Source organism: Haliotis cracherodii, unplaced genomic scaffold, assembly GCF_022045235.1.
Source record: "Haliotis cracherodii isolate W230 unplaced genomic scaffold, xgHalCrac1.p SCAF_7, whole genome shotgun sequence".
Classification (NCBI taxonomy): Eukaryota; Metazoa; Mollusca; class Gastropoda; order Lepetellida; family Haliotidae; genus Haliotis; species Haliotis cracherodii.
This window is the reverse complement of record NW_027266330.1, coordinates 15,264,648-15,408,826: the sequence shown is the minus strand read 5'-3', so window position 1 is coordinate 15,408,826 and position 144,179 is coordinate 15,264,648. Positions and strand designations below refer to the sequence as shown.

The 144,179-nt window shown below is 42.2% G+C and overlaps 3 protein-coding genes across 4 annotated transcripts; 2 read left to right on the top strand and 1 right to left on the bottom strand.

Moving 5' to 3' along the window:
* The first annotated feature begins 26,837 nt into the window (after positions 1-26,837).
* Positions 26,838-119,120, top strand: LOC139448536 (uncharacterized). 2 transcript variants are annotated; one of them, XM_071230095.1, is made up of 7 exons: positions 26,838-26,982; positions 59,081-59,166; positions 97,034-97,264; positions 104,386-104,413; positions 106,830-106,976; positions 117,567-117,809; positions 118,793-119,120. In XM_071230095.1, the coding sequence occupies exons 3-7, from the start codon at positions 97,055-97,057 to the stop codon at positions 118,816-118,818; spliced, it is 654 nt and encodes a 217-aa protein (XP_071086196.1). In that variant the 5' UTR covers positions 26,838-26,982; positions 59,081-59,166; positions 97,034-97,054; the 3' UTR covers positions 118,819-119,120. The 2 variants fall into 2 exon arrangements, with proteins under 2 accessions (XP_071086196.1, XP_071086197.1); XM_071230096.1 differs by lacking the exons at positions 26,838-26,982; positions 59,081-59,166 and adding an exon at positions 79,591-79,741.
* Positions 46,031-57,531, top strand: LOC139448692 (neurofilament heavy polypeptide-like). Its single transcript, XM_071230243.1, has 2 exons — positions 46,031-46,120; positions 56,359-57,531. The coding sequence occupies exons 1-2, from the start codon at positions 46,031-46,033 to the stop codon at positions 57,529-57,531; spliced, it is 1,263 nt and encodes a 420-aa protein (XP_071086344.1).
* A 10,074-nt stretch (positions 119,121-129,194) lies between the features above and the next one.
* LOC139448460 (monocarboxylate transporter 12-like) lies at positions 129,195-137,260 on the bottom strand. The gene is made up of 5 exons (XM_071230008.1): positions 137,074-137,260; positions 135,841-135,984; positions 131,967-132,770; positions 129,920-129,970; positions 129,195-129,316 (listed from the first exon to the last, which is right to left on the bottom strand). The coding sequence occupies exons 1-5, from the start codon at positions 137,258-137,260 to the stop codon at positions 129,195-129,197; spliced, it is 1,308 nt and encodes a 435-aa protein (XP_071086109.1).
* Positions 137,261-144,179: the final 6,919 nt, after the last annotated feature.

The window sequence follows — 144,179 nt, the reverse complement described above, 5'->3', positions numbered from 1 at the left end:
TCACACATTTGAGATCTGTCATCACCAGAATGCACAGCACATTGATATTTAGTTGTGAAAAAATATGCCCCTAGTTGTACTAAACCGAGTTAATATTAGCTAATAACACCCCTCTTCCGCTGATACCATCTTAATAGGCCTGTATTTACCGCATGTGAGAGGCGGCGTCTGAGAGACGACACAACATTATCACCCCCGGTCTTGTCCCGACCCCCTACAGTGGCGGGTAAGTGGATGAACAGCAAACGCCAGGGGGACTACACTTTTTGGTTGCAGCAGCTGTGTTCATACGCACTTAGATCATTTACTTTCAATTTGGGACATTTGTCTGTCACATTGTACAGAATGAAAACTTGTCTGCATCTTGCCTGTTGAAACACTCTCGCACTTAGAAGGTCTGGTTAAATGTTATAACTAATTGTGACGCCAACCTTCACCTGACTTCCTGTCACAAAGGTTTAGGATACGCAATATTCACATATGTGTCAACGGAAGTAGATAATTATCATTATCATTATAATAAAATGTCATCATCATACCTGCATGTCGGAATGATGAGATCTGATTGGCCGACGTGATCTTGAAAAAAATAGTGTGTATCCCGGCTTGGAGAGAAATACATTTCCCAGCGGGAGAATACATCTCTAATACCCCGCCACGAAGAATACAGGATGTACGTGGATTTCTGTGAGGCAGAATAAATCACGTGACATGCGATAAGTTAACCTCAGCTCAATCGAACAGCTGTTTTCTATCATTTTTCATTTTTTTTACAATGTCAGTAAGATAAACTCATTGTAGCAGGATCACTTGGGGTACATGGCCCGTAGTAAAAAACTTAACGAGGGACGCTTAAACCCGAGGGATACTGCTATAACTTATAATGTACTCAAAATTATCTGAAAAAGGGCAGGGGGCTAAAAGGATATCTTTTAACAGTCTGTAATAATCTGTAGAGAAACAACAACAAAAACAACAACAACAACAACCTTGTGTTTGAATAAAGAGTTCTGTTGTGATTGAAACATGCTTATGGTGTTTTAGGAATAGTACCTATGGTCCGCAACCCATGTTTGTCGCAAAAGGCGACTAACGGGATCAGTTGGTCAGGCTCGCTGATTTGGTTGATGCATGTCATCATATCCCAATTGCGTGGATCGATGCTCATGATGTCAATCACTGGATTGTCATGTCCAGACTCGATTATTTACAGACCGCCTTCATATAGCTGGAATATTTCTGAGTGCGGCGTTATAGAACAAATAAACAAATAAACAAACAAATAAATAAACAAATAAACAAACAAAGTACAGTGGATTTTAGCAAAGATTTATTATGATTGTGGAAATGGTGTTTGTCGATTTTATTTCCTTCACAATAGTTCTCAGCGCCTCGGTGGTTCGATCCCCGGGCGTTTAAAATAAAAATATATGATACTTGTTGTTTCCCTGCCTGGAGTTCGGTATTGTTTGCACCCACGTCGCTATATAAGTGCAGTAATCTTGGACGCGACGTTAAACCCCACTTCACCTCACCACCAATATAAATCAATGGTTAGCGGTGTAGACAAACGTAACCACTCCAGTAAATAAACGTCAAAAGTCAACGTTTGTCAAAATTAGAAAATCCCCACAACCTGTAACATGTGTTATTGCGCATATCGCATATTAATTTCAGATCAAATTTTATAATCATATTTGCAGAAATAACAGTAAACGTCAAAATTGACATATTCATTATTTTATTGTATATCGGATGGGGGTGATTCTTAGCAACAACACTGCTAGCATCATACGTGACACATTAAACATTTCAGCTTCATAATCCCGCTGTCTTGGAGATGTTGAAAATACGCTATACCCAGATATATGGTAATTTTTGTACTGAAAGCAGGGTTAAAAAGTAAATATACGCCGAAAAACATAATAAATGTTATTGAACATACCATGTAAATACTCTCTGCCAAACGGCGCCATGAAACCTGGAGAAGTGTATGGAATACTAGAAGGGACAAAGTCGCATTGTCCCCGTTACAAAAGCATGTAGAGAGTGCCAAAATTAACCAAACCGCGACAATGCGACAAATGGTCAAAAGGTCGTGCTTTTGTTCCATGGTTAATTTTGCCAATTTTATCGCAGACATACAGATTGTTTATTCGCATGTTTCCGTTAGGGCGACAACGCGACAATGCGCCTTAGAAATGGTTGAGCAATGGTTCGTTCCTGTTGGTATCCTGCGTCTCTTACTAAAAAATTGAAAGACATTTCTAATCTCATATTCGTCCTTATCATGTTTCTTGGCTCTTCATCACAAGTGAAAAACAAGTGGTAGACGTCTAAAACCTGCATTATTTTGGACTTTTCTCCCACATTTATACTGATATTCACTCAAAAGAGTTTATGCTTTCATTTTAATGACTTTCACAATCAACTACACAACATATATCTCATAAACACCCGAGTGTGAAATAAAATATCAAAATATAATGTATGATTATATCATAATTCTGATATAATATAATCCCGGAGAAACCCAGATAAGTATGGTGCAACTGTGTTTCGCAAAAGAATATACACGATACAACAATATACAAGATACAACAATATACAAGATAAAAGGATATATAGTATACACCGATATACCTGATAAGAGAATATACAAGATACAACAATATACAAGATAAAAGAATATATAATATACACCGATATACCTGATAAGAGAATATACAAAATAACAACAATATACAAGATACAACAATATACAAGATAAAAGAATATATAACATACACCGATATACATGATAAAATAATATACTATATACAACAATATACACGATAAAAGAATATATAATATAGAACAATATACAAGATAAAACAATATACAACATATAAGAATATACAATATACAACAATATACAAGATACAACAATATAAAAGATAAAATAATATACAATATACAACAATATACAAGATACAACAATATACAAGATAAAAGAGTATACATTATACAACAATATACAACAGGATGTATAAAGTAACAATTTATTTGATAAGCTTATTTCCATGACCTGTTTTGTTTCTATCCTATCTGTAGCTTGTTTAAAATTTAATATCAATTCCGTGTGAATGTCATCTCAGTTGACCACTGAATCGAACTCTCATAACGCCTGGTGCCGAGCACTTCTCACCCCTCAACGATAATTGACATTTCCTAAGCATTCCGTAACCCGCACTACCATCTCACAACCTTTTCCCGCCATATGATGTGACCACGAGTGCATGTGGTATTTAAACGCTGTTTCCCTGACGCGATGTTTAAGACAATACACGAGTGTCAGGTCATCAAGGTCCACGCATCTTTTGCCGCCTCCATGCAATCTCAGTCTCCCTGATTCACACATGTCGGTGCCGTCACATCCTCAAGCTCAAGCATTTCTCTTTATGAAATTAACACTTATTGTAAAACAAGCTTTCATCTGTGAACTTTATCGACAGCATTCTTGTTTTTGTTATTACAACTCTTTTATGCCGTTCCATGTTCGCTTGCAGCCTCCCTGGTACACCTTGGTCGATTCCGCCTGTTCCGTTACCTATGTAACACATATGTAATAATAATATCCGGATCAGAATAGGTTTTCAGCAACCCATGCTTGTCGTAAGAGGCGCGAAACATGATCGGTGGGTCAGGCTCGCTGACTTGGTTGATGCATGTCATCGTATCTCAATTGTGTGGAACGATGCTCATGATATAAATCACTGAATTGTCTGGTGCGGTGTTAAACAGCAAACAAACAAACAAACAAACCTCTCTACTACCTCAGACAGCAATTCCCAGAGGTGAGGCGAGGTGAAATAGGGTTTAACGTCGCGTTCAAGGTTAGATGCACTTATTCAGGATGCCAACCCCCTTTTGGGGCAACAGACGCCAAGCATCTAGGATTCTAAGACAAATTAAGTAGTATGCCGGATGCCTAGAGGGGAGGGTTTGGCACCCTCTTAAATAGTACCGTGCATGCACGCGTGCGTACGCGTGGCTACTTGCACGAATTCCGACTTTTGGCGGACACAAGTTGAATTTGGGAGACGGGAAACCTGCGGACCTCTTAATCCCCACCCCTTTCTGAATTCAAATTGCTACCAGACTAGTGGTTAAAGCGTTCGCTCATCACACCGAGGACCCAGGTTCGATTCTCCACAAGGGTACAATGTGTGAAGTCCATTTCTGGTATCCCCCGCCGTGATATAGCTTGAACATGCTAAAAGCGGCCTAAAACCATACTCACTCACTCACATTTTTGTCCTACACATAACATTAAACTCCAAGGAAGGCTTGTGGGCGTGTGTCCTCTTGATTGAACGTATTATGTGTCAGTCATATTCTTGCTTTGGAAAAAGTGGTTTTCGGTTTATGACAATAATTATTTTCACATCATGTCTTCATTCTAGAACACGAGAATAAAGATTTCTCGAGATGAAACACGAGTTTCAAAGAGGATTTATCACAAGGTGTCGCTACGTCACATTGATGTGCTGTTTTTAGAGTTTATATTCAGGTACATTAGTATGAAAGATCAAATTGAAATCATTGAGCTGGTATTACATTTTACCATAATTAGGATTTTTTCCTCACTCATCAAAGACCAAATGTCTTGAATAGATACATTTTTTTTGTAGAAGCGAATAGAAACAAGTAAATTGGTCATGCCTCGATGAATTCAGTTTGTCCACGTGCGGGTAATAACAAAGTTCTAAAAACACAAAAAATGGAGGTAATTAACTCGTGGATCGTAGCCATAGACATGGCTGATTTGTGCACTGGCTCACTGTCCTGATGGAAGAGCACACCTTGTCTCAGCTTACCACGTCTCTTAGTTTTAACTTCATCACGCAACTGCCCCAAATGTACAGCACGACGTGTTCCGTTTATTGTCTTGCCTTCTGGAAAATAGTCCACCATGACGACCCACTCAGCATCCCAGAACACGGAGACCATAACCTTTCTATTTGATGGGACATTCTTTGCCTACTTTGGTCAAATGCTTCTTCTGTTTTGATGGACTCAGGCTGGCCGTAGTGAACACAGGCTTCACCCATAGTCACACATCGTTGCAAGAACCTTTCTGGTGCCTCAAACATAGCCAGATTGTAACGAGACAGGTTGTGTCTGGTATGTCTTCTTCAGATGTCAGAAGCTTTGGAACCCAACGAGCTGATACTTCTCTTCATTACCTACGTTTCTGTGATAAAGGCATAAGGTACACGCTCCAGCGGGGGTCGTCTTCAAGGCTCCTGCCTCTGTTGTCCAACTGTTACGATAGAATGTATTCCACAGTGTCAGAGACAAACAACAGACAAACCTGATAATGATTGGGAGATCGGAATGTATTTCACAGTGTCAGAGACAAGTAACAGACAAACCTGATAATGAATGGGAGATCGGAATATATTCCACAGTGTCAGAGACAAGTAACAGTCAAACCTGATAATGAATGGGAGATTGGAATGTATACCACAGTGTTAGAGACAAACAACAGTCAAACCTGATAATGAATGGGAGATCGGAATGTATTCCACAGTGTTAGAGACAAACAACAGTCAAACCTGATAATGAATGGGAGATCGGAATGTATTCCACAGTGTTAGAGACAAACAACAGTCAAACCTGATAATGAATGGGAGATCGGAATGTATTCCACAGTGTTAGAGAAAGTAACAGTCAAACCTGATAATGAATGGGAGATCGGAATGTATTCCACAGTGTTAGAGACAAACAACAGTCAAACCTGATAATGAATGGGAGATCGGAATGTATTCCACAGTGTCAGAGACAAGTAACAGTCAAACCTGAAAATGAATGGGAGATCGGAATGTATTCCACAGTCATCACTTGTTATATACACTAATGACCTGTACTGAGGGGAGAATCCCCATGCGCCAAACCAACTTATCTGAAAACAGAAACACGACAGTACATCGTACTGAATGAGTATGGTTTTACGCCGCTTTTAGCAATATTCCAGGAATATCACGGCGGGGGACACCAAAAATGGGCTTCACACATTATGCCCATGTGGGGAATCGAACCCGGGCCTTCGACGAGACGAGCGAACACTTTAACCACTAGGCTACCCCGCCGTCGTGTAACCTCTATCATAAGCGTATTGGGAACATTTGTCAAACATGTATTGATAAGGAAAGCCTTGCTTAGACGTATGGAGCCTGATAGTAATTCCCGCAGGGTGACCTCATTTGCATAATTATCAAATCGTGATACTAAGTGTATCGAAAAGGTAATATAAGCCATTATGTGACAGAGTGTTGGAACCATGTTTTTAATTCATAGTTTGCCACCTAACTGTTTTGGATTCCACAGCCCATGAAGATTCTGTGGTACATTTCTATCCCGCAGCTGTACTCAAAGAATCCGTGAAGAAGGTCTTCAAATTTTTCAGGTCAAAAATATGCAGTAGGTTTTTTTGCAATAAACATGTTTCAATGTACTTTTAGGCAAAAAAGGAAAAAAAAATCGTCCATAGGAAAAACCTTGAATGAGCAACAGATCCGTTTAAAGCATGATTACAGGCTAATACTGTAGTGGGGCATTTGGATTCTCCCATCTAAATTTTGTTCGATATCTGTCAATTCGTCACATAGAAAATAATTGTATCCGTGTATTGATCACATAAAGAGGCAAATTCTGCTAATATTCTGCAAAAAAGTGAAATTCTACAGATAGAAGAATTCTACAAAGCCTTTATTCGCGAATTAAAAATGACAGATTTTCAATTTGGAAAAAGTTGACAAACGTGTCCTAAAAATCAATGAAATAGTCTGTCTATTGGAGCTAGATCTTGAGTACTTTTATGTTTTTAAGTAATAAAATTTAATCCAGCTGAATGAATAAAGTGTGTAAATGGGTGCTTTACTGTTTTTTAAGAGTATTTGAACCCAATTTGCAAGTTAATATATTCAGCAGCTATAAATAACATTCGGTGAACGTTTCATTTCTGGTTATCAGCTAATAGTTACAGTTCCAGCATTTGCGCCATAAAGACGTTTAAAAAAACAGTAGTATATTAAAAAAATGTAAGCTGTCAGTCACCATCTGAACTCTTGCTATAAAATCTTTGACATATTTTTTATAGGTGTATTCAGTACTTTAAATTTGTCCTATGTAGTGGACGAAAAAGGCCCTTTTTATATCTTGTCTTTTCATGAACTCTTTGAGGGACGGATATAGACTTGCTCGGTATCTGACAGTAACGTATTTTCGCCACCTAAAGGTCTGCCCATGTATTAATGTTGTTTAATCCCCATATACAGCAGTAATATACATGTATATCTACGTAGAATTGATGTCATAGTACTGCTTGTTACTCATATAGGTTTACTTTCTGCATTTCTAGTAACTGAATCATTGATGAATTCATACTGAATTACTTAAGCGATCAACTGGAATAGTTATTAAGTTTCCGAGTAGACGTTATCTTAAAACCAGGTCACTTGTTTCTATCAATGGTAGAAGTGTGTGATTGTCGTCACAATGCAATTACGTTGTCTTTGAGTGAGTGAGTAGGGTTTTATTTTTTAGCAATATTCCAGACACCAGAAATAGGCTTCACACATTGTACCCATGTCGGGAATCGAACCCGGGTCTTTGGCGTGAACGCTTTAACCACTAGGCTACCCGACCACCCCGCTTGTCTTTGAAGCGTGAAGACCCATTTCACAATAACTGATGTTTCCTGAAAACTGTACAACGGAACTGTTAAAGAAATAAACGACGAGTGGGGGGACAATACAACACTGCCGGGAGAATAAACCATGAGGGGCGAGTGTTTTATTGTACAATAAACAACAACCACGAGTCGTTTAATGATTATATGAGATATCAACATTATGTACAGCCTCTTAAAGGATGTTGATAAAATGTACAAGGTTTAAAAATATTTACCCCTATTTAAGGCGGGTATTTCCCGCATATGGTCACACAATCCTCAGGTCGATTACACGTACCTTTTCTCCCAAAACCGATTGTCATATTGTACCCGGGGATTGTGAAGGAAAATACAATTTCAATTATAGGCTACGGTTGTGAGTGTTTATTGACAGAGTAGATAATGACATCGTTTAATGTACAAAACAATAACATTATAAAAACAATACCGCATAGGTTCCATACACATACATATTCACACATTCATTCAGTTCATATAAACATACGTCTATATTCTGTACATGAACATGAACTTAATAATCAATGATATACAAAATCATTATCTTAACCCTATAATAAACAAACAATTCATCAAGGGCGATAACTCGATCCCGACATCACTCATAAGATTACCACTTTCTTGAAACTGCTGTATTTATTCAGTAACTCACCATATATTTGGCACGATACACTATTTACAATTCATATTTTGAGACACGACAAACATGTAAATTACCCGTACCCTGTGGGTGACACTGGGATGTTTATCGTCTCCATGCAGCCGCCATTAGGATGGAAATGCATTAACAGCTAAGGAAAGCAAAGTGATGAGTACTTCCCCCGCACAATTGGCGACGTCTCTCACTGCGTATTAATGTAACCAGAACACTATCGAAGTATCAGGAATGAGGTCATGATTAATCGTAAAATTCATCCCGCTTCGTTCTTCAATGTTCTGAGCGAATAAACGCGTAGTCTTCTGTAAAGTAAGTGCGCGAGGTGGGGTTAACACCGCTTTTAACAGTATTCAAGTTATATCACAGCGTGTCAGCTTAATATGAGAGGAAAGCCTGAAGTGATGCAGGTCTCAGACGTTTACCTCTTCGATGAGTGAGTGAGTGAGTGAGTGAGTGAGTTGGGTTTAACGCCGCTTTTAACAGTATTCCAGTTATATCGCGGCGTGTCAGCTTAATATGAGAGGAAAGCCTGAAGTGATGCAGGTCTCAGACGTTTACCTCTTCGATGAAGCCCACGAGAACGGGTATGGTGAAACAAGAAAAATAATCAGGGCAAACCGGGATTCGAACCCACAATCATAGGTTTCGGGCGTGCCCAACTGACGCAACTCTGCACAGAGAATCGCGGTGCCTTAGACGACTGGGCCACCCTAACGTGTGTTGATATATAGCTGGAATATTGCTGAGTGCGGCGTTAACAACAACAAACAAAATCTTTCTGAAAAAAACCATTAGGCATCCATGTTGGTTATTTGACTGTTAGTTGTCAGACAATATTTGTCAAATTCAGTCAGTTCACAGGCAAGAAAGGGAGCGTGTTCTTGACTTTATTATGTTACCAGTCTACACATATATTTCTGTATAATCAAAAGACTTGGAAAATTTGCATTCTGACATTGTCAAAAGTCACGTGATTTTGAGCAGCCATTTTGAAATAAACTGCATTAATTTGCAAAGCAGAAATTTCTATGAACGTTGTGGTTCATCTCGTCGTTTTGATGTCAAAAGACACGAGCGTGAGATTTTATTCATCATCCAACATCATTCTTCCAGCTTTTTCAGTTTGTAGACAGTAATAAGCAGTGTCTTAAAGATGTTGGATACTATGGTTCGTGCGCACCTCAGTTCACGCCGTTGCACGCGAGTTTACCGTGACGAATTACCTTACAATAAAGGATAAATAGTTTGTTGTGATGTTTTAAGCCCTTTTGAACCTCTTAAAAAATGTTAGTCAATCTGGACTTGAATTCAGTCAATTTGTATATTAGTGAACTATTTAGACATTTTATAAATTGCCTGAGTGAATCACATTTTACACATTGAGTTTAACATATACACGCTTACAGGAACAAGAGGAACAAAAGTGATTCTATCCAATGCAACAGCAAATGAATGAAAACAAAATGCAAATATAGCTGCAAAGCAGCAATGGCGGGGTCCAGGTTACACTGTGCATAAACGTCCATGTTCGAATCCTCAAAGGGTTTTCTTGTACCAAATTCGTCACAAGTAGGCACAACTTGCGGGGTATCGCTGCTACGAAACTTGCGTGTGCTAAATCTGTTCTAAACCCATTTCCGACATCAAACATGTTCGAATCCTCAAAGGGTTTGTTTGTACCAACTCTGTCAAAAGATAGTCACCGTTTGCATCTCCGCTACGAAATTGGCGTGTTCCAGGGGTGTCCCAAATATGAATCAAATATTATCACCAAGTGTTGTTACTTTTTCCATGCACCCAAGAACAGAAAGTAATATGCATATGATACACCAACTTCATGTAAGCTTGCAATAGTTTCTGTCAAACTAACAAGAAATGATCTTTAAATTAAAATTTCGGTAAAAAAAATGATCAAAATCAAAATCCAAAACAAGCGCAACTAAAAAAGATATCCAAAATCGGCCATTAACGTTTGATGTGTTATGTATGGAGGCAATTATCAGAAAGTTTAAAAGCATTTCATGAACTGGACTCAAAGTTGTTTGCATTTGAAGACAGGTACCCAAAAGACACTGTGAAAACCTTGAATCCAATATGGCTGCCAAACCACGTGACCAATGACCAAAGTCAAAGAACAAAAAATGTCAAGCAGATCAAGCAGCAGACACATGCAACGTTTCAAAGTAATCGGATATGCGGTTGCGGAGCAATAGGGCGAAATACATCTTCAAAAAATTCTTGTTTTTTAGTTATCTGCCCTTGGCCTTTGGGCCATCGGCTCTGGGATTTTGAATGAATCTAGTACTCACCGGTCTTCACACACATACAAAATCTGAACAAATTCGAGCCAGTGGTTATTTTGCTGGCTCTGGTACAAAAATCGGCGGAATAATATATAAGAAATCGGATGATTACAATAGGGCTCTACAGCCTTTCGGCTTGGAGCCCTAATAATAATAAATCGAACGGTTACAAAAGGGCTCTACAATAGAACGGTTACAATAGGGCTCTGATCACTCCTCATGCTCGGCTGCCACGTGAATATTACATAACATACATTTCACCTCACTTCAAACCTGGATTCAGATGAAATAATTACCCCAGACACAAGACATGCCAAATGGGAACCGTTGTCAGGTAATATGAGTGGTTCTACCACCAACTATACCTGTAATAGGTTCATTAACTGAGCTTCAAGCGAATGGCAACAAGGACACAGGTGTAGGGATATGCCAGAAAACGTGGAACAAGAAATAGCAATCGTATTCTCCGCGCAATCCAAAATCCGAAAATGCTTTCACTGCTGGGATACCATTTTTTTAACCATTAAACTATGACCATGTGGGGTATTTCCAAATAACGACATCCGATGTGTTTCCATCGTTCTTTTTGTCCGTTTGTTTAGGCTGAAGAAATAAATTAACATGCGCCCTTTGTCTGAGATGCATAGATTACTGTGTTCTTGAAGACGGTAGCCCAGTCTCTTGTCACGCTCAGTTGCGTCAGCGAGCAAATCGACTCACGGCAGATAGTGAGACCAAGCTGGCAGTGTTAGACAGCCGAGAAGAAGATTAGTGCCCCTTTAAACCGACAAGCCGGGATATAACTGAAATATAAATACTGTTCAAACCGGTGTTAAGCCAAACTCACTCACTTATTCAGAGCCATGCCGGCCCTCAGGCTGGATATTTGGGGTACTTTTCCAGTATAAGCATGACGGTCATTTGGATATTAAGGCCGCAATAAATTAATAGTTACAGTTTGATTGATTTTTTAAAACCATGGGAGACGGGAGGCATTTTATTTTTAACGTTTTATTTTGTTCTTCTTGATCCACTTAAGGCACAATTATACTTAATGTGTACAATTGCTGTCGACGAGTGCTATTCACATGCATCATGTGTGTTCAGTAGGGCTACGTGTACGGAGTATTTTATCAGGTAAAGAAAGTAGGAACACTCATATTAACGATACTTCCATTTCTAGGAATTTGAGGGCATTATAATAAGGTAAGGCAGGATGTTTTGTTGTCAGGCGGGAGCGGATGAAAATTTATTTATTAAAGTAGCGAATATTGTAGCGTATAAAAAAACAAACATCGGACAATATAATTTTAGCCGAATGCTACAAATTGGTCTGTGAGAATTGTATTTTAATGAATATTCTAGCCGTGTATAAAATTGCCTCATTGAGGAACTCACTGGCCTGTGATTATTTCTGTGACTGACAGTGTAGCCGCGAATAGCTGCAATACTGCTGATGCGGCTTTAAGCAATATTACTCTCACTAACTGACGGTGATAGTTTTGTTTCCAGCTTTCGGACACATTAATGTTTTCACTATCTTTGGTAATTCATGTACACAATTTCTTTTCTTAATTTACACTGAGCATGTTGAGGGTTTTAATATAAAGTACATAGGAAACTGTCACAACGGAAGAGGACTCTACTCTATTCCACATACATGTAGAACTTCGTGTTTGTAAATTACATATCATTTTCAAGCTCAAGACATAATTTTGCTAAATGCTACCTTTGAGAATGAAGAGCATGAAAGAAGCATGACCACAGTATTATTTACGTGCGCATGCACTTGACCTTATGATATTACGTATGCGCACGGACAGCGCCAAAAACGCGAGAACACGAGAACGCGAGATCGCGAGAGAATGAAATGTCGCATTCTCGCGTTCTCACGATTTTTTGCTTTTGTGGCCTAATTTGACAAGTCGAGATTGCGAGATTGCGAGATTTTGTATCATGTCCAAATGTCGCATTCTCGCGTTGTCGACTTTTGACAAAAAGTGCTATGTACCAAAAACACGAGAATGCGAGATCGCGAGAACGCGAGATTTTGGCCAAATCTCGCGATCTCGCATTCTCGTGTTTTGGGCATATTTAGCTCGTTTCCATAGGTCGAGATCGCGAGAATGCGAGATCGCGAGAATGTCCCTTACAGTATTCCATAGAACTGGTATCAAATCATTTGAAAATGTGTGTTGAGGGAAAGGGATTAACTTGGTCAGCACTTGTTGTGGAGTTTTGGCATTATCATGTAGAGGTAAAATTATATAGAGAATAGGATATATTTTTGCAATCACTATTAATTTACATGAAATATTTAATCAATCGTTCTGAAGTCTTGTGAACTGGGATAATATTATTTGAAAATGTATGTCAAGGGAAAGGCTCATTGGCTCAGCATCGGTTGAGTTTTGGTGGATTACACTGGTAAACTCCTATAGAGAATATTATACAGTATATTTTTGCAGTGGCTATTTATTCAGATTAAGAAATAAAATATTTGTATGAATCGATTGTGATTTTGTCTCGAAATGAATTGCTTTGGTGGAACATTTTCGTGTTTGTATTTGTATGTTAAGTATGTAACTCATAAGTTTATGTTTCATCGATGTTGCATTTCTTTATCTGAGGGGCGGTCGGGTAGCCTAGTGGTTAAAGCGTTCGCTCGTCACGCCGAAGACCCGGGTTCCATTCCCGACATGGGTACAATGTGTGAAGCCCATTTCTGGTGTCCCCCGACGTGATATTGCTTGAATATTGCTAAAAGCGGCGTAAAACCAAACTTACCCACTCACTCACTCTTTATCTGAAAGTGCATTAGCTGTTCAAATGTAGAATGTGCATTTATACGTTTTTGATCATTCTCTTTCTCATTAGAATTAGGCGGATTTGCATAGTGCGCACATCGGTTAGACGTTCATGGCTCCTAAACGCAAAAACATATTGTAGTCAATTGTTATAACTAAAGACGTCTACAACAATAACTTCACCGGCTGCATATTTAATAATCAACACAAAAATGTAGACAAACTGCAGCTCAATAATGCCACATTAGCCCCCCTCCCCTCCCCACACAAACACACACTTTGTCAGATGGACACACACACACACACACACACACACACACACACACACACACACACACACACACACACACACACACACACACACACACACACACACACACACACACACACACACACACGTCGCTATATAAGTGCAATAATCTTGAATACGCCATAAAAAATAATTTCACCAAACCTTACCAACATTTTTTCTATTGGGATTGAAATTTCTATTTGAACAACATTTTCTGTATTGTAAATTTGCAAATTTCAGTAACATATATATGTAAATATATAACATTTCAAGAATATTTTTCCAAAAGAATCAACATGCACTTGAAACATCATAAATGTATTTTATGTCAGAGTTATTTTCACAGCTCTCCCAACAATGAAATAATTCCCATACCAAAGTTTTTGGACTATCATGCACGGTTTGTTTTTCAAGAAACAGTACCAGTTATAGTATATCTGATCTGTAACAGAAATAATTCAAACACTGACCCAATCCGTCAACTGTACATACATACTCAACTAAGACAGGACCCCGAGACTGTACTTCGGAGACACGCTGAGTCAAATCTTACCCATTCTCCTGAAAATAGTTAATTCAAAGTATAATAGTTTTTAAATTGGTAATCTAAATAAAGAGTCAGTGCAAAAATATGTAATATTCTCTCAACACCAAAACAAATGGTACATAAACCAACCATTTGATACCAGTTCAGTAGACTCTATCACAGAGCACGCAATAACGATTAATGAATTCTTAATCCAAAATACATAGTGGCTGCAGAAATTATACCTTATTCTCTATAAGAATTAATCAGTGTTATCTACAAAAATAACAAATGCTCCGCCATGATCCCCTTAACCTTAACATACACTTTCAATTCATATGGAGTCGTGCACTCAATGCCGGTTAATTAATTCTTAATCGAAATAAATAGTGAATGCAAATATATATAATATTCTCTGTATGATTTTACCTCTACATGCTAATATCAGAAATACACAACAAATGCTGACCAAGTTATTCCCTTTCCCTCAACACACATTTTCAAATGATTTGATACCAGTTCAGTCGAAATATTACTAAAAACTCAAAGTAGGGAGCGTGTTGAAGCGCCAGTCGTCCTTCCGCGTCCCCCCAAGCCTACAGGGAGTGCGTAGTTAATTGGAAACATTCAATAGGTAGCCTCCAGCTTGAAACATCGAGTCAGTGTTTCTATCTTAGCTAGCCAAGCTCTCGGATCCTACAGTTTTCCATTAACTGCTGATGGCGACACACTGCGACAAGACAGAGCAACAAAACTTGACATTTGCTTGAAAAGAAGGACTTTGACATGACATTCAAATTCTGTCATACACATACGTACATCCCCGCTGGATATTCGGCGAATTCCATCTGAACCAGGTTCCAATTTACATCCTTGCATCACGGTTCCGTTGTACACTTTCCGCGAACCATCAGTGATGTTGCAGTGAAGAGGCTCTACACGCTTCACAGACAAAGTACATGTAGTTGTATCGTGATTTATTTCTTAGTGGCCAAGTGCGTATCGTTTACCGCCTTCCCTGACCAATACTTCAGTGAGCGACATGTTTCAATATCGTTGTTATTAATCCAAGTAACTTTCCTTAAAGTTTCTCTATTTGCTGGTGCAGATGGGGTCTGTTGATGAGTTAGTACAATGTTAAGCCTCGTTAAAGACCCATTGACATTTTTCTGCATAGCCACAGGCAATAGATTCTAAAGAAAGAACGTATACACACGTGTTTGAGTGCTGATATGAAACAAACAAGGGAGATTTATTCGATGGTAATGTATTTGATAAGGGTATCATAGTTATGTTCTGGGCCTTACGCTTGTAGTGTTTCGGTGACTTTGTTGAGCCTGGTAACATTTTGATGTCGTTCGTAATTTTGCGTCAAATTCAACATCAAGTGTTGGGTGCTCTATTTTGTCCAAGAGTTACATTGTGTATAGACCTAGGAATATATAGACTGTAACTGGTTCTTAAAATATTTCTTCACTTGACACAGTGTACACGCAATGTCCCTTTCCTCAACAGTAACTCACATCATATGTTTTAATTAAATGATATATAATGTTAAATGACATATATTTTCAGAGACGATCCGGATCAGAAATACAACCCATGCTTTTCGTAAGACCCGACTAACGGGCTCGCTGAATTGGTTGATGCATGTCATCGTATTCCGATTGAGTAGGTTGATGCTCATGATGTCAATCACTGGATTGTCTGATCCAGACTCGATTATTTACAAACCGCTGTCATATAGGTGGAGTATTGCTGAGTGCAAGGTTAGACAACAAACAAACAAATAAAACAAACAATAAATGGCACCCCACTTAAACTAATCCGGCGCTGCAAGAGAACATGTACTGTGACAACAGTTTGACGTAGGTGCTGAGAACAAATATCGATACAGTAAACTTTGGTTATAAGAAACTCAAAAGGGCCACTAAGTTTAGTTCGTTATAACCGTAGTTCGTTATAAGCGTATATACAACAAATAGCCTGGACTAAAAAATAAGTTCGTTTTATGGGTCAGTTCGTTATAAGAATGTTCGTTATAAACGTCGTTTACTGTATTTCAAGGGGAAATTGGTCTCATCAACCTATGCGGGTCGTATGAAGAGGATGGTCAGGCTCGGTGAATTGGTTGATTGCGCACCTACTCCCTCGACGGCGCGGGTCGTTGCTCACAATATCAATCACTGGATTGTCTGGTTCAGACTCGATTATTTACAGGCCGCCGTCATGCAACTGGAATATTACTGAATGCGACGTTAAAAAGAAAACAAACAAACACAAACATCTACCCAAGAGAGAATCATGCGATTGGACATGTCTCTGGTCCCTTGAAACTCTATACTCCACAGAAGTACAAACATCATTCAGATAGCAAGAGTCACGACAACGGCTGTAATCATCAATGACATGTAGACATTCAAGAAGGCAGTTTTAGCTGAAGTATGTGGCCGAGGTAGGTTTTGAATATATTTGTTTTAATTTCATTTCAGGTTGTTACATATATTTATTATATATAACTAGTTGTTAGTAACACAATCATTATCCTCTTAGTACATCTATACTAAATGTCCCTGAAGGATGCAGCGACCATTGCAGGATGTTTTCCTGTCCGATGAATTATTGGTATCAACTACTATTTACATAATTTGCCTTTTCGTGTGTATTGTACGTGCTATTTAAGACATGAAATGGTGACATAATTGAACGAATTTAAATGGGAGAATCACGTTACAGTATTCACCTGTACTTATGCTGAGACGAATATTATGACTTATTCGATATTTATCGATGGCTTTTCATTTCGGAATATGTGCATTGAACTAGTTTTATTTGCAACCATATAATCTTTTTGTATTTTGATCTGGATATAAAATGTCAGCGCCAGAGAATAACCAGAATCGATTATCCGACGAAACAGATTTTACTGGGAGCAAAGGGCAAACTAGTTTGGAAAATTATACGAAAGGATCAATAAGTGAGTGAGTGAGTTGGGCTTAACGCCGCTTTTATCAGTATTCCAGTTATATCGCGGCGTGTCAGCTTAATGTGGGAGGAAAGCCCGAAGTGATGCACTTGTCAGACGTTTACCACTTTAGTGAAACCCACGAACACGGTAAGGTGCTGACCAACCTAGAAACACACAATTTCGAACCCACAATCATAGGTTTCTGGCGTGCCCAAGGGACGCATCTGTGCACAGCGAATCGCGGCGCCTTAGACGAGTGGGCCACCCGTGCCCCCTAAAGGATCAATGAAAATCAGTGATGTCACCAGACATGCCAGAAGAGGGTGAGCATGTCCTCCCCCACAGGTAGCACCCGCCATTCACACAGTTGGCATAAAATACAATTCGTGCCTGTGGAATTTTGCCAAATGCGACGCGGAATATTCAAGGGCTAATTAATGTGAGTTCTAAATAGTTTACAAAAAGAGAACATTTTGAAAGCGATGTACTACTTACATTTGCATGGTTCTGTTGATAGACCGCCTCCGTGGTCTAGTGGTAGAGCGTCCGCCCGTAGAGCGGAAGGTTCGGGGTGCGATCCCCGGCCGCGTCATACCAAAAGACGTTAAAAGATGGTACTTGTTGTTACCCTGTCTGGCGCTCGGCATTGAGGGGCTAAAACAAGGACTGGTCGGCTCGGAGTCAGTATACTGTGTCTGAGTGGGGTATTCATGTTAAACTGCGGCATGGTATCTCAGTGAGCTAGCACTATAAAACGGCATCAGTCCGGACTAGTAAAAGCAGCCACACACACACACACTCGTGCATGCACGTCGCTATATAAGTGCAATAATCTTGGACGCGACGTTAAACCCCATTTCACCACACCTCACCTCATCATCTTTCTTTTGCGCGTCAGTTTAGAAACTATTGGCTGTATCTATACAGACAAATGAAAGGATCTTTAACGAGGCTTAAGATTGTACTAACTCATCAACAAACCCCATCTGCATCAGCAAATAATTTTTTAATTTGAAGTTTACACGATATACGGCTTTTCCATTGGACGAGAGGTCGGTCACATGACGGCGAAATTGACGTTCATAAGTGTATGAACGACACAATTTGACGTTCATACGTTTTTCACGAAACCGTGTTCTTGAAATGACGTAAACACTGACGAACTACTTCCACCTTCCTGGGGAAACCCCTGGGAATTCCCTAGCACGAAAACACACATAAGCGTTCTTTCTGATCATTTAGAACCTTTATTATTGGTCTCAGCGTTTCAGTATACATTGAGAAATGTCAGAGCGCGTGACTGCATGATTGTTCACGAATATACTCGCTGCGGCCTATCCTAATGACCAAACGATGAAATGCACATCTAAACTATCGTAGTGTCGACTCGATCCGTGCCTAGGCTGACATTGACCGTCTCCAGCAATCTATGAATTTACCTTAGTGTCTGTTTGACGCATGTTTATTCACCTTTCAATGATCGGTCAGTTGATCAATGATGACGTACACACCAAACCGCCACACGTTCATTAACAACCCCGGAAATTCTCTCCCGTCACTTTTACCGTGCCGGCCATTTTGACGTCTTGTACTTGATGTAAATGTATTACGACGCGCTGTCATTGTGACTGACTTACTGAGGTAGTTCTTTACAGACCTTTCTCATCTAATGAGGATATGATATGAACACATGTGCTGCGTAAAATGTTTCTGAAGAGCAGGTTGTGCATCCATAAGCCCATGTCACTTCTCTTTTTGAAGAACTATTTTACTCCGCGATATAGCTGGTTGTTGTATGGCTGTCAGTGTAAACATGAAGTCACACGTACTAAATGAAATTGTGTTTAGATCTTGGCCTACATCCTTTGAGGTAAGAAATTGTGATAAAAATTTTATAAGAATTGACTTTCACTTTGTGTGAGTTCATTGGAGTATGAACCTTCATAGAGTGAGGGCCAAACAGTGTATGAACGTCGTCGCAAGCTCCGACGTTCATACAGTTTGGCCCTAACTCTATGAAGGTTCATACTCCAATGAACTCACACAAAGTGAAGGTCAATTCTTAAATAAAGAAACATTAAGTAAAGTTACTTGGATTGATAACAACGATATTAAAATATGGCGCTCACTGAAGTATTGGCCAGGGAAGGCGGTAAACGATACGCACTTGGCCACTAAGAAATACATCACGATACATTACAATTGCTACTTTGTACTTTGTACTTTGTAGGACAGAGCACACTGTCTCCCGAAGGCGTGTGTGTATCTGACAAGTTGGTTGCGGGCGTGGGAATTCTTCATTCATTCAGTTAGGTAGGTACACTTCTGTATCATTGAGTATGACCAGCCATGAGGTCAGGGAACTTATGGGTGAAAGCTCACATTTTGACATTTAGTAACATTTTAAAACTACAGAATCTTAGTACCCAAAATTCCAATTTATAAGCTTCAGTTCATAGTTATTGCAGAGACGCATGGCGTTAAACATTTTGACCTATTTTCTGCAAAGTCCTATTTTCAGACTTATGACTGTTTATGTAATAATTGCAGTTTTTAGATATATTGTCTCATTAATGGAAAGTTGGCATGTATGCTGAAATGCTTTGCAATAATTTTGAGTCACTCAAACGTTGACGAATCCATTGTTCGATTCCGACTATAACATGAGCGTGTGTTTTAAATCACTATGAAATCATGTTGATGCTAGGTGTTCGCGAAAAGGTGAGCATATCCTGCCCATGCGGTAGCGCCCATCATAAACACATGCAAAGACGAGTCAATTGTTCCTCTAAACAATCGGGAATTTTGTCAAGTCAAGTCGGATGTGTCCTCGCGTATAGTGAATAAGTTTGGTTAAACGCCGCTTTTAACAGTATTCCAGTTATATCACGGCGTTACCTAGGAACGTAATCAGGGCGAACCGGGATTCGATCCCAGAATCATAGGTTTCTGACGTGCCCAAAGGGACGCAACTCTGCAAGCTAATTGCGGCGCCTTAGACGACTGGACCAGCTGTACACTCCACACGTATATCCATAGCTACACGTATCCATACGAATTCCTAACTATGACATCTGAATCAAATGCTGTCGACACAATTATTGAATGCGTCTTCTCGCAGGTACTTCCAAAAACCTATTCATAACCTCTGTTGTTTTGTTCGATTTATTCAGTGTTGGAAAGTGTATCTGTGTAATCATTCTACACAACCATTGTGATCCGTGAAGATCCGGGGTAGAATAGGTCTTCAGCAACCCATGCTTGCCATAAAAGGCGACTATGCTTGTCGTAAGAGGCGACTAACGGGATCGGGTGGTTAGGTTCACTGACTTGGTTGATGCATGTCATCGTATCCCAATTACTCGGATCGATGCTCATGAAGTCAATCACTGGATTGAGACTCAATTATTTACAGACCGCCGTCATATAGCTGGAATATTGCTAAGTGCGGCGTTAAACAACAAACAAACAAACAAACAAACAAAACATAACAGCTATAACCTAGTGCCTTTCAAATGCACCAATGCCACCATATTCCAATGGTTTCAGTATCAAATCTTACATCACATTTTACCCACAAATTCACGTCCTTATAAAATGGGATACGTGGATAGTGATTTGTGCAGTTACTGTTCTAAAGAGAAAGAGTCTACGTTTCACTTACTGGGAATGCTCCTGTGTTCGCCCTCTTTGGAACGAATTGAAAGTCTGGCTTTCTTCGGACGCTCAGATAAATACAAATATATCTGAGGACATAGTTTTCCTGGGTTACAGCCAAAGAAACAATTCTCCTGTCAACATAATGATAATTATATTAAAATATTACATATTTAATAAAAGAATACAACATAAAAAGCCAGATTTCAAAGACATCCAACGGGAGCTTTCAGACTATTACAACTTAACTAAATATGCAGCAACTTTGAATTCGAATGTTAACATGTTTAATAGGTTTTGGTCAAGCTGTCATTTACTATTTTAGAAAATGTAGTTACAAGTCTAATATGTATATAAAAAGCAAAAAAAAACATAACCCAACCATTGTACTTTCACGGGCTACGTACGTTCTACTGTTAAGTGTATATTCAGTAATGAAATTTTCGTGTTGTAAATTATTCATATGCAATACCAATATGTGCGTTCTGATTAACCATGTGCTTTTTTTGTAAAACAAAGAGGTCCCTGGTCGTGTTTAAAACTGTGAAGTCAGGAAGTCATGATAGTTTTGAGTTTTTGAAGTTCGCGTGGCTCTTTTTTTCACATTTCCGCTGATTATTATATAATCCCCCGGGAAATAGGGCATATCTGTAACATTCCCACGGGATTTCCTTAGCGGTCACAAGCCGTGATGAAAGGAATGGGAAAACATGGACTAAATCCCTCAAAAGATTATTTCGGTTTCTTAACCCCAATAACGTTATATTGTGTTTTTATCTTATGGAGTGTCCTTTAAATATGGATTGTCTTTAAAATATGGATTGTCTTTACAATATGGATTGAAATCTATGACCATGCTTATGAAAACAATTTTAATTACGAAAACTAAAAAAAATGTCAGACTTGCTTATAACTTCATTCTGGGATTCAACAATCATTTCTTTAATGAATCCGCTCTTTAAGCTTAGATTGTCAGCAACAAGCGTCTTTCATTATTATGAAAGCCAGAAATAGCCAACTGTTTGGACAGCTACTTCACAGGCAATCGCCAGCTCACGCGATTTGGATGTACAAGAGAATAAATCAATTGCAAAAACTAAAAAAAACTGTGTCAATCTTCTAGGGTTGATGATTCGTCACCATGTTCCATTCAGCCAGGAGTTTGTTCCTGGAAATGTTCAGCTTCTTAACCTTTCTCGTGACCTAATATAAAATTTCGAAAATGAGATTTAAAGAAATTAGAAATAATTAAAGTGTGGAAAAAATAGCCTTTACAACAGTTGCATCTACATCATGGGCTACACAACGTGGTGCTTACACACCCTCGTCGACAGCTGCACACACACCCTCGTCGACAGCTGCTTACACATCCCCATCAACAGCTGCTTACACATCTCCATCGACAACTGCTCACACACCCTCGTCGACAGCTGATCACACATCCCCATCGACAGCTGTTTACACATCCCCATCAACAGCTGCTTACAGATCCTCATCGACAACTGCTTACACATCCCCATCAACAGCTGCTTACACATCCCCATCGACAACTGCTCACACATTTTCATTGACTGCTGCCCCATCCGCTCATAAACGTAAAACCGATCTGCACACTGTGTAAATCCGCACATAAACTTAAAACAAGTGTGTTTATTGTGTAAATCCGGTTATAAACGTAAAACCGGTTGTTTTCTATGTAAGTCCGGTTATAAACGTAAAACCAGTGTGTTTACAGTGTAAACCCGCACATAATCATAAAACCGGTGTACACACCAGGTAAATCCGCACCTAAATGTATAACCGGTGTGCACATTGTGTAAATCCGCACATAAATGTAAAACCGGTGTGTATCCTGTGTAAATCCGCACATAAACGTAAGACCATGTGCATTCCGTATAAATCCGCACATAAACGTAAAATCAGTGTGTTTACTGTGTAAATCCGCGCATAAAGGTAAAACCGGTGTGCACTCTGTGTAAATCCGCGCATAAACGTAAAACCAGAGTGTATACTGTGTAAATCCGCACATAAACGTAAAATCAGTGTGTTTACTATGTAAATCCGCGGATAAACGTAACACCAGTGTGTTTACTGCGTAAATCTGCACATTAACGTAAAACCAGTGTGTTGACTGTGTAAATCCGCGCATAACGTGAAACCAGTGTATTTACTGTGTAAATCCGCGCATAAACGTTAAACCGTTGCGCACACTGTGTAAATCCGCACATGAACGTAAAACCAGTGTGCACACTGTGTAAATCCGCTTATAAACGTAACACTAGTGTGTTTACTGTGTAAAGCCGCACATAAACGTAAAACCGGGGTGCACACTGTGTAAATCCGTGCATGAACGTAAAACCAGTGTGTTGACTGTGTAAATCCGCACATTAAGGTAAAACCAGTGTGTTTACTGTGTAAATCCGCGCATAAAGGTAAAACCGGTGTGCACATTGTGTAAATCCGCACATAAAGGTAAAATCAGTGTGTTTACTGTGTAAATCCGCGCATAAACGTAAAACCGGTGTGCACTCTGTGTAAATCCGAACATGAACGTAAAAGCAGTGTGCACTCTATGTAAATTCGCACATAAACGTAAAACAGGTGTGCACTCTGTGTAAATCCGCACATAAACAAAAACCAGTGTGTTTACTGTGTAAATCCGCTTATAAACGTAAAACCAATGTGTATCCTGTGTTAATCCGCTTATAAACGTAAAACCAGTATGTTTTCTGTGTAAATCCGGTTATAAACGTAAAACCAGTGCGTTTTCTGTGTAAATCCGGTTATAAACGTAACACTAGTTTTTATACTGTGTAAATCCGCACATAAACGTAAAACCGGTGTACGCACTGTGTAAATCCACACATAAACGTAAAACCAGTGTGTATCCTGTGTAAATCCGCACATAAACTTAACACCATGTATATTCCTTGTAAATCCGCGCATCAACGTAAAACCGGTGTGCACACTGTGTAAATCCGCACATAAACGTAACACCAGTGTGTATCCTGTGTAAATTCGCACATAAACGTATAAAGCGGCGTGACATAAAAAAGTTAACTTTTATGATTTAACTACAAAACATATGCAGTTCCTCATGATTGGAACATTGTATTGATACAAACATACACTGTAAATAATGCGGCGCCTGAAGTAGTTTTCCGAGTAATATTTCCATTTGGCAAGTCGCCTTTCATTTCAAGAGTGTCTCTATTTTCGGATTTCAGAAGAGAAACTTCGCAAACTCAAGAGGAAATAGTTCCTAATTTCCAAAAAATTATTATTATGTTGAAGAATATGCGAATGACACATAATACGTTCAGTCAAGAGAGATCCAATCCCACGCGCCAAGTCACTTTGAAGGTTGCAGCATTGATACGAGTGCAACATCAACGGCAGAGTGGCTTCTAACTATCATAGAAAGGCGGGGAGAGGAGTGTAGAAAACCATGAACCAAGAGCGCAGTCGATAAAGTTATTATCAGTGTTCACAGATGAAAGCTAGTGCGTGACAATACGTCCTAATATAATAAGAAGAAATGCTTGAGCTTGAGGATGTGACGGCACCGACATGTGTGAATCAGGGAGACTGAGATTGCATGGAGGCGGCGAAAGATGCGTGGACCTTGATGACCTGACGCTCGTGTATTGTCTAAAACATCGCGTCAGGGAAACAGCGTTTAAATACCACATGCACTCGTGCTCACATCATATGGCGGGAAAAGGTTGTGAGATGGTAGTGCGGGTTACGGAATGCTTAGGAAATGTCAATTATCGTTGAGGGGTGAGAAGTGCTCGGCACCAGGCGTTATGAGAGTTCGATTCAGTGGTCAACTGAGATGACATTCACACGGAATTGACACGACCTAATGATTGAAAACAAACGTTTTACCCTAGTTGTTATTCGGGAGAGAAACAAAAGAGGTGATTCAGAATTTTTTCCACTTGGCAAAACAGTTGTACAACCTTTCGAAAACTGTGTCGTACATTGATAGTAAACCCCTAAAAATGAAATTAATGCAGAAATGTTTGATAACTTTACAATGTAAGAATGTATTCACGAGTGAGTGAGTGAGTGAGTGGGTTTTGGGTGGGTAGGTGAGTGAGTGAGTGAGTGAGTGAGTGAGTGAGTGAGTTTAACAGATAAACGTTTAAGTCCTTCATCACTTCGGGCTCTGCCCCCAAATCAAGCTGAAACGCCATGATATATATATAATGTTCAAATGTTCGTTCACCAACTCATTCACTCATTCAGTTTATGACTAATGTGACATCATCACATCACATCACACATCACATCACATCACATCATATCCGCAATATTGCAGTTGTAGCTATAGTCTATTTGGTCGCATAAACAATGAAGTCATCGGAATACGATAAAACTATTACATGGAACACCAACTGTAACCACCCAATCTTCCAGACATGTATGTTGTGTTCGGGACATTTTATACCCTCTATTTGATTGTTGTTTGTTTGTTGTTTAACGCCGACACTCAGCAATATTCCAGTTATATGACGGCGGTCTTTAAAATAACCGAGTCTGGACCAGACAATCCAGTGACTGACATCATGAGCATCGATCCACCGATTGAGATACGATGACATGCATCAACCAAGTCAGTGAGTCTGACCACCCTTTCCCGTTAGTCGCCTCTTACGACAAGCATTATCGCCTTTTACGGCAAGCATGGGTATATATAAAGTGAGGTGAAATGGGGTTTGACGTGGCGTCAAGATTATTGCACTTATATAGCCACGTGCATGCACGTGTGTGTGTGTGGCTACTTTTACTAGTGCGGCCTGATGCCAATTTATAGTGCTAGCTCACTGAGATACCATGCCGCAGTTTAACACGAATACCACTGAGACACAGTATACTGACAGGGTAACAACAAGTACCATCTTTTAACGTCTTTTGGTTTGACTAGATCACGGAGGCGGTCTGGTATATATAATGTTGTTGTTGGTTTGTTGTTTTACGCCACACTCATCATTATTCAAGCTATATGACGGTGGTCTGTAAATAATCGAATCTGGACCAGACAACCCAGTGATTGATATCATGAGCATCGATCCACGCAATTAGGATCGATGACATGCTTCAACCAAGTCAGCGAAGCCGACCACATTTGTTCCTCATAAACTATTTTCGTTCAAACAGCAAACTCCTCCATAAAACTCAAAACATAAATTCTGATCTAGTTAGTGAAAAAACACAGCCCTAAACCGATATTATAAATACAAATACACAAATAACACTTTGAAACTATGAGAAGGCTTTCAGGTCTCAGATGAACAGATTCTCCAGCGTTGTGCTTATCTGTATAAGATACAACGGGGCTCTTGCCCCGGTTAATAATCCTACAATCCAGTTCCGTTGTCCCGTGGTTCTACCTCTCTGTTTAACGGAAGATTCAGTGTCGCGTCAATATGCACGGTCGATCGTGTGTGAGCAGCTCATTGCGGACCCGCTATTTCCAGACATGACTACTCGATAAAACCAAAATGAGAATAATATGTACTGCGGGCTTCTAAATTTATTTCACTAGCCTATTCTTGTATTCTGACCAGTGTTACTGTTCTCTTAATTAAATAGACACGCTGTATCGCGTGCGGCAGTAGAAACATCCGGTTGGTCGCTCGAGCGATACTGATCTAAATTATCCCTTGGATGTAAATTGTTTCAGTTCGGCTGGCGATTGCAGGACACTGGCAACACTATTGACAGGTTCTCACTCTTGTATGCTTGTGGGGACGGTCTCTGCTCGCACGTTAGCCTTTTCCCACCTTCTTAACTCTGACGGAATAAAATAGTGCTGAACAGGAAGAAATAGTGCGACAACTACTGCCACGAGGCGTAGGCGCCGATGGCTCACCATTGGCCAGTTTAATTGCGGTGTCACATTGTATTACTACGCCGAGCTTTCAGGTTTCGTGAAGTTTAGCTAAACATTCCTTTGGTTTGGAAGCCTTGGAGTAATTCTGGCGGGAACATTCTGGGGACGCTTTTCTGTCCATTTACTCAAGTCGCGTAAGTACATGCTACATCTTCATCTTTATGTCAAGAGATGGACGTTTTACAGTTATATGTATGTAATAGTAAAGAAACTGAGAGTAGATATAGATGTTAATAATGTTATTGCTTGTTTATCATTGGGTAAATCTCATGTACCAAGGATAATTTTGCCTACCGCTCTTTATGCATAAAGCTGATTTTGCCTGCGTTTTCACACAACACATGCGCATCTCAACCTGTGATTATAATCTGCTAGTTAGGTTTACAAAGCTTGAAATTGTAACGTGTGAATCTGGCAAAATTTGGCAAAACTGAACACACTTGCATAATGATTTGAATCAGAACAGTCAAATTCATTTAATTAACTGAAGCACTTTCACATCATCCAAAATTCTTATCTTATAATACTTATAAAATGAACTGTATGTACTCTAACAAAGTAGACAATTCATAGATAACGTCTTTATTGTACAAGTGTAGCGACGATTAGGTATAGCTCCTTGTGAGAACAGTATATGGATCTATAGCGAAACGTGTATTAAAGAAATTGTTATCTAGAAATCTTGTCTGCTTTGACATCCGTCAACTTCTAAGAAATGCCTTTCAAACAATGTTTCTTCTCTTTGGGATCTCAGCTCGTGCATTTTAACCACAGTGAGTACAATACATAACTACCCGAAGATGGGAAGAGTTAATTCATCGACAAGCTACATGTTCCCTTATTGTGGCCTAAGTCCTTAACTATGATAATACTTTTAATTTTAATTTTAATAATAAATGTTTGGTTGCTAGGCAATGTGAGTAATTCTGTCTCTAGGTGCGAATGGTTAGTCTAGCCTATATCTTAATGCATCTATAATAATATTCTATAGAATATCATGCTCAATATATCTGTCGTGAAGACCTACGAATGTTATTTTACGCCGAATTAAGCAATTTTCCGGGGGCTGATTATGTTTCTAGGTTTGTCAGCACCATTTCGACAGAGTGGTAAATGTACCGTTAATATCTGCATTACTTCGGGCTTTCCTTCCGTGATATAACTGAAATACTGTTCAAAGGAACGCTAAAGGTAACTCACTCACTTCAGGTAGGGTTTAATGTGATATATTCATGTATCTCCCCAAGGCTTATACGACCTTAATGGATACCTAAATAAAATGTCTCCACAAAAAAATGACATCGATACTTAATTGAGGTTTTTGTCATTTCATTTATGTTCAATTGTCTTTAGCTTAACGAGATATGTATCACATTTGTTGATATTCACAGATACATTCTTATCATTATTATTATTATTATTATTAATACTGGATCATTGTACCTAAACACGACATTCTACCAGTTTGGAAAAAAAGTATTCTGATATGAAAGTTTTGAAAGGACACTAACCACCTATGGTTGAGACAACTAATTTGACAGCCGCATCGCCGCGGAAACTGATATTTAAAGAAATGCACGTCTTTCTCGATCCTTGGTTACAGGATGTCCTAAGTACAGTATTCAAAGTAAGTGTGACAATACAATTTGGCCAGAAAACACAATAGAAACCGACATAGGGATTGTATTTCAAGTTTTGGGCGAGGTGAGATTCAAGATTATTGCACTTATATCAGGTATGTGTACCTGGCTGCGTGCGTGCGGGTGAGCCGATTAGTCTTTGTTATATAGTTTTACTGCATTTTAGCTGTGCCTGCCATATATGCGAATAAAGGAAAATGATGTGAAAAAACCAATGTTTTAGCCAATACACAGCCAAACTTTATTTTAAAGGCAATAACCAACGTTTCGTTAATTTAGATCCCCAACCACTCCAAACATTGCCCTCAACTAATGCCGCTTCACGTAATATCTTCTCTGACACAAAAGCGTTAGTATTCAGTTTTGGTCATTGCATGCCGATAAACATAGTATGACTTGTTTGAATGCAACTATGTTAATTGTGGGTTTAACTTAAATTCGATATTTGAAACCTAAAGCTTCTTCATTTTTATCCATCCATCCAGCCAGCCAGCCATCATCCATCCAGCCATGTCTTGACCATCCATCTACCTTAACGCTACAGAATACAGCAAGAATATTGTTTTAATTACGGCATAAAACAACATACAACCAAAATATACGGATATCATAACTCCAGGCTTAAAAGGTCTTCTCGATGGTCAGAACAATAATCATGATGCTGTTAAATCTTGGTTAAATAAAAGATCGACGTTACACATCCACAAACGGTAATAACGATTTGCATACCTTAAACGTTTTGAAAATATTGCTAAAAATAATGCATTGTGTTGAATGCACAAAGGTTGGTGTCACCATGTAGAATTTCCTCAGCGTCATTATTGAGGGTTCAAGCAGATGATAAGAGATAAAAGTATTACAAAACGTCGCTTTTGCAACTTCCAAGAGTGCAGTTCAGTTGATGGAATGAGCCATTTTATTCCCACAATGACTGTTACTTGTCATGTGTTGCACGTGCATGGACTAAGCTACTGGTTGCGTTCAGGTGTGGGTTTTGGGTCGCTTTTTCCATCACCTTCAATCTCGCACTTTTCATTGTTTTTAAAGACCGCTTCCGTGGTCTAGTGGTAGAGCGTCCGCCCGGAGAGCGGAAGGTCCGGGGTTCGATCCCCGGCCGCGTCATACCAAAAGACGTTGAAAAGTACTTGTTGTTACCCTGTCTGGCGCTCGGCATAAATGGGTCTAAAACAAGGACTGGTCGGCTCGGAGTCAGTATACTGTGTCTGAGTGGGGTATTCATGTTAAACTGCGGCATGGTATCTCAGTGAGCTAGCACTATAAATCGGCATTAGTCCGGACAAGTACAAGCAGCCACACACACACACACACACACACACACACACACACACACGTGCATGCACGTCGCTATATAAGTGCAATAATCTTTGACGCGACGTTAAACCCAATTTCACCTCACCTCATTGTTTTAATAGGCGTTGTCCATTTTTCAAGTTTTATAATATTGCATTCAATTAGTTTTACCTAGGCTTTAACACGTCCATCATCTGTTAATCACATTGTCAACACACTCAGACCTTTTGACGCTTGTTGGTATATGTTCATGCTTAACACCCTACATACCTTGGTGACCCTTTAATTATGACGCTGAGTATGAGTGAGTGAGTATGGTTTTACGCCGCTTTTAGCAATATTCCAGCAATATCACGGCGGGGGACACCAGAAATGGGCTTTACACATTGTACCAATGTCGGGAATCGAACCCGGGTCTTCGACGGGACGAGCCAACGCTTTAACCACCAGGCTACCCGACCGCCCCCGTTGAGTATGAATCACCACGGGTAACTTATTAGTTTTCTGTTGATGGAAACGTATTAAAACTAACTCATCTTGGCACACCACACACCTGTCAGTTTAGACGCGGATCCGGGACCTACGCTGAATTAGAATTCTGGTTGTGACAGTTCTTCATACTGTAGGAGATGCTTCCAATCAGACATATTCATGGTGACATTTAACTATGATAAACTCCTCCATAATCGTTTATGTCTGAGTGATATCATCTGTATTCAAGTATTTGTCATCAGAATAATTAATAATGCCTTCGCGTGTTGACCTTATTTGGCAGACAGGAACACAAATGTTCTTGTACAAAACACTGTTATAGTAATGTCATTGTTTTTTATGCTTTCACTGTTTGAGGTGTCAAGTGTATTTGCGGTTTTGCTAGACTGAGTGAGTAAGGGTTTCTTGACCCCATCGTAACCATGACAACAAACAAGACTGAAACTTGAGGAGTCTTCTGAAGTCTGCACATACGTAGAGTGAATGAGTGATAATGATTTTACGCCGCTTTTAGCAATATTCCAGCGCTATTACGGCGGGGAACACCAGTAACGGTTTTCACACGTTGTATCCATGTGGGGAATCGAGACCGGGTCTTCGGCGTGACGAGCGAACGCTTTAATCACTAGGCGACCCCACCTTAGCAAGTATTGCTACCCCATTTTTTTTTTGTTTAACGCCGCACTCAGCAATATTCCACCTACATGGACATTATGAGCATCAATCTACGCAACCGGGATACGAAGACATGAATTAACCAAGTCTGACCACCCGATCCAGTTAGTCGCATCTTACGACAAGCATTGTCGCCTCTTACGGCAAGCATGGGTTGCTGAAGATCTATTCTACCCCGGATCTTCCAGGTATTGCGAGTCAAAAGTGATGATGTCTTAACAGGTATCCTTCGTTTGTTCTTGTTAAACGCCGCAGTCATCAATCGTAGGACTATATTACGGCCAACATCCCTCCATACCCCGAGAATACATAACGCCGCTGCGCGGTGTAATAGTGGAATGTGTCTATAATTCAGTCAGCTTATGCAATGAGGCTGTGTTTAACTCGAGGAAATTAAATGGGCCTGCTTCGTACCTGAATTTTGTGTAAAAACATTGTCGTTGCCGGATATTGATATTCGAGTTGATGGTCGCAAGGCTGTTATAGGTATTGCACGAGAAATTCTGTGCGATGTAATCTGAGCGGTCATTGGTCAGTGCGCTCGCTGGTTTCTCTCCCGCTTGTACCAGGCCGTGGCTTGATTGGTTGGTTAAAAATAGCAACAACACCGCACAGCGGACGTAGTGATGGAGGATCAGGGTGTAAACAAGCCCATGAAGGTATGACGATGTGCCATGGTGGCCTGGAAATATTTGTGTCTTGACCAGGCTAACCAGTGATTGATATTGAGGGCAACGTCCCCGGCAGTCGAACTACGTTGGCAAGCACCGAGCCTGACCATCCGATCCTATCGGTCTATAAAGGCAACAGAGGGGTCATATTGCTACCTGAATCTCAACAGGGTTATGCCTGAAGCAATTCAGGCAGTTTTTTAACTCCGTCGATCCGGTCAATAGACGTTGAAAGATGGTACTTGTTGTTACCCTGTCTGGCGCTCGGCATTAAGGGGCTAAAACAAGGACTGGTCGGCTCGGGGTCAGTATACTGTGTCTGAGTGGGGTATTCATGATAAACTGTGGCATGGTATCTCAGTTGGCTACACTGTAAAATTGGACAAGTACAAGCAGCACACACGCACGCACACACACACACACACGCACGCACGCACGCACACAAACACGTCGCTATTTAAGTGCAATAATCTTGAACGCGACGTTGACTCCATTTCACCTCTCCTCACATCTTGCCGCATTACTATCCCAAATGCTTCAGCGAAGAAAACAGTTTTTCGCACTAACTCCACCTTTTCCTGAGTAAAATTAAATGTTAAACACGGGAATCTATGTTTTTATGTTTATATGCATCTTGTTTTTATGCAAATTTGTGTGTAAGCTGTGTTGTGTGTCTCATATGCCATATGGCCTGACATACTTTTAATGAATATATTTTTGTTTCCGTACTTGCCGTTCAGAACGTTTGACACTTTAATACCATCCTTTCCCTCTACTTCTTGTATGCGTTATGATAGTAATGTCTTTAGGCCCTTGTCGTCTTTCATTAACATGCCTTTTATTTGACCACTTGCCCCCGACGTACATGTTTTGTCCACTGGTCAGTATCTGTACCACAGCAATGAACTGGTCAATCACTCGGCATGCAGTGGCCACAGTCGGTACACGCGCTTAGTGAGACATCGTTTACCGTTGCACGCTATGTCATCGTTTGTGTCGGTTTGAAAATGAAAACCGATATATATTCTCCCTGTTTTCAGCACTTGCATGTATGCATGTATGTTGTTTAACGCCGCAGACAGCAATATTCTGGCTCTTATACGGCGGTCTGCTTATAATCCAGTCTGGACCAGAATTCCAGTGATTGGTATCATGAACATCGATCCACGCAATTGGGATATGATGACATGCATCAACAAAGTCAGAGTCTGACCACTCGATCCCGTTAGTCGCCCATTACCTATACTACTCGCCTCTTACGCAAAGCATAGTCGCCTCTTACGACAGGCATGGGTTGTTGAAGACCAATTCTAAATCGAACCTTTATGGGTTTTATAGCTCTTAGTTTGGAGATACGCTTACACACAAATCCATGGATAAGATTCTTTATATATTTACAAGATTTTTATCTTTTTCAATATTGCAGTGTTGTGGTGTTTCTCTCGGGTTATTTCAGGGTGCACGGGTGATCAAGTCGACTTTTCGCTATGCAGAGTTGCCTCCCTTAGGCGTGCCAGGAACGTATGATCGTGGGTTCAAATCTCGGTTCGCCCTTTTTGTGTTTCTTGGTTTGTCAGCACCATACCCGTGCTCGTAGGTTTCACCAAAAAGGCATAACATCTTATACCTGCATCACTTCGGATACTGAGCTAGAATAATGATCAAAGCGGCGTTAAACCAACTCACTCACTCACTCAAACAAGAAGCTAACACGCCCTGATATATTGAATACTGATCAAAGCGCAGTCAAAGCCAACTCACTCACTCACTAATATTTCGGACCATTAAAACCATACATATGGTCACATGGGATTTTGCGGGGCCAAAATAGCAGCAGTGTACAGTAAACTACGGTTATAACGAACACGCTTATAACGAACTGACGGATATAACGAACCTACTTTTTTGGTCCCGACTATTTGCTGTTGTTATACTGTATATATGCCTATAACGAACTACGGTTATAACGAACTAAAATCAGTAGTCCCTTTGAGTTCGTTATAACCGTACTTTACAGTAATTGTGTTTTCTTGGCAAATTCTTAGCTTAGACCTACCTCATAGTGTAGCATCTGCTTGATTATTTATGTGCGGAAATATAGGGAATCTCGCCCTATTATCTTTCTGTGTCAAATATATCAACACGAGTCAAACAAGCTTAAAACTCCGAGGCTTCCTGAAGGCATTTCTGATGGTGTCCGTGCCAGGATCCGCTGCTTGTGGGTTCGAATCTGAAATATTTCCATGGCCTATCCACTCCATGCTTGTGCTGACACGCATGAATTACCCAACATATTATTGAAATATGCCTTATTATCTAATAAAAATTTTGTATTTAAAAGACAAGAAACTATCTGTACAATCATTGAATGCCTTGTTTCCACATCTAAATACTTTATGAAGGAAACACGGTGTTATAGAAAAACCAAAATGCAATGTTATCACGAATTGGGGGCGTGATGTGAAAAAACAAAAACAATACAAGAATGCTCTGATAACGTTTAGCTTGAATATTGCATGTATTGTAGCGTAGATGTCAGTTATCCATTTGTGTAACTGTAAAACTGCCGCGTTGGAATAACAGCACATTTCACCTAAAGCCTGGCCACCTGCGAATTCCCTTATGTCTTTGGCGTCTTGCCAAGACTAATACCTCAATGTTGAGGTATCATGCTTGTATCTGTTTTCCGATAGGCTCATCCGATTAGGATCACTTCACAATCGAGACGCCAATTACGTGACATTGGGGACCTGTATTTCTGTAAAAGAAAGACATAATTGGAAGCTGGGGATGGTGCTTATGTCGTGTCTTCATACCACATGATATAGCTGAGTGAGTTAGTTGGGTTTAACGCCGCTTATAACAACAGTATTCTAGTTATATCAAGGTGTGTCAGCTCAATGTGGGAGGAAAACCCGAAGTGATGCAGGTCTCAGACGTTTACCACTTCGGTGAAACCCACGAGCACGGGTATAGTGCTGACAAACCTAGAAACTTAATCGGGGCGAACCGGGATTCAAACCCACAATCATAGGTTTCAAGGGACGCAACTCTGCAACTCTGCACAGCGAATCCCGGCGCCTTGGACCTTCATTAACAGGGAATGCCTTTATGTGAGTGTGTGAGTTTGTTTGTTGCTTTCTAAATTCATGTTAGAGAAAAAATACGTTTTACAGAGGAAAAGAATTTTATATTTTGATAAAATATTCTGACAAAATCCAAAGCTCCGTAAAACCATTCTCACTCACTGACTTTGAATGGCTCTGTAATCATACTCTGTTGAATACATCATGCTGAATCAAAACCCTGTTTTTACTCCAGAGTAAGCAGTATTCGTGTGCGTGCGTGCGTGAGCGCGTGCGTGCGTGCGTGCGTGCGTGCGTGCGTGCGTGCGAGGGGCATAGTGTTTGGTTATTCGCCAAAATGTCTATGCTTGTGGGATTCGCGTTGTTAACGCCTAGGACCTACAACACTTAAGCTTCCCTCCCACATCAAGCTGACACTCCGTGACATAACTAAAATACTGTTCAAAGCGGCGTTTAACAAACTTCACGCATTCACGTAGCCGAAGACAACAGTCGGCGATCACACGCCAGTGTTTTCGCCACATCAGCCATTCACTCCTTCACGTGGATTAAATGGATAAATGGATGCTGGGGTGTTTGCATTGTCTGAGGGCTCCTCGATTAGAGGGGAAATCAGTCCGGTAAAACAACAGTGATAGCTTTTAAAGGTCAACTGACAATGCCAGACGGACAAGGTGTCCATTTGTTCTGTTTCTGAGCACATTAGAATTACCCCGATTCCATTGCCAATATGAAATCACCCACAGACTTTCCAGTTGATACAACTACCCGTGTATGTGCTTGCCTTTCTTTTATATACAATATTGACATATTGTATATTCTTTAACATTTGTTGTTGTTTTTTTGTTAAACGCCGCTCTCAGTATAATTCTTGTTGTATGACGGTAGTCTGTAAATAATCGAGTCTAGACCAGACAATCCAGTGATTGGCATCATGAACACCGATCTTCGCAACTGGATTATGATGACATGGGTCAACCAAGTCAGCGAGTCTGACCGCCCGATCCCGTTAGTCGCCTCTTACGACAAGCATAGTCGCCTCTTACGACAAGCATAGTCGCCTCTTATGACAAGCATAGTCGCCTCTTACGACAAGCATAGTCGCCTCTTACGACAAGTATGGGTTGCTGAAGACCATTCTACCCCGGATCTTCATGGGTTTATTCTTTAACAATATAAGGGCACACTATATATATATTCTCTATATTATGCTGAAAAATGACAGACATTTATTATATATATTTTTAATCAAAGAGTGGAAGGCGTATTTTTGCATTATCTGCCCACTGATGTGATTCGCATGAAGCATGGCTTTGTTGGACTTGGACAATGACGTATTTCATCGAGTCAAGAAACTAGGGTATAATACATAGAATGATTTAAATTCGTCTCCAGTTAGTTTGTGGCCATTCGTGACCAACTCGTGTTATTCCGGGACAAGCCGAACAGCGACTCGTGCCCCTCTCGTGGCCATTTATCGCAGCTGGATTCCGTCTAAGCGCAAACGGGCATGGTTAAAAGTATTGTCAACTCGTTGCGTTATAATTCACGCATATTTCCCCATGTCATGAATATTCCATATGCTGTTTACAACACATCGGGACTTAAGGTATTTATACAGTATGATTGAACACATTAAAGTGTTTCTAGGGAATATGTAGATAATCTCACCCGGGTGTCTTCTGATATCAAATATATCAACGAGTGTCTTAAGTGTAAAAAGTACTGCTGCCAGTTTCAGTAGCAGAGCCATAGTGATGTCATTTAATTGTGACGTCATGGTAACCAGTGACGCCACAATGGTCTGCAAAGCATTGTGATGCAATTTCATAGCAGCGATATCTAAATGTAGATATCGCTTGATCTCGCCCAATCTCTCCTGTGGGAGCCAGTTTTGATGAATTTAGATGCAAGATATATGTGAAATCAAATAAAATTCCCGAGGGACTCTTTGACCGAAGAGCTTGAAGTCATACGCGCATTCTGATTGGTTTGTCGTATTTTCGCACATTACATTCATCGATAGGGGGACGAGTGTTCTCGCAGGTTACGGAAAGGGGCGAGTGGTGGCGAGTGGTTTTGGACAATACAGTGATGTGAGGTAGGGTGTTTTGTAGGGAGGCATGAGGGGTGAAACTCTGATAATTGATGTATTATATCCTCATATTACTGATATTCAAAGTGTGCAGTTTGTTGAATAAAAGCGACAAAACCCTTTCCATAATCATTTGTAATCTCTTCTAAAAGAGTCCATTGTACGATTTCGACTATATCAGGAGCATTTGTTTATGAATCCCTATTAAACCATCTTCCCGAGGCAAGAGAGTTAACTGACTATAAAAGTCCAGTTTCCACCCTTGCCGAACTAGGCTGGTATTATGGAGTAAAATTTTGGCTGGACTAACGAGTCTATGCATTGTCCAATAAAAATCGCGCACCGAAATCGAAATCCGGTTCGTAAACTGGCGTGCAGATTTCGGTCGATTGCAGGATTTGCAAAGCATGTGCACCGCCAACTCGTTGTCAGCAGATATTTTCAAAATCTTAATATGTTTTTAATCAAGGTGATTTGATGCATTTCGCGTTGTAAGACCCGTTTTATAACAATATAGATCTTGATTATCGGTCAGATCGTCCTGACTGGGCGCCAATATTTTGTGTGAAGCAAACCGCAAGTGATACGAGTGGTGGAATCTGATTGGTCCATAGGAGAGGCTTAGAAGGGACGACATAACTGGTAATAGCCACTGGTGGCGCTACGACCGTCCCAGTCATTCCAGCCAAGTTCGGCAAGGATGGAAACTGGACTTTTAAAGTCAGTTAACTCGCTTGCCTCGGGAAGATGCTATTAAACAGATGTCGCGAAAATTTGAGCGTATCCTGCCTCACAGGTTGCACCATCACAAACACATGCAAATGCAAGTCAATGTTCATAAAAAAACGGGAACATATACAAGTCAAAGTAGGGAATTGCATCAGACATAATTTCTGTCACTGATGCGACAAATTTGGATAAGTTCACCATTAAACCTTTTAAGTTGCCTTACAGAAGCCTTGAATTTTGTAACCCCGATCAAACAAGGGTATTGAAGAAATGACTGATTTTAATAAAAACATAAAAGAAAAGGATGACCCGAAACAACTAACACACATTGGCAAACTGTCGCCCTTTCCATATGGCCGATTAACATTTGATAACAGCCACTACATACTGCTCAACAAAAGGGTAGTTAAAGTCGATTATTGTTCCCATTTAGAGGAGAGCGCCCCTGAGCTGCGGCCAGACATGGACGAAGTAATACTGAGAAGACATGGCGGGATTATGCAGGCTCTGAACTTTGACCAAAATAAGAATCAAATGCTTTGATCACAGAATGGATTATTTGCCTTTCTGACATTCCAGTCGGTAACTTAATTTCACTCCGAAGCTGCTTTTTCCCTGACTATTTTGAGATTTTGTCCGCGGTTTCTGGAATTGATCGTTTTTTGATTGATAGGATGGGAGTAACCACCACGACCACAGCGGAGTAGCGTGAACGCAACCCGCCTCTCGTCACCTTGTTCCTAACAAGTGCAGCATCACCATTACCGAGTGCACAGTGATTACTGCTTGATATTTGTTAATTAAACTAGAAACAGTGCTTCCCTTTGAATTACAAAATTCTCTTTCTGTTGGCTTTATTCAGTTCATGTGGATCACCAATAGGTAATTTGCAGATTGGGAATGTTACAGTTGCTGAATCATTTCTCGCTGATCGAGTAACGCAAAATACTTTAGTTAATTAACTGTTGTTGTTCCTTATCCAAAGAACAGGAAACAGACAAAAATTACGTATCAGGTGAGGGGTGTTTAGAACTGCTAAAGTTGTCTAATTAAGAGGCCAGTGGGGTTTTGTTGTTCCTTATTACCATCGTTAGGCCTTTGATTATGTTTGAAGTGTGTGATTTGGATCTGATGAGAGTTCAAAAAGTTATACATGTATTTAGAAATTTAACCAATAATTGATATATGTGCAAACGTACGTCTTTATTTTTTACTTTTTAGGACAGGTATGTTTACAATTTAGATGATTTTTATTTAACTGTCTAATAGAAAAAGGAACAGTACGGGCGAATACGCAAGATGCTCTTTTAGTACTAATTCACGCTTTACTGTTGAGTAAAATAGGACAAACATTCACCTTAGTAACAGTTTTACGTGAAAGTATAGTTAATAGTATACTCTTAAAAACAACAACATGCAAAACGGATATTTTTGGCCCTAAACGCAAAATTAGCGGACCAAGAGGTGCGAACGAAGAGGTTTAATGTGTTATAGTGTCAGTGACACATTTTCCGGATCAAAATGATCACAACAAGGACATGCAAACCATTAGTCGAGAAACACGTACGGTTCGGAAAAGGGCCATTAACAAAAGGGCCATGGAGCTGCACGCACTGCACGTGCAGCAGCACTATGAACGGTATTAAAGTGCAGGGAATTTGACTGCCTGGCATCTGCGTCAATCGAACAGTGACAGTCCAACATCATGCCAGGATTAACAGAAGTGCAAAGAAACAACGTCATATGCCACTTGCAGACAGGGGAATCCCGATCAGCTGTAGCGAAGGTTTTCAATGTGACTCCCAGCACCATCACAATGCTATTGGATCGGTTTCAACAGCATGGGTTAACATGTGATCGGCCAAGGTCGAGACATCTGACTGCGCCACCTACGTGAAAGGACGACCACAGCCACCTCAACCGCATCCCAAATACCGTACAGAATCTCCGACCAGGCCGTACGAAACCGTTTATGGGCAGCAGGTCTACGAGCAAGACGTCCTATCCGACGCGTCATACTGAGTCGACAACATCGTCAACAACGACTGCATTGGTGTCGTCAACACAGGGTATGACCTCAACTGCGATGGAGAGATGTCTGGTTCAGTGACGAATTAGGATTTCTCCTCCGTCGAGGGGATGGAAGAGCACGGGTCTACAGACGTCGGGGAGAACGTTACGCCGGAAACTGCGCACAGGAAGTGGACAGGTTTGGTGGGGGTAGCGTTATGATGTGGGAGGCTATCTCTCATCATGGCAAGACAGGTTTGGTCCCATATCCAGGGCAATCTTACAGCATAACGATACATCAACGAAATTCTCCTACCACACGCCCTTCCAATTGTAGCCAACGGTGTATTCCAGCAGAACAACACTCGACCACATACGGCACGGATCACAAGAGCCTGTCTACACAACAACAACGTTGATGTTCTCCCCTGGTCCTCCAGATCCCTGGATTTGAACCCCATAGAGCACCTGTAGGATAAATTGGATAGACAGCTACGCCGACGTTAACCACAACCCCAGACGTTGCAGCGGTTGGCTTTTGCGTTGCAGGCTGAGTGGGCTGCCATTCCCCAGGACGTGATTCGCATACTCGTCTCTACCATGGGCAGGAGATGTCAGGCCGCTATCGATTCCAACGGGGGACATACGCGTTATAGATGGTAGTTGACCTTCACCTTGGATTTTTCCTATGTACCGATAACTGAGATGACTACAATCACCAAGTGTTCTCTCCATAACATATTGGCTCAATACCTTGTACGGATCCTCGTATAAATGTATTTTCCCACCTCAAACAAATCTGGCTTTGTGTTTCCTTTTTTGAAGAGTATCTTTATTTTTTTTACAAATAAATTGTGCCCCTGAGATATATTCGTTGTAAAAATGCCCTCGGGGTATAAAGTGTTGTACCGTGTTGGCGAGTCTGTCGGCTCGGGGTACATCGGCTCACACCTAGGTACAGCACGCCATATGCCCCTTGAGACCGGCCGACTAATATTGAGTGAGTGAGTTGGGTTTAACGCCGCTTTTAACATTATTCCAGTTATATCACGGCGTGTCAGCTTAATGTGGGAGGAAAGCCAGAAGTGATGCAGGTCTCAGATATTTAGAACTTGAACCCACGAGCACGGGTATGGTGCAGACAAACCTAGAAAAATATAGGGTCCAACTGGAATTCGAACCCAAAACCACAGGGTTCTAGCGTGTCCAAGCGGCGCAACTCTGCACAGCGAATCGCGGTGCCTCAGACAATTGGGCCACTCGTGCCCCCCGACTAATATTGAACAATGGACTGATTTAGGAACCAAACCAGGGCGGGGACGCGACGAACAGTAACCATTGGGCCAATACACCTCGCTGTACTTAGTGTTTTATGGTTATTATTCATTGGCTTTATGAGTGTGAGTGAGTTTGACAGCCTCTTTGACCGTCAAGAGAGCGGAAGGTTCGGGGTTCGATTCCCGGCCGAGGCATACCAAATTACGTAAAAGATGGTACTTGTTGTTACCCTGCCTGGCGCTCGGCATTAAGGGGCTAAGGCAAGGACTTGTTGGCTCGGAGTCAGTACACTGTGTCTGAGTGGGGTATTCATGTTAAACTGCGGCATGGTATCTCAGTGAGCTAGCACTATAAATCGGCATTAGTCCGGTCTAGTACAAGCAGCCACATAAACACACGTGCATGCACGTCGCTGTGATCAAGTGCAATAATCTTGGACGCGATGTTAAACTCAATTTCACCTCATCACCCGTGAGTGATTTTATTTTAACGCCGCTTTGAACAGTATTTCAGTTATAGAACAACCTTATAATACTAAATCAACAACTGTCAAGGACATTGCGACGCCATGTTTCGACCTAAATGTTTCGGCCAGTGTCGCCTTGACGTATGGTGGCTGAGAGGGGACATCGCTATAACGCCCTTAGATATCCTCACCATATCGCGACAATCGGATAGTACGATACGATATGGCGACATTCTGACACGATATAGCCATAATGCGAAACAGCCACAGACGAAAGAGTGAAAACACCCAACGGAGAAGCGACACGACAAATCAACAGTACGTCATGAAATGGCGATAACACAACGCGCAATGTCGTCCAGTCGTGAAAAAACACTATTTTTTTAAAAGCGACATTTGTGATTTGCTTTCGTCCCGTTAAGCTTGAATTTGTGAGGTCGAGAACGCGATAATGTCCCTTCCAGGATTCCGTAGGTTATAATGTGAGCCATTTCTGTTGCCCCTACCGGTGAAACAAGACAATTGACTCGCTTAATCTGACGGATTTCAAATACAAAAACAAGTCATCTAGAGCAATTCCAATTCATCCAATCGTCAGATTGACAGTTTCAACAATCTGAAGTATTTGATGAATTTGATTTTTTTGTGAATTTTGTATTTGAAAAGGGTCAGAAAAAAGGACATCAACCCAATGTCAAAACATAAATAGAGTGACACAAAAATAAATAGACATGCGCGTATGGAAACTGACCCCGTGTAAAGTGCAAATGTAATACCCAGTCGGCACACTCAATCAGAGACCTTTCCTGCACTATCCGGGATTCCTTCTAGTCTGATCTCAGCGTTAATCAACCCTCTGTTTACTTTAATCAACGATAGCTGTTGGGACTTCCGATCTGTAATCGCCTTTAGTTGTACTTGTTCATAAAGAAAGATCATCAATATGCGCAGGATATCCTTTATTCCCGTCACTGGGCGTGAGTGAGTGAGTGAGTGAGTGAGTGTATGGATGTGTGAGTGTGGTGGGTGCGTGGGTGCGTGGGTGCGCGGGTGAGTGAGTGTGTTGGTGTGTGGGTGTGTGGGTGAGTGAGTGGGTGTATGGATGACTGAGTGTGGTGGGTGTGTGGGTGAGTGAGTGGGTGTGTTGTGTTTGGGGGAGTAAGTGAGTGAGCAAATGTCTGCGTTTGTTCATGTTATAAGCGCGCGTCTGTGTTTGTTGGTGGGTGGATGGGTGTAGTTTGGATGGTGTGAGTGAGTGAGTGAGTGAGTTAGTGAATGCGTGAGTGAGTGAGTGAGTGAGTTGGTGTGTGTGTGAGTGAGTTAGTGAGTTAGTGAATGCGTGAGTGAGTGAGTGAGTGAGTTGGTGTGTGTGTGAGTGAGTGAGTGAGTGAGTGTAGTCGGGTTTACTGTATGACGAGGGGACACATATACCTTGGTTTCTTTCCGTTAATAACGCATTATGTCTGAATCTTTTAAGTTGTAGATCGAAACTAAATCTGATGAAGCATAGTTCATGTACCAGGCTAAAGCAAGTTCGGGATCGGCCTACGGTTTGGTAAAAAAACTATTTTGGTCTTTGCTTCAGCGGTAGGCAAGGTTTGGGTGTACTCCGTTTTACCAGGATTCAGCTGAACACGAGGAAAACTGAAAGTGATGCTGCCTCTCTGCTACAACTCACGAATACGAGTGAGGAGCTGACAAACCTAGAAACTTAATCAGGGCGAACCGGGATTCAAACCCACGGTCATATAGGCTTCCAGCACGCCTTTGGACGCAACTCTGAACTAGGAATGGCGTCGCCTCTAAGGATTGTGCTATCGCTTCAGTAATAGTCGAATTTACTTATGTAATTACTCTAAGGAGTTTACGCAAACATAATTAAATATTCAGATGTATGCGTGACGTCGGCGTCTGTATCAATTGCATCAGCTACAAAATCGTGGTTTACACACGACTACATGAATGCCACACTTCATGAGTGAATCGGTTTCGTACGCGACATTCATCAATATCACCAGATCTCGGTTCGAACGCGACATTCATCAATATCACCAGATCATGGTTCGTACGCGACATTCATCAATATCACCAGCTCACGGTTCGTACGCGACATTCATCAACATCACAAGATCTAACCAGTGGTCTACAGTGTGATCATTGAACCATGATCTTTGACTTTGTCACCAGTCATTCAAACGCCGCAGTCACATTAGACACCCAGTCGCCATAATAAACACACATCGTACATTTCCATTTAAACCCGATATTAAGATTTTTTTTAACAAATGAAGTATTATAGTCTCCAAGAAAGTAAGTCCTGGGATTCTCATTATAAGAAGTCCCAATGTTAAGCACGTTTTAAATGTTCAATTTCTGTTCATACGAGAACGACCATGAAGCAGGTGATTATTTGGAAATATCCAATCGAGTCACGATGTTTTTTAAACCAATGGTTATTCGGCTGAAGTTTAAGGGGATTTTAAAATGCATGGGGATGTTAAACTGACGTTCAGTGGAAGGCGCTGATCAGATCATGCTATCCTGGCGCCAGGGTCAGCGTTCGGAATTCTCGAAAGACCCGACATCTGCCTGAGATAGTTTGGCAAGCACCTTCTCGAGATACAGCGAGCATCAGCTCTCACAGCAACATGTCAAGTTGAGTCTACTTACATCAGTGATACGGAATTAAGACTTGGGCGTGGCGTGGTTTGGATTGGTGGCGTGGCGTGGAGTGGCGTGGAGTGGCGTGGAGTGGCGTGGCGTGGCGTGGCGTAGTGGTGTGGCGTAGCGTGGTTTGGATTGGTGGGCTGAACTGGCGTGGTTTGGATTGATGGCGTGATGTGGCGAGGCGTGGCGTGGCGTGGCGTGGCGTGGCGTGGCGTGGCGTGGCGTGGCGTGGTTTGGACTGGTGGCGTGAAGTGGCGTGGTTTGGATTGGTGGCGTGGCGTGGTTTGGCGCGGTGGTGATGGTGTGGGTGTCTGCGTGTATGTGGACGTGGGGTAGTAGTATGGGTGTGGGTGTTGGTGTTGGTAAGGATAAATGTGGCAAATTGCCGTGCCACCACCTCAAACACGACCACCCCCACCCCTTACATATCACACCTCCAACACGGGAATCAGGAACACGCCCGTCTTCCTTCCCACTTTAGTAGACAGCCCTTGCTGTGTCCATACTGTACTCCATTTCCTGGAAGCAATGTGTGGACTTACCTCTCTCTGTCCATCTGTCGCCTAATCCCCCTCCCCGAAGCAATGTGTGGACTTACCTCTCTCTGTCCATCTGTCCCCTTATCCCACTCCCCGAAGCAATGTGTGGACTTACCTCTCTCTGTCCATCTGTCCCCTTATCCCACTCCCCGAAGCCATGTGTGGACTCACCTCTCTCTGTCCACCTGTCGCCTAATCCCACTCCCCGAAGCAATGTGTGGACTTACCTCTCTCTGTCCATCTGTCCCCTTATCCCACTCCCCGAAGCCATGTGTGGACTCACCTCTCTCTGTCCACCTGTCGCCTAATCCCACTCCCCGAAGCAATGTGTGGACTTACCTCTCTCTGTCCATCTGTCCCCTTATCCCACTCCCCGAAGCCATGTGTGGACTCACCTCTCTCTGTCCACCTGTCGCCTAATCCCACTCCCCGAAGCCATGTGTGGACTTACCTCTCTCTGTCCATCTGTCCCCTTATCCCACTCCCCGAAGCCATGTGTGGACTCACCTCTCTCTGTCCACCTGTCGCCTTATCCCACTCCCCGAAGCCATGTGTGGACTTACCTCTCTCTGTCCATCTGTCGCCTTATCCCACTCCCCGAAGCAATGTGTGGACTTACCTCTCTCTGTCCATCTGTCGCCTAATCCCACCCCCCGAAGCCATGTGTGGACTCACCTCTCTCTGTCCACCTGTCGCCTTATCCCACTCCCCGAAGCAATGTGTGGACTTACCTCTCTCTGTCCATCTGTCGCCTTATCCCACTCCCCGAAGCAATGTGTGGACTTACCTCTCTCTGTCCATCTGTCGTCTAATCCCACCCCCCGAAGCAATGTGTGGACTTACCTCTCTCTGTCCATCTGTCGCCTAATCCCACTCCCCGACCACAACTCATGTACCTCCAAGATAGGCGAATCATCCATATCTCTGTCAGGATGTCTTTCGTAAGCTTTTCAAACTTTACGTTCACAATATTAAATACTTTTTTTGCCAAGGGAATGCGAAGACTATTTACTCTGCTTCCTCTTTATCCGTCTCATGTTCTTATTGTCACCGATCTGTCTGTCCCGACATCCTAACGCCGGTTAATCTCTCTGGGGTATTAAGACACCAGGATTACCGAAGTTCTGTGTGCCCATCGCCAGTATGTTAAGCAGTGCTGTCTATAAAATATGAACCATAAACTTGAACACATGATCAACAAAAACAATAATGATAATGATATTACTGACGATGAGTATGGTGATGATGATGACGATGATGACGACGACAACAACATCATCAACAGCAACAATAATGATAATTATAATTACTGATGATGATGATGATGTCGACGACGACGACAACAACAACATTAATATTAATGATAATTACTGATGATGATGATGATGATGATGACTACGACGACGACAACAACAACAATAGTGCGCTAGGTTCTATACACTAGTGCATCCTCAAAGCACTCGCATCATTATTACCCAAGTCTTTGGATCCGTGTGTACTCGAAGTTCATTCTCAGCTCCCTGATGAATGTACAACCCAAGCTGTCTGTGAGGTTCTGGAAGGCTTACAGTCATATCACCACCTCATCCTACCTGGTACCCATTCACTGCTGGGTGAGCAGAGGCACAAGTCACTTGCCTAAGGCGTCATCACGTGTGTTCTGTGAGGGAAGGCTCGAAACCCATGCCATACTACATCCTACAAGCATGTAATAATGACCACTAATAACTTATGACACACACATAGGACATTTACGACAACGTGTCACATCTATCCACCAACAGCGACGATACAATGCATCCATAAAGCGTATGATGTGGCTATCTTTGTCTGGTCCGCACTGTTGCCGCTCTGTCTTCAAACAGAGAGGAAATAAGACAGGGTTGCCATATAACAGCAGAAAGACGTTCCATTCGTGAAGATTTACTTCTCATAAATCACCTGTCTGAGCAAGACACTATTAATCATCCTTTCATCCTTGTGTATGGTTTATCACATAAAGGTTTGAGTGTGTACGGCATCTGCAACCAAAGGAAGAGTGTTACCTTCTTGGTGCTGTGCTTCAAAGTCCGTCATACCCTGCAGCAGCGTCCCCTTGCATGTCAGACAGAAAGATAAAAAGCGTAATGTTTAGTGAGATAGATATTGGGTTGGATATAAATATGGACTATTTTGAGATGGTTCCTTTAAATTGTTTTAGTTAAAGAGCTAATTTGGATTATTTGAGTTAAGGAGCTCCTTTGGATTGTTTGAGTTAAAGAGCTTATTTGGAGTAATTGAGTTAAAGAGCTAATTGGAGTATTTGAGTTAAAGAACTCCTTTGGAGCATTTGAGTTAAAGGGCTAATTTGGATGGTTTGAGTTAAAGATGTCCTTTGATGCGTTTGAGTTAAAGAGCTAATTGGATTGTTTTAGTTAAAGAGATCCTTTGGAGCATTTGAGTTAAAGGGCTAATTTGGATAGTTCGAGTTAAAGAGCTAAATGGATTGTTTGAGTTAAGGAGCTCCTTTGGATTGTCTGAGTAAAGAGCTCCTTTGGATTGCTTGAGTTGAGGAGATCCTTTGGTGTGTTGAGATAAAACATATCCTTTGGACTACGTGAGAGTCAAAGAGCCAGTTTGGTGCTATTTAAGAGGAAAAAGGTTCCTTTTGCGTTATTTACGACAAAGAGCCCCCTTGGACTATCAAAGAACGAATTCTACCATACAGCCACGTAATATGTCTTTATCTAAAGTGGAAGTTCTTTATTTCCGCACTGCGGAGGGCACAGATCTACAGTACATTTATAATTAGTACATTCAGAGCAGTTGGGTCTATGACATAATATTTTCCCTGTGTGTCATCGCATGATAAATGTACGAAGACAATTGTTGAATAAGTCAGCAATTCGAGTTGTTTAACAGAGATGTGAATTTAAAAAAATTGGATTTACATAGTATTATTCAGGGATATACTTAGTCCTTAATATTGAATAATAAAAGCATATAAAATGAAAGTGATATTCCTCTTCAATGTCATTCAGGGTGCACAATCTTTAATACCCATGTAACGCCAAGTTTTAATTAATGGGTCATGTGAACAACATAGAAATCTCGCTGGGGAAAGCCCGGAACTTTTAACATCTGAACAATATAAATACAGTAGACTACGTTTATAACGAACACGCTTATAACGAACTGACGGATATAACGAACTTACTTTTTTGTCCCGACCATTTGCTGTAGTTATGCTGTATATAAGCTTATAACGAACTACGGTTATAACGAACTAAAATTAGTGGTCCCTTTGAGTTCGTTATAACCGTAGTTTACTGTAGTGTTCTGGTATAAATCATTTTTAACCATTTTGTAATAAATACATAGTTATGCTGTATATAAGCTTATAACGAACTACGGTTATAACGAACTAAAATTAGTGGTCCCTTTGAGTTCGTTATAACCGTAGTTTACTGTAGTGTTCTGGTATAAATCATTTTTAACCATTTTGTAATAAATACATATGGTTGATTCGGATATCTATGAGACCAATTTTGTAAATAAATATATTTTGGTCAGTACCGAGCTTTGCAATACGAAAATACCGTATACTTCAGGACGGTACTACTAGTATACGGTTTCTACATTGTAGATATCGTTGCAATGAAATTGCATCACAATGCTTTGCAGACAATTGTGACGTCATTGTTACCATGATGTCACAATCAAATGACATCACTAATGGCTCTGCTACTGAAGCTGTTAGCAGTACTTTTGACACTTAAGACACTGCTTATTACTGTCTACAAACTAAAAAAGTTGGAAGAATGACGTTGGATGATAAAGAAAATCACCCTCGTGTCTTCAGTTTCGTCTCCACACTGTGAGATCACCATTTTGAGGTTCAGCACACAAAAACAAGTACCTGTATCTTCACGTATGATCTCTTTCCATTCATCCACCAAATGTCTTCCTGAACGGAGCATAACATGAAAATGGTTCAAATATAGATTTACAACAAAAAGAACAGTATTTCCCTTTTCTAAAATACTCCAAGTTAAGGCTTCCTGTGACCACATCGAGATGACGTCCTGCTGCGACTCTGCGTCAATTCAGAATATAGGTTCTGAGACGCTGTTGTATACCCCTTTCTTATATTGGTCTATCTGTAATTCAATATTCCGTATGTGAGTTTTCTGGCTAATCTTGGAATAATTACAGTGGACCCCAACAGATCCTGTTTCCTGTCTCAGTTGTTTCTCCGATATTTTTGGAAAAGTAAAATGTGTTCCTACTTGGAGTACGTAAACAACTGATGTATTTTATAGATAAGTAGATTATGTATAGATCTTGTACGATGTTGCATGTATTCGTAAACAGAAATATCTCTTGTTAAAATAAGAATGATTCATTTTAAATAGGTTATTCATTCTTTCAACATTTTCAAACCGTGACATAGCATGTGCGAAACAAATAAATATGTGTGACTCAATTTGGTTTTCTTTAAAGCTGTTTTTTGACAAAACATTCCTCAGGAATACTTTTATAGCTGAAGATACCCCATATCTATATGAGGAAATAACAAAATAATCACACACTACACGAACTTCTCTCCTTCGTGTTTCACTTTTATCATCATGGAGAAATGATTACAGTGACAAATTATATTATGACGTCACTATGCAACTGCAGAAATACTGTGACACGACGTTGCCAAAGTATAAGCGGCTTTACAATGGCCTTTGGGGGCACGGGTGGCCCAGCCGTCTAAGACGCCGGGATTCGCTGTGCAGAGCTGTATCTCTTGGGCTCGCCAGAAACCTATGATTGGGGTTCGAATCCCGGTTCGCCCAGATTGTGTTTCTAGGTTTGTCAGTACCATACCTGTGCTCGTGGGTTTCACCGAAGTGGTAAACGTCTGAGACCTGCATCACCTCGGGCTTTCCTCCCACATTAAGCTGACACGCCGCGATATAACTGGAATACTGTCAAAAGCGGCGTTAAACCCAACTCACTCACTCACTACAATGGCAGTGTACATTGCGTTACCAATTTTAAGATGGTCACAACGTTTTAAAGAAAACGTTTTACGTTGCATGTCATCAGCAGTGTTCATTTTTTTAAAAAAAGATTATCTTTGAAAAGAATTCCTTTCCTGCTGCGCATTTGTTTATGTGAGCACTGGAATGCATCTTGTTTTGGTGTCCATTATCTGTTGTTTAATTATGGACGCGCATTCTGTCAATTAAGCATTCCGTTTGTCCAATATATGAACATTCTGTCAAATGTTATGAATATTCCCCATATTCCTGGGGTTGTGCGTAGATACATAGGCTAGATTGATAATGTTATCAATTTGCTTCAAACGCACTTTTACAGTGTCTTCTGTCTGTGGCTGTTGATTTCTTTATCCCATCTTCCACAAGTAGAATCGGGTATCCACGGGAGTGTAGATATCATTTTAGTTCTGCAAATCGTATGTTCCTTGTAGATATATTTGACACAATCATGCAGATACGCCTTGCTGAGATATATGGAATGCTTCTTATTGTATGACAAGATGAAAAAGGTAGATATTGCTTAGTAACTGTAGGTATATAGTATATATCTGTTTTTACATCACGCTCTAATAGTTTTACCATTGTGTGCCAAAATGGAATTTCAGAGTAACTGGAGTCAATGGTATAATCCAGATATTTGTTCAAATTATTTAGGATGTTATAAAGCAGATTTAATTCGTTGTCGTCAAAGGACCACAGCATAAAACAATCGTCAAGGAAACGTCTCCAGTTTGTTCTGAAGTATTCAGCGACTTTAGGTCCTAACTGTTCTCTTACTTTGGTTTCCCGAGTTTATTCCAAGTATCCAAAACTAAGTATGTACCATTTTAGGCCTCATTGCCGTACCCTTTTTTTGTCTATAATTTGCCGCATCAAAATTAAACGTATTCTTATTCTATACTAAACACTTTCTATGAAGAATTCCTTGAAGAATCTTGTCGGAAGTTTGGAATTCTGGATATCCCTTTAACCAGAATGATACAGGGGAGAATTACAATATTAACGTTTGACATCAAAAGTTTGGTTTAGTCTTGATTTTCTTGAGGCAATTAGTTTAGGAAATCCCTCGTATTTCTAGTATAACTGTGCACATTTGTAATATAAGTTTTACGTAATATATCAATAGAATTACTCAACCGATGTGTATCACAACTAGGTCCTGCAAGTATTCGTCTCAGTGTCAAACCACCAGGGTGTTCTGTTTCAATTCAGCCATCACTATCATTTCTACATTTATCTTAATATCCTGACACTTGTGAAATTCAGGTACAGTAAACTACGGTTATAACGAACTTAAAAGGACCACTAATTTTAGTTCGTTATAACCGTAATTCGTTATAATCATACATACAACATATATACAGCAAATGGCAGGGACCAAAAAACCAGTTCGTTATATCCGCCAGTTCGTTAAAAGCGTGTTCGTTATAAACGTAGTTTACTGTAATCCATGAAAGTTGATTTCTTTCTTACGAAGTTTGTGAGGTAATCCAACTCCTTTTTTAGTGGTTTCTGTTGAAAATGTTGTGAGAAAAGTTTTTTTTATGAACACTGACGTTATTGTCCTCATCATTAATTATATCTTAAGACATTTCCCTGTAATTATTAACGCCCGTTATGACAACAGACCCACCTTTGTCGGCTTCTTTGATAATGATAGTTATATAGTACGTTTCGTTATGAATTTGAAATGCTAGACTTATTTGGACATTTTTGCGGTAATAAAGGAACATTAGAAACAGAGTCAATATATCTATCTAGATGTGAATTCATACCTTTTTTCGGAATCCAACAACTTTTGTCCCTACCTAGTGATATACCCTCCTCTGTGTTTGAATCATCGAAATACTCAACATTCCTTAGAACCGACAAAACCCTTCGATATCACTTTGAAGTTCATCCATGATATTATTCCTATTTTGGGTCGGTGGAAATTTAAGTTATATTTTAAAGCGGTATCAATTTCTTGGGATAACAATCGTCCACGGCAATCACGAAGATATGTTCAAATCATTATGTAAATTCAAAACGTTGACGCCAGAGATTAATCAGATCGAATATCCGCCGAGACACACTCCATTGGGCGCGGAAAGCAAACCAACGATGATCATTCAATGATGTTTGTTTTTGTTTTTTATCTCGACACTCAACGATATCCAATCTATGTGACAGCTGTCTGTACATGTTCTAGTCTGGACCAGATAATCTAGTGAATGATATCATGAGCATCGATCTACGCAAATGAGAAAAGATTACAGGCATTAACGAAGTCACCGAGGCTGACCACCCGATCCCATTAGTCGCCTCTTACGACAAGGATAAGTTACTGAAGACCAATTCTAACCCGGATCTTCGCTGAGGAACATTATTTGAATTGGGGGCGGTCGGGTAGCCTTGTGGTTAAAGCGTTCGCTCGTCACGCCAAAGACCCGGGTTCGATTCCCGACATGCGGACAATGTGTGAAGCCCATTTCTGGTGTCCCGTGATATTGCTGGAATATTGCTAAAAGCGGCGTAAAACCATACTCACTCACTTATTTGAATGGATCACTGCAACTCAGTGATGGCGCCAGGTGATTCGCGAAAAGGATAAGCATGTTTTGCTCTACCGGTAACCCAAACCTTTGAAACATGAAAGTAGATTCATGCTTAATATCAGTATTCAAAAGCTGTTGCAATCCTCTTGTTCCTTGATCCTGCCTGAAAAGGTCATGCTACTTGTTTCGTATTAAATTATAAGTTAAGCATCCCTATAATAGTAAACAAAGATCCAAAAGCTCATAAAAAGCACATGAACAACGAGGACTCAACGGTGGAGTTGATAACGTTGTAGTTGTCTGTTTATGTTCGCGAGGCAGTTCCTTAGCCCCAAGTTGTCATTACCTTGGAACTTGATGCTCCGAACATATTGGGCTACATACTTTCACCATTGCACCATCCGTGAATTCTTCAACATGTCATCATCCGTGTATCTTTCATCGTGGCACCATACGTGAATCTTACATCGTGGCACTATCCGTGTATCGTTCACCATAGCACTATCCGTGTATCGTTTTCAGTGACACATTCATATAATTTACACCTCTCTTTTGGCTTTTCCACACAATGGAATCTGTTTCGGCGGATAATCTAGACTGGTTGTTCTTGCGTTGACGGTATATACTTGTATTTAGATGTATGGTATGTCCAAGCAGGAGTGGATGTAGTGCGAATATAGATACCACTGGTGGACCAAGAACGTGTTTGTTGGGTCAGAAGAGGTGATGTGATAATGTATGTCGGAACCTGCACTAATTCTAAAGAGACTATTTTACCTTACACCCCCCCCCCCCTAAAAAAAACAAACTAAAAATAAATAAAAATAATAAAAAATAATAATAATTATTAAAAAAATAAATTTTTTTTTAAATAATAATAAATAAATAAATAAAAGTAAAAAAAACCCTAAAAATAAATAAATAGATATATATATAAATGAAAAAAAAATAAGGGACACGGGAGTTTGATATTCATATTTCTGTCACAGGACAAATAACCACGAAAAGTCAACTGAGAATTGTATTGTTATTGTGTTCGTATATTTCAGTGCGGACACAGATACTACAAGATCATCATCTACAATTCACGTCATCTCCTATTCAACTATTGTTCTGTTATTCACAACGATGACTAAATACACTGAATTAAGGAAATAAGCCTTCGTACTTTTCCTTCCAAGCATGTAATAGGCATTCTTACTGTGGAAACAACATACACGGCTGTAGGCAGGGGAAGAGCTGATGTGGATTTAAGGCAGTGAAAGCATTATGAGTAATCGTATCAAAAGAGCAAAAGTTCAAATAAAACAGGAATAGATTCATTGACCAGTTCAACATTGCAGTGATAACATTCTACACTCACACTTCACTGTGACGTTACAGTAATAACACTACACACTCACACATCACTATGACGTTACAGTGATAACACTACACACTCACACATCACTATGACGTTACAGTGATAACACTACACGCTCACACATCACTGTGACGTTACAGTGATAACACTACACACTCACACATCACTGTGACGTTACAGTGATAACACTACACACTCACACATCACTATGACGTTACAGTGATAACACTACACGCTCACACATCACTGTGACGTTACAGTGATAACACTACACACTCACACATCACTGTGACGTTACAGTGATAACACTACACACTGACACACAATTATGACGTTACAGCGATAACACTACACACTCACACATCACTATGACTTTACAGCGATAACACTACACTCTCACACACCACTATGACGTTACAGCGATAACACTACACTCTCACACACCACTATGACGTTACAGCGATAACACTACACACTCACACACCACTATGACGTTACAGTCATAACATTTCGCACTCACTAACGACTGCTCTCACACTATATCGTCATGTCATATTGTCCCCAGAGGTCAGTCTTTGTTCAAAATCTTAAAAGGGGACCTACTTTTGCATTGCACTGTCGTCAAAGGATCTACAGTGCGGAGTGATGTAAAAAAACCAGCCATTTTTTTACAATATTTTTTTATAAAGACATACTGATTATAGTATATGCCGTGTGTATCTAAATAACGACCCGCCGCAAGCCTCGGTCGGATCCCAGAAGCTGTAGACAACAATACGATCAAAGAATTTTAAATTGAATACATCCCTTCTGAAGTGAATTATTTATGTGGTGAAGTCAGTGGGGAATAATTAACAATAAATAAGTGCAGCAGAAGGGGATCTTAATTAGTGTGATGGTCCAGCTGCAGTAAGAGTACTGATGGCATCACAACTCCATAATTCAGACACCATATTGAAGTGGTGTCCGCCAGTTCTGTCCAAGCTCCAGCACAGCCCTTCCAAAGGCCGGCCTCACTAAAGTATAGTGCTGTAACAGCGCAGCGAATCACATCACGCCAGAGAAGCATTTTTTAACCCACATCCAGGCTCGGCATCCGAGGACCAGTTCAAAAATAAAAAAAACATAATTGGAAGTATAACAATTATGTTTCACCCACATCCCAGCAGCGCATCAGAGGACCAGTTCTGAAAAATAAAAACATAATAAAATTGAAGATATAACAATTTTATTTAATCCACAACCAGGCGGCGCATCAGAGGACCAGTTCCAAAATCTAAAAAAATATTTTTGTTGTTGAAGATATAACAATTTTATTTAATCCACATCGAGGCGGCGCATCAGAGGACCAGTTCCGAAATATAAAAAAAATAGTTTTTTTTTGAAGATATAACAATTTTGTTTAATCCACAACCAGGCGGTGCACCAGAGGACCAGTTCCGAAATTTAAAAATATAATAAAATTGTTAAATTTATTTTTCATTTAACCCACATCCAGGTAGCGCGTAAGAGGATGCGCTCAGAATTGTTTTCAATAGAATTGAAGGTATACCAATTTTATTGGACATGTATGTTGTATATTTACTGAATACTGGTTGTACATGACAAACCCAGTGGGGACGTTGCCCTACAAGATGGACAGGGAAACGCGCGAGAAGAAACTTTAATAATGATGAAAAAAACCAAAATGAAAGTTGAACGAAAATCCTTGGTCCATGATATAATCGCGGGTACGACAGGGCAGCAAGCAACAACAATAACGTTTTGAGCGATCGAAAAGTTTCGATGTCAACGCGTTGCCGACTTGTTGCGTTGAATAACCTGAAATGTGTCGTTTGGACCTTAACAAATATCACTACATTTCATTTTCGGTGAATACTTGAAGACAATTTGTGGAACCACGTTGCTTTAGTAGTGCAATACACATTCCATGTAGTATAATTTACCTTTTTGTATGTGACAAATATAATTCAGAAACACTTTCCTCAAATATTTCTTTTGGTATTTTTTTTTGCGGAAGGCCCACAAGGTCGAAATCAGAGAAAAATGTTTATTTGAAAGCTTTCATATGACCTTGAGATATATTCACCTTGAAAACGGTTAAGAGCTCCCTGCCATTTTGGCAATAAGGTTTGAAATTTGTGCGTTGACCCCAAATCTATGGCATAGAAATCAGAACATGTGCTATTTTTTCAAGAGTAATTCTTTGTCTAAATAACAACAAACATGTTAGAAAGTGGTATTCATAACATTGGTCTATATTTCACTGTTATAACATTGACAATATTGGTACGTGACTTAAGCAGGCAGCTGCAGAGTTCCGAAGACACTTGTGGATGGCGAACAGGGATTCGAACACACAATGATCGGTTTTTGGCGTGCGCAAGGGACGAAGGGAGCCCTAGGACTACTGGGCCACCCGTGCCCCCGACTGTAATGGAAGCAACAAGATTTTCTGTGACGACATTGTCAGTAGCGTGTGCAGCCAGTCAAGCCTCCTCCTCCTGCCTCCAGTGTCTGATGCGTCCCTGGTATAGGTTTTGTCAGTGTCAGTGCAATACTTGTGCCCTGTAGATGGCCACCGGAAGCCATCCACACAATTGGGATACGATGACATACATCAACCAAGTCAGCGAAACTGGCCACCCTATTCCGTCAGTCGCCCCTCACGACAATAATGGGTTGCTGAAGACCTATATGCTGAACAACAAAAGTTCCTGTGACATTGAATAAAATTTAATGCTAAGTAATGTTTTTTACCAAATCTGAAACAATTTCAGTTTGCAACAAATAAAAGACTCCTGTAAGTGTTCAAATGGTTTCATTTGCCATACTTAAGAAAATGCGTGATTTCATAAACAAACATGAATATGCAAAAATGTCAATTTGCAAATCAATAGCGTGTGTGTCCACCTCAGAACGAACACAAGGCCGAACACCAGGCCAAACACCAGACAAAACACCAGGCCAAACACCAGACAAAACACCAGGCCGAACACCAGGCCAAACACCAGGCCGAATGCCCGGCAAAACACCAGGCCAAATACCAGGCCAAACACCAGGCCGAATACCAGGCCAAACACCAGGCCAAATACCAGGCCAAACACCAGGCCGAATACCAGGCCAAACACCAGGCCAAATACCAGGCAAAACACCAGGCCAAATACCAGGCCAAATACCAGGCCAAACACCAGGCCAAATACCAGGCCAAATACCAGGCCAAACACCAGGCCAAATACCAGGCCAAACACCAGGCCGAATACCAGGCCAAACACCAGGCCAAATACCAGGCAAAACACCAGGCCAAATACCAGGCCAAACACCAGGCCGAATGCCCGGCAAAACACCAGGCCAAATACCAGGCCAAACACCAGGCCAAATACCAGGCCAAACACCAGGCCGAATACCAGGCCAAACACCAGGCCAAATACCAGGCCAAATACCAGGCCGAATACCAGGCCAAACACCAGGCCAAATACCAGGCAAAACACCAGGCCAAATACCAGGCCAAACACCAGGCCGAATGCCCGGCAAAACACCAGGCCAAATACCAGGCCAAACACCAGGCCAAATACCAGGCCAAATACAAGGCCAAATACCAGGCCGAACACCAGGCAAAACACCAGGCAAAACACCAGGCCGAATACCAGGCCAAATACCAGGCCAAACACCAGGCCGAATACCAGGCCAAATACAAGGCCAAATACCAGGCCAAATACCAGGCAAAACACCAGGCAAAACACCAGGCCGAATACCAGGCCAAATACCAGGCAAAACACCAGGCCGAATACCAGGCCAAATACCAGGCAAAACACCAGGCCAAATACCAGGCCAAATACCAGGCCAAACACCAGGCCAAACACCAGGCCAAACACCAGGCCAAATACCAGGCCGAATACCAGGCCGAATACAAGACCAAACACCAGGCCGAACACCAGGCCGAATACCAGGCCAAACACCAGGCAAAACACCAGGCCAAACACCAGGCCAAATACCAGGCCAAACACCAGGCCAAACACCAGGCCAAATACCAGGCCGAATACCAGGCCAAATACCAGGCCAAATACCAGGCCAAACGTTCCCAAGGATGACGACCTAACAGCATAGTACGCTTGATCACCCTCCTTGATCTGAAATCTGATTTCTCACTGTCCGTGATGACACGTGCTCGTTGGACATCTCGTTCTCCTCCAGGGAGGTGCTGGTGGCAAGCGTTGTCGCCTCACCAAGCGGAGCACGCCGCAGTGTACGCGTGCTGACGTCACATGGTGCTGTCCAGACCTTGGACGGCCTTAACCTCATTCGTTTGCCCATGTTATTGTGTCAATCTGGTTACATCAAGCGAGTAGCATCTTTCCAGGACATTCTTAAATAATTTATGGCTATTATCCGAAACCTTTCCGCAATTGTTGAACAAGAATTAACGGTTCGTGTGAAATGGGGTTTACGTCTCGTACAAGACTATTGCACTTATGTAGCGTGTGTGTGTGCGTGTGTGCGTGTGCGTGCGTGTGTGATTACATTTGGAGAGAGCAACATCTAACAGTACCAGATCGTTTCGTATATAATTTAAACAAAGGCTAAAAGATATGTATTTTCAAAAGTGGTACTCTTCACCATGTTTACACAATAAGTTAAATCACTACACCTGTTTTAAATCATTCATTCTTATTGAAAAATATATTTTCGATGTAAATGTGAAGAAATTCCCAACAGCACTGTCCTGTTTCAGATGTAGTTCGCATGACCTTCTAATAGAAAAAAGGTAGACATTTAGCGATATCAAGGGAAAACAGATTGTGTAAATATTGTACTTGCCAAGAGATAGAAGATGAATACCATTTTTGCTAGTCTGTCCATTGTATGAAAATATCAGAAAAGAAAACATACATATTTTTATCTGAATCCTAAAATAGACAAATTTTCAAAATGAAACAGTCACAAAATATCTTGCAATGTATATACTAGTATACCATGCAATGAACATCAGATCCTCCTCTGCTTCATAGATGTGGTATTTAGATACGATAGATGTAATTCCTGTTGAACTCATTGCTACTGTATGTGTATATGTACTTTAGGCCTATGGCCTTTTCAGTACTTGAAATATTGATTGATTGATTGATTGATTGATTGGTTGATTGATTGATTGATTGATGGATGGATGGATGGATGGATGGATGGATGGATGGATGGATGGATGGATGGATGGATGGATGGATTGGTTGGTTGGTTGGTTGGTTGATGGATGGACAAGCATACGGTGTTGAAGACCTATGATAATCCGGATCTTCACGGGCCATAGTAATTACCATTAGTTCGTGCAACTGTTATATATTAGAATAGGTCATCTACGGCGCCGCAATTCGCAGTGCATAGTTGCGTCTCTTGGGCACGCCTGAAACCTATGGTTCGGGATACGAATCCTGGATTATATTTGTCAGCACCATACCCATGCTCGGGGTTTTTTATCAAAGTGGTAAACGTCTGAGACCTGTATCACTTCGGGTTTCCTCCGACATTAAGCTGATACACCGTGATAAACAGGAATACAGTCCCAAGCAGCGTTAAACCCAACTCACTCACTCACTATATCGGGATAGTTTATCCTTGCATTAATCCTGGTGATTTCCTTTCCAGAGTAACACAAGGCCAGAGTCGGGGACGTACTTTACACTGACGCCTCTGACGTCACAGAATATCACCAGGAAGTAATACAGATAAAGGTAGGAACTCTCTTGCATGTCCCCTCGTACCATGAATTACTTCCACCACCGACACCGACACCGACACCGACACCGACACCGACAACACGACCAGCAACACCGACACCGACACCGACACCACCACCGACACCGACACCGACACCGACACCGACACCACCACCGACACCGACACCAACAACACGACCAGCAACGCCGACACCACCACCACCGACACCAACACCAACAACAACACCACCAACAACAAACACAACAACACCAACACGAACACCACCACCACCACCACCACCAACAACAACAACAACAACAACAACAACAACATCACCAATACCGACACCGACACCGACACCAACACCAACACCGACACCGACACCGACACCAACACCAACACCGACACCGACACCGACACCACCACCGACACCAACACCAACACCACCACCGACACCAACAACACGACCAGCAACGCCGACACCACCACCGACACCAACACCGACACCAACACCAACAACACGACCAGCAACGCCGACACCACCACCGACACCAACACCAACACCAACACCAACACCAACACCAACAACACGACCAGTAACGCCGACACCACCAACACCGACACCGACACCAACACCACCTACAACACCACCACCAACACCACCAACAACAACAAGAACAACATCACCAACACCACCAACAACAAAAACACCACCACCACCAACAACAACATCACCAACACCGACACCGACACCGACACCAACACCACCAACACCACCACCACCACCACCAACACGACCAGCAACGCCGACTCCACCACCACCGACACCGACACCGACACCGACACCAACAACAACACCAACACCACTAACACCAACACCAACAAAAACACCACCACCACCACCACCACCAACAACAACAACAACAACACCACCAACATCAACACCGCTACTACTACTACTACTACTACTACTGCTGCTACTACTACTACTGCTACTACTACTAATACGACTAATTCTACGACTACTACTACATGTACACTGTACGTTATTGTTCCACACATCACCTGCTACGTTGTGATATACTACGAGACATACACACCAATATTACCGTGACGCACACTGCCACTACGATATTAGACAGTGACACAACTACAGAGCTCACGACGGACAAAATAGTCGAGGAATATAAGGCACTATCTGTCGTACATTTGCTGACATTTAAAACCACTCAAAACAACGACGCCCACCATGCAAATATAACCCCCAGCGAACACAGTGGTACTCGGATGCCACACATAATCCGTCTGGAACACCGTCGACGATTTTTTTCTCATGATCTCACCATCAGTGACAGTAGCTATAGATCCCAGGATCCATTTATACGTCCACTGGTTTGAGAACCGCTCGAATGTGAGCACAACGGCCTAATTAGTGCTACAAGTTAGCATCCTCCATTGAGTGGGGGGTCTTCGTTACCCTTCTGTGCAAACAGCACTAGGCCTGGGATCGCCGCTTCAGTCTAAATCAGCCTACAGATAAGAAAAACATTGATGGACCAAACTGAAGCAGAAACTCTATCAAACAGAGAGGCGCTGATAAGTCGATGTGATGCTCATGCGATGATGATGCTGTAGCCCCCGTCGGAATTGTACAGCAGGTATCTTGGACCTGTCAGCAAACGGATATGCGTGTTCTGGATATAGAAGTTACCCTTTGGTATATATTTAGTCGGTGTTGACTTTGTAACGACACTTGTCAGGTTTATGTCGTCTATCGCTCAGCTTGTGTCCATGCCTCCGATACAAAATTAGACAAGATTGTTTATTTTGGGGGACGGATTTTGAGAGTGAAAAAATAGTATCGGTAGGTCGAAAAAAACCCATTGTACCAGATTTTTTTATGCATCTTATAATTTGATGTGTATCGATAGTAGGGTGGTCACGATAAATCGAAATATCGATATATTGCTATTGGTGAGAACTTAAAGTCAATAAATCGATAGTTAAATCAGTTTCCGATCAATAGTATCGATTTCAGTTAGGAATATCGATAGTTTCGAGTGTATTTAGCATATCATGCGATTGAGTTAAATGCTGTTCAAATTTGTTTTTCTTTTGATCATGAGTGTTAGTAATGTACACATGATAATGTGGAAGTTTCTTTTTCTTAAATTATTAGCGTAAAGAAAAAACAAATCAGTCATATCTCACTCTGTACTTGTTATTTGTTGTTGTGGTTGTTACATTCAAAGGAAACTTTAGTTCCAAGGTTTAATTCAACTCTAAAATCCATCTACAATGATACACTGAAAACCATATGTATCGCAATAGTTGCTTGCAATATCAATAGTTATCGCAATAGTTTCTTTCAATATAAATAGTTATCGCAATAGTGATTTCCAGACCAATAGTCACCCCTAATCGATAGGTGACGTAAATGTAATTTTTTTGGCCTGGTTATGGTTCTAATAAATATAATAGCCTACATCTAAAAATATCTGACATTTCTGTTTTTTATCAATTCGTGTTGATTGTGGTTTAAGACATATTTGACTTCTAATGACGATTTATCGTTTAAAAAATTAGTCATATAAAAATCCCTATGACTATTTTATTGTCAAAGCGATTTTTACCGTCGGCAGTATAAAAACTCATTCTGATGTTTTTGTTTCCTTTTTAAAGTCGACGGATCCGTAAGCCAAACAAAAAGTATGCAAGGCCTTAAAAAATAGAATAAAGTAAAACCAGGTGTATAACCGAGTTAACACTACACATGGCACTATGGGATACTGAGTTAACACTACACATGGCACTATGGGATACTGTCCGACAGTGAGTTAACACTACACATGGCACTATGGGATACTGAGTTAACACTACACATGGCACTATGGGATACTGTCCGACAGTGAGTTAACACTACACATGGCACTATGGGATACTGTCCGACAGTGAGTTAACACTACACATGGCACTATGGGATACTGAGTTAACACTACACATGGCACTATGGGATACTGTCCGACAGTGAGTTAACACTACACATGGCACTATGGGATACTGAGTTAACATTATACATGATACTATGGGATACGGAGTTAACATTATACATGATACAATGTGATACGGAGTTAACATTATACATGGTACTATGGGATACGGAGTTAACATTATACATGATACTATGGGATACGGAGTTAACATTATACATGATACTATGGGATACGGAGTTAACAGTATACTTGGTATCCGATGAATAGTAAACGTTTTACTATGGAATAATGAAGTGATAAGGCCAGGATATGAAGCGGCTTTCCAGTCAGCGCCATTCTGTCGTAGCACAGATCACCAACAAGAGAGCAGGACCACCACTGCTATAAGCAGATAACATCCGTTAAACGCTTTACGTGAACGTGGATGCTGGAGGGATGGATTTGTGTTTCCCAGCCAATACCAGATCGGTTTATAGCCCCGATCAGACTGTTTTATTGCAGTTGAGCCTACTCTACAGCCGTCAGTGTGGCAGGTACATGCATAAACCTTTCACCTGGTAGCGGATAGGTAATCCGACACCACAGCAGCATTATAGACGTCATGTCCGTGGAAGATATTGGTGATGTTAACTTGATGTTTGATCATTTGCTCTGTTGTCATGGTAACTGTATATTTAATTTCGTGATGCACATCTCGTCGCTGAAGCCTCGGTAATGGTTGCACCGGGTCGTCCTTCAAATATAAACATCTCCTCTGTTGCCATGGTAACTGCATATTTAACTTCGTGGTGTACGTGTCTCAGCTGAAGCCTCGGTAATGGTTGCTCCGGGTCGTCCTCCAAATATAAACATCTCCTCTGTTGTCATGGTACAACGCAGTACAATCATAATGTACAACCACAGTACAATCATAATGTACAACCGATGTACAATCATAATGTACAACCACTGTACAATCATAATCTACAACCACAGTACAATCATAATCTACAACCACAGTACAATCATAATGTACAACCACAGTACAATCATAATCTACAACCGATGTACAATCATAATGTACAACCACAGTACAATCATAATCTACAACCACGGTACAATCATAATCTACAACCACAGTACAATCATAATCTACAACCGATGTACTATCATAATGTACAACCACAGTACAATCATAATCGACAACCACAGTACAATCATAATCTACAACCACAATACAATCATACATCTACAACCGATGTACAATCATGATGTACAACCACAGTACAATCATAATCTACAACCACGGTACAATCATAATCTACAATCACGGTGCAATCATACATCTACAACCACAGTACAATCATACATCTACAACCACAGTACAATCATACACCTACAACCACAGTACAATCATACATCTACAACCACAGTACAATCATACATCTACAACCACGGTACAATCATACATCTACAACCACAGTACAATCATACATCTACAACCACGGTACAATCATACATCTACAACCACAGTACAATCATACATCTACAACCACGGTACAATCATACATCTACAACCACAGTACACTCATACATCTACAACCAGGGTACAATCATACATCTACAACCACAGTACAATCATACATCTACAACCACGGTACAATCATACATCTACAACCACAGCACAATCACACATCTACAACCCCAGCACAATCACACATCTACAACCCCAGCACAATCACACATCTACAACCCCAGCACAATCACACATCTACAACCACAGCACAATCACACATCTACAACCACAGTACAATCACACATCTACAACCACAGTGCAGCTACCCTCACTGTTCTACGAGTACGTATAATACAAGGACACTCAATGTATGCTTAACTCGAGGGAGGTATTATTTGTGGTCAAATCTGTGACGTATTTGTGGCAGCCGGACAAGGCTCCAACTCCACCAGCTAAGTCAGAGTTCCTTCCGTCGCTCTGTGCCGGTTAATCTCTCATGTCCGTCCTTCCTGATCCCGACATTTTCGTCATTGCCATAAACAGCATATAATTGCTTGGCGATCTCTGTCTATTATTCGAGGGTCGATTGATAAGTTGTGAGCCTCACATAGAAAGACTTCACTGAAAGACGTTAAATGATCTATTTTCCAACATAATCGCCTCACACATTCTTAAACATTTACCAACGATGTTGGAGGGATTTTAGTCCTTCTCCCATGCTGCCACAAAAGCTCTCCACAACGACTGACGGGTAGCCTAGTGGTTGGTTAAAGCGTTCGCTCGTCACGCCGAAGATCCAGGTTCGATTCTCTACAAGGTACAATGTGTACATGGTTTTACGCCGCTTTTAGCAATATTCCAGCAATAACACGGCGGGGGACACCAGACATGGGCTTCACACATTGTACCCATGTCGGGAATCGAACCCGGGTCTTCGGCGTGAGGAGCGAACGCTTTAACCACTAGGCTACCCGACCGCCCCCTTATGTGGCAGGACGCTATGTACCATTACCTCCCAGTGTAAATACTTCATACCCCATTTCCTCACACCAGCACACGTACATGGCATCGTTCTGTTTGTAGCGCTGTGGAAGTCTCGGCTGTCGGTGACGCCCAATGACGTCGTTCCGCAAACACACGTAAATGTCACTACCACCAGCCAAACTATTGATCAAGCCAGGTTGTAATCAAGACACATTCTACCTGTAATTATCCCTCTGGAAAGTATTGTCCCACAGGCCTATTTCCTCGGGCCTGGTATTCTGTACATTATGACGGTCCGAAATATCCCGATCAATAGAGGTTTGTCACTATCTTGGCTTACTTATCAAGCTATGTTTGTCCATTATAGAAATGAAATCCGACTACTAGATACGCCTGTTGGTTGGCTATGACGCCAATGCATTTATGTTTGAAGTAGCTAGGTAAAGAAAGTTTTGTATAGCAATAATTGGGGCTGTCTATTTCAAGAGCAAATATTAATTAAGAAATACGAAACAATGTTGGATGACAAAGAAGTAGTTTCAATGGATGAAGGAAAGAAATGTGTCTCTTCTCATAGTGTGATGTCAAATATAGAACTGATGCTGAAAGGATACATGATACAAACGTCTCCTATAATAAAGGAAGGAATCGATCAATAACAGGCGAGAAGACCTACATAACACGTGACCCAAATAAGTGACAATGAAATTTCCATTCTGCACACGATACCATTTGTGACGTGTAGAAAAAAAGCGATGAAAAGTTGAAGTTTTGGGGATTAGGCAGCGTATCAAGTGAACGCTCGATGCCTACCTCTAAGGGAGCATCCATTTGATTTGTAGGGGGGTGGGTGGTAATGTTGTTTTAGCACAATCTAGTTTTCTACAGCTGCAAACAATTGATCAATTTTTGTTAGTAACGCAAAAAATGACGTGTTGGTGTTTACCACAAAACAAACTATGAATGGTTCACCACTGCCAGCGAACTATTCACTTTGGGCGTATTTCTGAAGAAAACATTCATTTATCCCCCAACCCCAAATGGAAATCAAATGCATGCTCCCTGAGGGTCCTGGACACGCCTGTGGTGAGTTATCATGACTTTATGAAAGCCGACATTTAGTAGTCTCATAACTTGCTGCAGAACCTGTCAGTTCCCATTGGGTTTCTTGAGTTCATCAACTGGCCTATAATTATTAATGATTCAGCCTAGATTACAGTCGATCTGTCTGGCAATATCTGTCTGTCTGTCTGTCTGCCTGCCTGCCTGTCCGTCTGTCTATCTGTCTGCCTGTCTGCCTGCCCGTCTGTCTGTCTGTCTGTCTATCTGCCTGCCTGCCTGCCTGTCCGTCTGTCTGTCAGTCTGTCTGTCTGCCTGCCCGTCTGTCTGTCTATCTGCCTGCCTGCCTGTCTGTCCGTCCGTCTGTCTGTCAGTCTGTCTCTCTGTCTGCCTGCCTGCCTGCCTGCCTGTCTGTCTGTCTGTCTGCCTGTCTGTCTGTCTGTCTGCCTGTCTGTCTGCCTGTCTGTCTGTCTGTCTGTCTGTCCGTCTGTCTGTCTATCTGTCTGCCTGCCTGTCTGTCTGTATGACATTCTAGCTGTTAATCTATGTACAAGGGAACCCGCGGTACGTGGAAACGCCATCTTGTGTACGATTCCCGGATTGCCTATAGTGAGTGAGTACGGTTTTACGCCGCTTTTAGCAATATTCCAGCAACATCATGGAGGGGGACACCAGAAATGGGCTTCACAAATTGTACCCATGTCGGGAATCGAGCCCGGGTGTTCGGCATGACGAGCGAACACTTTAACCACTATGCTACCCGACCGCCCCTATCAGATTGCCTATAAATAGATAAAGGGACATTGTCAACCGATCTCGAGGGGTACATGGTGTGATGTACCCTGTGTGTGATCCTACATATACTCATACAGACTCGGAATAGATGTCTGAACTTTCACCGACAAATACGCCATTTTGACAGATGACGCAAACGAAGAGTTACCTCCCTTTACCCAATGCATTCGGATAAACATCGGTTCATTCTATTTAACGATTCGTATGCGAGATACACAAGTTACCTTAGGTGTGTTCCGACGGGTGTATGAGCGGACTGCATGGAAAATAATTGCGCGCTCCTTAACCAATCAGAAGCTACTATTTTCATGTATAATGCTATTTACCAATGATTCATTAATCCGACAATTCGTTAAACCGGACTCAGCAGGGAAGATACTGTCGGAATAGCGGGGTTCGAAGTAGTAACAAAACAGAACTGTCTCCATATATCTATTTAGTTTCTACACTGTGCGTAAACATCTTCCTATGCAGTATTAGTCTATTCTATTAGCTATTTTAATTCATTTAAAAAAAAAAAAGATTGCGATATTTATGTATCGGTCAAGTGCGATGTGTCTCGTTGTCTGACCCCTGTGAGGCTTGAGGGGGGGCATGGGTGAGGGGGCATGAGTCTAAGGCGCCGCAATTCGCTTTGCAGAGTTGCGTCCCATGGGCACGCCAGAAACCTACGATCGTGGGTTCGAATCCTGGCTCGCTCCGATGTTCCTAGGTTGATCAGCACCATACCCGTGCTCGTGGGTTTCGTCAGTGTGGTAAATGTGTTTCACCAGCATCGCTTCGGGATTTCCTCCCACAGCAAGCTGCCACGCCTTAGGAGGGGGCACGAGAGGCGCAGCGATTCGCAATGCAGAGTTGCGTCCCTTTGACACGCCAGAAACCTATGATTGTGGGTTCAAATCCCGGTTCACCCCGATTATGTTTCTAAGTTTGTCAGCACCATACCCGTGCTCGTGGGTTTCACCGAAGTGGTAAACGTCTGAGACCTGCATCACTTCGGGCTTTCCTCCCACAATAAGCTGACACGCCGTGATATAACTGGAATAATGTTAAAAGCAGCGTAAAACCCAACTCACTCAGTTATATAAATGGAAAAATTGTGAAAAGCAGTATCAAACCCAACTGACTCACTCACTTATCAGGTTTGAAAAACACCATGCAGAATCTCTGCCTATGGTTAAGACATCTTTGGATCGCTCGTAATCCTTGTTTCCATCATATTCTCCATTGTGTTTATTCTCTCACACTTAAAGGGACGGTAGGGTAGCCTAGTAATTTAAACGTTCCATCATCACGCCGACAATCCGGGTCGAATCCCCGCATGGTATATGATACCAAGTTTGAGTTCATTCTTGGTTTCTAACGCAGTGCTATGGAACTATTTCTTTGTCGAGGATAGCCCAACTCACACTCCAAACTGCGAAAAACGTATTGTTTTGCATAACTATATAGATATGCTACTACAACAGCTTGTTTGTTTGTTGTTTAACGCCGTACTCAGCAATGTTCCAACTGTATGACGGTGGTCTGTAAATAATCAACTCGGACCTGACAATCAAGTGTTTGACATCATGAGCATCGATCCTCTCAACTGGGATTCGATGACATGCATCAACCAAGTCTGCGAGCCTGACCAACCGCTCCCGTTAGTTATTGGTACATAGCTGTTTTTAATAAGTACATGGCTGTGGTCATAGGTACGTAGTTGGTGTTATAGGTACGTAGCTGTGTTTATAGGTACATAGCTGTGGTTATTGGTACGTAGCTGTGGTTATTGGTACATAGCTGTGGTTATTGGTACGTAGCTGTGGTTATAGGTACGTAGCTGTGGTTATTGGTACATAGCTGTGGTTATTGGTACGTAGCTGTGGTTATAGGTACGTAGCTGTGGTTATTGGTACATAGATGTTGTTATTGGTACATAGATGTGGTTATTGGTACGCAGCTGTGGTTATAGGTACATAGCTGTGGTTACAGGTACGTAGCTGTGGTTATTGGTACGTAGCTGTGGTTATTGGTACGTAGCTGTGGTTATTGGTACGTAGCTGGTGTTATAGGTACGTAGCTGGTGTTATAGGTACATATCTGTGGTTATTGGTACATAGTTATGGTCATAGGTACATAGCTGTGGTTATTGGTACGTAGCTGGTGTTATTGGTACGTAGCTGGTGTTATAGGTACGTAGCTGGTGTTATAGGTACATATCTGTGGTTATTGGTACATAGTTATGGTCATAGGTACATAGCTGTGGTTATTGGTACGTAGCTGTGGTTATTGGTAGGTAGCTGGTGTTATAGGTACGTAGCTGGTGTTATAGGTACATATCTGTGGTTATTGGTACATAGTTATGGTCATAGGTACATAGCTGTGGTTATTGGTACGTAGCTGGTGTTATTGGTACGTAGCTGTGGTTATTGGTACGTAGCTGGTGTTATAGGTACGTAGCTGGTGTTATAGGTACATATCTGTGGTTATTGGTACATAGTTATGGTCATAGGTACATAGCTGTGGTAATTGGTACATAGCTGTGTGTTTTTGGCACATAGCTTTGTTTATTGGTACGTAGCTGTGGTTATATGTAGATAGCTGTGGTTATTTAAGAATTGACCTTCACTTTGAGTTCATTGGAGTATGAACCTTCATAGAGTGAGGGCCAAACTGTATGAACGTCGGAGCTTGCAATGGTCATCATTGATCAACTGGCCGATCATTGAAAGGTGAATAAAGATGCGTCAAACAGACACAAAGGTAAATTCATAGATTGCTGGAGACGGTCACGATTGGAGTCGATACTACGATAGTTTAGATGTGCATTTCTTCGTTTGTTCATTAGGATAGGCCGAGGATATTTGAGAACAATCAAGCAGTCACGCTCTCTGACATTTCTCAAAGTATACTGAAACGCTGAGACCAAGAATAAAGGTTCTAAAAGATCAGAAAGAACGCTTATGTATGTTTCGTGCTAGGGAATTCCCAGGGATTTCCCCAGGAATGTGGAAGTAGTACGTCAGTGTTTACGTCATTTCAAGAACACGGTCTCGTGAAAAACGTATGAACGTCAAATTGTGTCTTCATACACTTATGAACGTCAATTTCGCGGTCATGTGACCGACCTCTCGTCGAATGGAAAAGCCGTATATCGTGTAAACTTCAAATTAAAAAATTATAGGTACATAGCTGTTGTTATAGGTACATAGCTGTTGTTATAGGTACATATCTGTTGTTATAGGTACATAGTTGTGGTTATAGGTACATAGTTGTTGTTATAGGTACATAGTTGTGGTTATAGGTACATAGCTGTTGTTATAGGTACATAGCTGTTGTTATCGGTACATAGCTGTTGTTATAGGTACATAGTTGTGGTTATAGGTACATAGCTGTTGTTATAGGTACATAGTTGTGGTTATAGGTACATAGCTGTGGTTATAGGTACATAGTTGTGGTTATAGGTACATAGTTGTGGTTATAGGTACATAGTTGTGGTTATAGGTACATAGTTGTGGTCATAGGTACATAGCTGTTGTTATAGGTACATAGTTGTGGTTATAGGTACATAGTTGTGGTCATAGGTACATAGCTGTTGTTATAGGTACATAGCTGTTGTTATAGGTACATAGTTGTGGTTATAGGTACATAGTTGTGGTTAGAGGTATATAGTTGTTGTTATAGGTACATAGCTGTTGTTATCGGTACATAGCTGTTGTTATAGGTACAAAGCTGTGGTTATAGGTACATAGTTGTGGTCATAGGTACATAGCTGTGGTTATAGGTACATAGTTGTGGTTATAGGTACATAGTTGTGGTTATAGGTACATAGTTGTGGTTATAGGTACATAGTTGTGGTTAGAGGTATATAGTTGTTGTTATAGGTACATAGCTGTTGTTATCGGTACATAGCTGTTGTTATAGGTACAAAGCTGTGGTTATAGGTACATAGTTGTGGTCATAGGTACATAGCTGTGGTTATAGGTACATAGTTGTGGTTATAGGTACATAGTTGTGGTTATAGGTACATAGTTGTGGTTATAGGTACATAGTTGTGGTTAGAGGTATATAGTTGTTGTTATAGGTACATAGCTGTTGTTATCGGTACATAGTTGTGGTCATAGGTACATAGCTGTGGTTATAGGTACATAGTTGTGGTCATAGGTACATAGCTGTGGTTATAGGTACATAGTTGTGGTTATAGGTACATAGCTGTGGTTATAGGTACATAGTTGTGGTCATAGGTACATAGCTGTGGTTATAGGTACATAGCTGTTGTTATAGGTACATAGCAGTTGTTATAGGTACATAGCTGTTGTTATAGGTACATAGTTGTGGTTATAGGTACTTAGCTGTGGTCATTTGTGGTTATGATAGTGATTTATTAACTCGTGCTCATGAAACAGACGGAATCGTACAACACAGGACATTTAGGCTGATTCATCGAACACATGGTGTCATCTGTGCGTGAAGTTGTATTCATGTCGATTTTTGTTGTATTTCAATATCGGATACCAATGAAAGACTTCTCCCAGGAAGCACTTCCTAATCAAACCCACCCAGAACGTTTCGAAGAATGCGAAGACTCCTCAACACTGCAGCCTTCTCCATTACCCAGATTGTCAGGAGGGCTGCCTTCTGCATTAACCAGATTGTCAGAAGGGCTGCCTTCTGCATTACCCAGATTGTCAGAATGGCTGCCTTCTGCATTACCCAGATTGTCAGAAGGGTTGCCTTCTGCATTGACCAGATTGTCAGAAGGGCTGCCTTCTGCATTACCCAGGTTGTCAGAAGGACTGCCTTCTGCATTACCCAGATTGTCAGAAGGGCTGCCTTCTGCATTACCCAGGTTGTCAGAAGGACTGCCTTCTGCATTACCCAGATTGTCAGAAGGGCTGCCTTCTTCATTACCCCGATTGTCAGAAGTGCTGCCTTCTGCATTACCCCGACTGTCAGAAGTGCTGCCTTAGGGCTGCCTTCTGCATTACTCAGATTGTCAGAAGTGCTGCCTTCTGCATTACTCAGATTGTCAGAAGGGCTGCCTTCTGCATTACCCCGATTGTCAGAAGTGCTGCCTTCTGCATTACCCAGATTGTCAGAAGTGCTGCCTTCTGCATTACCCCGATTGTCAGAAGGGCTGTAGTGTTGGGGTCCATCCATGCGACCCAGAATATGTAGAGGGCGTTATAAAAAAAATGATAAATACAAAATACTTTGGAATAGGCCCGTATACAGCCCCAGACCTATCCAGACCAACAAACCTGATCTTGTCCTTTTTGATAAATTCAATGAAATCGTTTATATCATTGAAGTTTTTCTCCCTTTTGACACTAATATGTTTGACAGTTGTCCGACTGTTCTCGGTGCCTTAGGTTTGGTACCTCACAATCTGTTGACTGACATTGGGAGAGTACCCGGGTTTGCTACCAGGAATACATCTGGGTGATGCAGAACGCTGCAGTGTCGGGGCTGCAGTTCTTTGTGGGTTGGACTAGCGCCATTTCCATTCACTGTCTGGCTGCGTGAAAGGGTGCAATGCCTGAGCTGATGCTGAGCCTAACAGCCTGACAGTGCCAGAATCACCCAAACCCTCTTTGCTGCATTATTATTTTAATCTGCACATAATAAAAATTGAAAAAAATCACATACGAGACCAAATATACCAATTGCTCTGACATTGCAAATGCAGTGACAGTGATTACTGTGCACAGAAAGAAGTTCTGATGTATTACACGTATCAGTTTGATCCTTCCTTTGATTTATGTGTCAACGGCAATGATGATGAAATGTTTAAATCACCCAACGCACTATTGACCACCAGCCTCCCGGACCTATTGCTAACAAGACAACAATACGAAACATAGTTGTTGGTGAAAGTGTTTTGTATTAACGAGAAGGGATATGTATGTAATATCATTACTCCCGTGTCCACGTGGCACATGGCTGCGTGATTGCACTAGTTAGTCCTACCATCAAAGCCTGTGGACAAAGGCCGATGTTGGAAACCTCGCTGATTGAGATGATAAAGGGCGAGACGACTCTCGGGGTCGGGGCATATAATCGTACCTTTCCGTGCTTACATTCATTACTCGATGTAAGAACAGTAATCATACTGTAATTGTTTCCAAGTAATGTTCTCCTAGAATTGTCCAGCGTTGATATAATCGGGTCGGTGTGATAGGTGTCGAAACTAAATCTTACGTAATGCCACAGGTGACGAACGTCTCGCTCTGAGAAAAGTTAACATCGTCAACAAAAAACAGAAATTGAATGTGTGTGTGTGTGTGTGTGTGTTGTGTGTGTGTGTGTGTGTGTGTGTGTGTGTCTCTCCATGCCTCTCTTTCTATATAATGCTCTCTCTCTAATCCTTCTCTCCATCCCTCTATCTTTCTCTGACTGACTGACTGATATAAAAGATTTAACGTGCGCTTTCCGACTACAGCGTATTTCGTTCTCTATAATCATCCTCTCAAATCCACTCTCTCCATCCCTCTATCTTTATCTATAATCCTCCCCCTCTAACCCACTCTCTCTATAATCCTCTTTGTCTAATACCCTCTCTCCCTCCCTCCCTCTATCTCTCTCTATAATCCTCCCTCTCTAATCCCCTCTCTCCTTCCCTCCCTCTATCTCTCTCTATAACATCTCTGTCTCTAATCCCCTCTCTCAATCCCTCTATCTCTCTCTCTAATCCTCTCTATCTAATCCCCTCTCTCCATCCCTTTATATCTCTCTATAATCCCCTCCCTCTGATTCCCCCTCTCCATCCATCCCTCTCTTTCTCTCTCGCCCTATCTCCCTCGCTCTTCCCACTCACTCTTTCACCTTCCTCTCCTCTCTCTCCCTCCCTCTCTCCAATCCTCCCTCTCCGCCTCATTCTCTTTCTCTCTCCCTACCTCCTTGGCCCTTCCCCTCTCTCTTTCTACCTCCCCCACCCCACCCTCTACCATCTATCACCAACCCAAATCTAACAACCATATCATTAATAAAGTCCATTAGGAGCTTTTTTTGTTTTCATATGTTTCCCTTGAATAACTCGAATTTAAAAGACTCAAATATGAACTACATAAAATCATTTCATCAGTCATAATACAATTTTCTTTTCATTTTATCCTTTAGACTGTCGGAATGAAAAAAAACACAATGTATTAACATCATGTTTTTCTCACGAGATTATGTTTAAAACTCTTCATGTTAATGTAGAATTAGTCATACCGGTGACAACACGACAGCACTACCACATAAGATACCTGCTTTGTATGTAAATGCCACCATTCAATGTATAACAACCTTGCTCCGGCTATATTGGGCTCGCTAAGCGACTTCAACTTCAACCTCCAGGGTTTCATTCTATCTGAGCATGCTGTACCCTTAAGCAGATTCGTGAAAAAAAGAAAATATAGTTCCAAAACCAAATCTTGAAACGATTTAAAAGTGTAAAAGTTCTTTAGATCAGCGAAAATAGTTTTCGCATCATTTTATAGAACCGTTTGATCGTGGCTTTACTGTACACGTAATATTGGCGTGGTGGGGTAAATGGTTTTGGTTTAGCAGCTTGGGTAATAATAAACTTGTATTAAAGAGCTTTATTGGATTTTTTCTGGTATACGGTGTTTCCCTACGGGCTGAATACAGACGCAAAGTCTTGTTCGAGGGAAGTTACAACTTGGGGGTAGCTGTGCAATCAGGAAATACTTGACCTTGATTAGAACCCAATTAAAACCGCCCAGGTGGAATTCTCATGTGCCATTAATGCTGTAATTAATGAGGTCATATCTCCTCACGATGAGATATGTGTGGCCGTCACACCAAGGGGAGGGTATAATTCTATTAAGTACACGGCACGAGAGCCTAGCCCGGAGCGAGAACAATCATGTCGATGTACGATAATGTCCCGCTAACCAGATCAAAGAGGCCAACATTAGGTTTAGTTATTAACCAGTCAGAGACACATACACCGCTACTGCCCTAAGGTTTAATAACGGTATTATTAACACAGGGCGTTAGTGTATGATGCGTTTGTGGACTACGAGAGTGTGATGGAGCTGCTATGCCGAAGGTCCTTTACAGGGTGGCTGCGTTGTGGTACCTCGTACTAATCTACATCGCACGCCTTACTTAGATACATCTTGGTTCTCGCTTCATTATGATATTGTTTGAAATAAGACCGCTAACAATAACACTGCCATGCTACCAATCATGACAATAAAAGGGTCATGTTTATTGTTTACACGTGGCCAAAGCATCAACTTCCACATGTATGCAACGTTTTTGAAGTTTACTCGAGATATTCTGGTTTGCGATTTTGAGATCGGTTAAATCCAACTCTAAACAACAAAATACCTTTAGAAATTCTGTGATCTGGTGTGCGATATGTGCGGTCGGCTGTGTCGGAATATCCCTGTGGTGGGGGACTGGTGGTCTGGTACAGTGTCATATTATTGCTGATACTACTGCGGTTACGACTGCTGCTACTACTACTACTACTACTACTACTACTACTACTACTACTACTACTACTACTACTTGTACTGCTACTACTACTACCACTACTACATGTACTGCTACTACTACTAATACTACTACTACTACTTGTACTGCTACTACTACTACTATTACTATTACTACTACTACTTGTACTGCTACTACTACTACTACTTGTACTGCTACTACTACTACTACTACCATCAACACCACCGCCACTACTACTACTTCTACTGCCACTACTACTACTTCTACTACTACTACTACTACTACTACTACTTCTATTACCACTACTACTACTACTACTACTACGACTACTACGACTACCATCAACCCCACCGCCACTACTACCACTTCTACTACAAGCACCTCCACCACCACTACTACTACTACTACTACTACTACTACTACTACTACTACTACTACTACTACTACTACTGACCCGTAAAGATCCGGGTAGAGAATAGATTTGTTTGTTATTTCATGCCGCTCACACCAATATTCCAGCTATATCACGACAGTCTGTAAATAATCGAGTCTGGAACAGACAATCCGGTGATTGACATCATGAGCATCGATCTATACGATGACATGCATCAACCAAGTCAGCGAGCCTGACCACCCGATCCCGTTATGGTAAGTGTGAGCTGCTGAAGATCAATTCTAACCCTGATCTTCACTGGTCCGTGATTGGCTCCCCATGTTATGACCGAAGGTCAGATTATGATGGACTACTTTCATGATTGTAATTAATTGTAGTGGTTCAATCGCATTCACCTACATCTGATCCGAAACTGGTTTAGACTGTGTAAATAACGGTCTTTCATCTTATCTAGTTTGCATTGTCATCATCGCCTTGATACTCTACAGACATAACTGAAACATTTTTGTGGAGGTAACAGGTATGAGTAGCAAGCCGTTACAACCGTACACACAACCATAGCACAAGCAAGCAAGCAGTCATATATCTACAACTATAGTACAATCATATATCTACAACTATAGTACAGTCATTTAATCTACAACTATAGTACAGTCATATATCTACAACTATAGTACAATCATATATCTACAACTATAGTACAGTCATTTAATCTACAACTATAGTACAGTCATATACCTACAACTATAGTACAGTCATATATCTACAACTATAGTACAGTCATATATCTACAACTATAGTACAGTCATATATCTACAACTATAGTACAATCATATATCTACAACTATAGTACAGTCATTTAATCTACAACTATAGGAAAGTCATATATCTACAACCACAGTACAATCATATATCTTCAACTATAGTACAATCATATATCTTAAAATATAGTACAATCATATATCTTCAACTATAGTACAATCGTATATCTTAAAATACAGTACAATAATATATCTTAAAATATATTACAATCATACATCTTCAACTATAGTACATACATACATACATACATACATACATACATACATACATACATACATACATACATACATACATACATACATACATACATACTTCACTGTTCTACGATTACGTATAATACAATGAAACTCAATGTATGCACAACTCGAGGGAGGTATTATTTCTGGTCAAATCTGTAACGTATTTGTGGCAGCCGGACAAGGCTCCAACTCCACCAGCAAAGACAGAGTTCCTTCCGTCGCTCTGTGCCAGTTAATCTCTCATGTCCGTCTTTCCTGATCCCGACATTTTCGTCATTGCCATAAACAGAACCTAATTGCCTGACGACCCCCTTTGTCTCTCTGATCTAATTTCGCCACCAAAAGGTTATACCTATGTCCTAAATCTCGATGTCATTACATCACTACTAACACACATCCTGACCAAAACCCATCAGATTCCAAGACAATCATGATGGACTTTATCTGTCCAGAATCGCCTGCGGTAAAGTCAGAATAGTTATCCATGCTGCCACTGTCTCTACCCATACTCATTGTCAGCGGCTGTAATGGACAAAGCGTGTATTGGTGTCTGCCTCGTTCTTCCTGAACCATGCTCTCAATCCTTCACCTTGACTAAGCTACCTGTTTCTACTTCCGGTTCCGGTAAGCTAAAAGCCGAGGAGAATCTACGTCTAGCTTTGAGAAACAGAGTGATAGGACATAATGATACGGAATTAGTGTGACTGTGTTTTTCACACTTAATGATTTATTTCACACGCTAAGTTGTTTTGTTCTATGCACCCTGATAGATGCACCCTCTTATTAATGAATTCCGCATATAGACAGTCAAACTTCGTTGTGTCGAACTCGTGGGGACATGGGGAAAAGTTCGAGCTATCCGAGTTCGAGACAACCTATAAATTCTTTTTCGAGAAAAAAACATAATGGTATGACATATTATTGTATTTAATCTAGTCACCTTTGGTTTGAAACGACCTTTCAACGTTGATAACCGAATACTCGATCTCACACTCTTGTCTACGTCGACGCCGTTGGAGTGGAGATGTCGGGTAGCAATCACTTCGTATACGATGGGGTCGTCAAAAATTGGGGAACAGGTAGACATGAGAATTAATTAAGCATCACCTGATTCAAAATTCAATTCCGAAAAATAATGACAAACAATGGAACCCTAACTTGTCAGCGTGTTCTGTAATTGTACCAGTGCCGAGAGCTGGACATCCTCCTGTTCAAAACCTGAATAAAATGTCCTAAGCACTGCAGGAGGCGTGAGTGAGTTGGGTTTAACGCCGCTTTTAACAGTATTCGACTTATATCACGACGTGGGAGGAAAGCCCGAAGTGATGCAGATCTCAGACGTTTACCACTTCGGTGAAACCCACAAGCACTGGTGTGGTGCTGACAAACCGAGAAACAATCGGGGCGAACCGGGATTCGAACCCACAATCATAGGTTTCTGGCGTGCCCAAGGGACGCAATTCTGCACAGCGAATCGCGGCGCCACCCGTGTCCCCCATGTCAGAGGATCCCAATGTTGAAAATCAGACGTTTGATCGGCATCATGAGGAAACGCCTCGCGAATATTATCCGTGAGAAGGATGCACACTCCAGATACTGATTGCAATGTCAGTGGTGAATCCTTGGATGACAATGATCGTTTTTGTACTGCAATATGTGACAGTCCGATTCATGGTGTGGGCTGGGTGCAGATACCTTTCAGCTTTGTAGAAATGAAAGGTTTAGACTTCTTCGCAAAACGCCATTAAATCGGTACCTATGGCTGGTGTTAGCTTTGTTATCTGTTTGAAGGGAGCGTCAGGCCTTCATTTTTTCTGTTTACTATTCTTTTGCCATGATTAAAAAAATGTTGTTTTTGTTGTTGTTTAACGCCACACTCAGCAATATCACAGCTATATGACGGCGGTCTGTAAATATTCGAGTCTGGACCAGACAGTCGAGTGATCATGATCATCGATCCACGCAATTGGGATAGGTTGATATGCATCAACCAAGTCAACGAGCCTGACCTTCCGATCCCGTTAGTCGCCTCTTACGACAAGCATGGGTTGTGGAAGACCTATTCTAACCCGGATCTTCACGGGTCGATTCCAACAATGTGTCACACCAGTTCATTTTTAATGTAGCACATATCTACCAATAGTTCGATATACAATACATGCTGTGTGGTCCTGTGAAAGTTACCACTGATGCCCTGTGTTCACCGATCAATTGCTCCCGGGGTCTCAATGCGCATGTAGAGTTACGCCCCTTAGCTGTACAAGGTTCCGATGATCATGGGTTCGAATCTCAGATTCAACCTGGTTATTATACTAGCTTTGACAGCATAATTTGACATCATGATTATACGGGAGGCACTGGGGTTGAAAGAACAAATGAGATTGGTTTATACTGATTTAAACAGTATTTCCGTCATATCCTAGTATTTCAAAATAGGGTAAATTAACGCAGCTTGTGGAGGTTTGGTGAAACCCATGAGCTCAGGTCTGGTGCTGACAGACCAAGGATCATAATCGGAGAGAATCCGTGATTCGAACCCAGGAGCACCGGATCCTGCACAAACGAATTACCGACATATAACCATTTTGATTCAATAGGCTCTTTTAAAGGAATGAGCGTGTTTTCGGCGAAGGGGGTTGTTACTGGAATCGACGTGGTCGCAAAGGGCGAACACATGCCTCATATGGCCACCTAGTACGCTTGACACACTGATGCAAGGATGAAGGAACTTCAATACCTGTCGTGGTATAGTATCACATCCTCATTTAATAACGTCACTCACGTCAGGGATCTAGACATCCATCGGAAGGCGCCATCGCATCCGTGTTTCGGTGGTCAGATCCAGTAACACCAGTGTCTGTCCAGGGAATGGCAGTGTCCAGACGGATGACCGGAACTGGACCTGACCGAGGTATACAGAACATAATTACATTGTCACTACCGCCCTCCTAATGAAATGCTTACGAGGCGGCGTTTAGCCGTGCAATATCAGTAGCAGAGCTGATATAAAATTAGGATTGGAACAAAAGAGGTTAGCGAACTAACGAACCGAAATAGGAATGACATTTGTCGGATATTGGCCGTATGCATGACGAAGGGCTGTGTCGGTACGTCTATGAATATCAAAGCAGGGAGGCATGGTTTAAGGTCAGAACCAGCCTATAGACTGCTCACATGAATTAGTTATCGCAACAGTATTAGATGGCTGGCAAGATTCGAGAGAAGGAGACTTAGAGGTGTAGAGAAGCACGTGCAGTTTCCTCTCCGTCACACGGTCTTCCAGTCCTGTGTTGGTGCCAGCCCCGGAAGCGGTAGTCAGCGGGACGACACACTTTTCCACTTGCCTGGAAGGTAGGTTACTAACGGCATTGTTGGACGGGGGTGGTGGTGGTGTGCGGACCGACTGATGGGTTAGCTACACACGTTACCACGTGTAGACTCTGATGTTACTATGTGTAAATCTTGTCGTTACTATATGTAGATCCTGCCCTTACTATGTGTAGATCCTGACGATACTCTGTGTAGATCCTGCCGTTCCCATGTGTAGACCACGTCGTTACTATGTGTAGATCCTGCCGTTACCATGTGTAGACCCTGCCGTTACTATGTGTAGATCCTGCCGTTACTATGTGTAGATCCTGCCGTTACCATGTGTAGACCCTGCCGTTACTATGTGTATCTACACGTTGTAATGTGTAGATCCTGCCGTTACTATGTGTAGATCCTGCTGTTACTATGTGTAAATCCTGCCGTTACCATGTGTATCTACACGTTGCTGTGTGTAGATCCTGCTGTAACTATGTGTAGATCCTGCCGTTACTATGTGTAGACCCTGTTGTTGCTGTGTGTAGATCCTGCTGTTACTATGTGTAAATCCTGCCGTTACCATGTGTATCTACACGTTGTTATGTGTAGATCCTGCCGTTACTATGTGTAGATCCTGCTGTTACTATGTGTAAATCCTGCCGTTACCATGTGTATCTACACGTTGTTATGTGTAGATCCTGCTGTTACTATGTGTAAATCCTGTCGTTGCTGGGTGTAAATCCTGCCGCTACTATGTGTATCTACACGTTGTTATGTGTAGATCCTGCCGTTTCTATGTTTAGATCCTGTCGTTACTGTGTGTAGATCCTGCCGTTACTATGTGTAGATCCTGCCGTTACTATGTGTAGATCCTGCCGTTACTATGTGTAGATCCTGTCGTTACTGTGTGTAGATCCTGCCGTTACTATGTGTCAATCCTTCTGTTTCTAAGTGCAGACCTCTGTTTCTAAGTCTAGATCCTTCCTTTACGATGTGTAGATCTTGTTGTTGTTGTGAGTAGATCCCGCGGTAGATCCTTCTGTAAGTAAGTGTAGAACCTTCGTTACTTTTTGTAAATCCTGCCGTTTCTGTGTGTAGATTTTGCTTTACAATGTTTAGATTCTGTTGTTACTGTGCGTAGACCCGGCCGTTACTATGTGTATATCCCACAGTTAATATGTGCAGATCCTTCTGTTATTTCGAGTAGTAATCCGTGAAGATCCGGGGTAGAATAGGTCTTCAGCAAACCATACTTGCCGTAAGGGGCGACTATGCTTGTCGTAAGGGGCGACTAACGGGATCGGGTGGTCAGGCTCGCTGACTTGGTTGATGCATGTCATCTTACATGTATCCAAATTCCGTGGATCGATACTCATGATGTCAATCACTGGATTGTCTGGTCCATACTCGATTGTTTACAGACTGCCGTCATTTAGCTGGAATATTGCTAAGTGCGGCGTTAAACAACAAACAAACAATACTGTGAGTAGTTCCCGCTGTTACTATGTGTTGAAGGGCGGTCGGGTAGCCTAGTGGTTAAAGCGTTCGCTCGTCACGCCGAAGACCCGGGTTCGGTTCCCGACATGGGTACAATGTGTGAAGCCCATTTCTGGTGTCCCCCGCCGTGGTATTGCTGGAATATTGCTAAAAGCGGCGTAAAACCATACTCACTCACTCACTACTATGTGTAGATCCCGCGGTAATAGTGTGTTCATCGTATTGTTACTATGTGTAGATCCCGCGGTTACTACGTGTAGATCCTGCGGTTACTATGTGAGTATCCACAAGTTGCTATGTGTAGATCCTGCTGTTACTATGAGTAGATCCTGCTGTTACTATGAGTACACCCTGTCGTTACTATGTGTAAATCCTGCCGTTACTATATGTATCCACACGTTGCTATGTGTAGACCCTGCTGTTACTATGTGTAAATCCTGCTGTTACTATATGTATCCACACGTTGCTATGTGTAGATCCTGCTGTTACTATATGTATCCACACGTTGCTATGTGTAGATCCTGCTGTTACTATATGTATCCACACGTTGCTATGTGTAGATCCTGCTGTTATTATGTGTAAATCCTGCCGTTACTATATGCATCCACACGTTGCTATGTGTAGATCCTGCTGTTACTATATGTATCCACACGTTGCTATGTGTAGATCCTGCTGTTATTATGAGTAGACCCTGTCGTTTCTATGTGTCCATCCGCGGTTACTATGTAACCTGATGTTACAATGTGCTTCGAATACTGTAGTATTGTTTGCAATGAGGACATTAGGCCACAACTTTGTGGAACCGTTTAGAAAATCTTGTTGTCGCATGACTACCTATTACACTGTCCAGTGGTCACCGACTGTATCTTGTGTAATGTGCTCCGGTCAGCTGGTGGGCTGTACGTGCTCTGCACTGCACGGAACTACTGCTAGTATGAAGTATGTCGGCTAATGGTTGCAACGATCTGTGCCAGTCACTCGGTATGACGGGGCTTGGGAGAGGTGAGGGTGGCGTGTCGGCGTGTATTCTATCTGGGCAATATAATTGACATACGTGGTGAATTACAAAATGTCACCACTACCAAATGACCACATTACACTGCGTTAATAATACGTTATTTTAACCAGACAAATGGGTTGTTACAGTTGTTGATTGTTTAGCGGTTGCTTGCTCAAACAGTCGTCCTTTCAATAGAGTGAGCGAGAATTGTTTGACGCCGTTTTAGTTGTATTCAATCAATGTAGCGGCTGGTGACCGCTTGGGTTGACTAACCGGTTTGGTTATTATGTGAGTGAGTGGGTGATTGAGTGAGTGAGTGAGTGTGTGAGTGAGCGCAGACATATTACGCTGGAATTGTAAATTCAAGGTTACAACAAAATTTAAAATGGTTCACTTGTTCCGTTCTTAAATTTGTTAAGCGGTGAAGAGGTCAATTGTTTCAAAAACACATTTTCGTAAGATGATCTGCTGAGAGATTGTCCATGATTTTACAGGAATACATATTCACGTTAATTGTTTTATGTTATGTTTTTTGTTGAGAGACTCGTGTCTCAACCTATATGTGCCACAGACAAGGTATTTCTCAAAGTAGGCTTTGATTTCATAACCTGAAGTTATAGAACACAATCTTTACCAACCTATTTATGTATCAACAGAGACACCCGACGCTATACACGTGGAAATACTGTTGGATGTTCTTAGATAATGTTAGAAAACAACCAATTTATCAGTAGCTACTAGTAGAACACTTAATTTTTTTTTAAAACTCGTTTCATTCGGCTTGACAAATACTATCATGAGAGAGAGAGAGAGAGAGAGAGAGAGAGAGAGAGAGAGAGAGAGAGAGAGAGAGAGAGAGAGAGAGAGAGGTGTGTGTGTGGGTGTGGGGGGGGAGTTTGTCCGTCGGTCTGATATAAGACATCAAGTGAGTGAGTGAGTGTCCGTCGGTCTGTGTCAGTTAATATCACAATGAAATGTACACCTATGCCATGAACACATTAACTGTTATGTTTTGGATTAAAAGGTTACTGTTTATAGTTTCAATCACCACCGTGTTCTCGTAGACATTTCCTTGACATTTCTAAGTCACACGCATGTACACGCTGGTGTTAAGACAAAAGGGTTCATACTCTGCTATCAAATATTGAAGACTTCAGAGCAATCAACTGAATTACTTCTCGGGAAAAACAGATAACGTGTTTTTTAATTCTCGCAATATCAGTTGTTCGAGGTTTCTCTTGTTTGCACTCTCATAAGCACTTTCGCGATTGCGTGATCTGGCAGACAGTTATTGTCAGAAAAATTCATGGTGTGTTTTGTTGCCCATTAAGACTGAAGCACATGAGTTCTCCTACGAAGTGAGTTTTAAACATCACAACAACCCATATCGATTAACATTATGATCCTAGCCTTGAAGGCTAAGTTCAATGTTCCTCGTCTGTAAATGTTTAAATCACATTTTCCACTTGAAACCCCATTACCATATGTCGTTATGGGAACACTACTTAGATTAAAACTTTTTATTATTTATATCAACTGGTTAAATTATGTTTTTTTCAAGCAGAAACGAAAATACACTACAACGCAAAAGTCTTTTACTTTATTTCGCAAATTCTCCACGGGGACGACGCTGGATGATTGTAACACTTTTGCGTAGCTACGCGTCAACTACGCAGAATGTTTGTAACACTTTTGCGTAGCTACGCGTCAACTACGCAGAATGTGTGTAACACTTTTGCGTAGCTACGCGTCAACTACGCAGAATGGTTATAACACTTTTGCGTAGCTACGCGTCAACTACGCAGAATGTTTGTAACACTTTTGCTCAGCTACGCGTCAACTACACAGGATGTTTGTAACACTTTTGCGTAGCTACGCGTCAACTACGCAGAATGTTTGTAACACTTTTGCGTAGCTACGCGTCAACTACGCAGAATGTTTGTAACACTTTTGCGTAGTTACGCGTCAACTACGCAGAATGTTTGTAACACTTTTGCTCAGCTACGCGTCAACTACACAGGATGTTTGTAACACTTTTGCGTAGCTACGCGTCAACTACGCAGAATGTTTGTAACACTTTTGCGTAGCTACGCGTCAACTACGCAGAATGTTTGTAACACTTTTGCGTAGCTACGCGTCAACTACGCAGGATGTTTGTAACACTTTTGCGTAGCTACGCGTCAACTACGCAGAATGTTTGTAACACTTTTGCGTAGCTACGCGTCAACTACGCAGGATGTTTGTAACACTTTTGCGTAGCTACGCGTCAACTACGCAGAATGTTTGTAACACTTTTGCGTAGCTACGCGTCAACTACGCAGGATGTTTGTAACACTTTTGCGTAACTATGCGTCAACTACACAGAATGTTTGTAACACTTTTGCGTAGCTACGCGTCAACTACGCAGGATGTTTGTAACACTTTTGCGTAGCTATGCGTCAACTACGCAGAATGTTTGTAACACTTTTGCGTAGCTACGCGTCAACTACGCAGAATGTTTGTAACACTTTTGCGTAGCTACGCGTCAACTACGCAGGATGTTTGTAACACTTTTGCGTAACTATGCGTCAACTACACAGAATGTTTGTAACACTTTTGCGTAGCTACGCGTCAACTACGCAGGATGTTTGTAACACTTTTGCGTAGCTATGCGTCAACTACGCAGAATGTTTGTAACACTTTTGCGTAGCTACGCGTCAACTACGCAGAATGTTTGTAACACTTTTGCGTAGCTACGCGTCAACTACGCAGGATGTTTGTAACACTTTTGCGTAGCTACGCGTCAACTATGCAGGATGTTTATTACACTTTTGTGTAGCTATGCGTCAACTACGCAGGATGTTTGTAACACTTTTGCGTAGCTACGCGTCAACTACGCAGGATGTTTGTAACACTTTTGCGTAGCTACGCGTCAACTACGCAGAATGTTTGTTACACTTTTGTGTAGCTATGCGTCAACTACGCAGGATGTTTGTAACACTTTTGCGTAGCTACGCGTCAACTACGCAGAATGTTTGTAACACTTTTGTGTAGCTACGCGTCAACTACGCAGGATGTTTGTAACACTTTTGTGTAGCTATGCGTCAACTACGCAGGATGTTTGTAACACTTTTGCGTAGCTACGTGTCAACTACGCAGAATGTTTGTAACACTTTTGTGTAGCTATGCGTCAACTACGCAGGATGTTTGTAACACTTTTGCGTAGCTACGCGTCAACTACGCAGGATGTTTGTAACACTTTTGCGTAGCTACGCGTCAACTACGCAGGATGTTTGTAACACTTTTGCGTAGCTACGCGTCAACTACGACAAATGTCGGCGTAGCTACGCAAACACTCCGCGGAGAAACTGCGGAGAATCTGCGAAACTAGTTGCCCCAAATTACACCAATTAGTTTTATGACCCCCGGGCGTCGGCACAAGCGTGGTGGTGGAAGTTATACGTGTACATCTCATATGTAGACTGTTTTTCACTATTCATATTCTAATTCCATTCATAATACCACACAATAACAGTACTCCTTGAATCTCTAAGATGACTTCAAATGTTAAGTACAGTAGATTGAAGGAGAACAAATGCATGTACCTGCAATCCATTGCATCATAGTATACATTGTATGTAAAGAGACTATTGCCATGGCCCGCCACGCGTTTACGGCGCGATAATCCCTTAAAACTCCTAGTTAGTGCCGTGAAGCAATACAATAGTTATCGTAGAAATCCGCGAATTATTTGCAACTTATTCGCAAATCATTCGCAAATTAATCGCGAAATATTTGCAACTTATTCGCGAATTTGTCGCAAACTATTCGCGAATTATTTGCAACTTATCCGCGGAATATCCGCAGATTATTCGCAATTTTACTGCATAGCACGATAATCAACTTTTGCGTCGTAGTCTAATTAGAATTCTCGAGATTTTCGAGTTATGAACTGAAACAGCCAAGTGGGACCCCTTGCTCGGTTGGGAGGAAATCGTTCTTAAAAATTAATATCTTTTGAAGATTGTCCAAATTTCATTTTTTTTCAAATTCCACTTTTTTTCGCAGTAAACTTTAATTTTTTGAAATCTTATGATCAATATGATATTACCATATAATTTTACCACAAGAATCTGAATTCAGTTAAAGGGAATCAAACCTGGGCCTTTTCAAAATATAAAAAATAACAAAAAGTATGTAGTAATAACTAGATTCACCAGTGAGATGTGCCAGGACCCGCTAGTAATGGATTCATATCCTAGATTCACCTCAATTGCGATCCCTGGTCTATTCGCACGGAATTCTTGGTTTTCCCTAAGTTTTTACATTCTAAAATGTGCGTTTAAATTGAGGATAAGTGCAACAATATTTAGTACGCTGTAGATTGAGATTCGAAAAAGATCAGGAATTGAACGTGGGACTTCAGCGTGACACGCCATTGCTCTACCCACTAGTCTAAATCAAGATTTGAGATGCGCGTCAAGATTTAGGATATGTGCTTCAAGATTTCTTATATGTTCGTCAAGGTACGTGCAAAATAGTTCACAATGACATCGTCTGAGCCATTTTCGAAGTGCTACGGTTCTTGTATCGGCGTTGAAACTTAAGACGGAAAAGCGGAGAGCTTGAACGACGGAACAATGCAATGCAATGACCTCCCTACTTCGTTTTTCTTTCCGAGCAAATATTTTTTGAAACGCGAATTTCAACTGCGAGAACTTTATCTCAGGGCAGGATGCCATCTTTTCGAGAATGTGAATAGTGTCTATATAAGTAAAACATTTATTTGTTGGAGTGAGAATACCATTGGACGAGCATTTAGGTCCGACAGGAGTGCAAAACACACAGCCATGCAGAAGGGGATTAAAGATGTACTAGATATATCATTTCACGAAGTGATCTGAGAGCCAAGACGACCTTAACTATTAACATTGACGTAGGTAGCGCTGAGATCGCATTCTGAAACGTTGATGGACCTTCACGTCACGTCTTCACAGATTTCAATCAGATAGCGGTGAAAATTATATAAAAAGGGTTACTGAAAATCAGTGATGACACAGGTGTTCGCAAACAGGTTAAGCATTACCTGCTCTACCACTAGCGCCCGCCACTCACACAATTTGCATAAGAGTGTGAGTGAGTGAGTGAGTTTGGTTTAACGCCGCTTTTAACAGTATTCCAGTTATATCACGGCGTGTCAGCTTAATACCCACGAGCACGGGTATGGTGCTGACAAACCTAGCAACATTATTGGGGCGAACCGGGATTCTAACCCACAATCATAGGTGTTTGGCGTGCCCAAGGGACGCAACTCTGCACAGCGAATCGCGGCGCCTTAGGCGACTTGGCCACCTGTGCCCCCCAATTTGCATAAGAATGTAAGAGTTTGTTGGATGACGCTGCGCATCAGTACTCCTGCCATACGACGGCCTGTTAACAATCGAGACTTGACAAGACAATCAAGTGATGGACCAGACAATTCTGAGACATTTTGTTAGAGCGCTGCTCCCTATACCTTTGCCGTCACCAAGACGCAATATGACGTAAAATGGTAATTAACCTTTTTACATATATAACTCCCAATATTTGACCCTTTGACTTTTTGTCTGTGGTAATCATCCGCATCGCTTCATTTTGACATACAACATGTCGTAAAAACAATCTCGATAGACAACATTTCTAGTTGAGTAGTGAGCACAACATCTCACGAGCAGACATCTTTTTCTTAAAGCCTTCCTGATGACAGCTCGTTGGTGACAGATATTGTATAGTTTACGGTTTTTCACCTATATAAGTCGGACACATTGTGACGAGATGCGGCAACAATGCAAGATAATCGTTGCGATAAAAGTTGTAGGCTCGTGGGGAACTTGGGCTCTGATGTGCTGCTGCAAAGGGCCATATATATTGATGGAGGCGCTTCTGGGTTTATGGAAGGTTGATGGAGATGCTTCCCCGTTTATGGAAGGTTGATGGAGATGACATGGTGTATGACTAATGGAGATACTAGTGTTTGGCGACATGGAGATAAACTGAATCTGTTTTATAGACAAATTGTGTGAATAACGCGGGCAAGTTTGGTAGTAAACTGTATTGATCAACGACAAGGTCAAATGTGATATCTATAACAGCTGTCTTGCTGCTGGTGTGCGAATGCTATAGGAAACTATCCTTTGATGTGGGCGTATATGTAAATCTAATTTGTTCCAGAAAATAAGGGGACAAATAATTTTGCATTAGATTTTACTTACACAAAACTTGACAGGGTCAGTGTGTTGTGAAAAGATGCTCGACTTATTCTTTCAGAGAAAAATACATATATGTCTTGAAGCAATGCCTCTAAACACAAGATCTAAAAAATTCCAATATGTATCGTACGGACTTTCAATCAACACTTGATAAGGAATGATCGTATTAGAAGTCAAGCTAGTTACATGTGTAATTATACCGAGGAGCAAAAGAAACTGTACCTCTCAGTTCATTTTATCATAGTTTGATTTTCTGTTGGAAATATCTTAGTCAGCAATATTATAGCCTAAACATGAACCGTACGAGTGCTTAGACAGCACTCAAAGAATACTTCTACAAGTTTTCATTTTTTAAGATATATTTTTATTTACAACTTTCAAAAATCTAAAAACAAAGTTTTCGCGTAATAGAAAACTGCTGATTGGGTATCTTCGACATATTATCTTTAAAAAATTAAAAAGAATTCGGCACAAATTTACATTTCAAACCCGGTAGGGGTCATGTCATTGCAAATTCATTTCTTACCCTAGTCTTCATTGAACAAATTCATTTCTTACCCTAGTCTTCATTGAACAAATTCATTTCTTACCCTAGTCTTCATTGAACAAATTCATTTCTTACCCCAGTCTTCATTGAACAAATTCATTTCTTACCCTAGTCTTCATTGAACAAATTCATTTCTTACCCTAGTCTTTATTCAACAAATTCATTTCTTACCCTAGTCTTCATTGAACAAATTCATTTCTTACCCTAGTCTTCATTGAACAAATTCATTTCTTACCCTAGTCTTTATTCAACAAATTCATTTCTTACCCTAGTCTTCATTGAACAAATTCATTTCTTACCCTAGTCTTCACTGAACAAATTTATTTTCACACTAAAGTACTCAGCCACACATTACGTTTTACAAACTGTTGCAGGAATGAGTGATGGTTAAATGGACATAATCAAATTTAACAACAATGATTTTCAAATGCACAACAACAAAAAAACTCGGTATACTTTCTTGTGCCCCAAAGTTTACATCCTCGATTATGTAGGGTATCTGGTGTCCCTCTCCCAGAATCCATCTCACTTGTATGTAAATTAGCACAAAATGTCTCTCGCTCATCAGTTTTGATTGGACGGATGTAGGATGTTCGAGAACCGGGAACTGCAGCAGTCTGTTGACAGACATATCAAGTCAACAACTGTACAGATTGCAGAAAATCCAAAACACTGCTTCAAGAATCATCTCCAGGCTAAAGGAAGACATCATATTACGCTAGTTTTGAAGTCTCTACATTGGCTGCACGTTCGTGGGAGAATTGAATTTCAAGCTCCTATCTTTGGCATATCAAGCAGAGCACGGAACAACCCCTCCACACCTTCAAGATCACAAGGTACTATGTCACTCCAATGACTCCTAGGTCAAATCAACAATTACAGCTGCAAGTACCAATATCGAAGTTAAAGGCTTTTGGCTACTGATCTTTCAGTGTTTCTGGCCCTTGTTTGTGGAATTGTACCCCTCTCACACCGAAATCAAAGCCAACTCTCGTCTTTCAAATCCGGACTTAACACTTATCTTTTCCAACGCAAGAACGCTGCCATTTTTGTAGACTCTTGTATATGTGTATATATGCTGCTCGCGCTTTGAGCATGTCCCTCAGTGATGTGGATTTCAGCGCTATATATATTTCCTGTACATATTAAAATCAGATTAAAAACACCGAGAACAATGAGGAGTCGGACAACTTGGTACTCGGGATGCAAACGTGACTTTTCGAAAGCGATGTCCCAGCATATGCCATGTTTTTCCTGAATCTTGTAAATCACATTAGTGTCAAAAGGAACAGAAAATTCAATTGGATTTATCAAAGATCGGGTTTGTTGGCTTGGATACGTCTGAAGCTGTATACGGGCCTATTCCAAAGAATTTTGTATTTATCATTTTCCATGACACCCTCTACATATTCTGGGTCGTACCATGGATGGACCTCTGTGTCAAAACCACAAGCATGGCGAAGACGCTAATAACATGATCGAGCCACTCCTTCATGTGGCATAGGTACTGTGTTTGGGCCAAAGCTGGGCATCCACTTACAATGTGTTGGACAGTCTCATTAAATTCATTACATAATCTACATTACATATTTACGTTTTGATGCAAAATCTCACATTGACGGTTTCGAGTGTGGAATGACAGGTCCTGAGCAGCAAACAGAAAGCCTTCTGTTTCACTTTTCAGGCCAGCCGACCTCATCCAAGCGAAGGACTCTGTAGGGTTGCTGACCTTCTCAACACACTGCATATATCATTATTATTATTATTATTATTATTATTATTATTATTGTTATTATTATTATTCGGGCTCAAAACGAAACTATATGCTGGCGAAAGGTCCAGGGTATATATCGAGACCAGACAATCCAGTGATCCAAGCCGTAGAGTACAGTGACGCGCAACCATCATGTCACTGAGCCTGACAAGAGGCTCCGTTGGTCGCCTGTTACAGTGAGTGTATGTTTTTACGCCGCTTGTAGCAATATTCCAGCAATATCACGGCGGGGAACACCAGAAATGGCTCCACACATTGTACCAATGTGGAGAATAGAACCCGGGTCGTGGGCGTGACGAGCGAACGCTTAACCTCTAGGCTACCCGACCTCCCCTCGCCTGTTATAGGTTGCTGGGGATTGTTTCTAATTGGGTATCACCACGGGGTGTTGGCGCTATGACTGTCGGTACGGGAGATACTGTATAGTATCCTGATCTCGTTGTGACTTCGTTGAGATCTCGTCCATACGGATTCACTGGGCCTATTCCGTTATCGACATAATACCACGGGCAGCAATGGAAATCAATGATACTGATTTTATTGTTAACCGCCTATCGATCGATTCCTCCTGATCGATCGTACAACATCATAGAGGATGTGGAAAACAACGATTTGGGACACAATTTGATATCGAGCAACATTAATATGAGGGACACGACAGTCGCATGGCGTTGTGAAATGTGCTAGTCATGTGAACGAGTGAAACTAGTATGTCAAGTTTCAATATGGATTTATCTCACTAATGGCCGAGATAATCTAGTGTATTGATATGAGCCGAGTGAGAGATGCCTCGCTTCGTGATCTTCTTGCAACCTCGCCGTGTTGTCGTAAACGAGAAACCAGTCGTGTTGTACCTTGAACATAAACATATTTATGTATATCACAGATTTATGGGGCTTTCCATGTAAAATATATGTCCCTGCCTCAAGTGAAGAAACAGACAATTGACATGGCGTCATGGAATTGCCTTTGTACGAGTAAATTGGAATGTTTTCTTAAAGAACTTTATTTGACGAACGTCCATTTAAAAAAATCCCCTGAATTAAGTATTGATGATTCATAATCACATTTCTGAAAAGAGCAACTACAAACATGAACTATGCTCTTTTGTTTCAATGTTATTTTCACCACACAACTAAAATAAAAATATTCTGACGTCATTGCCCCAAATACACCGTCCAATGGCCATTATAACGATTACGGTCCGTACAGAAGCAGGGTTATCGCCAATTCTTCATCCAACAGATTTTAGTGGATTTTTTACGCTTTGGGAACGGAATAAAATATTGGTTCCCCAAGCATGACATCAATTTTGAATTAAACATGTCCTCCTTGAACACGACCTCAATTTAAACAATGTCCAACGGTGCAAATATCTTCAAGGAAATGTCGCTCGATAACAAAACCAATAATATCATTAGCTTTTAGATTGCTAAAATAGTTCTATTTGCTACCGGAGCGAAACAATCCATTCAAATTGTAAGGGAGAAAGTCACCGACCCGAGCGGAGCGCACGGTAGTGCTGTGTGATTGTGCCGTGGCCTGGTATTAGAGCAGCACCACATACGTTACGCCGTCTCAATACAGGAGTAACTGTTGACATTTTGGGACGGGAAAAACACAGGTTTGGGGCAGTGTCGACGAGAGGTATTGGCCAGATTGATTTCAGCAGTCATTAAGGAAGACATCCCAATCTTCTTCTGTCACACATGCTTCAGAGCGGACATCATGTTAATAATACATATACCAGGGCCCGTTTCACAAAGCGATAGCGATGTTTGCGCTAAAACGATCGTAACTCTTCAGATTGACTTACGTAGCGATGACACCGCTTTCTGAAATGTTGATGGACCTTCGTGTATAAAGATGTGAAACGTCAACGCTAGACGATAATCAGTATCGATTATCCGGCGAAACAGATTCCATAAATGTCAAAATAGCGGTGGAAAATATATGAATGGATCATTCAAACTCAGTGATGACATTAGGTGTTCGCGACAAGGGTACGCACGTCTGCTCTACCGCTTTGTTTGTCGCTGACACCACAAAGCTGCTGTCTTCGGCGGGGTCACCAGAAATGGGCTTCACACATTGTACCCATGTCGGGAATCGAACCCGGGTCTTCGGCGTGAGAAGCGAACGCTTTAACCACTTGGCTACCCGACCGCCCATTATATTTCGATATTCGCTTAGATGATGCTAAGATAGCAACACTACTAAAGTGCTACTGTTTTTGGCATAGGGCATAGAGTTATAGTGATAGCTTAGGCGCGTAAACATGTACCTTCTCGTACACACGTTACTGCAACTCAAAACAAAATAATTATACACAGATTTAGTAAAATATGTACGTAATAGCAAGGGAATTGGTGGCAAAAGATATGGCACATACCAATTTATTTTCCCAGAGTACGATTACATACAGTTAACCAAGTCAGCGTGTCTGACATCCGATCCAAGTTACTGGGTGAGATATTTTACTGCGGGTTCTCAAAGGGGAAAGAGAAAGTAAGAAAGTTGTAACATATGTTATATTTCGGATTACACTCTCTTTGAACAGTACAGATTCCAGTACTTTTTGGATTGAGTTCTATCCGGGACTCGAACCCCGCACTGTCAGAGTGAGGCACCTAATCACCAGCACACAAAGTCAGCGATCCAACCCTCTCAGCCAACGAGGCTTCCACAAAAATGAAAGTCAGACAATTGGTAGTGTCCCCCGCCGTGATATTGCTGGAATATTGCTAAAAGCGGCGTAAAACCATACCCACTCACTCACTCACTCACTCACATGGCCGAAAGCTATGAAGACACGATGCAATTGAGAAAGTGGTCAAATGTAACATATGTTATATTTGGGTGAGTGTAATCCCATATGTTACATTTGACCACATTCTCAATGGCATCGTGTATTCTGTAAGAAAGCTTGTCATCAAAGAACAAATTTTCAACAAATCAAAGATTGTGCGTTTTGTTAGCTACGACTACACTATAATGTTTATTAAAAATGTCACTTGGGATCCAAACACCATTTCCAAACAGATATGCTTCAATATCTATTACTGATATTCACTGGAACAACGATAACAACACCACAATCTTCCAAAATGTTAAAGCAAAACTGGTTTGGGAGAAACGTGGTAGAACAGAGGCGTAGGGGTTCCGGAAGTGAGACATCTGAAGCAAGCACTCAATAAGCAGTCAAGCTCCTGGCTCGGGTATTTTTGTTACAATCTCCTTAAAATGCTGATATAAACATTGAACAGGAAACATGAACTTGATGGGTGATCTGCAATTGAGAAGACGGTCTCAACACTACCGAAATAACGTCAGATGACGTCCACAACAACTCAAGACATACCGCCGTGAATACAGCGTTTTGGGGCATTCGCCACCACTCGCCCAATTCCGTAATCAAGAAGACTGCCCCCCGCCCCATCGATGAATGTTATGTTCGAAAATAAGACAAACCAATCAGAATGCGCGTATGGCTTTAATTACAGCGGTGTAAGAATCCCTCCGGAATATTGTTTGATTTTACATATGCTTTGCATACCCAAGACACGTTTAAATGTGTTCAACCATACTTTATAATAATGTAAGTCCCGATGTGTTTTTAATAGCATCTAGAATATATATGATATATGGGGGAAATTTACATGTAATGAATCATTACGCAGCGAGTTTTAGCTATGCCCGTTTGCGCTTAGACGGAACCCAGTCGCAAAGATGGCCACGAGAGGGGTACGAGTCGCTATTCGGCTTATTATACTTTTGGGCCGAACGTGTTCCGCGTGTGACGGAAGACTCCATTTCCGTTGCAGATGGCGCTGCTGTGCAGTGTGACCCGGTGCACGTGGAGATCATGCTCTACGTGTATTCGTTAAGACGCCACGTCGACTTGACACATGTAACGTCGCTCTTCAAATTTGTGTATTGATTGTAAAGGATTAGCTGTCTTCTGCTAACACAAATCCCACAGAAATCGTTTTCGGAAGTAATAGAGATGTCGACCACGGAATTAGGAACACCGGTCAGATGATTGATCTTTAAACACGTAGCGAACAATCAGTCGACTGTCCCACTAGCACATCTTGGTTGACCGCTGCGTCTCCAGTTGATGACGTGTGTTGTTTAACGTTGCACTCCGCAATATTCTTATGAGTGAGTAAGTGAGTGAGTGAGTATGGTTTTACGCCGCTTTTAGCAATATTCAAACAATATCACGGCGGGTGACACCAGTAATAGGCTTCACACATTGTACCCGTGTCGGGAATTGAACCCGGGTGTTCGGCGTGACGAGCGAACGCTTTAACCACTAGGCTACCCCACTATCCCTATTCCCATTTTATGCTGGCGGTCTATAAGCAAGTTTATATATGTATGGGGCAATCACGGCGACCTGTAAATAATCGAGTCTGGTCCAGACAATCCAGTGACCGATGTCGGTGTACGATGACACGCAATCGACCACCCGATACATCGGTTGCTGTTGAAGTATTCTTACCCGGGGTGGCCACGAAGGCAGTTGATAGTGACGTCATTTAACCGCACTATATCCATCACGACTACCGAGAACGTCCGAGCCATAAGTTACATTTTGTGTTCTAAATTATACAATGTCGAGTCGTCTGTCCCGGAACCCCATTCACCATAGGTTCTGATTAATTCTATTGATTATGGTGACACCAGTTAATGAAGAGTGAGTGAGTTATATCACGGCGTGTAAGCTTAATGCGAGAGGGAAGCCCAACAGTGATGCAGGTTTCAGATGTTTACCACTTTGGTGAAACACACGGGCATGGTGCTGACAAACCTAGAAACATAATCCACCCGTGAAGATCCGGGGTAGAATAGGTCTTCAGCCACCCATGCTTGCCGTAAAAGGCGACTATGCTTGTCGTAAAAGGCGACTAACGGGATCAGGTGGTCAGGCTAGCTGACTTGGTTGATACATGTCATCGATCCCAATTGCGAAGATCGATGCTCATGATGTCAATCACTGGATTGTCTGGTCCAAACTCGATTATTTACAGACCGCCGTCATATAGCTGGAATATTGCTGAGTGTGGCGTTAAACAACAAAGAAACAAAGAAACATCAGGGGAAACCTACGACCAAGGGACGCAACTCTGCATAGCGAATGTCGGCGCTTCAGATGACTGGGTCACTGGTAAGATGAATGGGGATTAACGTCGCGCGCGCGCGCGCGCGTGTGTGTGTGTGTGTGTGTGTGTGTGCATGTGGCTGCTTGTACTAGTCCGGACTGATGCTGATTTATAGTGCTACCCCACTGAGATTTCATACCGCAGTTTAACATGAATACCCCACTCAGACACTGCATACTGACTCCAAGCAGTATATAGTTCTTGTTTTAGCCCTTTAATGCCGAGCGCCAGACAGGGTAACAACAAACACCATTTGTTAACGTCTTTGGGTATGATACGGCCGGGGGTCGAACCCTGACTTTCCCTGACGCTCTCCGGGCTGACGCTCTACCACTAGACCACGGAGGCGGTCAAGTAATTAGGAAGCAACTAAGGACTAAGGACATAATGCAGGGTTTCCTTACAGAAACAACCATCTACACACATTATGTGAAGGATGATATTTAAACAAAATTTTATGATCTTGCTATTACGAGGTATTGCTTACATCGACGTAATTGCGAATAGAAGACTTGTTGACAAAAAGTTGATTTTATTACTTACTGTAATTATCTTTTATCTTTTAATCTGATAATCAGTGAGAGGATGCAGGTAGACGTTTTTGTCTTACTGGAACCAGCGTGAATGGGTGCTGACAGATCAGTGGCGGAATCAGTGCGAATCTTGTATTCGATTATAGGATTATGGCGCACCAAAGGGACGAAACTCTGCTCGTGGAACGGCGGCGCCTTGATCTAGAGGGGCATCTATGGCACTTGTATCATTAGGTTGGTTGGTTTGTTGTTTAACGCCGCACTTAGCAATATTCCAGCTATATGACGGCAGTCTGTAGATAATCGAGTCTGGACAAGACAATCAAGTGATTGATATCTTGAGCATCGATCCCCGCAATTGGGATACGATGACATGCATCAACCAAGTCAACGAACCTGACCACCCGATCCCGTTAGTCGCCTCTTACGACAAGCATAGACGCCATTTACGGCAAGCATGGGTTACTGAAGACCTATTCCACCCCTTGTATCATAAGGAACAAGGATACAAGAAATAAGCACTTTTACGTCAAACCGATCAGTTTTTTAATACTATTGTCATGACAATAATGTTGTTTTCCTTTGTTTCAGATATTCGTCCACTGCAACAACATGCCACGACTAGACTCCTGCGTATTGGCTGGTATTGTTCTGTTATCCTCTTGTTATTATTTGACGTCCGCGACACCCCTCACAAGCCTCCTTCACAACAAACGAAACACAGACACAGCCGTCCCACAAGGCAATGCAGGAAGTGAGGTGGAAGAAGTCCCGCAGAATGGGGAAATGGAACCGCAGCCATATACACCTGACGCATTTCCGGTCAGTGGTGCCCGATATCGTTGAGCCGATTGTAAATAACAGTTATAATACCCATAACAGCAAACGTGATTTTACCAACGTTAAACAGACGTGTGTATGTTTGTTTGTTTGCATGTGCGGCAGTTGGATTTGTTGACAAATGTTGAATGGGATTTTAAACATTGTAGGATATGAGCCGCAATACGATTGGCTGAAATATGTTGAGCGTGACGGTTACACAGGCATGAGTGTGTGCCTCAATCTGTTTTGGGGGAACGTAAGCTTGAATAATTCTTTGATAAATATTAAATTTTATTTCACAGTTCCAAGTTATATGGGATGTTTAAATCTCATAACGCGTAGAACTATGAAATGCCTTAAAAACTATGTAATGAGACATCGTTAATTCCAAGAAACCTGAGACAATATAGTTTCGATATGGATTCTGTCGACAATATGGCAAAACTTCCGCCCGTAAATCCTGCTTCGAATTTAAAAATACCACATTAGCCCTACCTGGCAAGAAGTATTAGAAAATCATTTATACAGGGTTAGGGCTAGGTTTAGGTTTCCCACACCAAAGCAATATTTAAAGTAGTGGTTACGGGTTATTAAGTAACATCGTCTTAAAGGGAGCCTGCGAGCAGTCATTTCACAAACGACTTGTGTGTTGGCTTTGTGATCTTAAAGGCACAGGCCTCGTTCCATAAAGTGATCTTTGCGCTACGACTGTCGTATGTGAATTTTAAAGTGGTTTAAGTACGGAAGATACGATCGTTTAAGCGCTAAGGTCATTTGGAGGGCTTAGGGCAGTTTAGTGTTGACTCAATAACGTGTCTGTTTTGAGAGATAACTTTAATCAAGATGGTGCACTGCTGACATGTGTAGAGAGGTAACTCCACTGACTGACAGACAGACAGACAGACCGTCACACAAAATCACTTTAGGTTTTCCTCTAGCACATTCTCCATTCCCTCGCTCACTCTAACGTTGAACGCCATGTTGAGCCCCGTTTCACATCACCTCCGTCTATAGTAGTTTTTCCTTCTATAACGTTAATGTCATGGCAAGTGTAAAATGTAACACAAATCTGAATTTGTTCATAATATATGACGCACGCCTAGAGACACATCTAGTCTATGAATGTAGAATAGTCCTAACTGTAACAACAGCCCCCGGAGTCACGAACAGGTGGCATTTTAAGTTATCGCTAATTTGCCAGAAATTATCACAGCCTGTGAAAGCGAGGTAATCTATCTTTGACCTTTGTATGCAGTTTCTGGGTGATAGGAAAGTTTAGGCCATGGGGGAGTTGCTTAGTATGGTGTTACCCTCAGGGGAATTTCGGGGCAGAATAGGTCATGCTAGCGTCTTCATATCCCGTACAGGACAGACACCAAGTTGTCTATGCTAGCTTCTTCATATCCCGTACAGGACAGACACCAGGTTGTTTATGTTAGCCTCTTCATATCCCAGACAGGACAGACACCAAGTTGTCAATGCTAGAGTCTTCATATCCCGTACAGGACAGGCACCAAGTTTCCATGCTAGCCTCTTCATATCCCGTACAGAACAGGCACCAGGTTGTCTATGCTAGCATCTTCATATCCCGTACAGGAGAGACACCAAGTTGTCTTTGCTAGCCTCTTCATATCCCGTACAGGACAGACACCAAGTTGTCTAAGCTTGCCTCTTCATATCCCGGACAGGACAGACACCAAGTTGTCTAAGCTAGCCTCTTCATATCCTATGCAAGACAGGCACCAGATGTCTATGCCCATCACTCTATGCTAGCTCATCACGCTATGTCAGCTCCTTCATGAGATCGAAGACAGAATGGGTCCCCATCACACTATGCTAGCTCCTTCATAAGATCCAAGACAGAATGGGTCCCCATCCCTCTATGCTAGCACCTTCATAAGATCCAAGACAGAATGGGTCCCCATTACGCTATGCTAGCTCCTATATGAGATCCAAGACAGAATGGTCCCCATTACGCTATGCTAGCTCCTTCATAAGATCGAAGACAGAATGGGTCCCCATTACGCTATGCTAGCTCTTTCATGAGATCCAAGACAGAATGGGTCCCCATCACTCTATGCTAGCTCCTTCATGAGATCCAAGAAAGAATGGGTCCCCATTACGCTATGCTAGCTCCTTCATGAGATCCAAGACAGAATGGGTCCCCATCACTCTATGCTAGCTCCTATATGAGATCCAAGACAGAATGTGTCCCCATTACGCTATGCTAGCTCCTTCATGAGATCCAAGACAGAATGGGTCCCCATCACTCTATGCTAGCTCCTATATGAGATCCAAGACAGAATGGGTCCCCATCACTCTATGCTAGCTCCTTCATGAGATCCAAGACAGAATGTGTCCCCATCACTCTATGCTAGCTCCTTCATGAGATCTAAGACAGAATGGGTCCCTATTACGCTATGCTAGCTCCTTCATGAGACCAAGACAGAATGGGTCCCCATCTCTCTATGCTAGCTCCTTCATGAGATCCAAGACAGAATGGTCCCCATCACTCTATGCCAGCTCCTACATGAGATCCAAGACAGAATGGGTCCCCATCACTCTATGCTAGCTCCTTTATAAGATCGAAGACAGAATGTGTCCCCATTACGCTATGCTAGCTCCTTCATGAGATCCAAGACAGAATGGTCCCCATCACTCTATGCTAGCTCCTTCATAAGATCCAAGACAGAATGGTCCCCATCACTCTATGCTAGCTCCTTCATGAGATCCAAGACAGAATGTGTCCCCATCACTCTATGCTAGCACCTTCATGAGATCCAAGACAGAATGTGTCCCCATCACGCTATGCTAGCTCCTTCATAACATCCAAGACAGAATGGGTCCCCATCACTCTATGCTAGCTCCTTCATGAGATCCAAGACAGAATGGGTCCCCATCACTCTATGCTAGCTCCTTCATAAGATCCAAGACAGAAAGTCTCCCCATCACTCTATGCTAGCTCCTTCATGAGATCCAAGACAGAATGGGTCCCCATCACTCTATGCTAGCACCTTCATGAGATCCAAGACAGAATGGGTCCCCATCACGCTATGCTAGCTCCTTCATAAGATCCAAGACAGAATGGGTCCCCATCACTCTATGCTAGCTCCTTCATGAGATCCAAGACAGAATGGGTCCCCATCACTCTATGCTAGCACCTTCATAAGATCCAAGACAGAATGTGTCCCCATTACGCTATGCTAGCTCCTATATGAGATCCAAGACAGAATGGGTCACCATTACGCTATGCTAGCTCCTTCGTAAGATCCAAGACAGAATGGGTCCCCATCACTCTATGCTAGCTCCTACATGAGATCCAAGACAGAATGGTCCCCATCACTCTATGCTAGCTCCTTCATGAGATCCAAGACAGAATGGGTCCCCATCACTCTATGCTAGCTCCTTCATGAGATCCAAGACAGAATGGTCCCCATCACTCTATGCTAGCTCCTTCATAAGATCCAAGACAGGATGGGTCCCCATCACTCTATGCTAGCTCCTTCATGAGATCCAAGACAGAATGTGTCCCCATCACTCTATGCTAGCTCCTTCATGAGATCCAAGACAGAATGGGTCCCCATCACTCTATGCTAGCTCCTTCATAAGATCCAAGACAGAATGGGTCACCATCACTCTATGCTAGCTCCTACATGAGATCCAAGACAGAATGGGTCCCCATTACGCTATGCTAGCTCCTTCATGAGATCTAAGATAGAATGGTCCCCATCACTCTATGCTAGCTCCTTCATGAGATCCAAGACAGAATGTGTCCCCATCACTCTATGCTAGCTCCTTCATAAGATCCAAGACAGAATGGGTCCCCATCACTCTATGCTAGCTCCTTCATAAGATCCAAGACAGAATGGGTCCCTATCACTCTATGCTAGCTCCTACATGAGATCCAAGACAGAATGGGTCCCCATCACTCTATGCTAGCTCCTACATGAGATCCAAGACAGAATGTGTCCCCATCACTCTATGCTAGCTCCTTCATAAGATCCAAGACAGAATGGGTCCCCATCACTCTATGCTAGCTCCTACATGAGATCCAAGACAGAATGTGTCCCCATGGACTCTATGCCAGCTCAAGTAAATACATGTGGGTGAGGTGAGATGAAAAGAGAATTTATCGTCGCGGTCGAGATTATTGTAGGGACGAGCTTGCACGTGTATGTGGTGTGTGGGGTGTGGTGTGTGGGGTAGAGGTGTGGGGTGTGGGGTAGAGGTGGGGTTGGGTGGTGTCTGTCTGTATGTCCGTCTGTACTAGTCCAGAGTTAGTATACTGTGTCTGAGTTGGGTATTCATGCTTAACTGCAGCATGGTATCTCAGTGGAGCTAGCACTATAAATCAGCATTAGTCCGGACTAGTACAAGCAGCCACACACGCGCGCGCGCGCACACACACACACACACACACACACACACACGTCGCTGTATAAGTGCAATAATCTTGGACGCGACGTTAAACCCCATTTCACCTCACCTGCTAATGCACTCAACTCATATAACGGAATGTCCCATTTTCTCATCCTTTTATTTGGTTATAACTCACGCCCACGGCTTTCGTATCTTGTAAACACACAAACTAGTTCTGATTTCATTATGATTATGTATAAATGACCATTAGTAGCCACGAGCACTACTGGCTGTGTAGCCAACACACAAAAAACTTGATTAGACAGAGCCTTTCACAAAGGGCAATGCTTGCCTCCTGAAAACATGTTTAGGAATAATTTAAACACGTTATCTTCTAAAAGGCTTCATTTAATTCGAGACAAATAGTTATTCTAAACCAGATTGCTTCTGTCATTATTTGCGTCACCCCTCACATCAACCATGACGTCACTTACAGCTATTTACATAATAATCAAATCTTTCTTTAACGCTAGTGTCAGAGGGATTAAGTTGGCGATCAGACTTGATTCCTGGAATAATAAAAACAAGGACATGCCACATTAAGGAAACCGCTTGTTCAAAGCTAGATAAATCGAAGCTTGCCAACAGGGATACTAATTTGATAGCAAGTAGATTGCAGATACTAAAGACTCGTCAGCTGCAATTGGCGCCAGGGCGAGGAACAGATTGGCTATGCTTAGAGTCTTTTCTGGTGAAGTCTTCTGATAGCTAAATGACAAAATATTGACGTCATAGGAATGGCGCGGAGAAGAGAAGACACGGAGAGTTCGTCGTTTGCACTGTTAAGTGTAATTTGTAAGTGTCCATGTAGATCAGGACACGGCTCGCAGTCATTAATATGGAGTGAGTGAGTGAGTTTGGTTTTACGCCGCTTTTAACAGTATTCCAGTTATATCACGGCGTGTCAGCTTAATGTGGGAGGAAAGCCCGAAGTGATGCATGTCTCAGACGTTTACCACTTCGGTGAAACCCACGAGCACGGGTATGGTGCTGACAAACCTAGAAACATAATCGGGGCGAACCAGGATTCTAACCCACAATCATAGGTTTCTGGCGTGCCCAAGGGACGCAACTCTGCACAGCGAATCGCGGCGCCTCAGACGACTGGGCCACCCGTGCCCCCTCATTAATATGGAGACGTGTATGAACGTAGAGTGCCTGTCCTATATGGACTCGTCTGTCAAAACGTTGCCAGCAGTAGTGACGACTGGGAGTACTTTGGTCGAGTTTTATTGGTGTCGCTTGGCTGAATACAACAGTTGTGAATGTATATTTGCTTGATTTGTACTCCGAGAGTGGATTTGTCATTGATATGCATTTTGTTTGAGGTGCATGGGGTAGCCTTGTGGGTAACGCGTTCGTTCGTCAGGCCGAAGGCCCGGGTTCGTTTTCCTACATTGTACAAAGTATGATACACATTTTACGTGTCCACCGCCATGATATTGCATGAATGTTGTTAAATGCGACGTACAACCATACTCACTCACAATGAAGTTCCACCAAACACCTGTCAGATTGTGAAAAATATTTTCCGAATCTTCCATCCAGAAACCAATATGTCCAGGGCTTTTCAGGTTCGGTATATGACGCAGCATTAATTATTCGCACCTGTCATAAGAAAATATACTTTGAAAACAACCCTGTAAAATAATAACAGTTTATCTTTTTTTACGAATCCTTTTCTCAAAATCGCAATGCCGGAAAACTTGATCAATATTATTATATGTGGAACCATACGTGACGTGGCATAACTCGTGGCATGGACGAGTGTGTTTGTTGTTTAACGCCGCACTCAGCAATATTACAGTTATTTGACGGCGTCCTGAAAATGTCTTGACCATACAATCCAGTGAGTTATAGTAGGAACACACCGTTCTGACACGCAATCAACAATGTCGCCGACCCTGGCCATCTGATCCACTAAGCATCGTACGACAAACATATGTCAGTGGTGACCTATTCTAAACTTATGGTTTTTTTTCAGAATTCAAAAATTAACATCAAGAATAAAAGATTATATTTTTGGGTAGTATGAGTACCACTTTAAATGTGTTCCTTTCTATCGGGGCATTTTTTAATTCTTATGTATTAGAAAATAGAAGAAAATAAAATATGACACAAACAACGCCGAATGATAGTACATTTATTTATTTACTTTAATTTTTGTTGTTTGTTGTTTAACGCAATATTCCAGCTGCTACTATATGGCGGCGGTCTGCAAATAATCGAGTCTGGTCTAGTCAATCCAGTAATCGAATTCATGAACATTAATACACGCAATTGGGATACGATTACATGCATCAACCAAATCAGCGAGTTTTACCACCCGATCCCGTTAGTCCTCTCTTGTGACAAGCATGGGTTGCTGAAGACCTATTCTAACCCGGATCTTCACATTTACTGAGCTCAGCTTTGGACAGCTGGTAATGTTTCGAAGATATAGTCTATTTCTTTTCAGAAACTGATGATACTTTGAATTTCTTACCTTAACATTGTTTTAAAAAATTAATAAAGTTGGAGTGATATTGGTGTTATAATTTAGTACATCTTATAAATTGACGTTGGACATACATGCGAAAAGACACTTGCATTGTATTTGGTTTTGTAATGTTTATAACTGCGATCGAGTATCTTTAGAAAACCTAACGCTATAATCGGACCCTTGATTGTGATTATTTACTCTTGTGTCTTCTCTATTGCAGCCCTGCGTCTCAGTAGAATATCTGACAGGTAAGTTGTGCCTGCCTTACTCTCCCAGCCTACACTACAACATAAATACATATATCGCACACACACACACGTGCGCGCGCACGCACACACGCACGCACACGCACACGCACACAGACACGGACGCACGCACGCACACGTACACGCCCGCACGCCCACACGCGCGCACCAGATGCAGAGGCACGTACACTCACACACACGCCTCTCTCTCTCTCTGTCTCTCTCTCTCTGTCTGTCTCTCTCTCTCTCTCTCTCTCTCTCACTCTCTCTCTCTCACATACACACACACCTCTTTCTCTCTCTGTCTTTCACTCTCTCTCTCACACTCTCTCACTCTCTCTCTCTCACACACACACGCCTCTCTCTCTCTCACTCTCTCTCTCGCTCTCTCTCTCACTCTCATGCATACCCTCTTCTCTCGCTAACATCCAACGACACATCATTTACATCTATATTTCCCTCTCTCTCCCCCTCTCATTATATCTCCTCTCTCCCGCATCTCTCTCACACTCTTCTCTTTCTCTCCCTCTCTCTCTCTCTCTCTCTCTCTCTCTCTCTCTCACTCTCACATACTCTTTGTGTTGAGTTTGTAAAACTTATTTTTTTAACCTTTATAGGGATAAGTGTATAAGTGATTGTCACACTTATACAGGTCGCAGTGTTTGTTGCGCAAGGTTTCGAGCATAGGTTAGAATTGAGAATCTCATTTTCATTCTAATCTACACATTAAGCGAGTCAAACACTGAAATCGTCCGGATGACAGAAAGCGTAATAATAGGCTCTCACAACAGCGAGTAACGAAATACAGAGCGTTCACGGAGGAGTCACTATGTTCAGACAGAGGGTACACACACTCGCTAACCCAAACAAACAATCCGCCCACACGAAGGATAGCTTCTGCAACCCATTTCCTCGGAATGAATATTCATCATGGGTCATAAGTATTATCAGTCAGACATTATCGACATGGATACGTGTTCAACGGTGCCCGCTTACACTCTCCTCGAAAAGCTGGCCGACCGGTCACCGTGTACAGCATTGCAGTGTTCTGTTTAAGCCTGCACTGGTACAAGACACAGTCTACTGTCTAGTACAATAAGACACAGTCTACTGTCTAGTACAATAAGACACAGACTACTGTCTAGTACAACAAGACACAGACTACTCTCTAGTACAATAAGACACAGTCTACTGTCTAGTACAATAAGACACAGTCTACTGTCTAGTACAACAAGACACAGACTACTCTCTAGTACAATAAGACACAGTCTACTGTCTAGTACAATAAGACACAGTCTACTGTCTAGTACAACAAGACACAGTCTACTGTCTAGTACAACAAGACACAGACTACTGTCTAGTACAATAGGACGCAGTCTACTCTCTATTACAATAAGACACAGTCTACCGTCTCTCCGGGCGGGCGCTCTTCCACGAGGCCACAGAGGCGTATTGAAATGAACAAAGTCTAGATGTCATTGATAGGAACACATTCAAATGATAACTTTAATAACAATTTCTAATAGTTTTGCTTAATCCTAAAATTATATGCTTGTATTTTCGGCCAAAAGGGGCCGCTATCCCACCTAGTCCTTTCAGAAAAAAAAATTGAAGTAGGTCTTGATATGGGAAGTAACTCTTTCAAATGTTTAAGCAGTTATTTTCAACCGGCCGTATAAATATTTAACACTATTAACTTAAATCAATAATTTACTTAACATCTTAACTAAACATCCTTTTTTAACAAACATGAAACAATAACATCAATTCCATAATATCACCATCATATTTCATTGATAACTTGAAATCTAACATTAAGCAATAAAGTAACAGATGTTATATATTTGGCATTACACTTTCTCAGTAAAGTACAGAGTGTCGTTCTTTTTTGGTTGAGTCCCGTCCGGGATTCGAACCTTGCACTGCCAGAGTGAAGAACCTAATCGCCAGCACCGGTTCGAATCCCGGAAGGGACTCAACCCGTGTATTCATTAAGTGATAAAATCATAATTATCACCATCTTTCTTTAATAACTTACTTATTTCACCTTATGCAATAACATCATCATTTCACCATATTTCAATGTATTATATTACATCGTCTATCATAACACACACAAAACAAAATTAGTTTAATCACTTGAATTAGTTAACCCTTGAAGATCCGGGGTAAAAAAGGTCTTCAGCAACCCGTGCTTGGTGTAAAAGGTGAATATGCTTGTCGTAATAGGCGACTAACGGGATCGAGTGGTCAGGCTCGCTGACTTGATTGATGTATGTCATCGTATCCCAATTGCATGGATCGATGCTCATTATACCAATCACTGGATTACATATTAAAATTTACGTCATTTGTTAAGTGTGTAAAATATATAGAACATAATTTCGTTTAAAGCATGCACGCTTTCTCGACATTTCAGTGCTGAAGGATAGGTTTGCCACTCAGATTGACAGGAACAACGACGGCAGGGCAACATTTGAGGAGATGCGACGTCACCTACAGGACTACAACCCTAACGTTAGAGATGCAGCCGTTGCAGGCTTTATCGCTAGGAGAGACGAGAACGGTAGGTCGAGATGTGGTGGGGTGCGGTGCGAGTGGATGGGATGTGGGAGTGTTGGTTGGAAGGGATGTGGGAGTGTTGGTTGGATAGAAAGTGGAGGTGTTGGTTGGAGGGACACTAGGATTGTTGGCTGAATACGAGGATGGGGTTTTGGTTAGATGAGAACTGGGGGTGTTGGTTAGATAGGAAGTGATGGTGTTGGTTAGATAGGAAGTGGGGGTGTTGGTTAGATAGGAACTGGGGGTGTTGGTTGGACAGGAAGTGAGGGTGTTGGTTGGACAGGAAGTGAGGGTGTTGGTTGGACAGGCAGTGAGGGTGTTGGTTGGACAGGAAGTGGGGGTGTTGGTTAGACAGGAAGTGGGGGTGTTGGTTAGACAGGAAGTGAGGGTGTTGGTTGGACAGGAAGTGAGGGTGTTGGTTGGACAGGAAGTGAGGGTGTTGGTTGGACAGGCAGTGAGGGTGTTGGTTGGACAGGAAGTGGGGGTGTTGGTTGGACAGGAAGTGAGGGTGTTGGTTGGACAGGAAGTAGGGGTGTTGGTTAGATAGGAAGTGGGGGTGTTGGTTGGACAGGAAGTGAGGGTGTTGGTTGGACAGGAAGTGGGGGTGTTGGTTGGACAGGAAGTGGGGGTGTTGGTTGGACAGGAAGTGAGGGTGTTGGTTGGACAGGAAGTGAGGGTGTTGGTTGGACAGGAAGTGAGGGTGTTGATTGGACAGGAAGTGAGGGTGTTGGTTGGACAGGAAGTGGGGGTGTTGGTTGGACAGGAAGTGAGGGTGTTGGTTAGATAGGAAGTGAGGGTGTTGGTTGGACAGGAAGTGGGGGTGTTAGTTGGACAGGAAGTGAGGGTGTTGGTTGGACAGGCAGTGAGGGTGTTGGTTGGACAGGAAGTGGGGGTGTTGGTTAGACAGGAAGTGGAGGTGTTGGTTGGACAGGAAGTGGGGGTGTTGGTTGGATGAAACCCACAAACACGGATATAGTCCTTACAAACCAATGGTCGCAAAACTTTGAACCGATGACCAGCGGCTCCTGAGATTTCTAAATAAATAGGAGAATTCTTGACTTGCATCTAAGACTATTCCACTTGTCCAGAACCTATTGCCAGATATGCCATTTCAGAACACAGAAAGGAGTGAGTCAGTGAATTGGGTTTAACGCCGCTTTTAACAGTATTCCAGTTATATCCGGTGTGTCAGCTTAATGTGGGAGGAAAGCCCGAAGTGATGCAGGTCTCAGACGTTTACCACTTCAGTGAAACCCACGAGCACGGGTATGGGGCTGACAAATCTAGAAACATAATCGGGGCGAACCGGGATTCGAACCAACAACCATAGGTTTCTGGCGTGCCCAAGGGACTCAACTCTGCTCAGCGAATCGTGGCGCCTTAGACGACTGGGCCACCCGTACCCCCACTCCAAAAGGAATTGACATAGATATATTTATAAGGCATAGGGTATCCATTAAGCCTATTCATGTATTAAAAAGTTCCACATCAACAGTGGAAGGTTCCCATTGCGTGGGTGACCACAGAAGAAGCGATCGTAATTACTGTATTACAGTGGCAGAACTTAAGACGGTAATTTAACAGACAATGAATATAGTACTCTTCAACGCTCAAAGAGAAAATTGAATGTGACATTTATGATGTCCTGGACCATACAGTCAGACGTTGGAGTAATTGATACCCGATACTCGATGTTTAATACCTCTAGTACCGCCGTGCCCACAGCAGTGTATTCGCTGATGTATGCACTCTTATACCTCCCATTAGTCTCCTAAGTAGCTTGCAGACAAATACATCATGGTATTACAAGTCTTCGTATTGAAACATCCCTTTAAGTCCTCGTGTGGATTTGTTTCAATTACCATTACGCGGAGGAACACTGTTTTCTGAGAAAGATGTGTATTGGCGATTAAAGTACGAGTCTGACGTCATTTCAAAGCTTACTTCTAGACGGTCTGTACAAAGTACCTTTAGAATGCCCTCTTTAACGTTTTCTATCAACAGATTGACCTTTTGGTGTGTTACATACCCATGCTAGATTTTTCGGAAACGATTTAACCCAACTTTCGAATAGATTTTTTTGCTTTGAAAATAATATATTTCTAACAGAACTCTTTTAATCTGGTAAAATCCAGACAATATTCGATTGATGAGTGATGTTCAAAGAAGTGATTGGTCGATATCCCACTGGACATACATGTACTGTGTTCTACGACATATAATGTATTACTAAAATGATGGTAATGGATTTGATGGAAGACTTTGCACAAGACTGTATGACAAGAGGGATGACTTCAGCATTTCAATAATCAATTTTCCCTTCATGTCGAGCACCATTCCAGCATCTTCAGCCTTTGGTGTCTGCATTTCACAATTTTCTAGATACAATTGAGTATGCTCTTTCTACGGAGATTTCAAAGAGCGTCATACGACTCTTGCTCAGAAGTTGTTTCATCACCTCCAACATTCAAGGCTTCAGCAAAGCTTTCAAAAAGTTTTATGATTGACATGTGGAGTACATTTCCAAATTTTGAGTGTGTGTGTGTGCGTGCGTGCGTGCGTGTGCGTGTGTGTGTGTGATACCATACCATAGTTTAACATGGATACCCCAATCAGACAAAGTCCGAGCCGACCAGTCCTTATTTTATGACTTCATGCCGAGTGCCATACAGGGAAACAACAAGTACCATCTCTTAACGTCTTATGACGCGGCCGGGAATCGAAACCATGACTTTCTTTTCTCCGACCAGACGTTCTACCTATAGACCAAACATACATTTGAAAGTTTACATGTAATCGGTAACACGAAGAGTAAATGCAACGCTATAACTCATTTCATGATCTATTTGCACAATAATGATTACCAAATCTGCAAATTTGCTTCACTGGTTATTAGCATTCATCTTGCATTTGTATGTTAAATTTTGTTTCCAAATGTGACGCATCAGTCACCAAAATGATGTCCGATACAGGAGGCTGACCGTTCCGCGAAAACCTGGTGTCATCGTTATTTGATATCAAAGATAACCAAGACCAGACTCTTTTCGAATTAAGATGAAATGTCTTGAATGGAAGTTCCGTCTTTAGTGTTTCTTTGACTGGCAAGAGAATTGCGTCTCCTGTGGAAGGGATGAGAGCGTCTGTACAACCGTTGAAGTTTCTCCATCGACATTACTATTGAAAGGACATAAAAAACCTCTCACTGTGCACTACAGAAGGATTAGTTGTCGTCACCAAGGAAGGATAGACAAAGAAGGGATATACTCTGCTGTAAATAGACAATTCATCCGCATCTGTTCCCAAACATTTGCCTCTGGATCCATTTTACTTTTAACAAGGTTTTGGCCACCGTCGTAAAAGCAGGCAATCCTCATCAACGGGGATGAGTGTTGAGTTTCAAAAGCAAGGGAAGTGCTTTTTAAATCTCCATCACGTTTAAAAACAAAGTACTATGTGATACGTTTATAGGAGCTCATTCACGTAGCCTGTTGGTGTCCATTTCAGATCATGGTATTGATTTGTTTAGTCCTGGAGTCTGAATGATTGGCAGTTTAGAAATGGTAAACCGTCAGATCAAAGTGCATACACATTTCATCCTGTTTGATGACTGAACGGGGAACAGCTGGGGAGACTTAATGGGCCCATGGTTGTTTTTATGATGAAACACACAAGACTAACCGTTCAGTACACGCCTAAAATGTCTGTTAATGGTTCTGAGATTAGGGTTGGGGATGTCTCATTACTGTTGAGGCGTCGTCAAACTTGAGAAACATTTGCGAGTTTTTAGCTGTGTGTTTTTAAGGTGGAAACCGCATTGGCGTGATGCTTGTCATTTTCTGTAAACGTTTTTAACAAATTATTTTCATTTCAACAGTATCCAGATTTACTGGCATTTCCTGGCGACATTACCTTTCCTTGTTTCTTTTTGCGAGTTTCAACATGTTTTCCTGCAACTGTGACATGTTTCAAATAAGGCCCCGTTCCTAAAAATAAGCTCTACGGCTATCCGTACTCAATACTTTAGCGTAAATGTGAGACAGTTATGTTGGTGTATACAATGTGGGGCTGTTATATCGGTGTATACAATGTGTGGCAGTTATATTGGTGTATACAATGTGGGCTGTTATATCGGTGTATACAATATGGGGCAGTTATATTGGTGAATACAATGTGGGGCAGTTATATTGGTGTATACAATGTGTGGCAGTTATATTGGTGTATACAATGTGGGGCAGTTATATTGGTGAATACAATGTGTGGCAGTTATATTGGTGAATACAATGTGTGGCAGTTATATTGGTGAATACAATGTGTGGCAGTTATATTGGTGAATACAATGTGTGACAATTATATTGGTGAATACAATATGTGTCAGTTATATTGGTGAATACAATGTGTGGCAGTTATATTGATGTATAAAATGTGTGGCAGTTATATTGGTGTATACAATGTGGGCAGTTATATTGGTGTATACAATATGGGGCAGTTACATTGGTGTATACAATGTGTGGCAGTTATATTGGTGTATACAATGTGTGGCAGTTATATTGGTGTATACAATGTGTGGCAGTTATATTGGTGAATACAATGTGTGGCAGTTATATTGGTGTATACAATGTGTGGCAGTTATATTGGTGTATACAATGTGTGGCAGTTATATTGGTGTATACAATGTGTGGCAGTTATATTGGTGTATACAATGTGGGCAGTTATATTGGTGTATACAATGTGGGGCAGTTATATTGGTGTATACAATGTGTGGCAGTTATATTGGTGTATACAATGTGGGCAGTTATATTGGTGTATACAATGTGTGGCAGTTATATTGGTGTATACAATGTGTGGCAGTTATATTGGTGTATAAAATGTGGGGCAGTTATATTGGTGTATACAAAGTGTGGCAGTTATGTTAGTGTACATAATGTGTTGCAGTTATATTGGTGTATACAATGTGTGGCAGTTATATTGGTGTATACAATGTGTGGCAGTTATATTGGTGTATACAATGTGGGGCAGTTATATTGGTGTATACAATGTGGGGCAGTTATATTGGTGTATACAATGTGTGGCAGTTATATTGGTGTATACAATGTGTGGCAGTTATATTGGTGTATACAATGTGTGGCAGTTATATTGGTGAATAGACTGTGTGGCAGTTATATTGGTGAATACAATGTGTGGCAGTTATATTGGTGTATACAATGTGTGGCAGTTATATTGGTGAATACAATGTGGGGCAGTTATATTGGTGTATACAATGTGGGGCAGTTATATTGGTGTATACATTGTGTGGCAGTTATGTTGGTGTATACAATATGGGGCAGTTATATTGGTGTATACAATGTGGGGTAGTTATATTGGTGTATACAATGTGGGGCAGTTATGTTGGTGTGTACAATCTGTAGCTGTTATATTGGTGTATACAATGTGGGGCAGTTATATTGGTGAATACAATGTGTGGCAGTTATATTGGTGTATACAATGTGGGGCAGTTATATAGGTGTATACAATGTGGGGCAGTTATATTGGTGTATACAATGTGTGGCAGTTATGTTGGTGTGTACAATCTGTAGCTGTTATATTGGTGTATACAATGTGGGGCAGTTATATTGGTGAATACAATGTGTGGCAATGCGACTGAGCTTGCCACTGACTCCCACCTGACATTGCTGAGTATGTGAAGGAGGTTCGCTGATATTGTGTTATGTTTTATGTCAGTCTGCAGTGTTTCGTCAGCCTGCAGTGTTTCGTCAGTCTGCGGTTTTCCGTCAGTCTGCAGTGTTTCGTCAGTCTGCAGTGATTCGTCAGTCTGCAGTGTTTCGTCAGTCTGCGGTGTTTCGTCAGTCTGCGGTGTTTCGTCAGTCTGCGGTGTTTCGTCAGTCTGCAGTGTTTCGTCTGTCTGCAGTGTCTCGTCAGTCTGCAGTATTTCATCAGTGATAAGGGTCGGTGGGGACTCTGGTGTTTCTATCGTTCGCTCTTTTCACAGAAGCAAACCATGGTTGAAGTCCCCACAGGTGGACATTATACGAAGCGGGTTCTTTTCTCAAGAGATATCACTGGGATAATGCTAAGAGCTTTGTAAATACCTTACTCCTTCAATGACGTTGAATGTATACGGTGCAGGTTGCACACGTTGCTCACAAGAACAGAGGGGTCTTTCATTTCGGACAAGTCCCTTTCAGGCAAATAAATGTGTTCGACTGGTTAAACATAATATGTGCTGATCCATGTCTTACCGAATGAAATCTCTCCATTCCTTGTGTGTAAAAAACGGTTATAATATTTACACTATATTGGTTTTGCGTCTCTTAAGAAATATCGACCTAGTTTCGACTTTCAGTACAATTTGGTACATTTACTTGATATGAAACATATTACTTGAAAATTGTTTAGAAATTTTCGGAAGATTGGAATACGTGGGAAATATAAAGAAATGATGAGAATCTTAATGATATTACAACACTTCAATAATGTCAATTCACAACATTTCCCGGAAGCAATAAACGTAATAAAATCCTTTCCTCTTGAGAAGGACAAGGAGTCGACCAGACCGAAGGAAGCAATATTCAGCGGAGTGGTTCTCAAGTGCAACTCAGTAAATACCACCAACCGGTCCATCAATAGAGAATTATTTCTGACAGAACCAGTCGCTTAGATAACTCTCGGATTTGATTAAATAGATTGCTGGGAGGGTGTTCCCCTTGTCTATTGCTCCCGTGAATCTCTGTAGACGAGTCCCTGTTGGAGTGTCACAACACCACCAAATCATTAGACACAACCGTGTTGGTCTTGCTGTGTAATGGCGCAGTTCTAATAGGCACAAAGGGATATTGAGACACTTGTCACCAAATCCATCAACAGCACTTTTCAAAGCAGACATACTCTTGAAGCTGCATCCCTCTGCGGGCATTTGTTTAACGTCACACCAACGGCAATTAATGTGTTTGCAGTGAAACATCATTCTTCCGGATGGTGCTGTTCTCAGTGAAATCGTTCTGATGAACAAGTTTTCCGGATTCTCGAGTCGTATTATGTAACAGTGAAATGTTCCCTTGGGTCACAGTCAGATCCATGGATCTGGGCGAATTCTCAAATTCCAGCCCTTGTATTACCAGTGGCTAGACTAATTGACATGACATGACCATAAACGTAGGACTTAATATATTTTAAAGTTGTGTACTGATATAAACTGAAAAGGGAGTGAGTAAGGTGAGGTGAAATGGGGTTTAACGTCGCGTCCAAGATTATTGCACTTATTGCATATAGCGACGTGCATGTACGTGTGTGTGTTTGTGTGGCTGCTTGTACTAGTCCGGACTGATGCCGATTTATAGTGCTAGCTCACTGAGATACCATGCCGCAGTTTAACATGAATGCCCCACTCAGACACAGTATACCGACTCCGAGCCGACCAGTCCTTGCTTTAGCCCCTTAATGCCGAGCGCCAGACAGGGTAACAACAAGTACCGTCTTTTGGTATGACGCGGTCGGGGATCGAACCCCGGACCTTCCGCTCTCCGTGGGAGTGAGTAAGTGAGTTTGGATAACGCCGCCTGGCATTATTTGGGATGTGTCAGTTTAATGTGGGTGGAAAGCCCGAAGTGATGCATGTCTTTGACGTATACCTCTCAGGTGACCCACGAACACGGGTATGGTGCTAAGAATTGTTTTAAACATAATCAGGATGAACGGACATTTGATTTTACGAGTATAAGATTCTGGCACAACTAAGGGACGCGAGTTGCACCGCCTTAAACGACGGAGCTTCTTGTGACCTCGACTTTCTAGTGAATATAATACGCTCTTGGAGAAAATGCGCATCCCTAATTTCTACGACTGGGCACACGCGCCTCCAACAACCCTCGATGACGATACAATACGTCATAATGTAAAACGTAATTTCAGGCACGGCGTCTTATAACAAAGGGGCTGTGCTTTTCAGCTACGAAATTAGAGAAAAACCCAAAGTGTTACGAAGAATATATGGATTATCTGTCCGAATTATCAGTAAAAGATCCAGGTTCTGTCTGTAAAAGATCCAGGTTCTGTCTGTAAAATATCAAGGTTCTGTCTGTAAATGACCAAGGTTCTGTCTGTAAAAGATCCAGGTTCTGTCTGTAAAAGATCAAGGTTCTGTCTGTAATTGACCAAGGTTCTGTCTGTAAAAGATCCAGTTTCTGTCTGTAATTGACCAAGTTTCTGTCTGTAAAAGATCCAGGTTCTGTCTATAAAAGATCAAGTTTCTGCCTGTAAAAGACCCAGGTCCTTTTCTGCTACAAAATCAAAGAAAAACCCAAAAGGTTACAAAGAATATATGGATTATCTGTCAATTTAAATTTAAACCTTTGTGACGGAATTTCTACAATACCTCAGGGGACAAGTAATCCTTTATTCCGACATCTAAGTAGATTAATTATTTAATTGACCTGTAAGCACTGTCATGATCAATGGATGACGTCATGTACTGGCAAGACGTCACGTTGGTAAGAGCAGCTTCCCGTCCCACAAAGCGATCTTAGCGCTAGGACGATCATTAACATTGACTTACAATCAAAACAAGGGTATAGCCCATTCGACGCGTCTCGGGCAGTCCAATAGAATCTCGGTCAGAACTGTCTGGCATCCATAGAGGAACTAGGTTCGTGCACGTGGCTATCGCATGACGCTGCAAAAGCCGGTGTCAGGAGTGAGCCTTATATAATATATAATTGTTCAAACTGTTTCCCATTTGCTTTTGTCTTCAAATCACAGCCTATACCTAATATTTCTGTAAAACACAGAATAACTTGTCTTCCAAAGCTGCTGCCTTGTTTTTCGAATTAAGCGAATTACAAGGATCTTTCTATACATTATCAAGGTTCTGCCTGTAAAAGACCCAGGTTCTGTCTGTAAATGACCAAGGTTCTGTCTGTAAAGGATTTAGGTGTTGCCTGTAAATGACCAAGGTTCTGTCTGTAAAGGATCTAGGTGTTGTCTGTAAATGACCAAGGTTCTGTCTGTAAAAGACCAAGGTTCTGTCTGTAAATGATTTAGGTGTTGTCTGTAAATGACTAAGGTTCTGTCTGTAAAGGATCTAGGTGCTGTCTGTAAATGACCAAGGTTCTGTCTGTAAATGATCAAGGTTCTGTCTGTAAATCATCATGGTTCTGTCTAAGTTCTGTTTATGATGATCAAAATTCTGTCTATATCTCTGTGTTTTTCCATAGCCACGTTGTGCGTGTTTTAAGCATGGACATCATTATTCAAGGGCGTTAGGCGTGTGGAGGTGTAAATCGGATTAGGTGTGTGTTTGGTTTCAAACTTTGAAACATTAACCAAATTAAGAGATATTATCAATACTTTTGTTGTCAAATTATATTCAAATAAGCTTTGCCGCTACTTCAAAGGATGGTAATATTTTCAGATATGACGTCGTATCAATTCTTAACACGATCCTTGTCATGATGTATTTGAAGCTTTTCATGTTGACACCTTTACCTTATCACATATTTGGTTGATTTAATGAGCATGTACATCTGTTTGAACTTTCACTTTTTTGGCCACATTAACACTTTATGACAAGTTATTGTTCAAATCGTTCAGGAAAACAAAGTGGCACAAAGAGCAAACGTCACACTAGCATAGCGTTCTCACACAACTAATAATGTTTAAGTTTTACACAGAATGACAAGGTCGATAACGGTTAATGTCACTCGCTTAGATGAAAGTATGGTTTTTGTATCAGCTTTCGACTGATGTCTCTATTGATTATCGGTGGTAATTGTTGCTTCCTCGCTTTGTCGTTGTATTCCATTGTATACTCTTCACACAAAAATAAGCAACAAAGATTAAATTCGGTGACAATTTACCAGTATTTATCACCGAAAAGGTGTCTCCCATTGTGAAGTCGTGTTTATGTGTGACCTGATTCGGTGACTAATTTAGCAGATCTTCAAACCTCACGTACTCGTGATGTATTTTGTATCAGCATTAAACTGACCATTGTATTTTACGACCGGAACCTTCAGGAATCACTTGGGGTGGGACCCATGAAGACCCTGGTAGAATAAGTCTTCAGCAACCCATGCTTGCCGTAAAAGGCGGCTATGCTTGTCGTAAGAGGCGACCAACTGGATCGAGTGGTCAGACTCGCTGACTTGGTTGATGCATGTCATCGTATCACAATCACTGGATTGTCTGGTCCAGACTTGACATAGCTCTTCGTCACATACATGGAAAATTGCTGCGTGTGGCGTTTAACAACAAACAAACAAACACATCACACGCCTAGGCCTAACTCACTCACTCACTCACTGTGGTCAAGCATTACTCCCACATGACACGCCGTGATATAACTGGTATATGTTGACAGCGGCGTTAGACCTAACTCACTCACTCACTCACTCGCTGTGGTCAAGCATTACTCCCACATGACACGCCGTGATATAACTGGTATATGTTGACAGCGGCGTTAGACCTAACTCACTCACTCACTCACTCACTGAGGTCAAGCATTCCTCCCACGTGACATGCCCTGAGATCCCCTACATACTCACTCACTCACTGATGAAGACGTTGTCAATGTTGACGGTAACGACTGCTACTTCTTCTCCAGGTGACGGCGTCATCGACTTCGTGCCCGAGTACGTGAAGAACGTCATCACGCCGGACTACAGTGTGGAGAACGCAAGGGAATGGTTCAACCTGGACAACACAAACGGGGACGAATTCGTCACCCGTGACGAACTCATGTCAATCGCCCGTCACATAGGCACCCCTGAGGAGCAGGCCGCAGCCCAGGTGTCCGGGTACTACCTCAGCAATGACAAGAATGGAGATGATAAACTAGACTGGGACGGTGAGAATTTATCATAACTCTGTATAAAATCCCGCTATCTGATTGGCCAGTCGCCGTCTTGTGTAAAATCACACACCGGCGCAGTTGGTGTCTTAGCATAACACCAATGCCACAAGCTAATTTGCATATCACGTGACCGGACTTTGCTCTTGTTAGTAAACAAACGCGCTTTTTCAGAAATCAGAATAGAACGGACTAATGCAAGTATTTGGGGACGCTTTACATATTATTTTGCATAGTTATGTAGTTACAACTACAACTGCGACAGTGAGTTACATGTCAATAATATTTATATCGAAGCCATACGGATAGCTACCGATACTGTCACTTTCATATATAAATATATATTATCATGCACCTCACGTAGTTGTAATAGCATATCTATATCCATATTTCTATTAATTTTGAATTTGTTTTTATTCTTTTATAATGACATAATAAAGCATGTCGGTAAGAAAAATTCGAAAACATGGCGTTTAATGCGCCCCTCGTCAGGTTTTATACCAGGATCGGGAGGCATGAAACCTATTTACCCCGAGTGATCCTGCTACAAATTAAAATATACGCAAACGTGTTTTGAAATCAATTCATATAAATTGAAACGTCAACAATAATGACTTGTCAGTCTGCTTATTGAATCATTAACAAACAAAAAGCCGAAAGCACCGATATAAAATTTAGCGAAATAAGACAACAGAAGCCCCTCCTTATTCATTATCAGCCAATCAGGAAACAGGAATCCGCTCGTGGGCGTGGTCTCATTTTGTTTCTGGAAACATGAACGCAAAACATTTGCTTCATTAAATAATCAAATGCCATGTACTAATTTACAAATTATTTATTCTCTGATATGTTTTGTCTTATACAATGTCCAAAAATATTAGTGCTTCTTTTACATTTTTTTCGATGTATTGATTGTATTGATTTTTTTCTGTACAACTCGTCCATAGTGTTTATGATGTGGTGTTCCCTCTCCTTTTCAGAGTACAAAGTCATCTATGGGCAGTGATGACGTAACGGAAGTGACGTCACACAACATGTTCACGTGGTGTCAGAACGCTACCTCGATTTAACCACATCGTCAGTAGTGGTGCCGTGTACTTGTCAACCGTTGTCATGGAAACCGTTTCCTGGCTGTGGCCCTCCCAGTTGTGTACTGGATTCAACCAAAAGAAATTATAAGACAAAGCACATTCCAATGACAAATTATCTCCCTTAGGTCACGGACATTATGTTCTTATCCTCTACCTCTGATCGCACAGTCCTCTGGTTGTGATGGTTGATTGATTTTATCTATTATTATTATTATTAATATTATTATTATTATTATTATTATTATTATTACTTGTGAGATAATATACGTTATTTGTTCCGTCTTAGTTTTTTAATGGCGTTTTTCCGCTCTATTGTTTTTCTTCATGAAAACTTCTCAACGCCCGTATTCTCTTTGTAAACATTCGTTGTTTTGTCATATTTGATATGTGCACGCAACCTTCAAATAAAGCCGAAGACTTGATGGAAATCGTTGCGTTGGATATTGCGACGAGAGTATGTGAGTATGGTTTTACGCCGCATTAAATAAAACAAAACATTAAAGAAACACACGGCGGGAGCCATGAAAGATAGGCTTCACATAGCACGTGGGGCGGTCGGGTAGCCTAGTGTTTTATAGCATTCGCTCGTCACACCGAAAACCCGGGTTCGATTCCCGACATGGGTACAATTTGTTAAGCCCATTTCTGGTGTCCCCCGCCGTGATATTGCTGGAATATTGCTGAAAACTGAGTAAAACCAAACTCGCTCACTCACAAAGCACGTGAGTGTGTTGTGTGCGGGGAGTCGAACACATAGGCTCGACTTAAGGAGTCAGCGTTGTAACTTCTCGGCTATCCCACTACGCAATGTGGCTGGGGGTGAAATCCGAGGTGCGTCCAGCATACATCCATCAAATACAGCTAAATACAATAAAATCTGTATCCCCGCTATACAACAAAGTGTGCATCCATCCATTGGCGGGGGACACCAGAAATTGTACCCATGTCGGGAATCTAAACCGGGTTTTCGGCGTGACGAGCGAACGCTGTAACTACTAGGCTGCTAGACGATGAACAGCGACAAAGTCTATGTACAGAATTAGTGAGTGATTGGCTGTGTGTGTGTGTGTGTGTGTGTGTGTGTGTGTGAGAGAGAGAGAGAGAGAGAGAGAGAGAGAGAGAGAGAGAGAGAGAGAGAGAGAGAGAGAGCGAACGCTTTAACTACTAGGCTACCAGACCGTCCCTGCTAGACGATGAACAGCGACAAAGTCTATGTACAGGATTAGTGAGTGATTGGCTGTGTGTGTCTGTGTGTGTGTGTGTTTGTGTGTGTGTGTGTGTGTGTGAGAGAGAGAGAGAGAGAGAGAGAGAGAGAGAGAGAGAGAGAGAGAGAGAGAGAGAGAGAGAGAGAGAGCGAACGCTTTAACTACTAGGCTACCAGACCGTCCCTGCTAGACGATGAACAGCGACAAAGTCTATGTACAGAATTAGTGAGTGATTGGCTGTGTGTGTGTGTGTGTGTGTGTGTGTGTGTGTGTGTGAGAGAGAGAGAGAGAGAGAGAGAGAGAGAGAGAGAGAGAGAGAGAGCGAACGCTTTAACTACTAGGCTACCAGACCGTCCCTGCTAGACGATGAACAGCGACAAAGTCTATGTACAGGATTAGTGAGTGATTGGCTGTGTGTGTGTGTGTGTGTGTGTGTGTTTGTGTGTGTGTGTGAGAGAGAGAGAGAGAGAGAGAGAGAGAGAGAGAGAGAGAGAGAGAGAGATACAAGAATTATATATCACAGCGTCATCTAGAGTCACCTGAGGCACAGACGAGCCAGTGGGTGATAGAATGAGCATTCAACATGTGTTTCACCCTTACCAACCGATCATGTGAAAACATGACTACCTTCTCACAAGCAGCAGTCAAGCAAACAAAAACAGACAGTGTACACTCCTGGTGCGGGGTCACGTGAACAACATGACACATATAGAACGTTGTCTCCTACCGCCGTCCTTCAATATATTCCAGATTCATCTCAAACGCTTGTCAAAACTCGATATTAGACAAACCAATGACTGAAAACATGGCAAAGATCCACGTCATTGGGGTACGATGACACACAATCAGCTAGGTCGCTCATTGACCCTGTTGACCCCGTCAGCTTCACGGCACTGTTTTTAATATAGCAAATGCCAAGTCTCCACTATGGCTAAAGATATGAAGACGAGGAGAGGTGAAATGGGGTTTAACGTCACGTAACAGGTTACTGTACTTCTGTACAGCGACGTTTGTGCGTGCGTGCGTGCGTCCGTCCGTGCGTGCGTGCGTGCGTGTGCACTAGCCCTGACTAATGCCGGTTTCATAAAGCTAGCCCCCTGAGATACCATGCCGCTGTTGAACATACCGTATATACCCCACTCAGACACAGTGTACTGACTCCGAGCCGACCAGTCCTTCACGACAGGCTCTGTAACAACAAGTAGCAGCTATCTTTAACCATCGTTTGTTAGCAAGCGGCTTGGGGATCGTACCCTGGACCTTCCGCTCTCTGGGCCGAAGCTCTCTCCACAAGAACAGGGGGCCAAATGGAGGAGGAAGAAAAGGACCCTTTCTGGACCACTGAAAATGTCGAATTGACTTTGTAATCATGGTTTGAAATTGATCAAATAAGTTCAAATGGTTGACAACTACCTGTTTTTTTTCTTTCTTACACTTGTGTTTTTGTGTGTCTTTTTTACTTCTGCTATGTAGCGTACACAGGAGGGGCAAAAATGAGCGAAACAATGCGATGACCCAACATGACCTAACGTGAATTTCCTAAATTTTAGCATACATTTCACTGTCCTTATATACATCGCTTAAGAAAATCAGCTTGAGTGAAAGACTTGATCATAGTCAGATTTTAAACACATACTTCCGGATAACCTGTACAATCAGCCTTTTCGACGTTTTTATCAGTATATGTTTATTTTGTTAAGTAAAAAACATGAATGTGTTGAAATGGACTGTCAACAGTCCTCGCCACTTGAATTAGAATCACGAAATATCGCGATCATTATTTACCGTAGATAGCTAATGTGTGTCAATACTTATAAAGTGAAAACAAGTCATTCCCCCGATAAGGAATTATATTTCTTACAGTTATGACAAAGAAATGTCAAGTCCACTTTTCAGGAAATATCCAACTTGCTGACGATAAACATCATCGTTGTTTTTTTATCACGTGGTTACAATCCGGGCGAGGATCATCAGTCACGTGACCGCCGTTATATTTAAGAGTGCGCGCATCTCGAAATAGGTTAACAGCGTTTTGAAGACACCATTTTTAGACATTTATTTTATCTTTCTGTTCGTGTTGGTAAACGTACAACAGACATTCACAAAAGTCTTCGCAAAAAGTCTTCTAAAAACTCTAAAGAACTTAAACCCCTGACATGCGCTTGCTGACGTAAAACCAGGAAGTAATGGACTTTTTATTACTAAGAGGATTAATCTGGTTTCGAAATGAATTATGTCCAGTCATCAAACACTATTTCAAAGCTATAATCAATAAAAGTAATATCTTGACATTTCACTACTCCCGAAGATTGTTTCTGACATCCGACGAACAAATGGCAAGGGAGGGGATTTGGTAATAAACATGGATATGTGCTGTACGTCAGGAGGACGTAAACACAGTCTGTCGTAAACATAGTAAATTAAACATTAAGCTAGTTCAGCCAAATATTAGTTATTGACATACGCTTTTAGCGTAGAAAATCAATCACAGTTTCCAAGTTAATTTTCTTTAATAAATCAAATTTACGAAGGACAGTGAAGTGAGAATTATTAAAGACGAAATAACTCAGTTTCTGTACAATCTTATTCCGTACGCTTCTGCTGTAATAAGTTAATGTTCAACGCCTCACTGAGCACTGTTGTTTGTTTCTTGTTTGTTTGTTTGTTTGTTTAACACCGCACTTAGCAATATTCCAGCTGTATGTCGGCAGTCTGTAAATGAACGTGTCTGGACAAGACAAATACAGTGATTGACATCATGAGCATCGATCCACGCAATTGGGATACAATGGCATGCCAACCAAGTCAGCGAGCCTGACCACAGGACCCCATTAGTCGCCTCCCACGTCAAGAATAGTCACTTTATACGGCATGGATATTCTAACCCAGATCTTCACGGGTCAGTTAGCTATGTACAGATATAATTATACGAACATATGTGTCCTACTTATTTTACGAAACGAGAGTCAAAATGCTTGTACTTCCCGAGTGAGAGTAATACATGAATTCTTACACGAGTACACGTAAAATCAGTATTAATCTTTTTGAGCAACTCTTCAGAACAAATATTGCATTGATCACGACCGCCGAATTAGAAAACCATAATTGTCGAATAACGTCAACTTCTTCAGCTATGATGTCATTTCTAGTATAACATCATTCCGACCTTACGTCACAATAATATTCAATGTCGTGCGAATGACGTCAACAACACACTGACGGGCTTGAAGTGATACCAACGTATTAGCACTCGTGCACATAAGAATTTCACGAACACGTTTTTTCTAACCCTATGAGTAATAATCCAGTTATATCATCATGGCCTATGAAACAGAATAGAGGCAAACCAGTGGTTGATAGCATGAACACATATCCGGGATCCGATAGCACACCATCAGCCAGCTCAGGCATTCTCGTCATCAGATTCCCTTAATAATCAGTTCCATTGCCAAGCATACAGTGCTGACGACTTTGCCTGCCTGGGAGACATGTTTATTAAAGGGCAAGTTAAGTCAAAATAGCAGCTTTTGAAATTTTAATTAGGAGATAAACAAAGTGTGTTTTCAATGTAGAGCTAGGGTACCTGTAGATTTAACCGCGCTAAATTGAATTTGGAAGAGAACGCACAGCGTGAAAAATCTGAAAATTCGAAATTAGACCAGCAGCCCAGAGCACTTTGGTCAAACGAACAAGGTACCAATATCCGAACACAGGAACATTTACTGTGTAACCCAACATATTCATATATGGATGTCTGCCGGGGAGCCCCTGCTGCGTCTGGCCCCTGGCCCCCCAAAAGAAGGGGCCATTTAAGGGCTTGATCAAACATTGGAGGTACCACATGAAAGTAAGTGTAAATGAACTGGTACATCTCACAGAGTACATAATGGGCCACGCCAGACAAATCTTCCTCTGCAATAAGTAGAGTGCAATTGTTCGTTTTATGTTGGTTTCATGTGGTACCTCCAATGTTTAACCCAGCCGAAATTTTGGGACCCTCTCTGGGGGGTCTGGCGGACCTTATGCAGAGGAAAACTTGTCAGGTATGGGCCGTGTTGTACTCAGTAACATGTACCTGTTCATCTAAACTTACTTCCATCTGGTACTTTGAATGTATACTCTAGTCAAATTTTACCAGAGTGTTCACTGAGTCCATTAAAGGTCAACATCTGGGGATGTCTGGCGGGCCTTTTGCAGCAGACGATTTGTCTGGCAATGGGTTTTTTATTCTTAGTAGAGTGAAATAGTTCATTTTATGTTGATTTCATGTGGTACCTCCAATGTTTCACCCAGCCCAAATTTGGGGACCCTCTTTGGGGGTGTCTGGCAGGGCTTTTGCAGAGGAAGATTTGTCTGGCGTGGCCCATTATGTACTCTGTGAGATGTACCAGTTCATTTACACTTACTTTCATGTGGTACCTCCAATGTTTGATCCAGCCCTTAAATGGCCCCTTCTTTTGGGGGGCCAGGGGCCAGACGCAGCAGGGGCTCCCCGGCAGACATCCATATATGAATATGTTGGGTTACACAGTAAATGTTCCTGTGTTCGGATATTGGTACCTTGTTCGTTTGACCAAAGTGCTCTGGGCTGCCGGTCTAAATAGCGTAAAAAGACGATAAAACAAGACTTGTCCAGCGCCTACAGTGATGTGATGTGAGTGTGGTGATTGGTGAGAGGTGAGGTGAAATCGGGTTTACGTCGCGTCCAAGATTATTGCACTTATATAGCGACGTGCATGTACGTGTGTGGCTGCTTGTACTAGTCCGGACTGGGGGCACGGGGGGCTCAGTCGTCTAAGGCGCCACAATCACCCACTGCCGCTGACAAACAGGTGCAACAAGGGAAATAACTCGTACTCAACTATTCTCCAAAGGAGTGACCTTTATAACTATTTCATTCAGTGCTATGCTTTATGCAGATGATAACAGATGACACAACTCGTGCCCGCAGTTGTGATAACATAATTGAAGGGATGCAACGTTAAGCGTTAGGGACTGAAACAATTTACCATTTTACAATTTGTTTTTACAAGTAGTCAGGGTTCTTTTTAGCTATGAATCTCTAGTCACTGTTCTTTGGTCACGAATTTTGTAACGACCCCTTAGTCGCAATTCTTTAGTCACATGCTTTTGTTACAATTATCTATTTGGTAATGATTGTGATTGTCACGATCCTGTAGCAACTATTTTTGGTCAGTCTTCTTTAGTCACTATTCTTCAGTATTCGTTTGTTCGTTGTTTACGCCGCGAGAGCGAGTTAATACATGACGTCTTACACGAGTTTCGTAAGGTCAGTATGACAAAAATTCCAGTGTAATAATTTCTTTATTACCCATTATTTCCTAATCCTTTGGAGCTCCAACAAGACAAAAAAAACAATGATCACGACCGCCGTCTTAGGAAACCACAATTACCGAATGACGTCAACAATCTTCAGCTATGACGTCGTTTCTAGTGTCACGTCTTCCTACATTCGTCACAATAAGATTGAAGTGACGTCATCAATCCCACCAGAACATTGACATAATACACTAGTATGCATGAAGTGATATTTGCACTAGTGCACATACGGTGTTTATTAACTCGCTTATTTCTAGCCCTATGGGTATTAACTCTCTTAAGTCCCGATGCCGTTTATCCGGTTAAACTATCCGGATATCTGAATTAACTTGAATGACACCATTATGCTGAACGTTTTGTTTGTATGTTTGCTCGTTTGTTTGCTTCTTTGTTATTGCATTCAGCAATATTCCAGCTATATGACGCCGGTTTGTAAATAATCGAGTCTGGACCAGACATTCCAGATTGTCATCATGAGCATTGATCCACGCAACTGGGATACGATGACATGCATCAACCAAGTCAGCGAGCCTGACAACCCGATCCCGTTAGTCGCATCTTACGACAAGCACAGTCGCCTGTTTACGGCAAACATGGGTTGTTGAAATTCTATTCTACCACGGATCTTCACGCGTCTATCCTTTACGTACGAAGCGAACAAGAAGAAGCATGGATGTGTATTTAATCATAGCTGTCAGGGGGCTTGTTCTATATTGTTGTCCATGTTTGATAATCAGTTTTATCTTGTGGATTTGAATAAAATCTTCGTTAAAAAATATGTGCTACGAGATCATGTTATAAAACCAGGATAAAACTTGACGGGATATGTATGTGTAGGATAAAACACGCGCGGATCTTTGTAATGAGAATGCAAGGTATAAAGGTTTTAATTCTTGTATGAAAACTTGATGGTAAGTGTTTTATCTGACTTAAATAACGAAAAAAGAAACTTGGAACAACATTTACCAAACATACTTTCCATGAACCATGGGAAACGGGCGTAAAATATCTGTACGAGTACTTGAAAAAGACATTCTTTAAAGCATTGTGATTTATCAGCGTGTCTGTAGCCTAGCGGTACATTCACTGGGAAAGAGATACGAAAGCTGCATGTACGATCCGCGGGAATGTAAAGAAAACATTTTTCATTTGATTTTACATTCTATTAAACTGTGTTAAAATGCAAATATTAATTTCCAGTGAGAAACATTCATATGTTACAATATAAACGGAAGTTTTATTTATAAAATCCCAGATATATTATACAAAATACCGGGTATATTATCACATCCCTGTTTATGAGATTTAACCCAACAGGAGAACACTAAGATGACGTCATCGGAGGTTTATAACCATGGCTGTACCAAAGTGGAAACAACATACATAAATTTTGGAATAACAACCGTGCATTATCCTGCCGACAGATGATCACATGATTCAAGATTCAATATATCCTCAATATCGATTGCAATATCAATCTCATGAAAATCAGATCTTAGTTCTCGCTATCGCTAAACAAAGCTTTTAGATCTGATTTTAATGAGATTGTTGCAATGTCGTCTATGGCGCTGTAATTCGCTGTGCAGAGTTGCGTCCCTTAGGCGTGCCATAATGTTATGAATGGTTCGAATCCATGCTCCATCCTGACAATGTACCTGATAGTTTTATCAACACTGTGCCCATCCACGAGGGTTTCCCCAAAAGTGTAAACGTCAAAGACCTGCATCACTTCGGGCTTCCTCCCGCGTTAAGATGATCCGTCGTAAAATAACTTAAATTATGTTCAAAGCGGCGTAACATACACTCAAACAACATCAAATGAGATAATACAATGCACAGTTAGAAAATGACGGCATTTTTATTTTAAAGTCTGCAGGAATAACAACATCGGTTTCGCTGACCAGCTCTTATCGATCTGTCAACATTATTCACACAAGAGCGCGTCAATACCGGCAGGCCACATTGTTCTCACTGCATACGCTGGTGGCCTGTCAGTCGTAAACAATCACCAGCTGTTCATACGGTGTCAGATTAATATACGCATTGAGTTCTCATGTTATGATTTATCCTGTACACTATATACTAAAGATATGTTGTTGTTACTGTCAGTATGACAGTCCTAAGTCTGACAATAAAGGACGTGCTGGGGACAGATGCTTTATTACATTTTTCATGACCCTCCCCGAAAAGACAAAATTGAAAAAAGGACTTTATATTTTGTAATTAAAAAAGGCCATTTAATCATGACACTGCCGAAATACGGGTATATTCTTTTTTACCCCTCCCCATCCCCACAACACTGTCATGTGCTGGGGTGATCGTCCACTGTTCCCTGTTTCTGTTTAATTCCCCTTTTTGGGGCGGTGGTCGTCGGTGAGGTGTTTGTGTGGATGGGGTGTGTGTAGGGAGCGTAGAGGGCTCACAGTGTGTATGGGGATGTCCTTGTTTGAATGAGTGAGTGAGTGAGTTGGGTTTAACGCCGCTTTTAACCGTATTCCAGTTATATCACGGCGTGTCAGCTTAATGTGGGAGGAAAGCCCGAAGTGATGCAGGTCTCAGGCGTTTACCACTTCGGTGAAACCCACGAGCACGGGTATGGTGCTGACACACCAAGAAACATAATCGGGGCGAACCGGGATTCGAACCCACAATCATAGGTTTTTGTTTGAATGAAGTTAAGTGACTTAGTGTAGTAAATCGGAGGTTAAAGTAGTTGGAGGTTAACACAGGTTACAATAAAACTGCAGGCACACGTTACCATGGAGTAAAAGTATGGAGCTTATACCTGTTTACTTTATTGTTTGTTTGTTTATTTGTTTATTTGATGTGTAACGCCACACTCAGCAGTATTCCAGCTATATGATGGCGGTCTGTAAATAAACTAGTCTGGCCAAGACAATCCAGGAATTGACATCATCAACATCGATCCACGCAACTGGGATACGATGACATGTATCAACCAAGTCAGCGACTCTGACCACCCGATCCCATTAGTCGCCTCATATACGACAAGCATAGTCACCTTGTTTACTAGTGATAGCTTGTGGTATAAGGGTGACAATTTACATTCACCATATCTTCTTTAATTGTACACATTCCTGAGGCAAGAGCGTTAACTGACTTTAAAATTCCAGTTTCCATTCTTGCCGAACTAGGCTGGAATTCCTGGGCTCGATCGTAGCGCCACCAGTGGCTATTACGAGTTATGTCCATTCTATACCTCTCCCATATGGACCAATCAGATTCCAACTCTCGTATCACATGCATTTGCTTCAAACAAAATAGTGGCGCCCAGTCAAGACGATCTGATCGACCATCAAGATCTATTTTGTGATAAAACGGTTTTTACTTCGCGAAGTACATCAAATCACGTGAGCACCTTGATTAAAAACATGAACAGATTTGGAAAATATCTGTTGACAACGAGTTGGCGATGCACATGCTTTGCAAATCCTGCAATCCACCGAACTCTGCATGACAGATTACGAATCGGATTTCGATTTCGGTGCGCGATTTTGATTGGACTATGCATAGACTCGTTAGTCCAGCCAAAATCTAACTCTAGTTCGGCAAGGGTGGAAACTGTGGTACACTAGGCCTATTTTAACTCCGATACTTTAACATGGGCTTATACTGGTTGTAGCACTGAGTCTATTGACTCGGACTAACAAGGTTTCACTCTCCTCTGATTAATGTAAAACACCTCGACAACTGAGATGGGGCCATGACACAAACATCGGCTTCATTTAAGATGTCAAGGCCTCTCTCTCCGGGAGGGTCGTGGTCAGTGATGACTCACTGTCCGGAGGTCTTGACCTCGCACAGGTCATCAGTAAACCAAATATAGAGGTCAGGAGGAAAGACGAGGCTGGGGAAAAAAGAAACATCATGATGAATGTTAGAAACACAACATGTAAATCGGTTGTAGGTTAGTGGTAGAGCTATCTCCCGGAGAGGTCGGGGGTTCGATCCCCGGCCGCGTCATACCAAAAGACGTTAAAAGATGGTACTTGTTGTTACCCTGTCTGGCGTTAGGCATTAAAAGGGCTAAAAGAAGGACTGGTCGGCTCGGAGTCAGTATATTGTGTCTGAGTGGGGTATCCATGTTAAACTGCCGCATGGTATCTCAGTGTGCTAGCACTATAAATCGGCATCAGTCCGGACTAGTACAAGCAGCCACACAAACACACACACACACACAAACACACACACACGTGCATGCACGTCGCTATATAAGTGCAATAATCTTGGACGCGACGTTAAACCCAATTTCACCTCACCTCACCTAGTGGTAGAGTCGATATTGGAAAGAGCGTCGGGGTAGATGGTATGCGTGCGTGCACAAGCAAGGCATGCGTCTTTAGGATAGGGCCAAAATATAGCTCAATGTTCAACACATACTGTACTTTGATTTCTCCCAGTGAAGCGTCATGCACGACGTCCATTACATTTATAACATTGAAATGCTCACCTGAAAACATGAATGCAGTGTGGTAATTCCCCGTTGCCTCAAGCAGCATTCCTGAAACAATGGGTGAGGTTGTAACGGTACCTCAAATTCATTACGGCGTGTCAGCTCACCGTGGGAGATTTGAATCCACGACAGCGGATCCTGCTCCGACAAACTACAGACTGAGCACTTGAGCAACGATTCATGCCATCGGGGTAATAACACAGAAAGCCTGAGGAGCCGATCGTCTTTTGTCGCCTATTACGACCAGCAACACGACCCGTGCAGATCCGGGTTAGAATAGTTCTTTAGCAACTCATGCTTGCCGTAAAAGGCAACTATGCTTGTCGTAAGAGGCGACTAACGGGATCGGGTTGTCAGGCTCGCTGACTTGGTTGATACATGTCATCGTATTCCAATTGCGTGGATCGATACTCATGATGTCAATCACTGGATTGCCTGGTCGAGACTTGATTATGTACATACCGCCGACATATAGCTGGAATATTGCTGAGTGCGGCGTTAAGCAACAAACACACCAGCAACACAAGTAGGCACAGGGAACCTATACACGCGTAGCCATCATATTCATCGTATTCGTTCATGAATTACGAGGTGGAAGGTTTAAAGGTTAGTGTTTGTCGCAGATGCACTCGACAAAGCACAATTCATATTTCATGCATTTGTTGTACAAAAATGCTGATTCATCGAGTTTAAAGTGCGTTCTTTTCACGCCGTACATTTCACTAGTCACGCCACGATTCCATCGGGGACACCAAACATAACCTTAACACATTGTAACCATGTTGATATTCGAACGAAGCCTGTTCTTCGGTGTTGTGAGCGAATGATTTTACACGAGTCAAATCTTCTATGTTTTGAATGGAGGCCGAGTAACATACTCAGTAACATACCGGGATTTAGGGGTACAGTTGCGGGAACAAAGGGCGAGGCGAAACAAATGTTCCCTTCCATACTCGATACATCCAAATACTTAGCCCTACTAATAGTACACACGTGTATAGTGAGTGAGTGAGTATGGTTTTACGCCGCTTTTAGCAATATTCCAGCAATATCAAGGCGGGGGACACCAGAAATGGGCTTCACACATTGTACCCATGTCGGGAATCGAACCCGGGTCTTCGGTGTGACGAGCGAACGCTTTAACCAATAGGCTACCCGACCGCCCCTAACACGTGTATAAAGTGAATGATTCGTGCAAACGGCACTGTTCACTTTCCGCTCATGAACCCACGGCTCTAGCAGATGTGTAATCCTGTGTAAAACTCGAGCAGCATTGGGGAGTAGGGTAGCATAGTGGTTAAGGCGTTCTCTCGTCCCGCCGAGGACCCGGGTTTGATTCCCGTCATGGGTACAATGTGTGAAGCCCATTTCTGGTGTTCCTCCCCGTGATAGTGCTGGAATATTGCTAAAAGCGGCGTGAAACCAAACTCACACACTCACCAATCTCATTCAAATCAGATCTTAGTTCTCGCTATCGCTAAACAAAGATCTGAGGACATCCCATTACGGGTCAGGTCAGAACGACCTTTCATCCGATCCATCAAAACGTCGCTAAACAGATCCTGAAAGTGACAGCCGGAATGTTTTTCCTAATCATGCAACCTCGAGAAACGTTAACACGGTATTCAGAACGACAGTTACGGCCCGTACGACTGATTCCGTCAAAATTATCGTCTATCTCACACTTCAGTTTTCAAAATTATAATCGAGAACTGTGTCAACATTTTTTTCAAGCCTAGTCTGAAATGGAAGTCGCGTGGTTGAAACGAGTGCCGTAAAGCTCGAGAAAGCTGCTTTCTAATTGGCTGGTGTTGACTTGTTATTAGTCATGTCAGTGGTCGTTCTGACGTGACCCGTAATGGGATGTCCTCAGATCTTTGTTTAGCGGCAGCGAGTACTTAGATCTGATTTTAATGAAATTGACACACTCACATTATCAGGATATAATGGTACACCAGGCAATCCAAAATGACCAACTCCCACTGAACTAAATCATTGAGCTGTGCTGTAAAGTAATCCATTCAGTAACTGTCTCCGCACCTACCTGCAATGGGTCCTCCGATGAGGTAGCCCATCCCGCACGTGAACATCACCAAGCCCATGGCCGACGCCAGATGATGTACTCCAACAACGGTATACGTTATCGGGCTGAAAAGGGTCCAGTTACCTCCATTATAAACTCCATAACAAAACGAAAATATAACCCTCAACATTGACGTCCGAGTTAAGGGGTATATGAGATACACAAGAACAGCGGTCAGACCGTTGGCCCCAGAATACAGAAGCGATGGTCCAATCTTTGGTTCCGTTGCCGCAAAACCGAGGCAGACCCTGGACAGGATGCTGCCGACACCGATGACCGATACTAGGGATGAAGCATGCTGGAAGGTGGCCCCTTGCTTCATCACGAAATCAGGGAGGTAGAGCTTGAGGGTGGAGCATCCGATTGTAAACGACATGACGCTCAACAGGTACAAGGAAAAGGCGGTGTTTAGGAAGTTTGGCTTGGAGCACGTCCTGGCTTTGTTGAAGCAGGATTGACACCTTGAGGCTAGGTTCTCGTGGCCGGCTTTCCGGTCTGTTTGGTGACTCTCGTGTCTTGTACGCTCGTGTAGGGGAGGTCTCATGAGAGAACCACAGACGCAAGACTGGAAGGACATTGCTCCGAGGAGAAGGAAGGTTCCTTTCAGTCCATACCAGTCCACGAGCCACTGTGTTAGAGGGGGGAGAAGAAAGTTGCCGAGACCACAGCCCGCTATCCCTATCCCGGTGGCTAGACTGGTCTGATTCTTGAAGTAAAACCCAAGCAGTACGAGACAGCCGGTGTAGCACAGTCCTTGGCCTAGACCTAGGAGTACAAATTATATATTTAGAGAGAGAATGACATCGTTTCATTTCATCTATAAGAGAACAATAAGGTTTGGAAATAGCCATGCTTCTATATCACCAAGTTTGTAATTTGTAAATTTTTGCAGCCGAAGGAAATTTAATTCATGTCACTCAAAACTCTGTAATCTCAAATCGTATACTATACAACTTTCACCAAATATGTCTAAGTTTGACGGGGACACGGGTGGCCCAGTCGTCTAAGGCGCCGCGATTCCCTGTGCAGAGTTACGTCCCTTGGGCACGCAAGAAACCTATGATTGTGAGGTCGAATCACGGTTCGCCCTAATTATGTTTCTTGTCAGCTCAATACCCGTGCTCGTGGGTTTCGACGAAGTGGTAAACGTCTGAAACCTGCATCACCTCGGGCTTTCCTCTCACATTAAGCTGACACGCCGCGATATAACTGGAATACTGTTAAAAGCGGCGTTAAACCCAACACACTCACTTTTGACACTAGTCTCTGATTACAACAACATACTCCCTTGTGTTGATCCAAAAAATACTGATGAAAGAAAATAGATAAAAAAATCTTAACTTCTGAACATGAAGCGTCAACGCCAGAGAATGATCAGTCTAGATTATCAGCCGAAATGATTTCCATTAGGCGTTAAAGACAAACTAACGGTGAAAATTATAGGAATGGACCACTGAAAATGAGTGATGCTATCAGTTGTTTACGAAAAGGGTGATCATAGTTTGACTTCCATGTGGCATCCGCCATTCCTACAATTTGCATAACAAAGGTCGGTGGATGTTGCCTGATTCTGAACAACACTACTCCTGAATTGCGGCGGCGGCGGCCTGTAATCGAGTCTTGACCAGATAATCAAGTGATGGATCAGACAACCCGGGGACATGATAGCGCATTTACTGATTTTGTTGAAACTAAAAAAGGATAGGGTAATTTGGAAGTACGTTTGTTGTGTAACACTTCTGAAATGCTACTCCTGAAACCCCTTACAGATAGTAACAATATATATGATATTTAGATCATGCTATGCTAGTTTAGGTGTTATATGCATACCTCACCCACACTCACCCCGTCCATGACCTGAATCTCCCGCCATCAGGGCATTCGTGAGGAAGATCCCCACCCCCTCCCCCAACTCCCGTGACCCCTTCTGTTGCCCCCTCCACCGTCTCTATGTATGACCTGACTCACCCGCCATCAGGGCATACGTGAGGAAGACCCCCCCCCCCCCCCACCTGAATCTCCCGCCATCAGGGCATTCGTGAGGAAGATCCCCACCCCCTCCCCCAACTCCCGTGACCCCTTCTGTTGCCCCCTCCACCGTCTCTATGTATGACCTGACTCACCCGCCATCAGGGCATACGTGAGGAAGACCCCCCCCCCCCCCCCCCCAACTCCCGTGACCCCTACTGTTGCCCCCTCCACCGTCTCTATGTATGACCTGACTCACCCGCCATCAGGCCATACGTGAGGAAGAGCCACCCCACACACGTGACCCCCTCCACCCATCTTCCCGAGGCAAGAGAGTGAGTGAGTGAGTGAGTATGGTTTTACGCCGCTTTTAGCAATATTCCAGCAACATCACGGCGGGGGACAACAGAAATGGGCTTCACACAATGTACCCATGTCGGGAATCGAACCCGGGTCTTCGGCGTGACGAGCGAACACTTTAACCACTAGGCTACCCGACCGCCCCCCGAGGCAAGAGAGTTAACTGACTATAAAAGTCAAGTTTCCACCCTTGCCGAACTAGGCTGGGATTATGGATTTAGATTTTGGCTGGACTAATGAGTCTATGCATAGTCCAATCAAAATCGCGCTCCGAAATCGAAATCCGATTCGTAATCTGTCATGCAGAGTTCGGTGGATTGCAGGATTTGCAAAGCATGTGCATCGCCAACTCTTTGTCAACAGATATTTTCCAAATATTTTCATGTTTTTAATCAAAGTGCTCACGTGATTTGATGTACTTCGCGAAGTAAGAACCGTTTTATCACAAAATAGATCTTGATGGTCGATCAGATCGTCTTGACTGGGTGCCACCATTTTGTTTGAAGCAAATGCATGTGATACGAGAGGTGGAATCTGATTGGTCCATATGGGAGAGGCATAGAATGGACATAACTCGTAATAGCCAGTGGTGGCGCTACGATCGAGCCCAGGAATACCAGCCTAGTTCGGCAAGAATGGAAACTGGAATTTTAAAATCAGTTAACTCCCTTGCCTCGGGAAGATGACCTCCACCGTCCCATGTATGACCTGACTCACCCGCCATCAGGACATGCGTCATGAAGAGCCACCCCCACACACGTGCCCCCTCCACCGTCTATGACCTGACTCATCTGCCATCAGGGCATACGTGAGGAACAGCCACAACCCCCCCCCCCCCCTTGTTTGTCCTGACTCACCTGCCATCAGGGCATACATGAGGAAGAGCCACCCCCACCCCCGTGCCCCCTCCACCGTCTATGACCTGACTCACCTGCCATCAGGGCATACGTGAGGAACAGCCACACAACCCCCCCCCCCCCCTTGTTTGTCCTGACTCACCTGCCATCAGGGCATACATGAGGAAGAGCCACCCCCACACCCGTGCCCCCTCCACCGTCTATGACCTGACTCACCTGCCATCAGGGCATACGTGAGGAACAGCCACACAACCCCCCCCCCCCCCCCCCTTGTTTGTCCTGACTCACCTGCCATCAGGGCATACATGAGGAAGAGCCACCCCCACACCCGTGCCCCCTCCACCGTCTATGACCTGACTCACCTGCCATCAGGGCATACGTGAGGAACAGCCACACAACCCCCCCCCCCCCCCCCTTGTTTGTCCTGACTCACCTGCCATCAGGGCATACATGAGGAAGAGCCACCCCCACACCCGTGCCCCCTACACCGTCTATGACCTGACTCACCTGCCATCAGGGCATACGTGAGGAACAGCCACACAACCCCCCCCCCCCCCCTTGTTTGTCCTGACTCACCTGCCATCAGGGCATACATGAGGAAGAGCCACCCCCACACCCGTGCCCCCTACACCGTCTATGACCTGACTCACCCGCCATCAGGGCATACGTGAGGAACAGCCACCGTATGTCACTAGCGAGGCTGCTGAAGGCAAAGCCAGCGAGTCCCAGAACGCCGCTTACTATGACGCAACACCGGCAGTTCCATCTATTAATGATGAAGCTGGCCACGGGGCCTGAAATGCAAAGGAAAACTCGAAAAAGACTTTTAACTATTTTTTTACCAGAGAAATATCAAATGAAATTGCGACTAGAAGCATGACAAACAAAGAACAAAATAATTGTGTTCGTCGGCTTCACCAAAACTAATTTGAGCCGTACGAACGTCTAACACTACATGACCGTCTCCTAGGTTTAGTGCTAGAGCCGAAGATTCTGATTTCGTTCCCAAACGAGACGTTAAAATATGGTACTTGTTGTTGCCCTGACTGGCGATTGGCATTAAGGGGCTCACATAAGCTTAGGGACTGGTCGGTTCGGAGTCAGTATATACTGTGTCTAAGTGGGGTATTCAACTGCGACATGGTATCTCAGTGAGCTAGCACTAAACAAATCAGCATTAGTCCTGACTAGTACAAGCAGCGGCGGACTGTGTCCTATTATACTAGACAGTAGACTGTCTTATTGCACTTGATTTGTTTGTTTGTTAGTGCTTTAACGCCACACTCAGCAATATTCCAGCTATATGACGGCGGACTGTGTCCTGTTGTACTAGACAGTAGACTGTCTTATTGCACTTGATTTGTTTGTTTGTTAGTGCTTTAACGCCACACTCAGCAATATTCCAGCTATATGACGGCGGACTGTGTCCTGTTGTACTAGACAGTAGACTGTCTTATTGCACTTGATTTGTTTGTTTGTTAGTGCTTTAACGCCACACTCAGCAATATTCCAGCTATATGTCGAGTTTGGACCAGACAACCCAGTGATTGACAACATGAGCATCGATCCACGCAACTGGGATACGATGACATGCATCAACCAAGTCAGCGAGCCTGACTACCCGGTCTCGTTAGTCGCCTCTTACGACAAGCATAGTCGCCTCTTACGGCAAGCATGTGTTGCTGAAGACCTTTTTTACCCCGGATCTTCACCATGTTGGGTCATTCATAATGCTGTGTCAGCTCCCTGGGGATCATACCATACCTGTATGGAAAACGATCGTTCCGGATAGGCCTATACCACTTCTTATACGTTTTTACTAACGTTGACTGTGCGTTGACACACACACACACACACACATGGAGTATATGCTAAGAAAATACCTGAAAGGGCAAACATGCAGGAGTAGAGAGAGCCAATCCACGACGTCAGTGTGACGTCATCTTGAAACGTCTCGAGAAGCGCCACGTGCATGACACCAGCAATAAATGAAAGGCTCGTGTTGAGAAAAAGCGCACAAAGTGACGTCACTACCACCACCCATGCCCAAGGCTCGAGATGGTCGGCCATGTTGTTATCCCATCCGGGTCATTCCGTGCCACTGTAATGAAATGTATTCACATGATGGGGTCACAATCTATCTTTAGGTATATGGCATCATGTGCTATATTTAGAGACAAGGGAAAGTCCATAACACTTAGGCAACTTTAGCACCCCATCGCCCCATCTGATTAGCAACAGCGTCAGGCTCCGAGTTGATCTGAGCGCTACTTCATAAGTACAAGACAGTGACAAATCGCCCGGAACAAGCATGGCTCCATCAACCACCAGAGTCAAAGAGTTGAATTTAGCGCTGGTGCTACACATTATTTAGGTTTTCCACGGAAAGCCTTACGGGGAAGACAGAATTCTACCATCACCACTGTGAGTGGTGGTGTTTGGCATCTTCCCGACGCAAGGGAGTTACCTGACTATATAGGTCCAGTTTCCACCATTGTATATGTACAGAGCTTTTCAAGAATTTTACATTTATACACATAATATTTTGCCGTAAGTTGAAGATAATTGAGTATCGTTTCGTCGTTGGACACACCAGGATGCCATTCCCTCTTTCGTTGAACGTAAATAAATACATACATGTAACATGGATGCTGCTTTTTCTTATAGAGTCTATGAAGTACAACAAAATATAACATACTGAAAAACTTCGATTTTACCCCGTGAAATAGCTAGAAAGTGGAATAGGATCCAACTCACTAGCACGTTCCGGGGTAGAATAGGTCTTCAACAACCCATTCTTGCCGTAAAAGGCGACTATGCTTTTCGTAAGAGGCGACTAACGGGATGTATCCCAATTGCGTAGATCGATGCCCATGATATCAATCCCTGGATTGTCTGGTCCATACTCAATTAATAACAGACACCGCCATATAGCTGGAGTGCGGTGTTAAACAAACAAACAAACAAGCAAACAAACGAATAAACAAACAACTGAATGGCTCACTTACCGCCATGGTATTCCGAGGTATGAACTGCACAGAAAACTTTGCACGTATGCAAGGGTCCTAGAGTGTCCTAGTTTAATGCAACAGCTGTTAAACATGCCTAATTAATAATAGAAATAACGAATTGTTGTCATGGTGAAATCCTTTAAGCCAAACAGTTGCATGTTAACAATACAAGATAAACAATACAACACTGGTTTGAGTAATAGATCTGCTTGAATAAATTCATCAATTCAAATTTTATCAACTTTTTGTTTAATGCCATCTGCTCTTCAGTCATGCTTAAATGTATATGCGCATATTATGATAGCTCATGAAGCAGCCGTACATTATGTTTGCCCAGAGTCCTGTACGTAAAGGGATTTAGCGTGAAACCAGCAAATAAAGATGAAATGGTATACAAGTAACAATTGTATAATACACTAGGTTTATAAATCAATACCAGTACTACAAAGTAATTTCAATGGCAGTACACAATGGAGTGGCAGTATAAAATTCGATGGCGGGACAATATCTGTATAACACACAAAAGCAATAGTAATAGCAAAAACTTAAGTGATATTAGGTGATGTGAAATGGGGTTTAACGTCGCGTCCAAGAATATTGCACTTGTGTGTATGTGGCTGATTGTACTAGTCCGGACAGATGCCGATTTATAGTTCTAGCTCACGGAGATACCATGCCGCAGTTTAACATGAATACCCAACTCAGACACAGTATATTGACTCCTAGCCGACCAGTCCTTGTTTTAGCCCCTTAATGTCGAGCGTCAGACAGGGTAACAACAAGTACCATCTTTTAACGTCTTTTGGTATGACGTGGCCGGGGATCGAACCCCGGACCTTCCGTTCTCCGGGCGGACGCTCTACCACTAGACCACGGAGTGATAATAAAGCACTCAGCAACAGTAGTCAAGCTTCCAAAATTGGCCGAGGCGGGAATCCCGGGTGAACACAATGATCTTCACACATCCTCTGGTCTTGATGTAATGTGAGATGGGAGATGCACGCCCTTGCCCCCTTTTATACACTCTTCAAAAAAGGAAAAGCACATGTAGTATGTTGTTCTCTGAATCTGACTACACAAAAACCCCGGTGTATAAATTGGGTATACACTCTTCCAAAACATTTTCCAATAACATACATGTAGTCTAAATACTTTCTAGAATGTTCTTTTCCATGCTGGATCAGTCTAGCTGTTCATGCAGATTCCTGATTATACTTGAGTGGTACCAAAACATCTAAATATAGTAACTTCCACGCCACTGCTTACATTAGCTAGTACAACATTCCTGACAACTAACCACTGTCAAAGCGCAATACTATGAACTTCTACTGAATCTCAACAGAAATATTGAAATACAATTACAAAATTGCATAACAATAAATTACACAGCGATATAAGAACGTGCATCAACCACGTCAGTGATTCCGGCCTCCCGATCCCGTCAGTCGCCTCTTACGAAAATAATGGGTACTAAAGACCATTTCTAACCGGAATCTTCACAGAAGATGAAAAATATCAAGTAGAAGGAGAATGAGTGAGGTTTTTTTTGCATTTGTTCTTTTGGTGTTTAACGCAATAACTAAATCTGGACCAGACAATCCAGTGATTGACATCATGCGCACCGATCTACGCAATTGGGATACCGTGACATGCAATCAACCAAGTCACTGAGCCTGACCACCCGATCCATTTAGTCGCCTCTTACGACAAGGTTCTTGGGGACTGATAGTCTTTCCCGGAATCCCCTCGGTGAAATTTGGGTATAGGAAGATACTGGATGAGGGAAGATAAAATATTCACTACGAGTCCAGTTAAATATGGGCAATTGTACCCATTCGTCACCACTCGCCCCTTTCCGCAACCTGCAAGAAGACTCGTCCCCCTCTCGATGAATGTTATGTGCGAAAATACGACAAACCTATCGGAATGCGCGTATGATTTCAAGTTCTTTGTCAAATAATCCCTCAGAAATAATTTTTGATTTTAAATATGTCTTGCATCTAAAATCTAAAAATATACCCAAGACACAGTGAAATGTGTTCAATCATACTACATAATGCCGCACGTCCCGATGTCATTTAAATTGCATCTGAAATATATATAATATATGGGGAAATATATGTGAACCATTACGCAACGAGTTGACAATTGTTTTAGGTATGCCCGTTTGCGCTAAGACGGAACCTAGTTTCAAAAATGGCCACGAGTGGAGCACGAGTCGCTTTTCGGCTCACGAATGATTGTACCCTCGCGTTCTAGGTAACCATGCACAGTGAAGGTCACTTACCCAGCCTCCTCATCAACTGGAATATTTGTAATAGCCTCAAACGGTGTTTCTCTTTCCAGGTTTCCCGTCTGTAATTGCCCGTCTCGGTATAATGTGTGGGGGTGAGGGTGGCGGTGGAGGGGGAATTCATCTTCCTACTGCATGTTAAGAAAGCCTAATGGTGCCACTTTGGTGGTAAAGTTATAAATTCTTTTTAAATCCAAATTTCACGTTTTTTTCAATTAGTTTCTCGAAATTTTGACTTCTTTCTCTTAACTTCGATTATTTTCTCGTTATTTCAAGTTTATTTAAAAAACTCGAAATTTCGATTTTTCCTCGTTATTCCAATTATATTTTCTCACAATTATTTAACGAGTAACAAACTAAGTAACGAGAAAAAAAACCTCGTAATTTCGAGAACATTATTGAAATAACGAGAAAATAATTAAAATGTCGAGAAATTGTGGATTACCAAAGTGACGGGAACACAAGTCATTAGCGATTTCTTACACCTACAAGTAGAGTTTTGACAGACTAAAGTCAATAATCGGAATTTAAGCGCACGTTCGGCTGATCCTTTTCGCGGCAAAGGGACGCAATCCAACAAGAATTACACGGAAGACACACACTAAATCTGTAGTTATTTGTAGGGAACGTGGAGTGGCCTAGTGTCAGAAAATTCCGCTAGTAACCCCAGACGCCCATGTGAACTTCCCACACTGCAACTATGTAATACTGGGCTGTCCAATAGTGAGATATTCAGTACGCATGAGACCCGTGAAGAACCGGGGTAGAATAGGTCTTCTGCAACCCATGCTTGTCGTAAAAGGTGACTAACTGGATCGGGTGGTCAGGCTCGCTGACTTGGTTGATGCATGTCATCGATCCCAATTACGTGGGTCGATGCTCATGATGTCAATCACTGGATTGTCTGGTCCTGACTCGATTATTTACAGACCGCCGTCATATATCTGGAATATTGTGGGAGTGCGGCGTTAAACAAACAAACAAACAAACAAACAAACAAACAAACAAACAGTACGCATAACAAATGATGTAACGCTGTGTGCTCTCTGGGTCAGAACAGGTGCACATTACATCATGCATGTCGTGCATAATTCTATCGCTGATTGTTTATCATTGTACGAAGAATCGGGGGCACCCTACTTGTCCGGCACCTTTTTTCTTAGTAGTAAAATCGCCCTACTAATCGGCGTACTAATTGGTCAAACAATAGGGGGATTAGGGGGGCATCTCAAGATTTCATTTCCGACAGTGTATCTGGAGAAAGGCGCAGCAATGCAATTCCAACAAGCCTTCCAGAACGACAACAACGTGAACATGCTCATAAGACGCACTGCAGCATTACCCCTGGTGCAGATGTGCGACATCGACGACGGGTGGGTGAAGACCCTTGATGAATCAGATCTGGACAATGGAAAAATTGTGAATTTTGCAGACTATGTGACAATTTGTAGATGGAAAAACTTGAATCTTTATTTTTAAAACAATATCAATAGAAATAAAATGTTGAGGAAAAACACTTTCTTAGTTTCCATGACTGAGGCCGGACTACTGGGGACCATCACTGACAGACTTATATTTGAGACGACCCCTCGTCTTAAACACACATGGCTGGGATTAACGGTTTGCCGGCTGTCGGACAAGTAGGATATCAGCGAAGAATCATGTAAGTCATGCTATTAATGAATATTTTGCCTGGCGAAACTCAATTGTTTACGGGCGGTAGTGGTATAAGCTGACATATTGACCAGAAACGTGAGAGGGAGGTTTCGCCGCTACCCGCACGCACACACACACACACACACACACACACATACACACACACACCCACACACACACACACACACAGAGCAAAGTTTTACTTGTAATTGCCCTTTCATATCAGCTTTAGCTTGCTCTAGATTTTCACCCTTGTGCGTACACTGATTCAAACACTGGATGAGTTGAGACAGAAATCGGTGTCATGTACCGTTGTTGGTATTTAATTTGGTCTAAATCGCCCAGTCAGGGCTCACACACTGGTCGCATGTGACCACGCAACGGAAAGGATAATAGAATGAGGTGCAGAAACAAAAACACTTTGATAAAAGCACAATGTAACACTACCACTTACCATTGCCTTTGTTCGAATGCGTTTACAATGAACCGGTGTAACGCTCAGTGTGTCCCTCTGGTGAAAATATCCGCCTGTAACATCTGTCACGTGAGGTTTAGGTGATAATGCTCTTGTGCAGTTACTCATCACAAATATGTCCTTTAAGTCTCGTCTGACGATATTGTCATCTGTGCATTATAATAAGAAGGTTTTGTATTTATACAACATAATATTTCAACATTTATCCATTCCAGGCTATATTTCATCAGAAATTCAAGTCCGGTCTACGAACGTGCAATGTGTGTATTATAATATGAAGGTTTTTAGGTACGTGTCGGCTTGATTTACGGACCTCGAAATTACTGTCAGGCCAGAATAGCTGTTATGTATCTGTTTCTCATTCACAGTTTTCTCAGAGAAGTTCAATTACGTCGGTTATATCCAAGCTATATGACGGCGTACTGTAAATACGTCAGTCTGAACCAGATATGCCAGTGATCAAGCCACTGAGCCGGACCACCTGATGCACTATGTCGCCATTCACGGTTGCTAGGGACCAATTCTCTAACCCGGAGTGAAGTGAGTTTCCTATAAAGCCTCTTGGCACAGTTGTCTAGTTAGAGGGAGGGAGTGGTTAGAGAGGGAGGGAGTGGTTAGAGAGGGAGTGGTTAGAAAGGGAGGGAGTGGTTTGAGAGGGAGGGGGTGGTTTGAAAGGTAGGGGGTGGTTTGAGAGGGAGGGGGTGGTTTGAGAGGGAGGGGGTGGTTTGAGAGGGAGGGGGTGGTTTGAGAGGGAGGGGGTGGTTAGAGAGGGATGGGGTGGTTGAAGGGAGTGGGAGTGGTTAGAGAGGGACAGGGTGGTTAGAGGGGGAAGGGGTGGTTTGAGAGGGAGGGGGTGGTTTGAGAGGGAGGGAGTGGTTTGAGAGGGAGGGGGTGGTTTGAGAGGGAGGGAGTGGTTTGAGAGGGAGAGGGTGGTTAGAGTGGGAGGGGGTGGTTTGAGAGGGAGGGGGTGGTTTGAGAGGGAGGAGGTGGTTTGAGAGGGAGGGAGTGGTTTGAGAGGGATGGGGGTGGTTAGAGTGGGACAGGGTGGTTAGAGGGGGAGAGGTGGTTAGAGAGGGAGGGGGTGGTTTGAGAGGGAGGGGGTGGTTAGAGTGGGAGGGGGTGGTTAGAGTGGGAGGGAGTGGTTAGAGTGGGAGGGAGTGGTTTGAGAGGGAGGGGGTGGTTTGAGAGGGAGGGGGTGGTTAGAGTGGGAAGGGGTGGTTAGAGAGGGAGGGAGTGGTTAGAGTGGGAGGGGGTGGTTAGAGTGGGAGGGAGTGGTTAGAGTGGGAGGGAGTGGTTAGAGAGGGAGGGGGTGGTTAGAGTGGGAGGGGGTGGTTAGAGAGGGAGGGGGTGGTTAGAGTGGGAGGGGGTGGTTAGTGAGGGAGGGGGTGGTTAGAGTGGGAGGGGGTGGTTAGAGAAGGAGGGGGTGGTTAGAGAGGGAGGGGGTGGTTAGAGTGGGAGGGGGTGGTTAGAGTGGGAGGGGGTGGTTAGAGTGGGAAGGGGTGGTTAGAGAGGGAGGGGGTGGTTAGAGTGGGAGGGGGTGGTTAGAGAGGGAGG

Coding starts and splice junctions, on each gene's coding strand:
- LOC139448692 (XM_071230243.1), top strand. CDS start 46,031: ATGAATGTACAACCCAAGCTGTCTGTGAGGTTCTGGAAGGCTTACAGT. Junction 46,121..56,358: donor TGGTACCCATTCACTGCTGG/GTGAGCAGAGGC, acceptor TGTCCACCTCAG/AACGAACACAAGGCCGAACA.
- LOC139448536 (XM_071230095.1), top strand. CDS start 97,055: ATGCCACGACTAGACTCCTGCGTATTGGCTGGTATTGTTCTGTTATCC. Junction 104,414..106,829: donor CTCAGTAGAATATCTGACAG/GTAAGTTGTGCC, acceptor TCGACATTTCAG/TGCTGAAGGATAGGTTTGCC. Junction 117,810..118,792: donor TGATAAACTAGACTGGGACG/GTGAGAATTTAT, acceptor TCTCCTTTTCAG/AGTACAAAGTCATCTATGGG.
- LOC139448460 (XM_071230008.1), bottom strand. CDS start 137,260: ATGGCCGACCATCTCGAGCCTTGGGCATGGGTGGTGGTAGTGACGTCA. Junction 132,771..135,840: donor CACGTATGCCCTGATGGCGG/GTGAGTCAGGTC, acceptor TTGTACTCCTAG/GTCTAGGCCAAGGACTGTGC. Junction 129,971..131,966: donor CATCGGAGGACCCATTGCAG/GTAGGTGCGGAG, acceptor CCATTGTTTCAG/GAATGCTGCTTGAGGCAACG.